Genomic DNA, 144,179 nt, shown 5'->3' on the forward strand with positions numbered 1-144,179 from the left:
CTGAAATGTTAAAATCTGTGTAGGGAAAACTATTATGCATGAGTTTATGCATAATAATTGGATAGCTGGTTTCCTAAAAATATTGATTTTTGCTTTCAATATGGTTAGATCAGGAAATACTAGCCACGTAGTCACATATATAATTTGCAATCTTGTGTCTCAATTCCAAATGTTGATCTTTACACTGAGAGACTTAAAGTCCAGTAGATGTGTTGGGGAGAAAAAATTATTGGTTAGAAGTTAATCTGACGATACAATGTAATAGTGTATACTCTAATTCAAATTTTATTTTATCAATTATTATTAGACCTAAAACTCATAGAAAAAAATAGATTTGCACCAAAAACTAAAAACACACACACATAAAAAAGATAGTGAAATAAAAACAGATCCACTGAAATCCCATTAGTGTCTATAAGACAATGAAAAGTAAATCAGGTTTTTATAACAATTGTGATCTCAGAAGCTAATATGGTTTCATAGCCTTCGTTAAAAAAAAAAGTAGTATAACAGCATCAAGAAAGTATTATTAGGAATTCAACAGGATAGTCAAAGATCCCAAACCATTCTCTGTATTACCTTGACTACTGTGGCAGTAAAAGATGAGAGACATAAGAGCTGCATTTTTTTAAAAGTATATTTTTATTGATTTCAGAGAGAGAGGAAGAGGGAGATAGAAACATCAATGATGAGACTCATTGATCGGCTGCCTCTTGCATGGCCCCCACTGGGGATCAAGTCCACAACCTGGGCATGTACCCTGACCAGGAACTGAACTGTGATCTCCTGAGCCACGCCCAACCAGGCCATAATAGCTGCATTTTAACATGGAATATCCTCTCCTGTTGACTGCTCTGCAGGAGAGGAAACAAAACAAGAGGACATTCTGGTTCTGTGTAACTAAATTCACTCACATTTGTCTAGGAGATTCTGCACAACCATATCTGCTTAGGGAGCTTCCCTTCTATGAATTAGTTAACACTGCCACCTGAGGAAGCAGTGGAAGGGGAGGCAGAGTCTCACTCTCCTAGTTGTCTATTTGAGTGTCTTTTTATTGGTGCCAGGTAGGAATTCTTTTTCTTAGATTATTTTCTTAATCATTAAGAATGCCCAAGAGACTGAGGCCCACCCAGAGAAGGAGCGGAACAGGGAGATTTTTATGTAACATTTTTGAGTTTCCTTACCTTAAGTATTCATAGCCCAAATCACAATACATTTCAAGACAAAATATCAAGTTGTTACATAAACCGGTATCTGTGCCCTGACTGGGAATCAAATCCACAACATTTTGGTGTATGAGACAATGCTCCAACCAACTGAGCCACTCGGCCAGGGTAATCTGCATATTCTTAATTTAATACACCAGCTATGGGCTCCTCAACGCACAGTGTTAGCCAGTCTTACACGGTTCTTTGACAGATAAGGTGATCCCAACCTTCATTCCTGTGCCATTAACATTGCAGCCTGTATTGTGGTATTATATTTGCGCATTACTATTTGTCACAGAATATGGGAATATTAAGAAGTGTCCCAGGGAAACATCTGCATCTATACACACTCCTAACTGCCCTCATGTGTACTTGTGTATTAGCAACCTGACTTCTCATTGATAGGTCAACCAATCGTCCCTTTCAGTAAATTAACCCTTTCTTTGAGTATTGGTTCACTACCATGAGATCAGGTAGTAGTCTCAGCTTCCAACTCATTGGAACCAGCCTGTCTCTCTTCTCCACTCTCTCTTGGAATTTAAGATCACTGAACAAAAGCCCAAAGTTATAAGGACAGGAAGGAAAAGTTTTGCTAGTGAATAATTAAACATCACAGTGAGACAGGTCATTCCCATTTCCACTCCTGTAATTCCTGGCTATGGAAGAAACAGTAAGATATGTTGGTTGCTGATTTAGAGTATATACTACATTTTGAAGGACATTTCCCAGCCCTAAAGGTTGCCATCCAGTTGATGCCATAGCAGAGCCTTAATAAATGCTGTCCCACTATTTTATAAAGCCAGCTTCTTCACAGTATTGGGGGAACATGCTACCATGGCCATTGAATTCTGTGAGCATGAGCCCATTGCCATACGTAATTGATTATAAAATCAGTTCTTGATCAGAAGCAATGTTGTATGGAATTCTATGACAATGAATAAGTTATTCTGTCTGTCTGTGGATGGTGCTTTTGGCAGAGGCCTTGTGTTCAAGGATGATAAGTGAAAATTCAGTGCAAGATCTGTTAAGTACGATCAAAGTGCTGCTCCTTTCTGATGGAAGCAGTCCAAAGTAATCAACCTGCCATGAAGTAGCTGGCAACTCCCTTCACCCAGGAAATTCTACATCTGTCCATTATTTTTTTTTTCTGATGCAAAGACCTTCAAGGTTAATGACTGCTGCTTCACCTCCACCTCTCAAAACTCACCAACTCCTTTGGCCAGCTCTAACCTGGAGCTCTCTAGGAAAGAGAATCCTGGAAAACATAGACCCAGTTTGGCCAGCTCAACACTAAAGCAATCTGTCACATTAGCAAAGGTTCTGTGGACAATCTTAATTTAGAAGGACATTCAGAATTTAGCCAGTGAGAATAAAAATATATCATTTCATGAAAGAATCTTTATATTGGCAAAGACACAGAAACTGAAAAACTTGATTAGTAAATGGCAAGGGTTCCAGATTAGCTAAAACTTAAGCTCTTTGGAGGTGGTAGATGTAATCGCTAAAACAGTGATTGTTGTTTGGCCAAACCATAGAGAATCCTGAATTTCAGGCTAAGGGGGCTGGATTTTATTTAGCAGCTAAAAGAGTGGTGCAGAATTTTCGAGCAGACTGATAAGACAGTGGATACACAGTATGAACTGAAAATAAAGCAAATCTTCATGGGGAGACATATTAGGAAAATTATTGCAATTGAGGTTTAATCATCAAGTGTCTGAAATAGAAAGTATCAGTCCATTTTCTCTTCCTCCATTCATGGGCAAAATTATATCTTTTCTTCCTTAACACATTTTTCTTTGTCATTTTCTTCATGAAGTAGAGTTCTAATACTGTCTTCTCATCAAAAGTTATTAAGAAATTATCTGAAATAAATTAGTACTAATAGTTGGATAATATATTAACACCTTAAGTAGAAGCAGTGCTGATTCTTAAGTTTTTGAACCACAGGCACCTTTGAATTTAATGAAAGCTAAGGGTTTTCTCTTTAGAGAAATGGATTTTTACACTGAAATATAAAATACGTCAAATAATTTTACTGAATTCACACATATACTGAATCTTATACATAAATCCTTAGAAATATCATGATCTTAAGGTCAAGTACCCTTATCCAGAAAAAGAAAGTCATTCCTTTGGCCTTTAAACATCCTGTGCAAATGAGATATTTTTTGAGACAAGAGTTTTTAAGTGCCCCTGAAATCACACTACTGGCTATGCATATATGTTCTTTGGCTGATCTCTTCCTGTCCCCTCCATCCCCTTTTCCTCTGATATCTGTCAGTCTGTTCCATGCTTCCATGTTTCTGGACCTATTTGTTTATTAGTTTATTTTGTTCATTAGATTTCACATATAAGTGAGAGAGGTCATGTGATATTTGTCTTTCACCCTCTGGCTTATTTTTCTTAGCATAATAATCTCCAGGTCCCTCCATGCTGTCTCAAAGGATAAGAGATTGTTTCCCTTTTTTCAGCTGCATAGTATTCCATTGTGTAAATGTACCACATATTTTTTATCCACTCGTCTACTGATGGGCACTGGGCTGCTTCTAGATCTTAGCTACTGTGAATAGCACTGCTATGAACATAGGGGTGCATATTTTCTTTCTGATTGGTGTTTTGGTATTCTTTGTATTTATTTCCAGAAGTGGAATCACTGGGTTAAACATCAGTTCCATTTTTAATTTATTGAGGAACCCCCAAACTGTTTTCCACCAGTTGCACCAGTCTGCATTCCCACCAGCAGTGCACTAGGGTTCCCTTTTCTCCACATTCTTGCCAACACTTGTTTGTTGATTTATAGATGGTCACCATTCTGGCAGTTGTGAGGTGATACCTCATTATAGTTTTAATTTGCACCTCTCTGATGATGAGTCAAGTTAAGCATTTTTTCATATGTTTCTTGGCCATCTGTATGTCCTGTTTGTAGAAGTGTCTATTCAGGTATTTTGCCTATTTTTAATTGGGTTATTTGTCTTCTTTTTGTTGAGTTGTATGAGTTCTTTATATATTTTAGAAATTAACCCCTTATCAAATGTATCATTGGTGAAAATGTTCTCCCAACCAGTGGGTTTCTTTTTCATTTTAAGAATGGTTTCTTCTGCTGTGCAGAAGATTTTTAGCATGGTACTGGCACAAGAACAGGCATGTAGATCAATGGGGCAGAACAGAGACCCCAGAAATTGACCCACACCAATACGGTCAATTAATTTTTTTAAAATATATCTTTATCGATTTCAGAGAGAGGAAGGGAGAAGGAGAGAGAGAAACATCAATAATGAGAGAGTTGTCATTGTTCGGCTGCTTCCTGCACACCTCCACCTGGGGATCGAACCCACAACCTGGCATGTGCCCTGACCGGGAATCGAATCTCCATCTCCTAGATCCTAGGTTGATGCTCAACCACTGAGCTACACTTGGCCAGGCCGGTAAATTAATATTTAACAAAGGCGGCAAGAGCATACAGTTGAGTAAAGACAATCTCTTTAATAAATGGTGCTGGGAAAATTGGATAGGTACATGCAAAAAATAAAACTAGAACACAAACTTACACCATGCACAAGAATAAACTCAAAATAGATAAAAGACTTAAATATAAGTCATGAAACTATAAAAATCCTAGAAGAAAACATAGGCAATAAAATGTCAGACATGCCACTTACCCGAATTTTTGCCAATACATCTTTTAGGGCAAGATAAACATACTGGCAATATATTGAGAAGTCTGTTGCAGTTATCTTAAAAAAGAATGTACACATAGAAATAAGAATAAAAATAAATTTACTCTTTATTCCTGCTCAAAACTCAATCCCAGTTGAGCCACATGGCAGGGGTAGAGAGGAGGGATGGTGAAGAGTAGGGAATGCTTCTTCTTGGGAGGGGCCCCAATGAGACTCTCGTTGTGCTTTCTCCCAAATGATCATAATGTCAGGGACCTAAACTAACAAAAAGCACAGCGTGAGCTGCTTTTAGGGGTTGGGAAAGCAGTTCCTCTTTTGACACCAACCAAAACATTTGATCTCTGGCTGAGCAGGGTTTGAGTATGTTGTTATCTTGAAGCAGAGAGATTACTATACAACTATATGTACTACTACATAGGCCTGTGTGGCTTAACTAGCACAGAACACTAACTAGTTATAGAATTCAGGAAATAACAATACATACCAGGGTTGGTATAGGGCAATGTTCCTTTATGTTATGAGTACCACTTGATGACATTTAATTAAAATGTCGATAATGGCTTAGAAAAAAGAATGTTATGGAATGAGTGTTTGTCCCCCAAAAATTCTTATGTTGAAATCTAGTCCCTAATATAATAGTATTTGGAGATGAGACCTTTGGAATGTAGTTAAGTCATGGCGATGAAACCCTCATGAATAAGATTAGTGCCCTTATAAGCAAAGGCCAAAGGGCTCTCTCACACTTTCTTTCATCACGTGAGGAAGTCAACAGTCTGCAACCAAGAAGAAGATCCTTACCAGAACCCAACCTTGCAGAAACCTGCCCTGAGACTTCTAGCCTCCACAGCTGTGAGAAATACATTTCTGTTGTTTATAAGCCACCTTCTCTAAACTACTTTATTATAGAAGTCTGAACTAAGATGGAGAGAAAGAAAAGCATTGAATAATCTTTATTAAATGTCAATTGCATTATTTAGGGTCACGCCACTCAGAATGTAGTCCTCGGGCTAGCAGCATCAGCATCACTTACAGATTTATCAGTAATGCATAATTTTGGGAGTCATCCCAGACATGCTAAACTGCAACCTACATATTAACAAGATCCCTAGATGATGCCGAATCAGGATAGAGCCTAAATTGCTGCACCAAGATTAAAAACACAGTGGCTTAGACAACACAGGAATGCACTCTTGTCTCACTTAACAGTCCAACGAAGGGAGCGGTGTAGGGAAAACAAGGAGGTTCTACAACACATAAAATCTAGCTTCCATCTCTGTTTTTGTAAACCCTTAGCCAGGGGAAGGAAAAAGGGAGAAAGAAACGCAGGCTCATATTTTTCCTCCAGTGGCATGACCCGAAGTGGCACAATTTTATATCCAGAACTTACTAATATGGTTCCACCCTCCTCAAGGGAGACCACACAATGTAGTTTTGTGTGAGGTGACCCTGCACCACCCTATCGCCAGGAGTCCATTATTTTTTATAAAGAAGGGAACATTAACATCAGTAGGTAAGCAGCGGTGTCTGCCACGCCTTCGTAAGCCAGGCTGTTTGCTATCTGGCCATGGCAATCCTGTGAAGAAGATGGTGTTGACTTCACTTTCCACATATGTTGTTACCAGAACCAAGACAAACCTTTAGTCATCCTGGCCTTGTGTGACTCTGGAGTAACGTAAGAGGAAATCAAGACTAGTCCGGTTTATATATCTGAAGAGATTTACTGGTATTATGGTACGTCTTATCTCTAAGTTCTAGGATGAAGACATCTGAACATTTTCCTCTTGGCTTGTACGTGTACTTTTTTAAACATGACATATAAATGAAAAAGTCTGCGTTCCCCTCCCATCCCAGTAGCTACCAGAGTTACCAGGAAGCTGTATAACTGCCAATGAGAGCTTTGCCCTTAACATTTATCGAGGATTGTTTGTTTTTTTTAATATCTTCTCATGATCCTGGCACCCAGACACACAGAGTTCTCACTAAATTATAGATTTCATTATTATCACAGCTGTTTATACAAACTATTAGCAGTGTAGATCACCTGAATTGTAGAGAGTCCGCATAAAACCTCTTTTCAAGATCTAATTTACTGCTTAACCACTCTCACTAAAAGTTTCTTTAAGAAAATATATTTTTCCGTAATTGTGTTCTATGAACCATACCAATTTGTTTTACCCCACTACGTGAATAGGAGTCACTATGAAGCATGGTTCCATTGTTTTATTTTAAATGTTATAAAGGATCTGATTATATAGTCTATGCAAGATCTTTATTACTGAATTAATTTTAGAGCCGCCAATCCAGATAATTGAAAAGGTGAAAATGTAGGTCTAAAAATCAGTCTATACCTCCTCTTAATTGCAGTATTCAATTTTCAAACTTTTTGAGTTTAACCTTTAGAATTTAAATAGTTCTATCTATTGCAATGAATGAGTGAAATTCATGAACTATGCTAGAATGGTTTTATATACAATACCACTTACAAGGTGCTTCATAATCACTTTTTATCAGTGTTTCTTAATAAAAAGTTCTTAATAAAAATAGGTCAGTGATACATTCATAATTTTGCAAATGTAGATGACAAGGGACCTGCCTAAGATTATGCTGCACAGTGTTAGCAGCTTATAGATTTGCGTTTTAGACCCTGACATTCTGTTCTCCCACACCAGCCCACACTGCCTCACTACACTGTAAATTATTGATATGAAACTGCACTGTTACCTTAATGAGCAAGGAAGGCACTATAAAACTTTATGGATTTACTTATTCTGACCTAGTTTATATTAATAATGCCTTACACTTTTCTATCACTTTATTGTGTTCAAAGCCATTTAAAATAATTTGCTTATTTGAGCCTACCACCCACACGAGGGAGGAACCAGGCTCCCTGAAGAGAAGCTCTGCCCAAGTTAACCAGTTGCAGAGCTAAGAGTTCAGTTCTCATGATTCACTTTCCACCTCACTATTGCTGCCTCTAGTTTATCGCACAAACACTCACTATGTGTTGAGTTACATATAGAAAAATAATCCGACGTCAAGTGAAAGGAAAAATAGTGCTCATATTTCATCACTTCCTAATTGGGTGAGTTCCTTAAACTCTCTACGCTTTAGTTTGCTCATTGCTGAAACTGAGATCAGAATAATGCCTATTTCATAAGGTCACTGGGAGCACCAACAAGGTGAATGCCTTAGAATGGTGCCCAATACATAATAAAGGCTCAGTAAATTGAGTCAATTATTTAAAAGCATGAGGAGGTTGATTTCACTGGGGGGGAAAGTATCAAATTAAGTTACATTAAGAAAAGCTCAATAACATTGTACATTAATAGTTGAGTTTGACCCCTAACTCTGACCCTATTATCATATAACTTTGGGCAAATTATTTAACACATCTCTGTTGCTTATTGAGTGGAACAACTAATGTGTCATCTTAACTGTGCTTTGTAAGTTTCCTATATAACATTAGTCCCCTGTTTATTCATAGATAGCCACTGTAATCATTCCCACCTTGCTGACTACTGTTTCTTAAGGACATCTTATATTTCAAATTTATGGATTAATATTACAACTGTGTTTGCTGACATAATTTCTCTGACACTGAGAAGCTGTGGCTGTTATCCCAAAAAACATCACTTATTTTATATGGTGTTCCAGATAACTAAGTTTAAAATACAGGTAACAGGAAACATTGGAAAGATTCCAACAGAACCCAGGTCTTTAGAAAACATCATTTCCATTTTGAATTCTTTCTAAAAGATGTCTGTGAGGGTTCAATTTGAATTTAGGGTGTTTTAAGGTCCCTACCAACATTGGACCAAAATACCCTTTTTTGTTCCTTCCCTTTCCTTGGACCCTTTGAATTTTCTCTACATGCAGTGTGCTGGTGTCCCCATCCCTCCAGCGGCTCCAGGCTGGCCTTGGTTTATTCCCCTTGTAAGCCTGCGTGCCATCCATCAGTGGACGAGTCTCTTAGGTCTGCCTCTCCAACATTGGTCAGATGTAATTATTCATCATCTTCTCTCAAATCTCCATCGCCATCCTCCACAATATTGCAAGAACATTTTTCCTAAGTACTTCCTGAAGAACAGTTGGGTTATGGCATTCTTGCACTCCCTCCTTCTGTCCCCCAAAACCCATGGAAAGACAAAAAGACAGAGAGAGAGAAAGAGAAGAGAAGGAAAGGGAAGGGGGTGGGAGGGGAGAGGGAGAAAGATGGGGAGAGGGAGGGAAGAGGGGGAGAGATGAGGCCAGGAGAGGAGAGAAGGAAAGTATAAAGTCCAGACTCTCAACTTCAAGCTCCTCTCCTGGTCGAAAGCAGCCTTTTATTTATGAATACTCCATGGTGTATCAAATGGTGAGTTCCACCTGCATGTCTTTGTCCATACTGTCCTCTCCACCTAAAATATTTGTTTCTCCCCTCTTGCTTAAAGAGATTCTACATACCCAAATCGATGGAGCTGTTCCCCATTCGATAAACGGTAAGTGATTTATTTCTCTGAACCTCCATAACACTTGTTTGCATCATTTTTCATGTCAGAGGCAAGTCATGTATTGTAGGAATGTTAGTATATAGTTCAGTTCTTCTGCTGAATTATTAGTTACTTGAAGATGGAGACTGTTTTATTCACATCATGATGCCTAACCAAGTACATTTAACATTCATATGTATGTAAAGGTGAATTTACTTGAAATAATCTCAGATAATGAAAAGTGATCATTACATTGCCACTGAGAACTTATAAATCTGATTAATTTTAGCCTTTACACAGCAGCCAGGTTTGTGAGTTCTACATTTAATATAGTGATGTTATTATTATTCTAATATTTGTAAAATAATCTGAAGTCAAGATTTTTTTTAAATTTTAGTAAGTACGTATGATAGACAGTGTAGTGCCTGGCACACAGTAAGTCTATAACTGTTAAATGATGAAATGAAAAAAGGAACATTTTTGGCTTATCGCTCCTGAGTTGTGACTCTAATGTGTGTTTAATAATGGCAAGTGTTCATTTTTTGATGGCACCTTTCCCTTTTTGAAAATAGCCAACAATTGTGAGCCAAATTTGGTACACGACATTAGCAATTGAGCCAGTAAAAGCAATTTTTGACCACAAGAATGAGAAATTATAGAGTGAAAAGATTGGTTTTTATGCCAATTCCAAAATCTTTTTTAACTGGTATGCCAAGCACAGTATTTATTTAGTCATAGCTTATATTGATTCTATCAGAAACATATTTAGAAATAGTCTGTCTCTGTTGTTGCTTATTCTGCATTTTGCTGATTTGCTATTTCAATAACACTGTATAAATACTTACTCTTTGTCAACCCTTTCAATGCTATCTGTCAACACCTGCACTAAATTAAGTAATGAACTATATGTATTTAAATCACAGTACATATGATGTCAGGGTTAACTATGGTTAATCAGGCTCTGCAAAAGCACGGGATCTGCAAGTGAAAACAGTGTGTATATGACTCCATTGAAACTGAGATAAACACTTTTGTTCATACAGTTTTATGTGCAATTAGGGAAAACATGACAAACTGAAGCACTCATGTGGTTCCTACTAGTCAATTTTGAAAAAATGTGTTTCTTCCGTACTCTTTACCAAACAAAATACAGGACAAATCGTCAAAGATCTACCTGTAGAGAAGTTGAATTCTAGATTACCTTGGGAAAAGAGCAAGCCTAGTGAGTTGTAGAAGCATCAGATATTTAGGATGGTTTATATACATTGTCTGCAAGGAGAGTGATATAGTAAGTTCCTTGTTCAATTTATAAATGGAGATAAGACTTTTCTCTTTCAATTTTTTATAATTGTGGTATTGTAAAATGATAACAAGAAGCAGAAAACCTTGTGCATAATCTGGAGTATATTTGTTTTACCCTCAAAGTACTCAATATTTCACAATTTCATCAGATCATTAGCTCCACATGGCAGAATGTATGCCCTGTTATTTTCATTCAGTCTATGTCACAATTTTTGACACAGTTCCTTACATGTAGTTGGTATCTAATTCATATTTGCTGAAATGAACATGTTAACTTTAAAATATTAGAGTGAATGGAATATTTTAACTTAGTAACTTTAAAATAACAGATGATAGAATTTCAAGGCAGCTCCTCCTCATAGTCCAGCCTCCCTAAAGAGTGTTCCATAGAACACTTCATACCCATCCCTCAAAAAAAAAAAAAAAAAAAGGCTCTGCATGCAAAAGTAAACTATAGAATTTATATATCTCTTAGCTATCTATAGTATTGACCCTAAAATATCACTAAAATGTCCAAAAATGAAGAAATCACTTTTTTTTTAAAATCCAAGCTTTTTGAAAAAATTTGATGATGGAAGACTTTTTTGGAAAGAAAAAAAAAATTATTAGCATTTCACATACATTCTGTAGCACTAGTTTGGAAAAGGCTATTTTAAAAAGTAACCATCCATTTTTGAAATACTAGCTAGACTATTTAACCTAGCCTTATGCAGTTATGAGAATGTGGAGAGATCTGAAGAATTTCTGGCTCATGATTTGCAAAGCATAAGTTTGCGTTGTCAAAGCATTCTCCTTCAAGAACTCCAAGCTATCAAATACTTCTGGTCTGGCTGCTCCATGGTGGAAATCACACCACAGATTGCTGTGCTGTATTAAGGCAATTCTGTCTCTCTTCTCCTACTACAGTGAAGAAGACGTGTTGGCTTTTTTCCACATTCTGCTCCCATTCACAGATGAGCATTAGAGAGATTTTGGAAATGGAGGTCTTTGTGTCTGCTGTGAGCAGGGTCAATTCAGTGTGGCAGCTGTGAGCTGGTGACATAGACTTATATTGACACAACCCACTTTTTTGCTGCAGAATCACAAAGTGAAAGCACCCGGGGCTCTTCTGCCGTTTTCAATAAGATACGAATTTTTCCCTTCCTTGTATTAAGCAGGATCTGTCATCTTGACTTGTACACTAAATGGTCCATTCTGACTGCCTTGTTTGTGTCCAATACCAGCCAGAATCCAGAAACATGTGTTAACATTCGGCATGTTCGGGGGCTAGTTGGAAGGGCCTGAGGCAAGACTCCCTGATGCCTGCTGGAGGCTAGTCAATAATCATTAGCCCTTCAAGTGGTGGATGCCCAACCTAAACTGTATTTATTTATTTAAAAAAAATCTTTACTTTAAGCCACAGGGAAAGGCATTTTAGAGAACACAGTTTCCCAGCCCTTGCTAGATTGGAATAAAGATACAGTTATGAGAGAGTCGGAGGCTGACAGAAGGGGTGCTCTTTTCAAGGAAATAAGGGAAAATCATCAAAGTAAATTAATTAAGGCATGTCCTGCAATACTACTTAGAATCCTGCAGTTATATTTTTTTTATAGTCAACATTTCAGAGTTCATGGTAGCAAAATAATGCATCAAGCTCTTGTACAAAGCACTGCATTGGTGAAATCAGCACATTAAATATAATCAGTGAATTCTTAGTGCTTTCACTCTGAAAGAGATAAACTGAGGACACTGCAATTAATACAAGGACATATAGAAACACAAACAACTTTTTAAACACTACCTATAGCTCAGTTAAATAAAGTATCTTTCATATGGCACAAATTTTTCTTTATTTCAGTAACGGGAGGTGAGGAATACTTATTAAATACAGAACTTACTAGATAAGAAATACTGTTTGTATTTGTGCTGTTTACTCCTTTTAAAATCGATATCTCTCTCCAAATTCTAATGCCACAACCTACAGTTCACCATCTATAAGTGAGAGATGACCATCAAATGAGTTGTGAAGCACATGCACATACATTCATCCTTTAATTAAACAAAAAGCCTTGCAGATCTTTACCTTGAACCCAGCTCTTTGCCAGGAACATATCTCCTAATCTAGAGACCATCACTTCCAGCCAAAAAACACAATTGACCATACAGCTATTGGAGTAAATTTCCTAAAGAGTCAATAATAATAATAGGAATCTCAAATCTAAACCCATTAATTTGTTGACTTTTATTTATATAATTTATGCATAATAGCATCAATTTTAAACCCAAGAATATAAATGGTTATGCATTTCTTCTGATCTGTCTTTTAGGTCCTTAGTCAGATTACACTTCCACTTGAAGCTTTGCCTAAGAAGCATTCCCTATAGAACTGAGTTTCTCTTTGGACATGGGTTGAGGAAAAGCCAACTAGAGGGAAATAAGGCAAAGAAGAGGGTGAGGCTACATGTAGTCAGGATGGGGACTGAGAGTCAGGACTGCCATTGAGCTGAAGCTGGGTAGAGCCAAAAACCATCCAAAATAAAGAGCCTTAGAGAAGAGCCACAATACATCCAATCAGAGTCCACCTGAAACACCAATCCAAAAGGCAAGAAGATGGAAGAGAGCCAAATACAAAACAGAAACAAGGGCTTTCTGAAAAAGAGAATGGGATCTGAGCGAAGGAAATGAGCAGACCACAATGGACTCACTATTATTTTGGTGTGAAGTTCTCACTTCCTTCTGGTGGTAATACTGGATTATTATTATTTTTTAATATATCTTTATTGATTTCAGAGAGAGGAAAGGAGAGGGAGAGAGAGAGAGAGAAATGTCAGTGATGAGAGAGTCATCATTGATTGGCTGCCTCCTGCAAGCCCCCGAGTGGGGATCAAGCCCGCAATCCAGGCATGTGCCCTGACTGGGAATGGAACAGTGATCTCCTGGATCTTAGGTTGATGCTCTACCACTGAGCCATGCCTGGCCGGGCAACACTGGATTATTAAGAATGCTGAACTGGTAAAAATAAGAAACAGCATGATTTTCTCAGATTACAATTGCTTTCCCCATAGGTCAGGGATTGCAAACAGGATATAGAAAAGCAATCTAGGCTCTTAGAGAAACCCTCTGTCGTGGACACCATCCAGAAGCCCTGCTGGGAACAAACCCAATTGAAAGCTTCAGCATCAGTCTGGGGAAAAAACTCCTTCCCAAAACTGTTTCTAGAAGTCAGGATGTGGAAAGAGATAAAATGGTTAAAGAAAAATATTTCACAGTTATGTCAAAACATATAGCAATGGTTCAATTTTGAGAGAAGAAAGATTCTCTTAGTTTATCAAAGAACTTTCAAAATTCATGATGATGATTAAATTAGAATTAATTAGAAAGCAATAAAAGTAGAGCCACAAAGGCAGAGTTAATGCTTAAGTAGCACCCTGAAAGAGTGCATGTATGGAGAGGTTGAGGGAAAGGGGCATTCACTGCCTTTAAGGTAACAGCTCAGGAGTCTCATGGACAATGACTGGGGGCAGGTGTGTATGAGGAAAATTTTTGTTCAAACTCTGAAGGTCTAGGAGGCTTCTTCTGGTTTTTCTCTATCTAGGGATAAAACAGAACAGTTCTTCAACTTTTCAGAGCCTCAAGCTAGATTTGCATGTCCTGACCCTTTCCCCATTGTTCTATTGTCTTTGCTTGTTCCTGACTTGGATTCTTTCTCCTGCTCTGCCAGTTTTTGCCTCTTCAGTTCTGCACCCAAGCACTTTTTCTCACTATGATCCAGACATTCTGTACCAGATAGACCACTGCTGATGAACTCCCAACCCAACTCTCTCCTCCACACTTTTTATGAAGATCTTGGTTGCTGGCTAAAAAGAGTTAAATAATAGAGCAGAAAAGAACTGCCCATTGGAATGTTCGGTATCCAGCTGCTGAGAACCAACCTTTACTTTTTAGTTTTCTCATTTTAAAGTCATTCATGGAAATCCCCTTTGTGAAGACAGTTTCCTACTTTCCTTTGATGTGGGTCAGAACCCCAAGTTAAATAGCCAAATCTTCCAAATACCCTCTCTTCTAACCATGTGTATAGAATCAAAAACAGGCAATTGTACAAATTAGACTGAACAAAAAGGTAAAGATGTTAATCCCTTTATTCTTACCTGAAGCTACTCAATCCATGCATAATCATTTATCACACCTTGATTGTGCTGTCCTGGTTTGTTTACAGCATCCTCAAAGGACGTTTGTTTCTGACCCTCTGCAGGAAGCCAGAATATCAACATTGCAACTCACATTTGTAAACAAACTTAGTATTTCCAAGAAGCTTCATATAAACTACTATCTCATTAAAGATTAAGACTCAAGACCTGTCTAGTGTGGCTCAGTTGATTGGATCATTATCCCCTACACTAAAAGGTCATGGGTTTGATTGCAGTTAGGGCATCTACACAGGTTGATGTTTTTATCTCTCTCTCCCTCTCCCTTCCTCTCTTTCTAAAAATCAACAAAAACATATCCTTCCCCAGTTGGGCATGGCTCAGCGGTTGAGCATTGACCTAGGATCCAGGCAATCGGGATTCGATTCCCAGTCAGGGCACATGCCCGGGTTGCTGGCTCGATCCCCAGTCGGGGGCGTGCAGGAGGCAACCAATCAATGACTCTCTCATCATTGATGTTTCTGTCTCTCTCTCTCTCTCTCCCTCTCCTTTCCTTTCTCTGAAATCAATAAAGATATATTTAAAACAAAATAAAACAAAACAAAAAACATATCCTTAAGTGAGGATTAAAAAAGAAATATTAGAATTCAATGAGTTATATTCAATAAGCTCCAAGCTGTACTTCAGGTTATTTTTCTCTGTATGAAGCAGAGGTTGGCAATCGTTTTCTGTAAAGGATCAAATAAATAGTTTAAGCTCTGCTGTAGGGTAAAAGTAGCCACAGACAACATGTGAACAAATATGTATTACTGTGTTCCAACAAAAATTTACAAAAGCACGTGGTGGACTGAATTTGGCCTGTGGTCTGTTGTTTGTCAGCCTATGCTAAAAAGGTTTATTTACTAATCTCTAAACATATTTTTTTTAATTTATCTTTATTGTTGAAAATATTAAAGACATCCCCTTTTTTCCCCATTGATTCCCTCCACCCCACATCGTCCCCCCCCCCCAGGCCTTCCCCACACTATTACCTGTGTCCATGGGTTATGCATATATGCATATAAGTTCTTTGATTAATTTCTCCCCACCCCCTCCCCCACTCTCGCCTTCCCTCTGAGATTCGTCAGTCTGTTCCATGCTTCTATGTCTCTGGATCTATTTTGTTCCTCAGTCTATTTTGTTTATTAGATTCCACATATGAGTGACATCATGTAAAACTGAATCAGGAAGAGTCAGAAAACCTGAATAGGCCACTAACAACTGATGAAATTGAAGGAGTAATAAAAAAACTCCTAGCAAGTAAAAGCCCTGGTCTGGGCAGCTTCACAGAGGAGCTTTCTAATTCTTTAAGTTGTAGGGTTAGATAGTTTATTAAAAATTTTTCTTGCAGGGAACAGACTGACGAGTATCAGAGGGAAGGTGGGGGTAGGTGGGTGGGTGGGGAAAGATTAACCAAAGAATTTATATGCATATATGTATAACCCATGGACACAGACAATAGTGTAGTGAAGGCCTGGGGTGGGGAAGGGGTGTAAGGGGTCAATGGGGAAAAAAGGGGACATCTGTGATATTTTCAACAATAAAGATAAATTTTAAAAAAATACTAAACAGGAAAAAAAATTTTTTCTTACTTTTGAAGTAGGCTTGTAGTGCTATGAAATTCCCTCTAAAGGACTGCTTTTGCTGTGTCCCATAGATTTTGGGTTGTTCTGTGTTCATTTTTACTCATTTCCAGGAAGTTTTTGATTTCTTTCTTGATCTTATTGGTAACCCATTCATTGTTTAAAAACATGCTATTTAGTTTCCCTGTGTTTGAACGTTTTTGTGTGTTTTTACTGTTGTTGATTTCTAATATCATGCCCTTGTGATCTGAGATGTTTGATATATTTCAGTCTTCTTGAACTTGTAGAGACTTGTTTTGTGTGCTAACATGTGGTCTGTCTTTGCAAATGACCCATGTGCACTTGAGAGGAATGTATATTCTGGAGCTTGGTACTTTCTCATCGCTTTGTACTTGCACATGACTGTTACTCAATCTATATATCCCAACTTTGTGCAAACTAGAAAAAAGGAAAATGTGCCTCAGCTAAGACAACAATTTAGATATAGAGCAGCCTTTCAGAAGATTGAATTAGAAAAAGACATGTTACTTCAGGGTCAGGGCTATATCTAAGTACTGCCACTATGAGGCCCTTTGTAGACCCCCAGTTCTTATTTCTTATTTTGATACAGATAAAATATATAGCTTCAGAAATACCTTATATCCTTTGAACTTATAACATTAGAACATTAGCTTTATGCATCTAAATATCTTCCAGCTTTATGTTTATAATAAAATAAATAGGGAGTTGTCGCAACTCACAGTTCCCAAATGCAATGTATGAGAGACCAATGTAGTAAATGTTTTTCCAGTTTGTAGCATCTGAACCCTTTCATCTGTTTGAAGATTTCTTCCCCAGATGGATCCTGGTGAAAGGCAGAGATCATCTCCACTGTAAAAGGCCAACAAACCAGACTATTTTTTCAAGCCTCTCTTGAAACTAGCATAGAGACACACGACTAGAAAATCATTCGGATGGACCCACCTTGGATTTTGAATCTGGAGTCTACTGACTCAAGAAGAGAGGCTTTGGAGAATTACATTTGAGACCACAACAACTATACTTAGGGTGCAACGGTGGTCGCTGAGCCTGTGGGATGCGTAGTGGCTTTACCAGATAGGTCCTCCGTTGTGATTTTATCTGTGATTGGGCCTGCTACTTGGTTTCTCTTATTTTCCCCATTATCAGAACTCGATTTACCAGCCTTCTTCATTACTTTAGGAGCTACATGATAATCTTCCAGTACATTTCTTTTTCAGTTTAAATCATCCAGAACAAGTCTTTGGTGTGTGCTGCAGGTTAAAAATGGTGATTGATAGTATTTTTCTCCACATTATCACTAATTGATGTAATAGCTCTTAAAATTTTATCAATGTGGTAGACAAAAATATATATCTCATTACTGGGATAATTTTTAGTTATCTTGGAGTAATTGAATGCTTTTTAAAGAATTGTAAGTTTTTTAAATTTCTTAAAACTATAATCATCTATCCCCAGTAAGTGACAGCACACATTTTACTACCAGATTTTTTATTTTTTCTTAACTATTTCTAGGATATTTTTATAATGTGAATAATATTATATGTAATGTTTTAATTCTGAAATTTATTTTTGATGCATTGTATGAAGAGACATTCCAAATTGGTTTTGTTATTATGAAATAGTTAACTAATTATCTCAAAAATATTCTTTCTTTCCCCGCTTTTCAACTTCTTTGTAAGGTTGGGCAAGTTTGTTGTAAACAATTCCATGCCTGCAAATGTTTATCAGAATGCTTATTTCCCATATGATTATAAAATTCTACAATTAGGATAGTTATCTCTATTCAGTGCAAATATTATACACAATGTATAATTATTGAGAAAAAAAGAATGAATGAGAGACTTGGTAATGTTTTATAGTAGTAAGGGCCTGCATTTTGGAACTGACTACATCTTATTTATTATTTCAGCTGACAAAGTACAAAGTCCTGATAACAAATAGTTGATTATGCTAGAATTTGCCCAATGAAATAATCTGAAAACATAGAAAATAATGAGACACTGAAAATGTACATTAAGTGCATAAAAGGATGAGCATCTTCCAGATCACTGAGTTCTTTATCCAGAAGCTGAAGAGAGAGACTTCTCCAAAATTTCTCTTGACCTAAGTGGGCAAAATTCACTCTGTGAGTAGGTGAAGTATTAACTATTACCAAATAATAACTATAAAATTATCAAAGATTAAGAAAAAATGAAGCCCAATACACAAGCCACTGGTTAAGAGATTATGGGGCTCAATCCCAATAACATAAAACAATGTTGATTCAGTTAAAATCCTGGAAGCATCTAACTTAGATGGGACTGATCCCAGTGCAAGGAGTGACATAGGTGATAGTCACGCTGGTAGACTCCAAGAGACACTCTCAGGAAGTAAGAAGCAGCTCAGGTAATTTTTCACACTGTTGATAAATTTTATCTAATGAATCACTGTAACTTCATCATCTTGGGTCTCTGAAATTGTTCTATTCCTACAATTCTTATATGTGAAGAAGCAATTTAGTAAACTTCCACCCAACTACCCAGGACCAATCACTGTGACTGGTTTGAAACCGCGATCTTGAAGGTCAACCATTTATTCTTCTACCTCTTGAGGTGTTAAACAAAAATGTGAACTCTAACCAGCATGGAAACTTTTCTTTTTATATATGGTGTTTTTTAACATTGTAGCGTATTTTGGGGATGTATTTCTCAGTTAAAAGGGAAACTATCCCCTCTCAAATTTTACTTAATAATAGGAGTTAAAGAGATATGCCAAGGCAGTGTGATTTAGTATAGACTAATTTTATTCTTAAACTAAGATAATCCCACTGTTAATAACAGTGTTCTAAGCAGAAGGGAACTATGATTTACCTAAACAAAAGGAAACAGTAATCTAAGCAGATCACACGAAAGCAAAAAATTACCCCCAAAATTCAGTGAAAATAAACTGTTTTCTTAATAGGGTGGGGGAAAGATAAAGGAAATATATGGAATGATAGTTCTAAATTGTTGGTGGAAAAGTGATGTTATCTGCAATATTCCAATATTAAGAATGAGCTTATAATAAATACTGCCTTAAGAAACAAATAATGCTTCCAAAGGCAATTCAAGAATCTGCCTCAATAAATAAAACTTAAAATACATTCAAGAGAAAAATGAACTTGAAAAAAAACACCTCTTCACAAATTTTAATTAGAGCAGAATGAAACTTGGCAGTTTCATCTGGGATAGTTCAGAAGAGGAGGTCAATGGCCTAGAATGAACCCAGTCCCTGGTTGCGAGGTCAGACAGTGTTTTTACTTAATTAAACCCATGGAGGGAAGTGCTCCTTAGGTTTATGTGAAGGATGGAAGAGAACAGAAAAAGTATGGGAATGTTTTTCCTCACAGCGTGTGTGTGAAAGGCTGCTTTAGATCTACCGCATGCAAGACATCCCACTTCCACACCCCCAGGCACGTACTCCTACTGGGGCCAGAGATGGAGAGAGTCTGGCAGAAGGCATTGCTTCAGTCTGTTTCTGTTACCTTGATAATTTGATTTTTTTTTCTTTGCAATCCTTATAGAGTATCAGTTTTAGTTTTAGAAGCACACAGCCCACCCACCGAGGCAAAGTGTTCCTTTCTTGACTAAATATACAATTAATTTTACTGTGCACCTACTAGACCCTGAGCATGCATTCATCTTTGGTGATTAAGTGGCGAAGAGACAAAGCTTTTATGATAAATCTTATATTTGTGGAAAGCTTGCCATTTAAAAATCATGTTTCATGGAAACCTTAGGTTAGAGCATCTTCGGGCCTGTGAATAGGCATCCTGTCTTTGGAATCCAGGCATTTGGGTCCATCCGATGAGAGAATTTGGGTGCAAGTTTTAGATTAAGTTGTTGATGATGAGGCCACCTGGGTTGCTAGAGCATGAAGGTCAGAATGAAGAGACTCAGACCTCCTCTGACCTGGTGAAGCTGCCGCAGGGAGGGAAAAGGGGCACTGGGCAGCCATGCCTCCTTTACCATCTGACTTATCCTTTGCCCTGTTTTGTTAAATTGAATCCATTAACCATGATTACAAAATACATGTGACTGTTACAACTGTCCTTCCAAACTTCACAGTCCTACTGGGTCACCAGTACTGGAGCTCTTGGGTGCTGATATTTTCTAACTAGAAGATGTATAGAAAACAAGCAGCCAAATAAAATGAGAAAATAACCTCCGACCCTTAAAAGTTTTTTTGTAGGTTTTTTTTGTTTTTTTTTTTAAATATATCTTTATTGATTTCAGAGAGAGGAAAGGAGAGGGAGAGAGAGAGATAGAAACATCAATGATGAGAGAGTCACTGATCGAGCCCACAACCTGGGCATGTGCCCTGACCGGGAATCCAACCCTGATCGCCTGGATCCTAGGTCAACGCTCAACCACTGAGTCATGCCCGGCCGGGCCCTTAAAAGTTTTAAAAGAATAAAAGATAGGCTAATGGGAGGAAGAGCAAACACAGGGAGTTAATTTAGGTAGAATAAACAAGGTGTTCTCTCAGAAAAGGTGACATTTAAACTAGCAAGGATGAGAACAGAATCGGTATTAGAAAAGCTAATGGGAAGATTATTTCATGCAGAGGAAACAGCTAATAAGAAGTACCCAAAGCAGTAAAGAGTTCGTTGGTTCCTAGGAATAAAAATTAGGTCAGTGTAACAGCAAGTTAGGAGCCAAAAAAGGTAGCGTGAGACTGAAACATTAGGCAGGGACCGGATTATGCAAAGCCTTGGGGGCTGTGGTAACATAAATCATACACTGCGTTGAGTTTACCAGCCCGGTTCTTGTTTATAAGTATTCAGATGCAGGACAAGGCTGAGGTCCTAAAGGATCAGATGAGTAAAGCCAACCACATGAGTTAGACGTAGCAAAAACTGAGATGTGTGCGAAATGCTCACATGGCAGGCAGGCCACTGAAATTGCTCTCCTGAGAGCTGCCCTCATTATGATGCAGATGTGAGGAGGGTCAGTGAATCCTATGAAGCTTTTTATTAACAACAAAAATACAAGTTCATGTTAACAACTGGCAATTCAATTATAAATGAGTATAATTGAAAATGTTGCTTTTCAATCAAATTTATTAATGTTTTTCTGGAACATGAGAGAAACTGAAGATACAAGTAATTGTGTTTCCAACATTAATAACAATGTGTAACAATATACTACATCTGGCGTCTGGATATTTTTTTATACTTCATAGAGTCCATAGGTGGAAGATGGTATTCCCTCTAAAAACCAGCTATCAAACTTGAACATTTTTCTGTTAGACTATTAAAACCAAAAAAAAAAATAAAAAAATGGAGTAAAATACAAGAGTCAGCAATTGTTGGGACATAAACAATTAAAATGTGCCTATCAGCTAAACACTGTCACAGAAAGTTTGTGGGACAACTGGAAGATGGTTTAATACAAAATTGTGGTGCCAACACTTGCGCCTGAATTTAAAGCAAAGAAGGTTCTCAACTAGTAAAAATAAAAGTATGTTTTTAGTTTAGGTCCTTCATTGCAAAATAGGCACATAATCATACATTGAATTATATTTGTGAACCCTTATTGTTATTTTGGGAAAACAATCCTAGTTTCATAGGATGTCAGGTAGCATTCTATATGTAATCCAACACATTGGATTCATGTTTGTGGTTTAACCACCTTCTAGATTATCTGTAACCCATTCTTTAGTAGCTACATGCTCTTCTCGCTTACTCTCCTTGCAATCAGTTAGCTGATGGTCAGGAAATAAAGATTAATTTTAATATTTGCCTGAGGCAAACAATTCAGAAGGCACAGCTCCTGCTAAACACTAAATATCCCTAAACCAATTATGAAATATAAATGATTGCTGGATTATCTCAAACCAAAATCTTGTTATAGATTTTGACTTACTACAGGATCTTCTCATCTAAAAATAACTTCTCAAAAGAAATTTTTTCCTTTTTATATATTTTATTGGACCACTGTATCTTTGAGGTGCGATTGATGCATTTATAATTAGAACATGTATAGTTTTATTTGAGTTTCCACATAAGTATTGAATAACTACATTCTTACTGGTTTGTTTTCTAGCTCTAGGTTCCAAGTTTGGTTGGTTGGTTAGGTGGTTGGTTGGTTGGTTAGTTTCCAAGCATATATACATTAAGACAGGTTTGACTGACTATAGGTCTGTTGGGTACAATTTCCTATAGACTGAATTATCAAAGAGCTTAAAAGTTGTACCCAGAAAAAAAAAATCCCATTGGTTTATTTACACAAAGATTATATTAAAGGCAAAAATCAAAAGAGAAAAGTCTCTCAAAGCCCCAAGGGAAATGATATTTCTCAAACTAAAATCTATTAGATCCAGCTCAATTTATAAATTTAAAGTGATCTTTCAGTCATGCAGGAGCTATCTAATATTATATTTGCTATTATAATCCCAAAGTGAGATTCTGCTCTTCCAAGTCTCTCTAGTTATTTTGAAAAAAGTCTTCAAATAGTTTCAATGTACAAATGTGGCCTTGGCTGGTGTGGTTCAGTGGTTAGAGTTTCAGCCTGCGGACCGAAGGGTAGCAGGTTCGATTCCCAGTCAAGAGCATATACTTGAGTTGCAGGTTCATTCCCCAGCCCAGTTGGGGCACCAGAGGGAGTCAACCAATTGATGTGTCCCTCTCACGGCGATGTTTCTTTCTATATACCCCTCCCTCCCTCCCTTCCATTTTCTAAAAAAAGTCAATGGAAAAAATATCCTTAGGTGATGATTAACAACAACAACGACAGCAAATGCCTGCTGACGATGCTTTATTGATTAATATTTTAAAAAGAATAACCTAGTCATCTTTATTTTGCTTTAAATATTCATTTTTTGTTTAGATTTTGGATTAAATTTAACATATATTGAAAGCAGTGTAATAGTCCTAAGGAAACAAAATCTGTAAGACTCTAATCACTCAATTTACCAGATTATTATATAGTTTAATGGAAAAGGAATGGCTTATTTCTAGGAAGGCTATAGGCAAAGAATCAGCATTAGTAAAGTGATGTGGAACTTTCATTGGGCATAGAGAATGTTCACTTACCACATTTTACTTTTTTTTTTTTTTAAAGAATGAATATCCTTAAAGATGTGAATAGAAAGAGACTTCTAAAGCAAATAAAATCTTCAAATGCAGAACCCTTATGTTTCTTTTTTAATGAAGAATGCAATATCATGTAATATAAGAAGGGGAAAACAAGGGGCCAAGAGGTCTTATGAAGGTTAAGATCTTAAGATTTGGCTTAACATTGCCCCATTGTTTGTAAGTATACTTGGGAATAGATCAGGATGAGAGGAGGGACATACACAGCAGAAACCAGCAATCTAGCTGCCTAGCACAGGCCACTGCCAGGCACATAGTTTAGGCCACTGGATAGAAGCATGGCCTTCCAGTTCCTTCCTTTGTTAGACAGAGCAAAGCATTTCAACCTGAAATTACAGAATAAAATGTCCTGCTATATATGACAGAAGATATCTACACAAGAAAAGAATAATTTCAAGTGCAAAAAAAAAAAAAAAGATGTTTCTATTTTAATAATTTCAGCAGATTGCAGAGCAGTGTGAACTTTTCTCTAACATTTATTGAATGTCCACTAGAATCTCTTCCTTGAGGGCAATTTCTCATGCTATCTTGTCTCCTGACGTATCTGTACCTCATATTAGGTGCTCAATATAGATGGTTATTTATGAAGAGAAAGAAGATATTAGAGATGTAGAGTTTAACTCTCTCAATATGCAATGTGAATCCTAAGTCAAAACCTCTTCCTAGATTTTGACTTGGCTTCTACCTCTCACAATTAAGATAGTGCAGTAGTGGTTAACCATTCAAACTCTAAAATCTGAGAAAATCTATGACTCATTTCTAGCTTAATTATTTGCTATTTTTACAAAACAGGGCAAAATGCTTGACCTTATAAAGCCAGTTTTAACTTTAAAAATGTATAAAACAATAAAAGGTGTCTTACACAGTAATTGTGAAGCTCCAACAGAGTAAGGCACATTACCTTGGTAACATACCCCATTCACATCAAGTGCTCAATGAATGATCATCCATTAAAACAAACAAAAATGAACCAATAAGCATTACTTAGCAACAACAACAAAATGTCTATTCAGTGCTTTCTAGGTCGTTTATGTTAGTCTGCAGTTTTCATATTCAAAGAGAGTTTTGGGGTTGCTGTTTTGTGGTCTTAACACATCAGAGGTTTATTTCCATACACATGTAGCAATTAGCAAGTGGTACACAATCAACCTAAAATGATAGTTGGATATCTTCTAGAAAACTAAATATTTATTTATTAATGTTTTTAAAAAGTAAATAATGTTAACAATAATTAACATATAAATTCAGTCCATTTGATTGTGACTTTCTTTCCATACCAGTTTATGATGTAGTATATTGCCCAGGCACACTATAAGACCTTCAATTTGTTTTATAAGACTTTGAGATTTTTCTTTAATATGCTGTGAGTGCCAATTATTAAACTCTTATTAAGTGATGCCTACAATAAATAATGCTCAGTGGCTTCTAAACACAAGTATTTATTTTCATGTTACAAGTCTATAGATGGGGAAACACAGCTAGGGTTCTGCTCCAGGATGATAATTTAGTTGGTGACTGTTCCAGGATCTCCTTTATTCTGCGCTTCCAGGTTAAAGTAGCAACACTTTGTGACATGTCCATTTTTGTGTCAGAGGGAAAGAACCAAAAGAGTTAGGAGAAAACTGCAGATGGCTCTTAAACCTTCTTCTCATACATGGCCATTGGGTGAAACATATACCTACATCTCATGTGGCCAAGCACAAAGTCAGTGAGGCAGAGACCTATCTTCTTCCCACACATGTCACATGATAATGGCAGGGATCTATAATCACTTTTACCAGAGAGGGGAGAGAGTGATGGAACAGTGCAAAATATGCTTCATAGAAGTCAAGATTCAAACAAAGTATCATTACCTATCAACATAATCTCAATGAACTACAAATCAAGTGCGTATTTCCTCAACATGGCAGGGGAAATATTTGAAAACATTTTTTGAATGAAGGTAAGTAGTAAAAACTTAATCTCTATCCATGTTACTTTAAAGTGTGTCTGATGGAAGAATGAATCTATAAATCTCCATGATTTCTTAATGGGAACAGGTGAAGAGAGTATTGAGTACACGTGAAATTGAAGCTATGGGGCATCACCAATTCATTTTGTCTTTCTGATGAGATCTTTATAAATAAAGGGAAATGGTCTTAGAAAAGAAGATAAAAACCAATCAAATATAAAGCTATATTCAAACCCAATCAAAGAGGTTAATCTCTCAGGAAGGACAATGGATTGATATGCTGGGAAGATGAATCAGACAACATTCAAAGCTGAGAACTAAACCTGAGATTTTATAATCAATGAGTCACTGGACACCTAATCAGTCAGTCTCCTTAGAATAGCATGATCTAAAGGCAAATCGATAGCAGTCAATCACAATATGATCTTGCTAAAATGGTAACTAATGAGTGAAGACCAGGCAGTCAAAAACTTTCTTCACTATTGCTTTGGGCAGTAAAATGTAGGGAGTCCAATAAAATGAAGGAAATATGGCCAATTTATGAAAGCTAACATGTCAAATATAGAAGGGATCCCTCACCTGAAGGACTGGGCTATGAACTACAGGCCACTTTGGTGACTGGAAGATACAATAGAAGTGCCCCCTAAAAAGAAAATTCCAGAGTTTCTCATGTTGAAGAAACTTTTGTAATCCTTCCTTGGAAAGTCTCAACAACCTAACAACAGGAATGTCAACCTGGAGATGATTGTGAGCCTCAAGCCCCTAATTTCCAGCCACTAGTGATCTGAGGGAAAGCAGTCATCATTCCACTTAATGATGTTAATGAGAGACAGGGCAACATGGAAGCATCTTTACCAGGCAGCAATTTTCTTTTTTTAAGTTAGGCAGACAGGTAGATATAGAAATAAAAAAATGGTAGATAAGGCTCTGCACCCCTTTATCTTTTCATTCAAACTCAGGAATTCTCAACCGGGGACAATGATGCACCCTGGGAATGTTGGCAACATTTGGAGAGATTTTTTTAATTCTCACAGCTGCAGACATGCTACTAGCATCTGGTGGGTAGAGGCCAAGAATGCTGCTAAACATCTTCAATGAACAGCACAGTCCCACACACAAACAATTATATGGCTCAAAATGAAAGCTGGGCTAACACAAAGAAACTCTGCTCTAACTGACACTTAAGCCCCTCTAAGGACACTACCTCCCTTGTGAAAGTTCTGGTTCTACCTTTAGCCCTCTCTATTTGTTGTTCCCTTTGCATTAGAAGTATTTTTCTTATTTCTCCCTATGACCTGTGTCTTCACATCCATTATGTAGGGCTCAAACATCACCTTCTCAGGGAACACTTCTCTTGTATGGCCTGCCCCTCTGTGCCTGCCATACTATTTGATGAATTTATTTATTTATTTGCTTTTGCCTGTTTCCTCACCATTAGAATTTTAGATCTATGTTAGTATCAAAAATGTCTTTCTTTTTCTCCCTCGGATATATGAAAAGTACTTAAAACAATGGCAGACACATGAGTTTCAATACATAGTTTTGAATAAATTCCTTGATGTTGATCTGTCCATCATGTGTGTACATCTTTGCCAGTTTAGTCTGATAGAAGTGTCTAGGAGGAAAGAACTAGAATGTGACAGTAAAGTTACAAGCCTGAATTTAATCAATTGCTTGTAATTATCTTATCACTAGCATAAAGGATAAAAGAAGACATCCAAAAGGGGGGAGGGGGAGTGTGACCATGTGACCATAGTAATTCAACAGGGGGGAGGGATACTGTGTACAACTGCCATGGGAGAATATAATTTTTTGAGCGATATGCATATTGTGCTGTGGGGTGTGAATGATTCATCGGGACTCCTCACAGTGGTGGGGTGGGGAGCTTATGAGTTTTCACCTTTTCTTGAGCTGATTCTATACTTGCTAGCAAAATAATTTTCTGCTTGCTACGTCAGCTTTATAGTTACCCCAACAGTGGAAAAGGGGTGCTCTAAAAGACAGGCTAAAATGACTTGGTCCCCTCAAAAATGAACCAAGTAATTAGAAAGACCTGAGAAAGTCACTTAGTCCAACTAAGCCACAGTTTCTGCACCTCTGTATACTAATATCTACTGTCATGAGATTTAACAGCAAGTGACAAAAATACATTAGTGTTTTTCTGTCTTGGTAGAGTATAATAAAGATAATTTACCCTTCAGTCTCTTTTCAACCCTGTTTAATATGGGTTAGTTTTTCTAAATTTAACCGGGAATGGGAGCCCTGACCAGAGTGATGTTCTAGAGTTTCGAGGTTGATGGAGATGTCACTCAAGTGCCTTTGTCCTTTGTAGCTCAGCTAAAGGTAGCCAGCTCTTTAGTCTGTCCTGTATGACAGACATTATTAGTGTTCACCAATATCTGATGTTCTTCTCCTTCCTGTCACACAGACCACACTTCCCAGCCTCTTGTAGTTAGGTGGGGTCAGTTGACTAGTTCTAGCCAATGGTAGTGAGTGGAACTTCTGATGTGTGTCACTTTAGGAGCTGAGACATAGACTAGTGAAATGAAACTCCTATGCACTCACTCTCTTGCCCCTCCGCGGTGATTGTTGAGGCCACAGGCTGAACTGGCACTGCTATCATCAATGTGTCTCCAGAATGCATGAATGAAATAAAGCCCCCCTTCCCCAGGGATATATAATAAGAATTAGTAAACAAATTTCTGTTGGGTAAGCCAATGAGATTTGACGATTGCTTGTTCTTATAATAGAGACATATACTGTCTGTAAAACGTACCTTGCCAAACTATAGTGAGATAAACAGAAACATTTAAAATCAGTGCATAGAGAAGGCTGGAGCAATTGTGACTCTTCCTTAATGGGAAGAAGGAAGGGAAGGGGAGGAATGACTGTGAGGGGCAGAGGGACACACACACACACATATGAATATTTACAATATGATTAGATGGACTGCATATGAATGGATAACAGCAGATCTAAACTGTGGCAGAGCAGGACATACCATGTGTGTGCACGCACTAGAATATAAAAACCCTGAATTAAATGCATCCAGCTTTTCTAGTGCTTCAATCATTTTTCTTTCTATAGAGTGTTACATTCCTTGAATTATGAACTTTCAGGGGATTTAGAGTAGCAGGTTACTTGAGGAGTATACCTTTGGCTTCACTAATAGAGGTGACCAGTGCCTCCAAATCTCTAGAAATTCAGAGATGGGAAGCAAGGAGACAGATGGTGACTAAAAATTCAACAGATCTTATGAATTTCACTGACCCTGAATAAAGCACATAGAGTGTTCCCTGGGACTCGACACTTGCTAAGAGGCATGACCATAATCACTCATATAGCTGATGATTGCAGCACTCATGGATCTTCAAAATAGAACATGATGAATGAAATAGGATTTGATTAGGGGCCATGTGTAAGAACATTTGTCTGCAGGTAGTCAGCCTAACCAGAAAGAAAATTTAATCTCTGCCTTATTGTGGGCTAATCATATTTTTATTTTTTTAAAGTGTGAGTGTGAAGAGATCCAAAGTAAAATACACTTAATTTGGGGGGACAGAGGAAAAAAACACAGATTGAAATAGTATCATGATAGCTCCTTCAGAGCAAAAATCTTATTTCTATTCTCTCCCTCTCTCCAATCATCTCCATCCCCAACACTAAAAACTAGGAACATAAAAACATAGTATTCTTTCTACATAACATATGACTTTACAATAGATCATGGACAATGAATAAAATCTTCCTAGTTTGGTTTAGTAATTTATGTTATTTTTTATGATATTGAACTGTGTCAACCAGGAAACAAACTACATTCATATTTCATGAAATAGAGAACATTTTGTTCAATACAAATGATATTGATATGTTAATATTTGTTTCTATAACTCTTAGTATTTTTTTGGAATTTATCAAATAAAAATAAAGGCCAATAATTTTTGCTAAAAATTTCAGATGCAAAAGATCATTGGTTTCAAGTCAACAGAAATAGTCAATTAAATGATAAATGTTTGTCTAAATAGCCTGCTCTTACAAGTCACAAGATAATTGACTGACAATTATCTATAAATTAACATTCTGCATTTTTCTGCCTTTTACTCAATTTATTTTACTCAATCTCTTGACCCCAGCCCAACATAATCTAATCTTATCTAAATTTTACTCATGTTCAGCTGTAATTATATAATATCAAAAACATCTATGAAAGTGTTAAGAGGTGTGCATTATTTCCCTATGCAACAGAAATACAGATAATTATACGCTTCAGATTCAAGAAATTATTCAAATCCAAACTACATATTTGCCACAATAAATAATAATCTTTATAATTTCTTTGTGTCACAGCCTTTAATTTGTTAACTCTAGTCATTACAAAAACTCCACGAGGTGGCTCTTACTTTACACATTAGGGAAATGAGGCTAATTTGTTTGCCCATGGAAAAACACTTATTAGCCACCATAACATTCAGTTTGTCTCATGTAATTAAAATTTACATTGAAAAATATTCAATTTATATTTGCTATTTGCTACACATTTAGACCCAAGTTTCTGTTGCATGGGAAAAGTTATATTTTTGTGAAGAGTTGTATTTCTTGAAATAATTTTTATGACTACAGAAAAAAGTAAAACAGTTGGCTAAATAATTATTGAAGTCCACTTATGAATGTGTATTTTATCTTTTGCCTTCTTTCCTTTCTTTGCTTCCATCCCGCACTCCTAAATAATTTAGAATTAATTACCAAGTATAAATATCTGTGTGTCTTAATATGTACCCTTCCTTCTGATATTTCTAGTCTTTTTTGCAAATCTACTCCATTGGACTCTGAGCTCTTTTTTAAAAAGAACTATGTCTAATTCATGTTTATTTCCTCAATGCCTGACAACATGCATAATACTGAGTAGATAATCACTAAGGGCTTGTTCACTTAATTAAGATAATTCATCATTTTAACCCTTCTTTGTGTTGGAGGTAGTTTCTCTGAGGGGTTTTCAACAACTAACTCCCCTCCTTCTTACACAAGATCTGAAAAATTTGAAAGATAATAACATAATTGTTATAGGAAAGGACCAGGTTGGAGAATAAACTTTGGTGTGATAACTCAATGAGCCTCAATGGAATACTGTAATTGAGCAGAATTATTAACCTCAGGGCACAGGCAAGACTGACCCAAGTTGACTTCATGTGATTCAATATGTCCTCTAAGGGACAGATATATACGGGAAAGGTGGATCAGAGAGAAAAGAAAGGTGGGGCTAAGCTACACATGCCCAGTTATTGCTCCCAATGTTATTAGTCAATTAAGTCTCTTCATCTCCCCACAATGAAATAAATAGAGTTGGAGACAAACTTAAAGTTACACTACTAAAGTTCCCTTCACAGAAAGGAAATACACCAGGAACAAAGAAATTCCCAAATAATATTATACTTTCATTAGTACCTCAAAATTGATGTCAGTTTGTAAGTTAAATGATGAATTGCAGGATCTACTTTATTTACTAAGGTCAACAGGAGCTTCCCCAGAAGAGAAGTTGAGCACAGCTAAGTAGCAATACTTAATAAAAAAGACTGTGAGTGGTCAGGAAGGCCATGTCCCAGTTTGCATTTGAGGACACACAAACAAAAAACCCTGGAACCCAAATTGGTTGTGTGTAGGAGGTGGGAAAAAATCAAAATGATGAAGTGTTCTTACTACCTCCCTTGGGGTGACTGTAGGAGTCCCCTGGAGAAATTGCCAAAACTGAGTGAGTCTCAGAAGCTTATGTCAAAAGTAGTTTGGCAGAATTTCGAGAGCTAATCCAGGAGCTTCCCAGCAAGACCTAAAATCAGGACACCACATCCTGTGTAAACAGAAAAGCTTGGAGCTGACATTACCTTTACACAGATATCTGGAGTGCCTCATTAGGGAAAGACATATTTTAAAGATAATATGCAGTTATTCTTGGATTTTAAATGAGCATTTCGGCACCATACTTTGAAATTTATATAGGTTATTTCAGTAGCTGCTTCATGGCTTTAAGGATTAATAAAGTATCCATCAGAATCTTCTCTACAATAACAACTAGTCTTTATTTATTATAACTTTTAGCCCAGTGCTGAACCCTTAAGTTACTTTTGAAAGGATCTGAATGAATTTATAAAACAAAAATACAAAGAGCAGCATATTATGAAAAAAACAGATATAAGATGTTGGTATGAGAGTCAGAGACTTTCAGTAGTGGTTACCTTATCAACCACCTGTGTACTTCTGCAGATTTTCACTTATTTAGATACCATTGTAAGGAATTAAACTAGAAAGAAAGGACTCTTGGAGATAAAGTTCCCATATTCTCATTTTGCAGAAGATGCCCCTGGAACTTAAAGGGAAAAGCATTTTCCAAAAGGCACCCAGTGAGTCAACGGCAGAGCTAGGATTAGAGTTAAAATCTAGATAATCTCACTCCTAGTTTGGTTCTTTTCGTTGAAATAATCTCTGTAGTTCCTTCTAGCTCTAAAATCCTGTGAATATAATGACTTCCTTTCTAGTACTTTTCATCCCTAACATGTGGTTAGAGCATATTTTCTTACTCCTCCCACCACCCCACTTTATAGATGTGGAAGCCAAAGCCCCGAGTGTAGGACTCATTTGCTACCTAGGAGAAGTACGGAACACAGACACACAGCTCATCACTCTCTGCTTTGCAAATGCCCCCGAGAGAGGCACATTCCTCTTAGAACAATTTACAGAGAGAGCTGATCTTGAACTACAGTTTGTATTCATGCACCTACACTCCTATTTGTACGCTTCTTGTCAACATAGACCAAAAAGAGAACCAGTGACCTTTGCCGAGAGGTGTCTGCATGGCTCTTGTAAAGAAAAAAAGGAAATTCTCCAAGAGAGAAAGTTTTATAAATGTGTGGGTTCCCAAGGTCTGACCTAGTGCCCAACAAAGAAATATTAGTGAATGTGTAGAGTATCCTTCAGCCTAATCCTAGAGAGCGCCTTGAATTAATTATCTGTATTTTATCATTTCTTTCCAAAGCTTGGACAACTCCAACATGGGCCCATCCATATTGTAAAGAACTTTCAAACTGTGCTACTATAATCTCATGTAGGAATTGGACATCAAGCCCCACCGCTCCACCTCCAGGAGTGTTTATAACACCCGGCCACCCTCTGCAGAGCCTCTCATACATACCCTAAAAGTTCATGAGTTGTGATGAACGTACATCAGTTCTTAGAAGTGCCTTTTTCTATAACAATAACTAAGTACTGGGAAGATAATTTTATCCTGGCTCTTGAGTGTACCACATGCGGTACACGGGTAAAGAAATACCTGGGCATCAACATGTGCTATTTCGCAAGTCCACGTATCGTAGGGAGACGCAGCAATGCTGGCAGCGGCCCCGCCGCTCCTCCCTGTGTAAGATTGCCCTGCCTCTGCTAATCTTAGGCTCCAAAGTTATCATCTGGCATCTAGCTTCTTAAGACAGGAGGCTGAATTATCCAGTGCACCTCCCCGCATCCCCTGACGGGTCAGGGCTCCCCTTTCCCCTTTCAGTTCAGCTCTCCTTGTTATCTTTGTAACACTTAGCAAAAGATAACAGATTAAGCCAAGTGCAGAGATAATGAAATATAAATTAGTAGGCTTCCTAGCCTTTATCCACAGCCCTGTCAGAGTGTATTATCTGATAGATTGAGTTCAGAGCAAGTCAGTTAAATTTTCCCTTATCATAAACCGAGTGTGAAGTGTGGTAATGTTGCTAAGTGCAGAACAAAAATCTCTCTCTTTTGCATCCCATGACTGCTCCAGGCAACATTCTTGGAAACCTCTGACTAGGAAGGAAGAGAAGACCCTGAGATATATACAGTGTGACAAGCCAGGAGGCTCTGCTTCTCCGGTAACCGTCCTATGAACGGCAGTCGCCTGTGGCTGTGACATTACCACACTTTGCTCAGCTTCAGAAAGGGAAATTTAACTGACGACCGCTATGAACTGAAGCCACAGCCTAAACCAGATAATACACCCTGACAACACTGTCAGGCAAGAAAGGCTGTGTTCCCATTGATTCATCGCATTAGAGACATATTACCCTGAGCAGCGTGTGTTCGAGGGTATATTGTGCACACTGCGGGAATATCAAAGGAAATGCACACTGATTGAGGCAGAGGCAGGCCTCCAGGAGAAGCGTCTCCGAGTGGTCTGCCCGAAACTCGCGGCGTCTGGCAAAGCAAGGAAGGGGATGCTGTTGATGGTAATTATAACAAGGTTCTCCCTTTGTATCAGCATCTACCTGCTGGGTTTATTTGAGAGAGGAAACCAGTTCAGATATACCAAGAGCAACACTAAACCTTCTCTTTTTTATTTTACAGAAAGGTAACAGATATACCATATGCACGGAAAACGGAACAGGGAGTGTGAGAACTCAATATTCAAATCATCCCTAGGTTGACTAGATTCTGTACTTCATTCAATTTGCAGATATAAAGATCTTCAGAAGTTTCTTACTGTTTTAACTATCATTCATGAGCACCTTTTAGAAAATAATGTTGGCATATGTCCACTCAAATAAGTCAGCACTCATATTTCCGCTGACTAATTTGACAAAATCTAAAAACTTCACATTGTAATGCAAACACCAAAAGGAATTGGAGAGAAGCATTTCCTAATTTATATTTTTTAAAGTTATAGAAGTATCTCATATTTTTTTACAAAATAAAGTGTTTTTAATATTGTGTGTGTGGGCCCTGTATGGACCAGAAGGGCAAAAAAAAAAAAAACAAAAAAAACCAGAAAGTAATATATCTTTACTGCTCACAGACTCAAAATGTAAATTCTAAAATTATCTTAAGATTCAGGCTCAGAAATTATTTTATTAACACTGTCATTAAGAAAGTGTTAAGTATCCTCCAAGTCGGGCTTCCCAGTCATTATTTTCTTATGTCTTTTAACTTTAAAATCTTCCAAAATACTGCTCTCAGGATCATTTGGCTCTCTCATCACTCTGGTCATAATTTCTTCCACTTCTGAAGTTTTTAATTTATTTCTATAGTCAGGGTTTTGGACTTCTGTGGTTCAGTTTTTCATAAACGTAGCCAACTGAAACATGGGTAGTCACGGTCATCCTCATTCTCAATTGGCTTTAGTGGTATCCAGGGCCAGGCTCTTTCAAAAGAAATGATCAACAGAGAGTCAATGATTTGCAGGCACCGTTTCTTATAAGCAAAGATCCAGAGAAAAGAACTGCCAGGCTAAGTCAGCGAGAATGACGTGTTATTCAGAAGCCTATTTTGGTGGCATTGGCATTTCTTTGATTAGAATAATAGGCAACTAGTTTGGGAAAGGAGAGCAAGTGCTGTAGCTGGAGACTCAGGTGTGTGTCAGTCAATTCGTCGCTTGCTCCCCCATCATTAAAGAATGGCACCGACCCTGGGAAAGGAGGCGGCCCCCCTCTCCTCTAGAGCACTGAGTAGGGAGAGGGCTTGAGCTCGGGTGGCTCCCATGCCCGGGAGCCGCACTCTGGAGCCCTCCAGGCACGTTCCTGCCATCCACGCACACTCTTACCAAGTTCTGTACTTTTTGATACGAGCAATGTATAAATAAGCAAATAAAGCACACTTAAGTTATTAATCTAAAGATTGTATTATTACAAAGGTTATTAATGAAATGATTATTAAGATTATTGCGTTAATATAAAGATTCAATTAGTAACATAAAGAATCAAGATTCACATAATGTGAATTATATTGTTTATGTCATACCCTTCACCTGAGAAGATTTCAGTTTTTGTATTACTCCCTGTGTTCAATATTAAAGGTGCTACGTGGGCTTTCTTCTCTTAGCATCGCTTGATATATCACCTTGTGCCCCTGTATTTCTAAAGTTTATTTTCAGTTGGTGTGTCTCTTGTTAACATTGCATAGCTGGGTCTTCTTTGACACACGCTGTGTCTTCTCTTTTGAATTTTTAATTACCACTCTACTTGACTTATCTTGCCACCCTTCACCCTATACTTTCTTATTGCTGTCCCCCATCCACTCTTCTTCTCTAAAGTTAAATGGACAGATTTTGCTTTTGTTAAAGTGGTATAAAAATGTTCCTCCTATGCAAGTTATGATGGTTACCACTAAATTTTGAGAAAACTCATTAAAATATTATGAGCATCTAGGTAATGTCTGTAACCTCCCTCTTACATCTTCACCGAGTATACTGACAGCTGTCCATGTCTGTCTCAAACACGTTCCAAATCTTGGATTTTATTTGCTAGATCTTAGGTTTTATTGTCCAGCTTTACTTTCGATTATTGGATGAGTGTGTTGGCATGGCAGAAAGCATACTGTGTGTGTGTGCGTGTGTGTGTGTGTGTGTGCGCGCGCGCGTGCACATAGTTACTTTGGATTAACAAAATATATCCTCCAGAAATATTTGTTGGAAAAGTAAGCAAATGATAAATTTTCTGAATTTATCAATATCCAAAAATGCATTTTTTTTAACCCTCGAAATTAATGCAATTTTGGCTGGGTATAAGATTCTAGGTTTAAAATGTTATTACTGCAGACCTTTCAAAATATTGCACCATTTACTTCTAGTATCTCAGGTGTCCATTAATAACTCTGCTGTTAATTTCACCCTTGTTTTCTGTTCCTGTGTAGATGCCCTCTTTCTTCTCGAAGGAAGCCTTTGTGGTTGTCACTCCAAATTTTTGGAATTAAGTGAAAGAGTTTCTTGTTATAAATTCTGCTTAAAGCATTGGGTCGAATAAGTATAACTTTGGAAATCGCTTTTAGATTCAACAAGTGTTTATATGTACAAATTGCTTGCCCAACACTAAGGGATATAATATTGAACAAGATAAACATAGCTCCACCCTGGTTAGGCTCACAGTTTCCTGGGGTGACAGATACTAACCAGTAAATTTGCAAGTTTGTATATAGTTACACTTTTGGTAAGAGCTACAAAGGGAAACACGATATGCAATGAGTGTAAAAAGGTGTTGGCAGGACTGGAGAGGGGTCGGGGAACAAGTCAGAGGAAGTTTCCCCAAAGAAATAATATGTAATGATGAGCTTAAAACATGAGAAGTTACTTAGGTAGTTAGGTAACAGGAAGAGAAAGTGAGGAAATCTATATCATTTAATCTTTTCTAATAGTAGTGAAAATGATATAATTGCGAAACTGGACAAAAGTATGATTCTTAAGTAAAAATAACCATTTATTCTAGCTATTACTTATAATAAGCTTTATATGCTAAAATTCCACAAATGATGCTATACCTTAAGGCCCTTTCTACAGGATGACACCAACTAGGTTGCAAATGGATGATCTGGAGCTTTAAGCCAACATAACTGCTAAATCACAACACGGCACAGTAGGCTCAGTGGTCTGTGCTCTATAAAACAGTTTCTCTAAGGAACTTTCACTAACTGCCTTATGAAGAGCCTGGCATACACAATGGTATTAGAGTTCATTTTCCCATTTGTAAGGCTGGCAAACTTAAGGCTATGACTCATTTCTGAACAAGAAAAAAAAAAAAAAACACTTAAAAAAAAGATTCATGAAAAAAACCCCAAGCGAGAGTCTTAGTTACTCTCCAGCCTAAAAATGGGAGACTACACTAGATAATTTTGCTAGAATTCTTTTGAATCTGCAGGTCAAACCCTTGGGGCTGGGGAGTTAGAATCCATTCTTAAGTTGAGTCTACCTGTGTCCTTCCTTTCCTGCACTGTGAAGGCCACACTCCTAGAGGAACAGCTGTGCTGTTGTGTTGAAACCAGGGCCCTGGGGATTAGAGTGAGGCGACCCTGGGGCAGGGCAGGCCCAGAATGTCCAAGGCACGCCTGTATTCACAATCAAATTGCACAGTTTAAAAATAACACAGTGGCAACATAGTGCACAGAACAAGGTCAGAGAGGTAATTATTCCCGGTGCTTCATTTCCCTGCCTTTCTCCAGGAGGCAGAATCAGATAGGTCAGAAACAGGAGAACAGGGGAATTTGGCTTTCTGCTGGACATAATCGGGGAAATCACAAGGCAACACCAACGGCAAAGTGATGACGAAAATCCTATAATTGTGGAATAATCTACCTGCGTCAGTATTCAGCCTCTATCAGCACCATTTAGTTATAGAACATCACCGAATTTTCAAATAGTAAGTAATGTAATAGTTTGCAACCCATCGAAAAAACGATTTTTTCATTTTATTAAGGAGAAAGAGCATAGGGCAAAGCCCTCCCTTTGTTCCATCTGTTGTATTTATGTGACTGTTTCTTCTTTCTTTATTTTTTCTTTCCCCCCACACAGATCAACAAGATGAATCTTAACTGCAAAATCGGATGAAAGAGGCTCCGCTATGAGCTGAAGTTTCCGTGGCGAGGCCTTCCCCTGGCCGATGTTTTGAAATGAGCATGAAACAGCACCAGGGGAAACAGAGGGGCTCTTCCCTGCTGTGCAAAGGACCCTGTGAACTTTCCAAATGCCTGCGATCTCACGACTGACGACACGTTTTGCCCTCCAAGCTCTCACGTGGTGACCTTACGGCTGCCACTGGGCCGGTGGCAGGTTTCCTCTCCAGTGAAACGGCAGGAGCAGAGCAGGAAAGGCAGGCTGTGAGCAGGCAAGCTGTGCCCGCCACCTAATTAGGACAGCTGCCCGGGAGGGGACAGCGGGCACCTAGGAGCCAGCAAGGGGAAGGTGGGAAGGGGAGGGCCTGGCTATGGAGCGGCGGCACTGCCTGCGTTTTCCTCTAGGAAGGCTGAAAAACAAAATATTAAGCCTGCTGAAGCCCTTCCGGAGTTTGGGGATTAAAAGCTCTAAGGAGGCTTATGCCACGGCGGGAAGCGAAGAGAGAAAAGAGAGTGTTATGTGCCGCCAGGAGCTCAGTCTGATTGCTGCTCTTCTGACCTAAATTCGCTGAGAAAGGCCGCATCAGTGTCAGCAGGGAGGAGCCACAAAAGTGTTTTTAATGGTTTCAGTGCAGAACACGGCATTTCAGACAGGCCGGGGGACATAGTTTGGTGAAATTTCAAGGAAGAGTTTAAAAACAAATATCTGTTTTTAAGAGTAACGGTTTTACGAGCAATAAGATGGAGGATTCTAAAGCCATTGGGTTTTCGAGCCCCGGAAATAAATATATATACCCTGTGGCAGCTGTGCCAGTTTAGACAGGTTGCCAAACTCCTCTTACCCTCCTGCGTCTCATCCACATGAGACAACAGCGGTAGGCCCTGTAAAGAAACTTTCGACGAGAGTTCACCAAGGTAATGCAAGTGCAGCCCTGGGGAGAGCATACAGCGCCATGACGATGAGTGTTAGCTACTTTTGTTGCTGTTATCAAAGATGATGAGAATCTAAACCAAGGCAGTAGTAGTAGCACTAGAGGAAATTATGATGACACTTGAGAAATATTTTGGTAGTAAAATTGGGAAAATCTGGCATTTCATTGGGTAGGTGTGTAACAGAGCAAGAGAAATCAAGAAATATTCCCAGAATTTAACATGGTCGGCTGAGCAGATGAAATGTCATTGATAGAAATACAGATACCAAAAGGGATAGAGATTTAACGAGGAAGATGATGAAGCCCTCTAGCTGGGAAATCCTGACGTCCCCCTTGATTATTTCAGGGCAAGTCAACAAAGGTTTTGGTCTTAGACGACAAAGAGCCCTTGACGGAGACAAAAATAAACTGGTACCAGAAGCATGTGGAAAATCTGCTGAGTTTTGTTTTGTCAAGCACTGTAATAGCAATTAAATTAAATCACAGATAAGAACTTGCTAAATAAAAATTCTTGAATCATAGTAGAGTCAAAAGCGTTGTAGAAAAATCCCAATGTGCTTCTAATATGTTCAAAAATGTTATACAAGGGCTTTCTTTTATTATCTGCATTAGTAAAATCTATTTTAGGCAAGTATAGTCAGTGCCCATGCTTGGAAAGACTGTAGAAAATCAAACAAGCAAAACACGTTTCACAGAAGAACACTGACATAAATAATGGAATGAAGGATAGCACCTAGAATAAAGGTGAAGACAATAACGGCTGTTGAATTACTTGAAAAATAAAGGTTGGCCTGTAACTTTATCAGTGACTTCAAGTAAATAATGTCTTTTTTTGTTTCAAATGGGGGAGGAATTTTTTATGCTTTGAGAGAGTTCAAAAGAAGTAATAATTTACATTAAAGAAAGATCGGTTTGAGTTTGCCTCAGAAAAATTTCTTGACAATGATTCATGCAACACAGTAATGAACTGCTAAAGGAAATTAAAGAAGTTCATCTCAAGCCATCTTCAAAAAACAAAAACAAAAAATCTTGTATTGCATTTTGCTATTGGCTGGCTTTATTTGGGAGGAAGTGAAGGTAATAAAATGAGTTGTTTTGTAAAGGATTTACTTTTATTAAGAAAAGGTGGTTTCTGGAAAGCCCACCTCTAGCATTGACCAACTTTGTAACTATATGCAAGTTACTTAATTTCTTTGAGGCACAGTTTCTTTAACTGCAAAATTAGAGTAATAATATCTTCCTTAGAGCACCATTGTTGGACACGTTGTTGATAAACACACACACATTGTAGAGTGCCTAGCTCATAGCAGGCATTCCAGAAATGATATTAAATCATGTTTTGCAACTTCTGTAGTCCCCTAGGTAGTTACTATGCAAATATTGTTAGCCATGCATGGTTATTTAGAATAAAACAGATCATAAAGTACACTTAGACTTCACAATAGAAATGTTCCTAAAAAGCTTATTTATAAAATAAGCTGTCATGTATATTTAATAACCTTGTTACCTGAAAAACTATGCAAAAGTTACACTGTAATGAGTAAAGAGGCATTGTGTCTCCAAATTGCTTTTAAACATTTCAGGGAAAAGAATGTGTGTGTGTGTGTGTGTGTGTGTGTAAGAAGATAAAAAAATTATAAAACAAATGTGGTAAAATATTTACACTTAGGGAGTCTCAGTATAACATATATAGGAATTTTTTGCAGTTTTTTTGCAAGATCAGAATGCCAGCAGGGTCAACTCTGTTCCTGGCTTGCAGATGGCACCTTCTCCATGTGTCCTCGAATATCAGAGAAAAAGAGAGAAAGCGAGTCCTCTGGTAAATCCTATCAGGAGAGCTCCACCCTCATGAGCTAATCTAAACCCAAACTCCCAAAGACACAATCTCCAGATACCATTGCATAGGGAGTCAGGGCTTCAACACATTAATTTCATAGCCTTAAGCTAGAATTAACTGGGTTTTGGCAACTACTTTACACTGCTGACTCCTCTTGAACTCAATGGAGCCTGGAAGCCCTGTGTCTTTTCACACTTTGCTGCTGTTAAGCCCTCACTCCCATCCTTTCTTTGGGCAGTTGGCCTAGTGTTAATAGCGTAGTCCTCTATAATAATCAATGTTCAATTTTACATTTTTTGTATCTTACCCATTAATCCAGGATTTTCATACCTTTAGGGTAGGGAAATCCTCTCAGCTTTTTATTATCATCACATGCAATAAGCTTACTTTTCATATGTCCATCTGAGTACGTAACTAAAATGGTAAATATAAAGGGAAGAAGGGAGAAATCTAAGGGTTACCCAGGAAATATTCCTTATTGTTATATAAACTCATCACCAATATCCTTTGGGTTCGGTCATTCAATAAGTCCACCAAGCTGTAATCATATACCTTTTGTATTTTATCTTACCCATAGGAAGATTGTCAGGTATCTTATAAAATGCCTTCAAAATTCCAAGTACACTATGTCTATGTCATTTTTTGGACCTTTTATTTCAGGAACCCTGACAAAACTTTGAAATGCGGTAAACTAACACATTTTGCTTTTAGTAAATTAATGCTAAACTTTTGTTAAATATTCTTCTTTCTAACTCTACGAATCCATTGTCATCTAACTCTAGTCTGCAACGGCATTTAGTTTACTTTGAATTTCTGCAACATTTATATTTCAGTGAAGGATTCTATAATGGAAATGTTGCTCGTATTTTTTTCTATATCTACATTTAACTTATGTAGCTTATTTCCATAAAATAATTTTGCAGCTACTTTCTGCATGGCTTGAAACTGGACTGAAAAACCTTCAAATGTTGTTACTGAAAGAATGGGAACAGCCTTCCCCTATGGATCAGCTGTGGGAGGCTAGCTTTTAGTTGTGGGGGAAGCAACTGGGGTGGAAATTTTGAGTAAAAGTTATAGGCATTCAGGAGGCAGAGAAGAGTGAGAATGGGGACATAGCCTAGACAACTGAAGAACATAAAGGTGGAAACAAAGGGAAGATTCGGAAGAAACCGGGGAAGGTGGACACTGTTGGTTTAGCTACAACTTGGGAATCCTTAAAGGTTGGGTGAAAAGCAATAAAAACAAAGCCCACAAATTCAATTGCACAAAGAAGATCTGTTAAGAGAAAGACAAGCAAGTGGTGAAGTAATTTTTAAACATTCCATTTACAATTACAAAATAGATATAAAATTGTGGTTAACTGCATCAAATGTTGTCTCACGAGGCTATTATTCTGAGTAAATTGAAAACTGTAGGATGGTAAATTGGGCTTGGATTAATGATGACACACCTGAGATTATTGGTTATGTCCTCTGAGCCTTCAGAACTGTACTGATGTAATTTCACTAGTGGCTTGACCAGCTACCCCTTCCTTCAGCTATAGTATTTCTATTCTCTTGTCCTTTTTTCAGCTTATTTTTTACAATTAAGATTTTGTGAGAAAAACTGATTGTGCAACGGAAATGTTAGTAAACTGTTCATTCTCTACCAGACAGCCTCCAACTCACTACTCTGGTTAATTTTTTGTGCAGTGCACTTCAGCTCTCCAACCTCTACCCAAAAGTTTAGGTTCATGTTTGCATACACAAAAATTCATTAAGTCAATTTGCTAAATAAAGGGTCATCGACTTGAAATTTCTGTCATTTAACAGCAAAGCACCTGAAGGCTCTTTGAAATGAGTTTTCAAATTTTGGAAAGCTTCCCTCTGTCTACAGCAAAACCCTAAATATCTTGAGTTTTATTTTATCTTTCCAAAATATTCATTTATAACTACTACAGACACAGGTAAAACAAACAAACTAAAAAAATGATATGATGGAGTTGTTCCCCAATCGTCAAAAACCCATTTTATTGACAAACTCTATAGATTGCTCAGCCTTAGTATCAATCTGATGAGAGTACATAGAACACAGACTTAAAAGGTTAGTCTTCTATTGCCTTCCATCAGTGATTTTCAACTCGTGTGCTGTAAGAATTTTTAAAACATGTCATACCTGACTATTTAGTCAGGGGCACTGACCTCTTTTCCCTTAGATTGTCAAAGAAAAAAATGACAACAGCCAACACAACAACCGTCCACTGTGAATGAGTGAAAATTATACCTATTTTTTGGTCAGATCCACAAAAAATATATTTCTTTGGTGTGCCACAGAATTTTAGTAATTAGCTTACATGTGTCATGAGATGAAAAGGGTTAAAAATTGTTACGTTCAATACATGACACTTTTGCTCAACTTTGAAAGTAGCTGCTCATGGAACCGAGAGTTAGAAAAGCAGCAGGAGAGTGAAAGAGTCTTTCCTCCCCTTAGAGGGGAAAAATCCACGAGCTTAATCTCTGGTTACCAAAGGAACATGGTTCTCTCCTCTCTCTGTGGACCTGCCACTTAGATTTATGGTGACAATATTTCCTGGGTCTCTAGACTTATGCCTGAGACTGAAGTTGCACAGACGGCCATTTACATTTCCTTAGAAGACTTTTTAACTCTGTACCTCTAACAACTGCTTTTGAGCAAAGGCAAATTAGGTACCTTTGAAGATCAATGTCTTGCATGTTGTATTTCTTCCTTACCGTTGCTATACCATGTGTAGCCGACACAGCCCGACGATACAGCAGGACACACCATGTGCGTGTAAGGGCGAGTGAGGCACAGAATCACCCCGGAACGACTGACAGCCACCTTCCCTTTACCAATTTATGTACAAGTGTTGACTCTCCTTTTCTTCAAGAGCCAGAAGGTGGCATCTGATGACTAATTTTAATATATGAGTTTATTTCTCTAAAATATATTACACTTAGATTGAGGATTTAAACTTTTTAGTATTAAGTTTAAGATTAACTACAACTAATGAACCCCCTGGAGAATAAAAAATGACCCAAAGCAAGAAATAGAGAGGGGCAATAAGGCCATCCATCCTCACGTTCACGGAGCCGATCAAAACTGTCTTCGAGTGATTTAGGATGTAAATATTTTTATAAAGACTTTTACAGGGATTTGAACTGTTTCAACAGTAGTAAGACTGTTAAAATGAGAAGTTAATTTAAAAAATACATTATCTTCTAAATGACTATGACTTGAGCTTAAATTTTAAGGATCTATTGAATGGGAACAAATGCAAGGAAATGACCCCTCAACTTAGGAGACCCACAATCTTTTCTTTTCACCGTAGAGAGCCTATGATTTTGTTCACTGTGACTTATTGATCACAACATTAGTAGAACTGTGGAAGAACAAACAGGGAAACACAGATGAAATGTTTTAAAGATGTTCATTTTTCACAATTTCATTGACCTTCTAAATATTCATTTATTCATTGAAAAAACACTTTCGTTGCCATTCTGCACAGGCCCTTAGCGTCCAGCATGTTGGCTATAAAGCTGAACAAGCCATGGTCCGTGTCCTCAAGCTACCCATCCGTAGAGGAAGGCTGTCGTGGAGATAATCAATGCAGTGCGGTGAGGACAATGACAGACCAAAGCAAAACTATAAGAAAGCTCAGAGCAAGGCAGCCCCTGAGAAACACAATGAGAGCAAGTAGGGGAGCCAGGGAAGGCTTCCTAAAAATTAGGACCTGAACTGAATCTCAAAACATGAGCAGGAATTCTGCAAAGGCAGGTAGGTTAAGAAGGTAGAAATGACATTGTAGATGACGGACTGCAAAAGTGCTGGGGAATGGAGCTGGCTGGTACCAGTTACGGAGTTCCTTACATGCTACACTAAAGAGCTTGATATTTACCCTGTAAGATGAAGGCTCTTTTAAGGGTTATGCACCAATAGGTGACCTGATAAATCTGGTGGCAAATGGAGAGTTAATCACAGCAGGATAAGGCTGGAGGCAGGCGGACAAGTCAGGGATCTATGAGATGAGGGCAGTTAAACCAAAGCAGCATTATACGGACAAAGGGAAGGGATCCTATCCCAGAACAGTTTAGGTGGGAAAGTTGGCAAGATTTGCCCAGCCGAGTGTGGTTCAGCGGTTGAGCATAGACCTAGGATCAGGAGATCGGTGTCCAATTCCCGGTGAGGGCACATGCCCGGGTTGCGGGCTCGATCCCCAGTCGGGGGGTGCAGGAGGCAGCCGATCAACGACTCTCTCATCATTGATGTTTCTCTCTCTCTCTCGCTCTCCCTTCCTCTCTCTGAAATCAATAAAGATTTTTTTTTTTTAAAGAAAATTGGCAAGATTTCATAATACATACAGTATAGGAAAGGTAAGGTCTGTAGTGACCCCCTGATTTCTTGGATAGCCGCTGGATGAAAAGCAATACCATCAAATAAGACAGAAAACACAGGAGGGAGAAAAAGTTATAAGAGGAAACAAATGTGCTCACATTTAGCAATATTGAGACTGAAGTGCCTGTAGGGCATCAAGGTAGGACTGTCTCATTGGCAGATGAGTATGAGACTAAATTGCAGAGGTTCAGATTAGAGATACTGATTTGGAAGTCTTCAGTGAAAGGTTAGAGATGACAGGAGAAGGGTCGGATTCTCTCAGAGAGAATACGGCCAGGAAATTAGGGGCTCAAGAAAAAAACCTGGTGACTTCCATTCTTCAAGAGGTGGGCAGAAGAAGTTCCCAGGACGGAAACTGAGAAGCTAATGTCCAGTTTTCAAAATTATCCTCTAAATTTAAAGAGTGTGCTTATTGATTATCCTAATAATCTGTATTTTCCTTTAAAAAATGGCAATGAGGATTGCAGATATCTATATGTGCAAGCCCCACAAATTGAATGTTTCTCTATGTAAGTTTTTATTTCTACACATAAATTCTAATGAAGTTATTAAGATTTGTCTTTGGGTGGTAAATACAATAAATACAATATACGGATGATGTGTTATAGAATTGTACACCTGAAAAATAAAAATTAAAAAAATACTCTTTTTTTTTAAAGAGGAGACAAAGAAAAGTCTCCTCTTCAAGCACTGATACTTTTTTGTTGTTGAAAACACTGAAAAGAGTATTTTGAAGACTGGCAGTGAAGAACTGGAAGGAGAAGAACTTTGAGAGTTTGGCTGCAGTGGAACAAAATACAATGACAGGTTTATTACCAGATGAAGAAAAATAATAAACCAGTTGCTCCCTGCATTATTAGTCATGGGTTAGTTTTATAGAAAAGACCATATTGCAAAATTCTATGCATAAAGACAGGTTGACGCTTTCCTTTGGAAAATCAGTTATATGTTGCTAGTACTTACTATTTTTACACGGTTAAGTCCCTGTTCCTGTCCATGTCATTTCACACCTGGCGTTCCGAAACCAATTCCTCACCACCTGTCTTAGCCTTCTCTTCAATCTGTCCAAAATCTTATAGCTAACACCATCATTAAAATATCTTTTTTAATCATAGTACATTCTTCCTTAAGGTTGCTTTTCAATGTAATCAGTAAGTCTTAACAACATTTTCTTGGAGCCCTCAGGGACATCCTGGTAACATCTTCTTAGACACAAATGAGATAATTGGACCTAATAACAAGTATATATTTTTAAATTCTATCAAATGATAATTTATTGCGCCATGCACAATTAAAACAGAAACAAAAATAGTAACATCTTTTATGTGTATAGTTAGTGAAATTTTTCAAAAGCCTTTCGCTTTATTCATTTTATTACCTTATATCCTTTGATAGATGTTATTTTAAGATGAAAGAAACTGAGACCCAGAGAGTTTAAGGGCCTTATACAAACTCACTTAAGGTCAAAATAAATACCAGAGCACAGTTTTCTCAACTATCTGCCCAATGCTTTCTCCGTTACAGTAAAATGTTATGCTTAACACTCCCTGGAATTAATGCCAGGAAGAAAGGGGGCCAACATTACTATTTGTCTATAGTACCTCTGGCACCGAACTAAAGAAATTAGACAGTAATTTCCCTTAATCTTCTCAACATCTCATTTCTTTTGAAGGACTAGGACACAGAGAGTATAAGAGCCAGTGATATTAGTCATTACAAAAGTAATAAAGTAAGTATTACAATTCATTTCATAAGTAGTAGAGGAATAATTTGAAACTCTGCTCCTTAACCCACAGCCTGAGCTCTTTCCGCCTAACTAAGTGCACTCTCTCATACAGTAAACACCTTCAAGCCCATCTCCACCTGTTACATTTACACAATAGACTTTTACTGAGTGGCTACCATGCCACATATTTCAGACAGGATGACAGTGTCATAGACAGATAAATGCCATCAGCCCTGACTTTGAGAGGCTCCCAGTCTGGGAAGAAACAGAGACAAGTAAACATGGCAGAAAATACCCATTTTCCTTTGGTAACAATGGGGACAGGTACAATGAAAGAAGTTCTAGAAAAAGAATTATAAGAAATGTAAAAGTCAGTGATTGGCCAGTAACAAAACTCTCAAACCAGTGATTCACAAATCTTTTGCTATACCTGAGGACACCTTATTATAAGCATGGGTTAACCTATAGCTCTCAGAGAAACTAAGGACAAATTTTAATCCACATAATGAACCATTGGTGGAAGAGGGAGACTAATCATGAAATTAAAGAGATAATATCTCGCTTGTAGCACAATGGGGAAGCATTGTCCTTCAAGGGGTGAAATATACTGGGTTTGCTGCAAACTTTGAATGCACTCTTGATAAGGTAATCTGCACTTATGCCTGGTTAGAAAATGCTCACTAATTATGGCAGTGAGAAGGAGGTGCTGTGCTCTTGGAAATGAATGCTGAAATCTTAAATAAACCGAAAACAGAAAGAATCGTCCTTTGTTTAAAACATCTACTAGCCGTCATTTAATCAGCATAAAAAAATTATAGTTCAAATGTCATGTTCTATTGCTGTTGACCCTCCTGCTGCCAAATTATTTCCATCTTTCTAAACAACAATAATTTTACCAACAGATTGGAGTAAAAGCCATCTTATTATTCTTATGGAATTAAATTGCCAATACATATTTTACAGACCTACCATGAGCCAGGCACTTAATGGAAGTTTCCTTGACAAATGAACAAAATTTTGGAAAGATTGGCCTCACTGAATTCAGAAATGATGTCCTATTTTTTTCTGCATTATTTTCATGCACATTAAATAAAGCCACATTTGTAACAGGTTTAGATGGATATTTATCAAGTGTGGATTTAAGGAGTCTTATTCTTGATAAATTCAAAATCTATTTGAAACATATGGGCTCATTATTTCAATCCAAATTCGTCGTTTTCAAGTCTAAATGAATTGGTTTTGAAACATGAATTTAGAAAGGCAAAAAGACTAATCAAAGATGCTCCTAAGACTTCTCGCCCCTGGAGAAACATATGGATGTTATTTAAAATCAATTCAGAAAAAAAAGACAGGTTGAAATTTCTTATTTCAATCAAAGCTTGTCTTTGCAGTGTTACACGCCACATGATGATTAGAACATGTGCATCCGATGGAGTTCACTTTAGCAATTGACACAAACTGACTCCGGCTGATGTAAGCAAATAAAAAGAGTTTTTAAAAGATGCTGGCAGCTCCCAGATTTGAATTACTAGGAGGACTGGAGAGGGGAAAGAATCAAGTAGCAACAACAGAGCCAGAACTAGAGCCGAAATACAACCATAGACCTCTGTAAAGAGAAACCTTATTGCTGCCACCACTAATTTCTCAATCCCACATCTCACCTTCCCAGATACTTGGCACCGGACGCTGGGTGACACCACTTTCCACTTGTAAGTCCAAGAAGGAGTCTCTATGCAAAATGGAACTTTTGCATCCAGTCTGCAACATCTGTCACAAGCAGTCAGCAAGATCGATGGAGTCTCTCTTCAGGGGTATTTAGGGAAGAGCGTTAGTCCTCACAGGAAGCTTTCTCTCTTCCTTGGCAGTGTTAAACCACAGTTTGTGCACTGCGACATGGTGCTTTCATCAAGGACAGTCTGCATGTACCACAGTAGTCCTGTAAGACTATAATGGATTTGAAAAATCATCATCACCTAGTGGCAACTTCACAGCTGTGATAAGGTCGTAGCTGCCATAAAGGTCATGATTGTCCTAAAGGCATAGCGCAACCCATGACTCAGGTGTTCGTGGTAATTCTGGTGTGAACAAACCTACTGTGCTACGAGTTGATAAAAGTAGAGCACATACAACTACGTACAGTATAGAGTAGGTGATGATAATTATAAATGACTGTGCCTGGTTTATATGTTTACTATACTATACTTTTTATCATTATTTTAGAGTATACTTTTTCTACTCATCAAAAAATTTTTAAAAAGTTGGCTGTAATACAGTAGGCCCTGAGATACACTGGCGGCAGCCTCATACATCTCTATTTACCACATATTTTGATAGCATCATTTTCTCTTGTGCATGATTTAATCTGGTGTTGTTTCGTACAGTAACATGTTGCGCAGGTTGTGGCCTGAGAGCAACAGGTTCTGTCACATAGTCCAGGTGGCTCGTAGGCTGTACCATCAAGGTTTGTGTAAGTGCGCTCTACAATGTTCACACAATGACAAATCGCCTAATGTCAGATTTCTCAGAACACAGCCCCATCATTAAAGAGTGCATGACTAATTAAACACGGAGGAGGCTCTAATGCTCTGGGGGCCTAACAAAAACATAAGCCTGTAAATGCCTCCGGGTTACTCAATCAAAACTAACTCCAACCAATCACTAACAGCCAGCTAAGATTTAAGGGATAGCCGATCAATAATTTCCTTGCCTTGCTTTGGTCTTTTCTCTATGAAAGTCACTCCCTGAGCTCTTATTGGAGGAGCGCTCCTAACAATTTCTGGCTTAGCACTGCCCATTTCAAATTAATATGTGCTTAAATAAACTCTTAAAATGTTTAATATGCCTCAGTTTATCCTTTTAACAGGAGCAACCAGAATGGGTCTACATTCTGGATAGACTGGTGAGTATAGATGAGGCTCTAACTTCTCTCATCCATTTAACTGTCTTGAAGGAAGAGAGCCTAAAGATGACACTAATGAAGCCCAGCCAGTGTGGCTCGGTGGTTGAGTGGTTGAGAGTTGACTCATGAACCAAGAGGTCTCCAGTCCTATTCCCGATCCTGGCATACGCCCGGGTTTCAGGCTCGATCCCCAGTGAGGGGTGGGGAGACATGTAGGAGGAGCAGCCCATCAATGTCTCTCTCTCATCAATGTTTCTATCTTTCTATCCCTCTCCTTTCTTCTCTCTTTAACATCAATGAAAACATGTTAAAAGGAAAAAAAAAAAAAGATGATACTAATCAATGGGAAGGTAGAGCCAAGGAATTCATAGAGAAATATGTAGCTGGAGCTCTGATGACATCATGAACCTCTGGATGGACCAGTGCTTGAATCTTGACTTCTTGAACTTCTCTGTTTGCTCAGCCAAAATATCTTCTTTTGGGGTAAGCCAAGAGCCCCGAATTGCTCCCAAGAGGAGAACAAGGCAGGGGTCATTAAATCAACACCTATTTCTGGGAAACAAGTTTCTCAGGCCACGTTATTAACTCAAAGACCATGATCTCTGGTTTTGTTTACTATCCCTTGAAGCTTAATAAAAGGAGTTTAAGGTCTGCTTAAAATTCAATTACAGTATTAAGGAAATAGTTTGAGGGCAAAAGCCTTCAAATAATTAGTGAGGAATTAAGAATGCTGATAGCTCTACCCCAAGGCATTTCTCAGACCCCACACCAAGAAAAGAGTATTATGTGGAGCCCAAAGGTAATTCCATCCAAATTCCTATCCAAGATGTGATTATAGCAAGCAACAACATATAAGGGGAGTATCTGGGGGGGGGGGGGATGACACCAGCTAGGCTGATTAAAAATTTACTCCCAGGTCAAGAATTCTGTGTTATTCTGGTCCAGCAGGAAACATGAGTGTTAATATGTGTTACAGACTATTGATTAAAACTAGAGTCCCCCTTATCCATGGGGGGTATGTTCCAACACCCCAAAGTGGATAATTGAAACTGAATAGTACAGAGTCCTATATATACTACTTTTTTCCATATGCATACATATAATAATGTTTAATTTATAAATTAGGCACAGTAGGAGATTAACAACAGTAACTATAAAACAGAACAGTTGTAACAATTTACTGTACTAAAAGTTATGTGAATGTGCTCTCTCAAAATATCTTACTGTACTACATTCACCTTCTGATGGTGTGAGATGATAAAATGCCTTATTGAGTAGAGAACATTCACCTTTCACTAAAGGAAGCACTTTATGGCTTTTCTTTGGCATATCCAGATAACCAGCATCTCCAACTAATGATTTGGGGCCACTATTAATAAGGGTTACTCGCACACAAGCCCTGTGGTACCTCAATAATGGATCTAATAACCGAGATGCTTACTAAATGACTAATGGGCAGGTGGTGTGGATCCTGGACAAAGGGGTGATGTGCATCCTGAGTGGGATGCATCATGACAGTGCAAGATTTAAAAGTTGAATTGCTTATTTCTGGAATTTTCCATTTTATATATTTGGACCAGGGTTGACCATAGGTAACTGAAACTACAAAAAGTGAAAATGTAGATAAGAGAGGACTACTGTATATATTTTAATTTGTTTTTATTTATCTGATTACCACATAATAGGCAGCTAGATCTGAACAAAGCCAGAATAAGGCTCACTACCTAGAGCAAAGGTCAGCAAACTACAGTGTGGACCAAACCCACCCTCTCCCCTATCTGCATTTGTGACTAGCACTGTATGCAAACTCAGCAGCACCCATTTGACTCAGAACAGCTTGTGGGCTGTTTTCACACTGCAGAGTTAAGAAACCGCCACAGAAACAGGAAGACCTACAAAGCATAAAGTATTTAGGATCTGGCACTTAAAAAAATAATTTTGTCTACCCCTAAACTAAAGAATCCCAGTATTGGATTCAGATGCAGCAGTGTGATTGTTTCGGGGGTAGCACAACCACACCCACTTTCAATGATTTCCTAGAAGGACTCACAAGACCCAGAAATACATAGTTATACTCAGGCTAATGTTTATCACCCAGAAAGGATACAAAACAGGATCAGCAAGGGGAAAATAGGCAACGAGTGGAGTTTGCCAGGAACTAGGCACAGGTTTCTATAGTCCTCAAGTCACACGGTGTACTGTTCCTCCAGCAATGAGTGTAGCCCGCTTGAATCTCAGAGTGGAGGACTTTTATTGGAGGCTGGTTACGTAGACCCATGCACCTGCATGGTCAGCCATGATTTCCAAAACTCCAGACCCCCACAAGGAAACCCGTGTCCACCAGAAATCACATGGTCTGCACAAGGTGCCCCAGGTGTACAAACTGTTCTGGCCACCATGGCCAGAAGAACACCTAAGGAACTAACAGTAGAGGTAGAAAAAGATCCCTATTGTACAGGACAAGGCCTGACAAGCTAGCCCAATAATTACCGCTCCCCCTGAAGTCCTTTAGAAAAACAAAACAAACCAGTCACACTCCGGTCAAGCATAACCCCATTACTCATTGTAAGACATTGTGCTTAAATCATCCCTTTTATGTTACTAAGGGTCCCCCCCCTTGTTTCATGTTACAGAAGTTGACAACCTAACAAATTATCAAATTATTAGAAGCCCCTTTACCGTAGTTGCCTCTGTATTTACTGAGTATAAAATGTGGGAAGAACTGAGGGTCGGGGCTGCAGTTCGGCTCTTACATGGGTGAGACGCTGCAACTGTAGCCCCTGGCCAGCTAATAAAGGCTCCAAAATTCAAACACAAATTCTGGTGGTCGTCTGTCGCGGGTCACACCAGAACAAAACATCCTTACTAATTCATAACGGAGGGAACCTTCCAAGTGGTATGTTCCCAGAGTTGGCCAAGGGTCAGTCACATAGCAGGCCCTCCTGAAGATATGCTAGAGTTGAACAATCTGACCTGATGAGTTAATTCCTTCCCACTCGGGGATGCAGGTTTGGGTGGTCTCCATGGAGGGGAGATGGGATCAATAAGTACATTTGAAATAGGCCTCAGCATGCCTTTATGGAAAGAAGACTGCATGTGGATGTGGTGTAGTAGGCTGGAAACTAACTGATGCTTGTCTCCCTAGCATTCCCTGGATTTCTTTTGGAGAACCACCTCTCAGCCAGAAATGATTTGCAGGAAAGACTGACCCTCTGTTTCTTGGTTGGATCCTAACAGCTTATCCCATTTATCTGGCCACAGCGATTGTTTCAGAGGCTACCGTGTGATCAAGGAAAGAGCCTTTTATGGGAGATTTCTAGGTAAGAAAGCTTTCTACTTTTCTGTGGTAGCTATTTTTTTATTTTTTATTTTGAAAAAATATGCTGTTTTCTCTCTGCCTCGTTTAGTGTGCAATTATGTGGCCTGGGTGTCGCCATTAATATGAGTTGTATGAATGTCCAAGCTCAAAAGTAAATAAGAGCAAAACTGTGAGAAATGCAGAGGAAGAAAGCTGGAACCTGGAAGGACAGGACCCTGATTCAACCAGCTCCTCTGATGCTGGTACACAACACCTTTGGCTTTTCTATTAGCTGGGCCAAAACAACAGTCTAATTCCTTCTTAAATGGGCATCCTTTCCCTGCTCCCATATAACCTCAAGCCCGTCTGAGCTGAGATCACTGTCACTGACAACAAACCTTTCCGACTGATAAAGTATCATCATTCTTCTTTTACCAGTGAGGAAAAATGCTAAATAATTTGGCTATGGTCACAATTAGAAAAAATAACAGAGCCAGGATTCCAGAGCAGTTCTCTTTGTGTCCAAAAGTGATACATTTTTTTCCTAATTCATGCAGCCGCCAGATTAGAAGTTTCCTGTTGATTTCAGTCTGCCTCCCCCACCAGAATCAGCTGGGTATTTGAGACCTACCATAGATTCAGAAACTACATGGGAATTTGTTGTAGCATCATTCATTTTGTAGCTGTTTCATCCCTGCAAGTTGGGAATACCTGAGCCTTAATGTGAAAACAGAGTGGAGGCCAAGCTGACCGTTTCTTTGGTTTGGTATCTCCTTCTTAACCACTTTATATGTTACATTCCACTTTTCCTGAACCACATATGGAGTGAAATAAATATCTTTATTAATCTTGGATTCCTGAAGAACTCTGGATTTTAGGTTCAAAAGTTAGATCCGAATAAAAACAGTTAGTTGCATTTAACTTCTAGTAAAAAATCATCTCAAATGATTTTACTAGGCTCATCTATAATTGTATTTATCAAATATTCAAGCTTATGTATAATCTCATATTCATACGGGGGGGGGGGGGGGGGAACTACTACGAATGTCCCCAGAAAGAAAAAGGTGAAGTATAACTGTGGGGGAAAAAGTCTTTTCAAATATTCTCATACTGTGAGACTATTACAAGTGCAAAAAGATTAAAGGTATAGTATAAAGATGTATATTTAAATGACTACAAATAGCTGTTTAACTGGAGCTGCCGAGGGTACATCAGTAGCCCCTAAATGATCAAAGGCTATTGCTGCAGGCAAGGTCCAAAACCACCTGCTTATATAAAGAACTCTGGATGACAGGACTGATATTATGCATGTATAGTGATACTTCTTGAAACAACAATTTAAAAAGAAATTTTAAGTATCGATTCAAAACTGACAGAAGGCAAACAGATTGAGAGTTGAGTTTGTAATTCTGCTACCAACTCATCCTTTGCCTTGTGTAGAAACATGATAATTTCTCAGGCTTTTTTTAAACAATTTCCTATTCTGTTATTGTTATCTACAGGAGGAAAAAAAGTTGTGTTATATTGGAAATTAAATGTACATCCTTTCATTCACCTCATACAACTCCAAGCGATACTGTGAAATAAAATGGGTTTATACCCTAAGTCCACCTTAAGTCTTACCTTTGTATAAAAGGTATATAGTAAACTAGTTACACTATTATTTTACATTTTTATGCAACCCTAGGAAGAAACACATATTACAACAGACTATATATGTATTTATACATATATGTGGATAGGTAGATAACATGTAACTTTTGTTTCAATTATATATCTTGTATATATTTGGAATATATAAAAATCTCTTACAAAATATTCACTTTTATAATAAAAATTACCAAAAGATAAAAATAGATACTTTACAAAAGACGATATATGAATGGTTATAAAGGCACATAAAAATGAGTCAACATAATTATTCCTCAGAGAAACAAAAATTATATTCACAACTAGGTACCACTTCATACCTACTAGATGAGTGAAATTCAAAGAACAGACACTTCCACCAAATGTTTGTGCACATTCAGAACAATAGGAGCCCTCCCAACCTTTGGGTGGGAGTGTAAATGTTACAACCACTTTGGAAATGGTTTGTTAGTTTGTTGGTTTTTTAATTTATCTTTATTGTTGAAAGTATTACAGATGTCCCATTTTTTTTCACATTGACCCCTTTTACTCCACACCCACTCCTCACCCTAGGTATTCACCACACTGTGTCCATGGGTTATGCATATATGCATATAAATTCTTTGGTTAATCTCTTCCCACGCATCCATCCACCCCTGCCTTCCCTCTGAGATCCCTCAGTCTGTTCCATCCTTCTGTGTCTCTGGATCTATTTTGTTCATCAGTTTATTTTGTTCTTTAGATTCCACATGTGAGTGAGCTCATGTGATACTTGTCTTTCTCTGCCTGGCTTATTTCCCTTAGCATAATACTCTCCAGTTCCATACATGCTACCCCAAAGGATAAGATCTCCTTCTTTTTTATAGCTGCATAGTATTCCATGGTGTAAATGTCCCACAGCTTTTTTATCCACACATCTACTGATGGGCACTTGGGCTGTTTACAGATTGTAGCTATTGTACATTGCACTGCTATGAACATAGGGGTGCATAAGTGCTTTCTGATTGATGTTTCCGGTTTCTTAGGACATGTTCCCAGAAGTGGGATCACTGGGTCAAATGACAGTTCCACATTTAATTTTTTGAGGGAATTCCATACTGTTTTCCATAGTGGCTGCACCAGTCTGCATTCCTACCAGCAGTGCACTAGGATTCCCTTTGGTTTGTTAATAATTCCCTTATAAATTGATTGTATATCTACCTCATGGCCCAGTAATTTCACTCTTAAGTATTTACCAGAGAGAAATGAAAACATATCCTCCAACAGATCAGTACAAAAATAGTTCAGCTTTATTTCTAATAGTAAAAATATGTAAACAACCAAGAGAATGGGTAAACAAATTGGATTCTATGTATACAATGGATTACTACTCAGCTCGTAAAAATAAGTCAGCTACTCATGCACAATAATTGCATGACACAAAAATATTATGTTGAATGAAAGAAAACAAACAAGCGTATATATGAATCATATGAAGGTCAAAAACAGACAAAACTTATTTATACTGATAGGAACACAACAATGAATTAAGGCCTGGAAGGGAGCATTTGGGAAGTTACTAGAGTGATGAAACTATTATACTCTTTGAATGGAAAGTTGGGGTTATCTCAGTACATATACTTGACAAACATATTAAATTGTTCACTTAAAATGCTGTTTATAAATTTTAGCTAAGGTTAAAAAAAACATTAAATTTGTGGGTAATAAAAATTCAGGTCAGATATAATCTTATCCACAAGGGTGAGCAATAATGCATTATTCCAAAATAGTTTTTCTGGAGTTCAGCTTGGCCAGAGGACCAGTCTGAGTGCTTTTTAGGAAATTTATCTAGTTTTGAAGTTCTGAATTGTTTCTATGCCTCTAAAAAATAGCACAGTCTGGCTAGGTGTGGCTCAGCGGTTGAACGTCAACCTAGGATCCAAGTGATCAGAGTTCGATTCCAGGTCAGGGCACATGGCTGGGTTGCGGGCTCCATCCCCAATGACTCTCTCATCATTGATGTTTCTGTCTGTCTCTCTCTCTCCTTTCCTCTCTCTGAAATCAATAAAGATATATTAAAAAAAATAAAAAATAGCACAAACCCTAGCCTGTTTGGCTCAGTGGTTAGAGCATCAGCCTGCAGACTGAAGGGTCCCAGGTTCAATTCCAGCCAAGGGTATGTACCTTGGTTGCAGGATTGACCCTCAGCCCTGGTCAGGGCAGGTTTGGGAGATAACCAATCTCTCTCACACATCAATGTCTGTCTCTCTCTCTCTCCCTTCCAACCTCTCTGAAAAGCAATGGAAAAAAAATTATCTGTGAGCATTAAAAATAAGTAAATAAAAATAAAATGACAGCAGAAAACTTTCTATTTTTACAAAGAATAAAGAAGTAACCCTAAAAGAGTTCCATAACCACACAACTATTTCACTCTTCCAAGTAAAAGCCATTAAATAAAATGCTTACATTGCTAATGCTTCAGGCTTCCCCTCACTAGCTAAAACCAATATTTTTTTTCACCATCAACTGTAAAGATTATGAAGGTGAACTAAGGGGCAATTCTGTTGCTGATGTGTAAGACAGAACCCAACACAGCTTGTCCATCTGCAGCTCTCGAGTTTCTGTACTGCCGTCAGGAAGAACAGTGAGGGTTTTGTCAATAAATTCAGCACATTTGACATGGGTATTTAAGACACGCAGAGAGCAGAGATTTACAGCATGCTGCCATTTTTACATGAAAAGTTCTCCTATCCCTTTAAAGTCAATAGGAAAATGGTAAGAGTGTGCTCCCTGCGGAACTGTTTTTTTCACACATTCTGTCATAGCAGATGCAGCTGGTGTCTCAGCTACTTCAGTCTGCAAACTGAGTGACGAGTCTTAGGGAGGCTTTGTGAAGGCACCACATGCCAGGGAGAGCAATGGGTGAGAAACGGGATTGAGGAAAGATACGGGAACAAACACGTCCTCTGACTTAGTGATAAGTCACGAGCTTCGCTTAAATCAAAGATTTAGAAAGATTTTCTGAAAAACTTCAAAACTGTCTCTGATGCAAAGGAAAAACAACTGTCTCGTTTCAACTTGATTTGGTTTGTTTTTACAGCATCGCATTGAACAAAATGAAAGGAAAATAAAGAAAGTGCAAACAATAGGCCATCCCTCTCTTCTCTTCCCTAATAATCGTGTTTGGCAGTCTCTGTCCATCTCTAGTTCAAAGACAGAGATGCAAAATGAACAGAGCTGTATTATTTCTGTGTCTTCCTGGGATTACATTACCTCTTTCTTAATTTCTCCTATTACCTTCATGTAGGTCACCTTCACTTCTCACCTGAACTTCTGAAAATGCCTAACTTATCTCCATGCTACCACTTTTGTGCCTTCTGAATATTCATCACCTAGTTCTCAGAGGTATTGCATCAAAACACACATAAGAAGATGTCACTTTCCTTAGGAATGAATGAATACCTCTTGGAGACTCCGGTTGCCCAAGACTCCTTTCTAAGGCCATAAGAATTTAACAGGCCCCATTCTGCTTATCTCCCCTGTGAAAGTAATGACACGTCTTGGAGGTATTAGGTGTAGGTGAGTATCCCTTGCTATCAGAGGAGGTGATGCCTGTCTGGGGTTTATGGAGGTGGCCAGTTCTGGCCAATAAACAGAAGATGAAGTCTGCTGGAGGACATCTAGGAAATCTTGTCCTTGAATTGAACAAGGAAGGTGAGGAAGAGGAAGAGGAAGAGGAAGAGGAAGAGGAAGAGGAAGGGAAAGAGTGGAAGGCGGGAGAGGGAGAGGGAGGAAGGAAAAGAAGTCAACAGTAACGAAAATGTTTCCCCCTGATTGTTTGCTATTTCTTGCTTCTGATAGAAGCTGTGTGAACACATTATATATGAAGATATTGCAGCCATCACCCAACCATGTGGGTAAGGTAGAAGGAACTGCAGAAATATATTCTCAGTTCTGACATTGACTTGCTGGGGGGTAGAGCTGCCCGGGGTGGGGATCCTGCATGACTATGACTCTTATCTATCTCTTGACATGTTGAATTGACTCCAGGATCATGAGGCATCCTTGACTTCCATGAATATTCAGCCTTCTTTCCCAACCTACAGCCTTTGTCAAGCTACAATATAAAAATTTACAGGGGATATATTGAAATCATAAGGGGCTTAGCTAACATTTATTTTCTTCACATATATGTATATTTATTACAGTAATTGCCCAGCAATGCTTTGAGGGTTGGACCTCAGTTTCTACATCATACAAAGCACCGTTTGGACCATAGCTGTCTTTGCACTTGCTGTTTCCTCTGAAGGAAATACTTTCCCTGATGCATATTTGACTTTTTTTCTTCTTCTTACCCCTCAGCTTTCAATGGATTTATCATTTCTCCAAAGAGGTGGTCCCTGGGAATCCCAAGTAAAATGAAACTCCATTATCTTCCAACACAGCTTAGTGATACATTTCCTATAACCCCCGTCAATGTTTGAAATGACTTTGCCTAATAGCTCTCTTTCCACTACCTGTAAGCCCTATAGGAAAAGGGCTGCATCTGTCTTTTTCACTCCTAAATCACCTGCACCTTGCCCGATGTCTGGCATATAGAGGGCTCTCAATATCTCCTGCATAAATAGATAGAATACAAAAGGAAAGCAGCAGGCAGGAAGGTGAGAGGGGAGGGAAGGAGGAAGGAAAGCAGGGTTTTTTTGAACTGAGCCATACCAGTATTTTGTAATAATCAAATATGAATTAATCTGAAGTCAGAGAATAAGCTCTGGTGGTTATAATTAATATAAACTATGTTTAATGTTGTGTATAGGTAACTATAAGAAAGCACCTTGCTCGGTATGCCATGAAGAGACACATGAGTAGAGAATCTGATAATTCAGGGTAAGGAATCGTTCAGCTCTAACTAGGAAAATGCACTTTGTCAGCATCTCATTGGGAAGAGCACGCAGGAAGTCTCAGAGCACTGAGTTAATACCAAGAGTAAGCCAGTGCAAGTTACATGTTGTTAAGTTTACCAAAAAGTTAAAGGAGGAAAGATATGCCTGGGGCAAATTAGCAGGGTAACAAATTCTTAGAGTTGCCTTCTCAGAGTAAACAATTTGGATGCCATGGGTGAGTTCCAGCACAACAATTTATTGTCCAGTGGTATTAACAGGCACCCCTACCTTTCTAACCACACCTTATTCCAGCCTATGAACCTGAATATTTTCTTCTTGTCTCCATAATTCTGAGCTTCAGGATACTTGACCCTGGTTTAACAATACTGTAGCCCTCTTGACTTTGACATTTGACAAGTTTTGTCACTGTCATTTTGTGCATTGATGATGATGAGAAAAGATTTGATGGAGTCTGGATGCCTGTGGTCTAATTTCAATTTGACAACCAATGAACTGTGTACGTGTGATTGGTCTTGGTGCTGGTTTTTCTTATTTATAAGAGATATGCATGGAAATATTTCTCTCTAAATTCCATTTCTAATTCCTCCAAAGCTAAGAACATCATGTTTGGTGAGCATTGCAGGATTTAAAGACATTTATTTATGCACCACCAGTGGTGAATGGCAGGGCCTGACTTGTGTATGCATTTTTGGAATGACAAGGCAAATTTCCTTTAAAATTCCACTTTTAATTATCTAATAAATTAACATTAAATATCTTTATCTGAATCAATTTTGGTGATTGATTAAACCTAAAAATGCTGTTTGTTCAGACAACCCTAAAGATTCAGTATGATTATCTACTCTTCTAAATTAAATTTGCTCCATAAAAATTAAAAAAAAATTGTGTTTTTTCTCACCTGCACATCTACTCCATAAACTCATTCTGGTGATTCTATTCACACAATACATAATACATATTGAGTCCATCGTCACAGCTGTCACTCTCCTGGTCCAGGCCATCGGCTCTCAGCAGGTCACCTGCCCCCTCTTCCCAATGGATCGGCCTGCTCCCACTGTTGGCTGCATTCTGCATAGAGTAGCAAACATGAACGTGTAAATATGTCATCTTGCTGTGTAAAGTAGTTCACAACTTCCCACTATCCTCAGAAAAAAATAGGATGTCGGCGTGAACTAGTCACCTCTCCAGCCTCCTTTTCTCATTTCCCGATCCTTTCTCAGATCCAAGGAGGAACCACTTCCAACTCTGACCCTTTGAGACTCAGAGATCTGTGCAAGGATCTCATCTCCCAATGACCCGATCCTTCCTCCGCCTTCCATGTTCATGACAGCTTTATGACACACAGGGATTTGAGACTGTCTGCAGGTATGGAAGGTCTCAAAACTCTTTGCGTCTAAACTGAAGCTTCTACTTCAGCATTTTCTCTCTTTACTAAACCTCTATATACATCAACTTTTTCATTTGACAAATGGGAGTAATAGCATATGCCCTTTTGGCATCATCATAGGGTTTAAGTGCGTGTGTGTGTGTGTGTGTGTGTGTGCACGTCCGTGTGTGTACATCAAGCATAGTGTGTAGCACAAACTAAGCACTCAGCGCTGGTGTATGTGGCCCCGGGAATAGAGTGATATCTTGTGTCCCTTTACATATTTTGAGGTCACCGTCTGAGCTAACTTTATCAGCCATGTCCGAGTGGAGCCAATCACTCAGCGTGTGCATGGAAAGGAGAGAAATAGGCTAAGGGAGATATAATGATGAATAAAGAAATTTTCAAAGCAGATGTTTAGATGACTTCATCTTTCTTCCTTTTGTTTTTCTACTTTTTGAAATACAGGATTAAAAATATTCTTAATGTTGCCTAATGCTTTACCTTCTCTCCTTGGTCTGCTAATCCACTTCAGCTCTTGATTTTGTTTTGCTGTGTATTTCTTTCAACAGAATACTGAAAAAAGCCCAAAAAGTCACTGTTTGAGAAAATTTAGCTCTCTCTTTGACTTGTACGTCACCCAATTCTCAAACCAATTATGAATTCACTCAAATGTATCCCGTGATCACCCCTGGTATAACTTCGAAAATGTTTTCAGTGCTGAATTAGTTCCCTCAGTCAATATTTATTGTTTATTTATCAATAGACCTTTTAGTCTTCAAGGAACCAGTACTGCCCACCTGTGTTTTCTTAGCCTCACACCATTCTTGGTGTCACAAAGCATGAAAGAAATAAAAGTCGGCTGAAAGAATACTCAATATCGTCTTGATTTAATACTGTAAACAGAGCTCTGGAAAATAAATTCAACACAATCAGCCTCTTTTTTCAACTTGCTTTGTAATATTTTATGACTAAATAGTTTGGATTTTGTTGAATATTTTATTGGGTTTTAATTCATATATATCAACAAATTTAATTTATTTTTTTAAATGTTGCTATGCTTTAGATTTGCTATGTGTCTAAAATCACCCTTTAAATGAGGCAGAAACAAAAAGCAATAAATACAATCTTGTGAGACCATGAATGATTCCTATCCTCAGAGCTTTCTTAAATAAAAAATAGATGCTGGTACTCATATCATAATTGCTTATAAAAGTATCTGCCCCTCCATTTCCCTCTTGTACTTAATTTAATTTCCTATACTTAAATACACATTATGTAATTATTTTATCACCTCCCTAAATGAAAAAGAAACAAAAGTAGTTCAGGCTAATAACATCGCCAATAAAAACATTGTTCATCTTACAGATGAATCTCAGTTAATAAAGGTAAATTTTTCCAGGTATTAATTTTTCAAAAATTAGTAGAGGTAATTTTTTTCTAGTTTACTAAATGTCTGGGCCTGACACACAGGTGTCCCTGCGTTGACATGGAGTTCAGTGTCACAGTCCTGAGAAATGATGGTGTACTAATTATCATGACCCTCCTATCTGACCCCGTGACCAGATGTCAGCTAAAATTTCCTATATTTTCGTCCTCTGCTCTGTTGCTTTATTTCCTGAAGTTATAATTATGAAACTACCTGGATGACTTCTTCTCCAACCTCCACCCCTATTATAAACCATATAAAAAGCAGGAATTCTTTTTATATGACCCTTCACAGAGTCTTAAATAATGCCCTCACATTAGTAGATTTTCAGTAACTTTTACTGACTTGGAACTTGTGCAAGTTAGGCCCTTTTTCTACTGAGCTGCAAAACTACATTTTTAAAATGTAATTTTAGTCATGAAAATGACCTTGTGCTCAAATAAAGGGAAATTTTTTTGTTAAACCTATTGCCCATTTGATAAGTTGGGAAATGATAGGTAGTACTGGTTATCACCTAAAATGTTTCATCCATCACTTGTGTCCCCTTTCTTTCAAGAGGCATCTGTACCTACCACATACCTTTGAGATGGGATTATATGAGACAAAAGCAAATACCTATTGTCAATACCTCAAACTGCAAACACCACCTATGGTGTCTGACTGACATGACATATACCTCTAACAAGAGCTGTCTTATAGAGACTACAGGAAAGAGGCAGGCAGGCAGACTTCAGACAGTGACTTAAAATGACTGGCATTCTTCTTTTGACAGTTTCATTTTACCCTAGCTCAAGTCGACTTACCTTCCTAGTCCTCTTAGATTTCTAATTTACAAGTGACTTGTATTTTTTAAAAAGAAGTGGAAGAAAAGGAAACATTAATAGAGCTTAAGAAAGCAGAGTGGTGGAATTTAAGTGGTTCAGTTTTCTCTAGAAACAATAGTTAACATTTGTATTTTTACTTTTTAGATCCATTTAAGAAAAGTAAAAAATAGAAACGGAGGCATGGATACATGGAACAGACTGACAGCCATCAGAGGGGAGGCTGTTTGGGGGACTGGATGAAAGAAGGTGAAAAGATTAACCAAAAAACATATATGCATAACATATAGACACAGACAGTAGTGTGGTGACAGCCAGAGGGATGGGGGCTGTGGGCTAGGTGAGTGAGGACAGTGAAGGGTAAAATGGGGACAGAAAGAGACTTTGCTTGGGGCGATGGGTGCATGATACAGTGTGAACATTATGTTTTATTGAGTTGCACACTTGAAACCTGTATGGTTTTGCAAATCATTATCACCCAATAAATTCAATAAAAAATAAATAAGTGAAAAAAATCCCTATATTAAAAAATAAAAATTAAAGAAAAAAGAAGAGTGTTTTTGATAGCCATATGACATTGACTTCTGTTATCTTGGTCTAAGATTATTTTCCACTTTCTTTTAATAACAGCATCTTTGTTTTCCTTTGGGTAAACAACCCTCCCCTGTCCTTAGCCTATGACTCCTCAATCAATAAACACCCTGTCTCTGGAAGCAGGTATTAACCCCCATAGTCTATCAGTTTATTCCACTCTCCATCAGTAAGGAAGCATTCATCTACTAAGGAAGAAGTGATTAATCATAATTAAATAACCAGTTCCAAGTTATTTCAGCAGCTTCATAATTTCAAGCTGTTGTATAGATGTCTGTAAGATTCTCTTAGCTTTTCCATCATAGTTACATGACTGCCTCTACGAGGAAGAAGAGGGGGAAGAGTACACGCTAGGGTGGAATGAAAAGGCACTCTTCTCATGCTCATATTGCCTTTTGTCCTAGAGAAAAATAGCACCCAGGAATCCTTCAGAAGACTTTTATTACATCTCAATAGTCACAACTGGCTCACATGGCTATCCTTAGTTACCATAAGGAATAGAAAATCAATAGAAAATCAAGTATCTGACTTATTGTGCTTATAGAGTGGGAAGCACGTGAGGAAGTCAAAGATAATAGAAGTTGCTGAAAGTCAGTGCTGGGGAATCATGCAGCATTATCTGCAATATATTGTTTTGGCCACAGGAACTGTCAAGAATGGGCTTGTAAACCAATCCAGGTCAATGGAGCTATATGAGTTATCTTTTTTTTTTTTTTTTTTTTAATATATCTTTATTGATTTCAGAGAGAGGAAAGGAGAGGGAGAGAGAGAGATAGAAACATCAATGATGAGAGAGTCATTGATCGAGCCCACAATCTGGGCATGTGCCCTGACAGGGAATCGAACACTGATCGCCTGGATCCTAGGTCGATGCTCAACCGCTGAGCCATGCCTGGCCGGGCTATGTGAGTTATCTTAACTGATATGTATTTAACCAATTTTATACTTTAACTAATACTCTTTATACTTTCAGTAAAACATAGAGATTGGCAACCATACACACTAAATGTGATCTGTCAGGTTTAACAATTTTATTGTCAAGAGTCATCAATGTTTCTTCTCAAATTTATTATAATTATAAAATTCTATTAAATATTGAATATGCTAATGAAATATGAGTTTAAAAAGGAAAGTGTTAGCCCAGCCAGGCATAGCTTAGCAGTTGAGCATCAATCTAAGATCCAGGAGATTGCGGTTCGATTCTCAGTCAGGGCACATGCTGGGGTTGCAGGCTCAGTCCTCAACAGGGGGCGTGCAGGAGGCAGCCGATCAATGACGACTCTCTCATCATTGATGTTTCTATATCTCTCTCTCCCTCTCCCTTCCTCTCTCTGAAATCAATAAAGATATATTTTAAAAAGGAAGGTGTTCTTTTTATGAAAAGTTGAATGTTTTGGATGGACTAAATAAAAGAAAAATCATATAGAATTAAATATGAATGAAACATCATTACTAAATAAGGGAGAAAATTATAAAAATCCATAAAATTTATGTGATCCAGCTGCAGCACACATATGTTTTACTTTAAATATGCCTACATTGAAATCATAGATGATTCATTATAAGATTTATGCAAGAATGAAAACATGGAGATCTAATCAGGAACTCAAAAAAAAACACCCCAAAACAAAAATTTAATTCAGTCCCACCTGAACGAGATATAAGCAAATAAATACACTATATTAGTGTATTCAGAGAAGAATCTGTTTCCTTGCCTTTTTCAGTTTCTAGAGGTCATCTGCATTCCTTAGCTTATGGTCCCTTCCTCACATCACTCAACAACTTGCTTTCATCACCACATTTCCTATTTCTGATTCTGAGCTTCCCTTTCCCTCTTGTGAGGATTGTTGTGATTACACTGGGCCCGTTCTAATAATCCAGGATAATCTCCCCATCTCAAGGTCCTTAATTTCATCATATTTGCAAAGTCCCTTTTACCATGTAAGGTAATACATTCACAGATTTTTCTACACCTTATATCTTCTGCAAGAAAAGTTATTTTGCTTAAACCAAACAAGTTTCATAATTAGGGAGGGGTCTTTAGTTGGCAAGAAGTTCCTTATCAAGTTATTAAAGACTACACAGTGAAGTAAGTTCCAATGTAATTGATGGATATAAATTTTATTTAACAATCAATCAGTAACTATTTAGTGTCTATAATATGAAGACCACTGGAGGGGAAATGTTACCTTCTAACTTCCTTCCAGGACTTACAGACAATCTGAGAGATGTAACAGTATATAGAGCTTCACTCCCCATGCCCAGAGCATGCAATGCATGAACACATGCTATTTAAATACAAAGATATAAAATTTCTTCCATATCTTCCATTTCTATTATATTAAGTGTTCAGAGATCTTTTTCAGACAAAAAAAAAAGAGAGATGGGAGGGGAATCATCTCAATCTAAGGAAACAATTTCATATACTAGGACTTGAAACACACAGAGAGCACTAAAGAAACTCACATGTTGACCATTTAACTTAAAACTTTTTAATACAATTCAAGATTTAACTTTTGCTCATGTTACAGAGGAGACAGAGCTTTGATTCATGCAACCATCCATCTATGTCTCTGGCATCTTGTGGAATCCTAGCATCCTCACTAGATCCTCTGCTTCTAGCCAGCAGTCAAGGGAGAAAGATCATGAAGGAGAGTACCAGGAATTTTCAGGCTCTGGACTGACCTGATAAGGGCATACATCAGCTCTTCCCACATCCCAATCACCAGAACTCAATCACATGGCCCCACTTAAACAACAAGGGGCTAGGAATTAAGCCAGCAATTTGCTCAGAAACAGGACAGGCCATCTCTGCCACAGTTCCCATTCCTTTAACTCTCCAAAATGACCATTCAATTCCAACAATTGTTATAAATCAGTCCATGGCCACCTAATACTCTGCCGAATGAAAACAGCAATCTCCTCTCACAGTCCTTTCTGGTCTGGGGAAACTCCTGTTGAGCCTAGACTAACCCCACAAAGAAGCAAGCCATTTTCTTCTAAGTCATTGCTTGCTATCTATGCAATCGTTTGTGGGGCACAGTCCCTTCACAAAGTGAGAGGTGTCTTCATGACAGTCAATGCTCAGCCAGCCTGAAACAGAGGGATGTTTAATTTCCTCCTCTTAACCCATATACCATTCACAAATCCACAAACAAAAATATCTGAGGGGGGAGAGAAAATTACCTTTAAATCCTTTTCTTGATTAGGTTGCTCCTCTTGATAATCAATGACAAGAACAAAAGTTCATGTCCATACTAACTTATGAATAAACTCTACTGTTGTGCATTCATTCACAACACCATGTCCCAGAAATTTTGTGAGGCACTAGATTACAATGGTGAACTAGGCTATAGAAGATTCAACTTTCATAGAGCTTAATTAAGATCTAGTGTGAAAGACAATAAATAAATAAATAAATAAATAAATAAATAAATAAATAAATAAATACAATTGTGACAAGTTTGACAATATCATATGCTTGCTAAGGACCTTGGTCATCTCACCCACTCATAACTGCCAACTAAAATGTGTAGTCCAGCTCATATCTATTTTTACCATGCTCTTCTTTCCTGAACATGACATTGTCAATTTCAACTGATTGCTGAATGCCTACATAAGTATGTGCATATTCAGTTGATATCACAGCTATCCAAAACTGATCCAATCATTTCCCAAGACAAATCGAGTCTTCTCGTGCCATTTCTTTCAACTCAGTTAGTCACATTAACTCCCTTCCAGGTCTGCATACCTGTAAGTTAATGGCTATTGACCCTCTTTAAGCTGTTCTTTGATGTAAGACTACACTGAGCAGCCATTTCTCAAATGTGTGTTACTCCCTATGAAGACTAAACAAACTAAACAAAGAAAGTTAATCCCAAATTCACTCCCACTCCTTGGAAAATAATGTGAAAATATTTTTCTTGCTAACCAGAAGATTTGGGGTATCATCTTTTCACATGGTAGATAGCAAATTAAAATTAGCTTGCACATGTATTCCATGTTGGGACTATCCATAACATTTTGTCTTTTTCCAGGGCTTGTTTAACACACACACACACAAACACACACACAAGCACACACACACACACACACACACACACACACACACACTTGCTCACCTCACATTTTACTCAAGTATTTATTATCATCTTCTCTTTTGGCATCATATCTGAGAAGTGCAACCTTATATCTTAATGTCAAAGAAATGAAAAGTAGGAATAAATGAAAGTCAAATCAGGTGGTTGATTGGTATGTGCTTTTTAATCATTTTATTATTGCTTTCTTAAAATCGTCAATGTACAATCTTGAACTTAGCAGGCATTGTAGTTATCAGGCAAAGGAGTTAGCATATCTTCCAGTCTTATTCAGATGCTAGTTTGCAATAATTTTCTGAAATCCATGGGGGATGTTTTGGAGAGAAGCTGTGAGACAGTAATCAGAAAAAGATATTCTAATGTTTAGTTATATGACAGTGTAGCAGAGGCTCCTGGGGGATATGGCAGAAGCCCCATTGGTTGATTCATTTTAACAGGGTTGAATAAAGCAGAGAAAACAACTGTCAGTGGGAATCTTACACTGGTAATTCTTGAAATGAGCTCAAACATGTGTTTTCTAATTTCTGTGATACTCTTATTTTTTAAAGAATTCATTTTTATTTTATTTTCTCTTCCTTTCATTCTCTTTGGTTTTATATTCCATATCTACCAACACCTAAGATTTATTTAATTTTTACCATGGATACTGAAATAGTGATAAAGGCTACAGAGACATTCAGAAAACACAAGTTTAAAAGAAAATAATTTAAGTTAAATTCCTTAATTATTCCTATTTGCTTTCTAGGTGTAAATAGATGATATGTATATATTAGGCATTGTTTTTGGAACATAACAAACCAGAACGTTGCCATAGCAACCTCAGCCACCGATACCCTCCATGAGAAATGAATTCCCAAAGGGTATGGAGTCCTTGGCAGTTTACCCAGCACTTTCAAATCATAAATGACCTCTTATTTATTGCAATTGTGTGATTAAGTAGGGCTGTTAAATCATCCTTATTTTCAAATGACAAACTTCAGCTTAAAGAGGTTAAAAGATGTGTCTGGGGTCTTTTCTGTTAACAGGTAAGTGGCAGGTTTGAGACTGAAAGTCACGTCTTCTGATCCTAAGAGTCACGCATTTACTAGAGTCAGCCGAAGTACTGAAAACAAGAATATACTGTATCTCTATTTAGACTAAATATTTTTAAAATGTGGGAGTTATTAAATGATGTGATTAACATTCTCTTGTTCTTTGTTTTGTGAAGGTAAACTTAAGGTCTAGAATCTGTAGTCATGGGGACTCAAGTCCTTCCTTGGTAGCTGTGATTTGAGCATTTAGCCACGGTGACCTCATTAACAGATAGTCCTTTCAGAGTCAGTGATCTAAACCAGTCACAATTCGTCAGTTACTCTAGTCCAATCTCTGAATTTGGGCTTTCTCTGAAGAAAGGAAAATACAGCATCTCCTTCAAGATGGAGACATGAAAAAACAAAATTTTACAAGAGGATGAATATGTGAGAGAAGATAAATGTTCTACAAGTGAATTAAGAATGGCATCAATGAATCAAATGATATCTAGAAATCAGTGGTTCTCAACTGGAGGTCCGTTTTGCCACCCAGGGGACATTTGGCAATGTCTAGAAATAGATTTGATTGTCACAACTAGGGGGTGTTACTCACATAAAGTGGGTAGAGGCCAGGGATGCTATTAAATATCTCACCACACACAGGACTGCCCCCACATGACAAAGAATTATTTGTTCCAAAATGTCTATAGTGAAATTGTTGAGAAATCCTGCTACAAGCAATGCAAATGATTTAATTTTTATGCGTTTAACTATATTATAAATGCAAACCTTCAGTTGGTTTGTTTAAAGTTTATGATTAAAAACAATTTTTAAAGAAATTACTAAACATCCCATAGCCATCATAGGAAAATTTGAAAATACAAAGATGCATAAAGGAAAAAAAAAATCAAGTCATTTAAAATCTCACAATCTAGTGATAAATACTGTTAACTTTCTAGGGTCTCTTCTTATAGACTTTACCTTACACAAATATTCACATGTATACTGACACTCTGAGACAAAAGTCAATCATATTATATTTTCCTGTAATTTAACAATATATTGTCAATAATCAACTATGTCTAATAAATCAAGATTTACTTGATTGTTTTTGATGACTGACTAGTATTCAACGTATCAATGTAACCAATTATGTTAACTTATCTTTTTATCAGACATTTAAATTAACTTCATTATTGTCATGAATATTCTTATGCATGACTTTTGGTATAAATGTGTGATTATCTTTAGCATATCTTAAAAACAATATTTTCATGTCAAGGGAGTTGTGCAGTTTTATTTGGTACATTCTGCTAAATTTCACCATGTAAAGGTCATACTAACAGACTTATAAATAGTGTCCATTGTAAACACACTTAATTGCATGTTGAAAATCATTCCTTAAATGTCTGTGCTAAAATAAAAAGAGAAAAAATCTCATGAGGCACATATGCATATATGGGTGAATGATCTGAGTCTTCCTCAACTTGTGGAGCCAAATTAAAGGTTGTTAACTTGCTCTAATCCCCATTTGTGTTATTCTAAATCAATAAAGTTTAAAAAATGGCTGCATTCAATATATATGTCCATTTGAGTTATGAAAGGAGAGAGATGATTGAGATCAGGATTCAGTACAAGCGGAACTCATGGGAGAAATTGAATAGAAAGAATGTAATTCCTCAAACATCCCCCAAATGTTGGGAACTGTGCTGATTTTCCTATTGTTTGTAGGATGGGTTATGAGAATATGTTTTTTAATTTATGAAAGGAAAGGCTGCCCTGCTACGCTGGAAGACTTGGGAACACTCAGACCACTGGCATTTGGGTTACTCATAAAAAAATATTCAAGGAGAGAAAAAAATTCAAGGAAAATGTCAAGGCATGTGAATTACTTTTTGTTTCCCAAAGCCCGAGGGAAAATGCCACTGTGGCAGCAAGCAAAAATATTTTGCTATCTCCCCCATTTGATGCCTTTTTGTTAAATACCAAAAATATATTTATAAAAAGCAACGTAATACATTTGCTAAAAATTAACACGAAGATGTATTTTCAGCTAATTAACCTACTCTCAAAAAAAGGCAGTAGGGAAATACTTGTTAATGCTTAAGTCATAAGATACACAAAAATGCAGGCAATATTTCAGTGTGACACCCAGGAGACCCATGTGTGACACACTATAGAGTCTATGTGTATCTCACTCTCCACAGGAATTAATTTTGAAGCACCAGAATGCTGTGAATTGGCTGTAAAACAATGTTGAAGAAACTCAACATAGAACAGAAGGCACACTTTCCTTAGGAAGAATGCTGATAAAATTTTAATGAACTAACATGTTGTCATGGGGATTTGTTGCTATTCATTAATTCATTGCGCAGTTCCTCTATAGTTTTGCTGAAGTTGAGTGACAAATTGTCAAGTAGCTGTTCAGGTGGTTTACACTGCCTCGTTGATAGCCTATATTTAGGGGGTAAATTCTTTTAGAGACTTACCCCATTGCATGTGGGGTAACATTTTTCAGCACCATGTGCACTCCACTGTATTTCAAATGCAACTCCCTCCATCTCTAAGGTAGGCCTTTGACTCTGCAAAACAGTGGAAATAATCACAAAATGATTGACAGCCCTGGTCACAGATGGGGACTGCCATAGGAGCCAGGGCTGGAGAAGTCTCTACCATACAAAAGAGTCAACTGGGTGCCTATGAGTTAGGATAAAATTCTCAGTACAAAAGAAAAATTCAATCATAAAAATCGAAGAATGCCAGAGCTTGGAACAACCTCACAATTAGTCTAACTGGTTCGTTTTGCAAATGAGCAAAATGCAGAGGTCCAGAGAGATAAAAAGGTATAAAGAATATGAATGGCAGAGCAAGGATGAGAAACTAAGTATTTTGACTTTCGTCAAATTTTTTATCATAGGGCCTCCCTGGGTTTCTTCTCTTGTTCTTTTCACTTCCCATTGCTTTCATGTTTTCTCCTTGAAATTAGCCTTAATGGAAAAATAATGTGAAGCAATGTCCCTGGGGTCTAGGAACATAGCCAGAGGTGACTTATCATCTGCTCTCATATTGTTTTTTTAAATGCATACAAATGTTATGTTATAAATAACCAAATTTGTATTAATAGACTTTCCCAAGTCTTTGAGTAGAATGGATGCTCTATGAAGATTTGAAAAACTTGTCCAATACTGGCCCAATATTTCTCTTGGCTGCAAGTCTATGATAAGCAAGGGAGGATGAGTGACAAAACAGCAGTCAGAGCACAGATTTTCACATGAGCGGTGTGTCCTTACCATGGTCACCATTAAACAATATTGATGGGACTCGATTCCTGTTTCTGTGCCCTGGTGGAGGACAGCTGAAGGGACAGACACACACCATTCTGTGGTGACTGTGGCATTGGGAAGCAACCAGGTGTGAAAGAGCTGACAGCCTGGGTCCAAAAGGCCAGGTCATATTTGCAGGAACGGTCAACGGTGAGGAATGGAGAGGTTTCTGTTTTTGTTCTATGTCATATTCTCCTCCCACCTGTGAATTGTTTGAGGATATTAGTTTTATATAAATGTGTTGACTTCCTACTTCTGCAGAGCACCGAGGAGATTCAAATTCATAATATGCAAATACACTAAATGCCCAAAGCAAAATGCTAGAGACGAAAAAAATTTCAAAAATTTAAGAACTCGGCATTAAATTCCAATAGCTTCATTTCTTATTCTACATACTTGCTACTCAATGTAGCCATTGGATCATCAGCATCACCTGGGATCTGCTAGAAATACAGAATCTCAGGGCCCACCCCAGACTTAACAAAACCAGAATCTGCCTTTTAATAAGATCCCCAGATGATTCATACGCACATTAAAGTTTGAGAAGCTCTGGGCTACATCACATAATGCCAACGGAGCATCCTCACATGTAGAGCTAATAACACGCATAGCATATAACCCAAACAGTGACACTTACTAGTATCTTACCTCTCTGTTGTTCCCAGCAGGCAAGAATAATTACTACTATATTGCATTCCACTTTTTAAAAGAAGTTTCCATTGCTACACCTAAAAGCTTATTTAACCAGTATTGTATACATAATGAAAATATTTGCTATTTCTGACTCCCTCACAAGAAATGCAGTGCTTGTAAAATACTAATACAACTTTCTTTGCTAATGGCTATATTCAATTAATAGCAGCAGCTGACATTCACTGGGGGCTCTTTATGTGCCAGGCACTGCACAGCATAGATTATGCGCATTACCCAGTTTCATCCTGTCCACGACCCAAACATGTGGGCAATAATACCACCTTCGCTTTGTAGGAGAACTTAAAGCACAGAGGTTAAGTAATCGGAGAACACGGTGAGTGAAAGTGGGGTCTGAACCCACAAAAGTGGAAACTGCCGCACACCAGGCTAGTTTTTGATTAAGCCACTAGAATTGGAAAACAACGCCTAGATCAAAACATAAGTATTTCTTCACCCTAACATTCATCTCCAGCCATGGCATGTTTTTATTTTTTAGAGACCCTAATGTCTAATAATTACATATCTGCTATACCTGTAACATCCTGTAAGAGTAATTAGTGCCCTGGCCAGTATGGCTCACTTGGTAGAGCATCGTCCTGTGCACCAAAATGTCACTTGTTCAATTCCTGGTCAGGGCACATGCCCAAGTTGCAGGTCCTGTCCCCAGAGGGGTGCTAGTGGGAGGCAACATGTCAATGTTTCTCTCTCCCATTGATGTTTCTCTCTCTCTCCCTCTCCCTTCCTCTCTCTAAGAAAAACAAAAGATAATTAGCAATATATTACAGAGCTAAGAAAATTTCTAATGCTCATCATTAACTTTAAATAACATTTGAAAAAATAAATAAATAAAACTTGAAGTCTTCCCAGATGGTTAAAATTATTGATAGCCTTTGACCTAGTAATTTTATCTGAGGCAAATCTATCCTAAAATGAAATTCAGAAATCAGTCTAAAATAAATGAGAAATAAGAGTTATTCCTCACAGAGTCATTTATGTCTTTTCAAATTTAACTAATATGAAATTTAACATTAGAGCATTACTTAAGTGAATTATGGTATATTTATATATTAAAATCAAAAATTAGATTTGCAAAGAATTTGTTATGATATGGAGATTTGTTCATTAAATGAAAACCGTTGGGTACAAAACATTATCTACATAAAACGTGACTTCTTTTTTTCTGACATATTTTCTAAAAGTAATTATCTATGAATGTTTAAGTTTATATTTTTCTTTCTTCTTGATATTTTTATGTATTGTCCAAAACAAATAGGCATTGTTCTATCAGTAACTTTATAACTTTGCAAACCAGGAAAATTATATTCTCTATTCATTAAGTGCCAAGAGCCAGTTTGATTATTTATCAGCATTTTACAAGATACATTTAAATTTCAAACTTTTGCACTTTACAAAGCAAAAACTTTGGCCTGTTCAACATTTTCCGGAGTTGCAAGTAAAAAGCTTCTTTTGGATATAGCCAGCAAGTGCTGATTTGAAGGTCCTAGGCTTGTATATTTGTTCATTTGGGGCTGCCATTTAGCTTATGTGCATAATAGGTATTTGACTTGATACATAAAACACAGAGAGACTGTGAAGTAGAGCAGAATAAAAGCCCAAGTAGATTCCAGCTGATGTCACTGGAGAGTTCTATTGGGCCCTATGTGTAAGCAGTTGGAGATTAAAGCCTCACTTTTAGTTTCTCATTTTAGGACAGATACCATAGTCACTTAAAAGTACCCTTTATTTCTTCTCTTAAACTATTAACCAATATGAACGGTTCAGAACAAATTTCCCTTTGAAGCTCTTGCGTTTGAATGCATGTTTTGTCACACACAAGGCACAATTTCACTCCCCATGTTTATGTCCATTTCCCTGTCAATGGGGCTCCGAGGAACTTTCCAAATAATTTCCATGAGCCCACTCATGGTTCCCAGGTGTATTTTTCCCCCTAAAGATATTACAGTAAACATGAGGCAGGTGAAAAAAACTCACTAACCATCAAATTAAATTCAGGAGATCTAGCTATTTTCAGCATAGAGTTATGTTCCAGGACCCTATGTTAGCAAAACTTACAGGAGCAGTCAAATGCTTGCTTTTTAAATTTAGACACAAAAGAATGTCCAAAGCAATGGATGACATGTCATCATGTGATTCCCAGCAATTAATTTGTTACAAGGCCCTCACAAATAAAATAAATGCAGAATAATATACTGACTTCTGTTGTCAAAAGCATCCCCCGTCTCATTCCTGCCTCTCTGGCTCCTAACATTATTTTTTGGTTATTGGTTGACAGTTCAGTGCCTTGAATGTTGCTCTTGCTGTAGGGTTAGCAGGATAATTGACAAACCACAGGGATCGGATCCCTGGATTAGGATGACCGGACTGTCAAAACAACCATGACACACTCTCACATCAGCTGCAGCTGCAAGTCAAGGCTGCGAGGGAAACATTCACCTTGGCAGGGCCAGATGGGCAGATGGGCAGTATTTAGTTTAAACTATTTCCCACTGTAAAGTATCCTTCAGCAAGGAACGGAGACAATATAGTATCATTTTCAAATATAATTCATGAAAAGATATAATGCATTGAAAAATATAATTCAGAGAAAAAATTCACCATTGTCAAAATGAATTCAAGAATGTGTTATAAATAAACATCACAGAGTCTTATTTTATTTACCAAACATATCATTTGAATTTCATAAAATGTCTTTAACTTTTATTAGGAGAATGACATATATTTGGGAGAACTCTATCTGTATTGAAAGACTATGTTTATGAAACACTATGTATGTATGTGTATATATATATTATGTATGCACACAATCAAAGAGGAGTGTGTTAACAATACATTTTTATGCTGCATGTATAATTTTGTTTAAAAACTATCTCGTAAACTTTAAATAAAATTGATGCATAGATGCATTTTATGTTAATGAGCAGCATAGCACAAGTTGTGATTATCAATTAGGAGGCTATAAACACTTCCATCTTAGGAACACAGTTAAAAATATTTCAAAAACCTCTAAATTTGCCACTTTAAACATTGTCTCTAGACTTTCAGATTCCTATCATAGATCTTTGAAATGACAGCTCAAGTGACATCTATTTATAATGCAGGCATATTCTCTGTATGAAAACATAGATTGCAAAACCGTTAAAGGGAAATTAAAATGCAAATACAAAAAAGGGTTATTTACTTAGTTCTGTGCCAGCCAGCACATGGGATATGGACACCTAGGATTAGAAAGATCCAATTATTTTTAAAATATAAAAACTTAAAGAACTTACTCATGCACCACTTGGGTCTTGGAATATGATCAAAATAGTTTTGGAATAATCAGTATTTTTCCATCAGAGTCAAATTTTTCTAAACATTAAAAAGAAAGAGTAAGAAGCATGAGTGAATATTATTTACTGACAGACACTGCAGTTTAACAAATACTGAAATGTTCAAAACAAGGATCGGAATAAGATGGCTTTAAATTATCCATTTTTATCTTGGAAAACTGAAATTTTTTGGAAGGTTTCAATAATATTTGTGAATAAGGAAAAAAATCACAAAATTTGTTAGTCTCAAACAGGTCAGTTTTATTTTTCTAGTACTATGCCTCAAAATATCAATCTGTAAAAAGCATTAATTATTCTCATTTTTAATGCATATTTTGCTGATTTTTTTTTAAAAAAAAGAATGTGGGTCTAGAGTTGGAAGTAATAAGGCAAGTAGAGTGTTCTAAAAGATAGAGTGAATTTTCAGGAACTTGTAACTGATAAATGCCAATCTTAATAAAAAAATACTACAAGCAATTAGAAGCATTGTTTCATATCATAATTGTTGATATGATTATGTTTCATATCATAACTGTGGGTCGCTCTATGGAGCAACCCAGCCTCTTATAGCTCAAAGTGGTCTTGTCCACTGTTAATTAAAAGAAAAGATACCGAATGTAAATTAATTGAATCTTGATCATGTCACAGTGAATTGGGCAGGGCAAGTGTTAACATGTTTCTTTGCAGCAAGGAAATTGAGAGTTTAAGTGGCATTTATATGTTGCAGAGACAGGACCTGAACCCAGTTTGAGTAACGTAGGTTTGCTCTTTTTCCTAGAACATCATGAAGGTGTGTTTCCCTGCACATGAGAGTGGAAGTTCTTTCATATTGCAATTTTTCTTTATGCAGTTATGGCTTTTGTTCCATACATGCCTCATATCAGACATTTCCAGTAAATTATAAGAGAACCAACAAATACAAACTCATAGAAACAAAGACCAAAGATATCACTCTGTGGCAGAGAGGAGGGGAACGGGGCAGTGGAGGAAAAGGGTGAAAGGGAATAACTCTGCAGTGAGAAATGGTTCCTCGAATTAGTGGGGTGATCACATTATAAGGATAGTATTGTTGAATCACTATATTATGTACCTGCAACTAATATAACTAATATTGTATACCAACTATACTTAAATGAATGAAAGAAGGAAGGAAAAAAATGAAAGAAAAAAAAGAGAGGAGAGAGAGAGAAAGAGAAAGGCATAAACCAGATTATTTGGTGGCAATAACAGTAAGTTTTTAAGAATATCCCAGCTATTACTTTTGACCATGATCTTTATAATGTAGGTTAAAAAATAACTAGCACATGACTTCACTTTATACACTACTGCTTCCCAGTTTTACAGATAATCAATAGAAGCTTCAAATTTGTTCAAAACGATCCCAAGGCCCCATTATGATAATGGAAAAACAAAACAAAACAGGAAGAGTCTCCTTTCCATTAAATTAGCCTTTTTGTCCATGAAATTCACATTTTCACAGCACCCCCATATTACTGCTACCATATTACTGTCTATGATGGAGTTCTAAATATTAAAGTGTTGCACCAATAGAAACCCCAAAACTTGGGGGAGGAACTCTTCATTCCCAGGCTGGACTATATTTCAGCTGCTGAAAAACAATTAAGCAGTGTTTCTGCGGTTCACATTTTTCAGTATCAACCCATGTTTAGTGCTCTTATCTGTTACTCTTAGCAAGTGTCTGATACACGGTAGCTGTTCAGCAACATTACTTTCTATTCTTTCCTTTTCTGGAGCACATGGATGAGAAATTTTTATTACACTATAACAATTTTCTTAATTAATAGGATTTTCTAAATTAAAAATGCAGTAGTAACCAAAAAATATATGAAATTGAAGTCAAGTTATAACAGGTATAAAATTCATGATCACAGCTGGGTTTTTCCTCTGGTTGGCAAATAATTGATTCCGTTGGAAGTGGGGGTTTTGATATTTGTGAATATATTTAATGAAATTACTCTTTACCCCAATTGAAATAGCCTTTCCAATAAAGACAAGTAAAAAGTAAGTGTACAAAACTAATAATTCAAATAAACACATCATGAATATGGCAGTAATAAAGAAAACAAGGTAAAACTTCTGAATAGCTTAGACAACAACAAGGAAATTTATATTTAAAAACTAAAAAAAAAAAAAAAAGCTATTTATATAGTCCTGATCTCTACCACAATACTTTCAGAAGAAAAAAAGAACAGGGAGAGGAATAAACCTGAAGAAAGAAGTAATAGAGCAGTTAAGGTACAGAGATGTCAATAAAATATAAAAAGAGGAAAAAAAAATTTAATTACAGATTGAAAATTAGAAAATGATCCTAAAGAGCAAGACCAATCCCTAATTTAAAGGGGTTGTTAAATCCCTTAACAAAAAAATTCAAAGAGATTGAATGACTTCTATATGATCCAAATTTATAACAATTAATTTTGAGCTGGCAGGAACCAGGCATCTGGAAATACCCCTCGGTGCCTCCCAGAGAAGCGCGTAAAGAGCAGTGGAGAAGTACAACTCCAGCATGGTGGACAGCGCAGGAAGGGTTGTGAGACTGGCCCACATCTCTCTATTTTTTATTATTATTAAATTTATTGGGGTGTCATTGGTTAATACCATCACATAGGTTTCAAGTGTACACGTCTATGATACATGATCTATATATTGCATTGTGTGCCCACCACCCACAGTCAGATTGTCTTCCGTCACCATATACTTGGCCCTCTCTTCCCTTCACTGCTCCTCCCTCCCTCCTTCCTCTGGTAACCACCATACTCTCGTCTGTGTCGAGTTTCAGTTTTCTGTCCCACATATGAGTGAAATCATATGGGTCTTAGCTTTTTCTGACTGACTTACTTCACTTAGTAAAATATTCTCAAGGCCCATCCGTGTTGTTGCAAATGGCAGTATTTCATTCTTTCTTATGGCTGAGTAGCAGTCCGTTGTGTACCTGGACCACGTCTTCTTTATTCAATCTTCTATCAAAGGACACTTTGGTTTTCTCCATTTCTTGGCCACTATGAATAATGCTGCATATATATTTGCAAATAAATGTATTCAAATTTTTGGGGTAGGTACCCAGAAGAGGGATTTCTGGGTCATATGGTAACTCTATTCTTAATTTTTTGAGGAGCCTCCATACTATTTTCCATGGTAATAACACTTGTTATTACCTGTCTTGTTGATAATAGCCATTCTAATAGGTGTGAAGTGGAATCTCTTTGTAGTTTTGATTTGCATTTCCCTAAAATTAGTGCAGTTAAACATCTTTTCATATATATGTTGGCCATTTGTATGTCTTCTTGGGACATGTATCTGTTCAGTCCTCTGCCCATGCTTTAATTTGATTGTTTGTTTGGTGTTGAGTTGTATGAGTTCTTTGCATATTTTGGATATTAACTCCTTGTCAGAACTGTTGTTAGCAAATATCATCTCCCATTCGGTTGGTTGCCTTTTCCTGTTGTTGTTTTCCTTTTGCTGTGCAGAAGCTTTGTAGTTTGATATCGTCCCATTCATTTATTTTTGCCTTTACTTCCCTTGTCTTTGGGGTCAAATTCACAAAATCCTCTCTAAGAGTAAGGTCCATAGTTTAGTACCTATGTTTTCTTCTATGTAATTTATTGTTTCAGATTTTATATTTAGGTCTTTGATTCTTTTTCAATTAATTTTTGTGCATGGGGACAAACTAAGGTTTTTCATTCTTTTTGCATGTAGCTTTCCAATTTTCCCAATTTATTGAAGAGGCTTTCTTTTCTCCATTGTGTGATTTTGGCTCCTTTGTCAAAAATTATTTGCTTATATGCACATGGTTTTATTTCTGGTCTCTCAACCCTGTTCCATTGCTCTGAGTGTCTGTTTTTCTGCCAATACCATGCTGTTTTGCTTATCATAGCTCTGTAGTATAATTTGAAGCCAGGTATTGTGATACCTCTGGCTCGTTTTTCCCCCCTCAGGAATGCTTTGGCTATTCAGGGTCTTTTGTGGTTCTATACAAATCTTATGATTCTAGTTCTTCATTCCTATTACTGTTCCTTCCAGTTCCTTCAATGAAATAATGCAGAAGAGGAAGAGCAATAAAAAGAAGGGCTAGAGGAAGGGTGGGGGGAGAGAGTTTTAAGGGTAGAGTTTGAACACCACAGGGACCCCTTGGCTTCGTGTACTCCTACGTAGAATATGAATACTTTAAATGTATACACTGTATATACATAAACATATATGTGCATAACACATATATCCCTTTTAGGGGGTTCATCATATATATAACAAACACATATTTGTATGTAAACACACACATATTTATTTTAAAGAAAATAACTACTCAAAGATTACTATTACCATTTATGGAATTATCCCTTGGTGTGAACCAAATGTTATGTTACCAAAGCAGGTATGCATACCAAGTATTTAGAATTTCTCAAGTTGATTATTTGTGTGTAATTTTAAGCATCATAGGCAAAAAATTCAAATTGGCTTTAACTTTTACAGCCTGGGAACCAATATAGAGTCGGAAAATTTTGCTCAAAAATGCCTGAGGGGGCGAAGAGTTATTTAATGAGGACAAATAGAATAAAATTAAAATGCAGCCTAATAAAATAACTTCTAAATATAATGTTGGCTAACTCATGTGGCTCAAATAATATTTTTGCTCAAAGGTACATAAATGTAATCTGAGCAAAATAAAAATTTACATGAAAGAGAAGAAAATAGTAGAAAATTCTTAGCCATCATATTATAGTAATGAGGAAGGGTAAGATGATAAGATTTTTATTATGATATCTCTCCATCCTTCCCCAATAACATTTTCTTATGCAAAATCAGGATGCTTAAGATCTCAAAGAGATCTGGGTAAAAGCCTCAGACAGAAAAAATTCAACTCCTATTAGTGAAGAGAACTTCAACACCAAATTTTTACAACACATGATTCATTAGCTTTAAGGCTGAATAGAACTCTATAGACCAAAGCCCTATGATTATTGTTTGATTTTAATTAGTTGAGATATGCACAATCCAGGCCCCAGAAGTCTTTAAATGTCACTGCATTTCCCAGAAAACCAGTAGTATCTCAGCATCTTACAGTTCAGTCCAAACTGGCCTCCAGGAAACCAAGAAAAAGTCTAATAAAATTAAAGAATTCAAGAGACTCTGGTCAGTCACTTTAATCAGCATTTAGGCTAGTGAAGTATACTTGTAACTCATATTACCCACACTCTTTCAAGGAAACACAGGTCAATAGTTTCATAAAGGAGCAATGATAATGTGGGATATTTGGACTGGGAGCTAAGCTCTGCCTCCCTGCCACAGTCAATTGGTAGGACCACCTAGAGAGGAAATCCTGTGGCTTCTTCCAACCCTCAGCAAACACATTTGCAGCGGCTTTTAGCCCACACATAGAAGAATTAATGAGACCAGGGAAGATGTGCTGATGTTCCAAGTGCTTATGACATCGCCCAGTGGTGGTGCTGCTCTTGGCCTGCTTGACAATGCAGCCCTGGGACACTGTCTAGGGCTCACTCCTAGATCTGCCAGGTTAAGCTTCTTTTCTCAGCAATGCCTGCTCATGAACTTCAAAGCTATTTCCTGACCACAAGAGATGGTACTTTCATAACCCACTTCACTGGTATGCATGTGTCAACTCTGCACTGAACAGTTTCTTATTCTGTCACCCAAACACCAAGCAACCACCCATCCGAAAACACTTAGACTTTGGATGTCAACATAGATAGATTTCAAGAAACATTTTTGAGCAAATAAATCAAGTTACAAAAATTGCCATAGTATAAGTATACATACAAAAATACATAGATAAATAAAAAGTGAATACCGGAGAAAGAGGGGGGAGTGGGACCATGGAGGATTCACAGAAGGATTCCAAATTGCAATGTTTCTTTCTTTAAAAAAAAGATCAAACTTCTCCTTCTGCAAAGGTGAAATAGATATACTTTTCCCATTCCTCCTACTAAGTCAAACTAAAAACCCTGAGCATTAAATTTAAAACAAACATAAGACTCTGAAATGTGGGGGAGAGGGGAAAAGAAGGCAGACTAGCTAGGAACCTCAGATCCACCCTCTCCCCATAAAAGACAAGGTTGAGAGATCTCTGTGGGTTTTTGGTTTTTTTTACCTTATATAACCCAGATTTAGAGCTGCTAACTAAGAAGAGCCAAAGATGCAGACCAACAAAGCTTCAACACAAACCTGATCTCTCTAGCCAAAGGGCCAGGAAAGGGCAGCCTAGCAGAACAAAAAATTTTTAGACATTAACCACTTTCCTGCATCTAAACAACTATGAGAAAAAACTACGCACTCACTTCTGCCCATGCCAGCAAAGGCCAAGGAGAGAAGAGTTTTAGGGCAGTGAAAATATTCTGTCTGATAACATAATGACAAATACATGCCAATATACATTTGTCTAAACCCATCCCATAACTGTCCAAACCAAGAGTGAATCATGATGTAAACTATGGACACTGGGTGATTGTGATATATCATTGTAGGCTCATCAGTTTTAACAAATGTGCCACTCTGGTGGGAGATGCTGGTAACGGGGGAGGCTGTGCATGTGTGGACATATGAGACATAGCTGTACCTTTTTCTCTATTTTGCTGCAAACTCTAAAATTTTCTTTTAAAAAAATAAAATATTTTTAATAAAAAGTATATGAAAAGGCAAAGGAACCTTAATGGTAAAAGAATTTTAAAAAGGAATAAAGTGAGAGGAATCAAACTACCTACGTAAACTGGCTACTGGCACCAAGAATGTGTGGTATTGGACGGACTGACGGCTAGAGTCATACAAATGTGTACGACTTCAGTTTGATAAAGGTGCAAAAGCAATTCAATGGGAAGAGTAGCTTTTTCAAGAAATGGTGCTAAAGCAGTTAAATATTCAAAGCAAAAAAAAAAAAGAGAGAGAGAGAGTGTCCACCCAACTTCACACCTGATGTAAAAATTAGTTCAAACGTATCACAGACTTAAAGGTAAATGTAAAACTATTAACTTTTAAAAAATAAAAAAGGAGAAATTGTCGGCATTAGGTATAGGCAAAGATTTCTCAGACTTGACACCAAAAGCATGTTCCAAATATATGTACATATATATGTATATCTGTGTATATATATATAACAGATTACAATTGAAAAACTTAAAATTTTGCTCTGTGAAAGACCATCTTAAAAGAATGAAAGACAAGCAGACATTGACAGAAGTTTTGCAAGTCACATATCCTACAAAAGACTTTATAGGTTTAAAATAAAAGACAGAAAATGGGCAAAAGGTATGAACTGACATTTCAACAAGGAAGATGTACAGACATTCATTTTCATTAGCCATTAGGTAATTGCAAACATAAAACATCACTACACACCTATCAGAATAGCTAAAATAAAAAATAGTAACAACATCAAATATCAGTGAGAATATAAATAAACCAGATCGATCACAAATTACAGATGGGAATTAAAATGATACAGCTTCTCTGGAAAACAGGTTGGCAGTTTCTTTGGAAAAAATAAATAAATAAACAAGCAGTTACCGTACAACGCAGCAATTGCACTCTTGGGCATTTACTCTGGGTTAATGGCTAAAAATGGTGGTACATCCATACCATGGAGTATTATTCTGCAATAAAGAAGAACAAAGCATTGAAAGATGCAACAACTTGATGACTATCTAGAGAATTATGCTGAATAAAAAAATAATAATCCTAAAGGGTTGCATATTGTATGATTCCATTTGTATAATTTGCGAAATTACAAAATTATAAGTTGGCAGATCAGTGGTTGCCAGGAGTTAAGGATGGGGCGGGAGGAGTAAGTATGACTCTAAGGGCAACATGTGGATTCTTGTGGTGACGGAAATGTTGTTCATCATGACTGTATCAATGTCAATACACTATTTGTGATACTGTACTACAGTTTTATAAGATGTTACCGTAGGAGTAGATTGGGTAAAGGACATATGGGCTATCTCTGTATTACAACTTTTACAACTGCCTACAATTGTCAATGTGAGCCTACAATTATCTCAAAATGAAAAGTTTATTAAAAATATATAAAGCAAAATATATGTATATATGAAGGAAATTATGTGATAATTTGGCATAAGTTTATTTTTTATGTTAGATTTTGGGCATTTCCCAGAATTTTTATGCTGTGGAACTCATACAAATAAAAATACATATGCACTTTTCAATTGTGTATTATTCCTTTACTTTAATTGAAATAAACTCTCAAAGGTTTTTTTGAACAATAAAATCCCATTTACACTTGAGAGTCTTTTTCAAGTGGTTTATAATTTAGATATACCATCTCATTGCACATTCACAAACTCAAATGACTGGTTCTCTCCACATCCATTAGGTAAATATGAACATTTGGAGTTGGAAAAATTGGCATCATTGAAGAAATTCCTTATAATTAGTTAATGAGCAACTTGGCGCAGAACTCCATTTTTATAAAATTATCCAGAGTTGCCACCATGAAAGTAGAATTGGAGTAGAATATTTTGTGGGTGGAAATGTAAAGTGGTTTATGTTAGATTTGGGGCATTTTGGGAACCGTAATATATTTCAAGTAACAATACCTGCATTTTATTAAAGATTTGGAAGAAAAATTTAAAAAGTGAAAGCTTTGTTTGATGTCCCCTGAAGATGACAAGTATTAAATGTCAGTACTAAATGCTAGCACCATGCTACATGTGAGATGAAAGTTTTAAAGTTCAATCTCTTCAGGATAAGCCATCTTGGATCCCTGAAAAATAAGGAGAACATAACCTAATAAACTAATCTCTACAACCACCTAGTTTATAAATAATCACTCGAAAAAAAGAGCTTTCTGGTCCTTGGACTCTAGGAAGTTTCTTCATGCATATGTTTATGTTTTGTATACACACAAAAGCCTCAGGAGCAGTGCTGGCAAACCAGCAAGAGTGATCTATCTTCCCCGACTCCTATATGCTCCCAGGGGCACACCCTGGTTGTGCTCAGACCAATGACTTCTAATGGTAATAATTATGGTAGTAATTTCCCCCTGAAGTGACAGTTTTGAAGAGCCTTTTTGGCATGAACATTTTGATGGAGATATATAGATATAGGGTATTTAAAGATGTAAATACAACTCTTTAAACTGCAAATACTGTATCCAATAGGTTATTCTGAGCCAACCCTCATCTTCACATCCCCTCTTCCACCAATAACTCCAAAATTCATATGCACTTCTCAAAACTTCCTTCTGAAATCTACTCAGATGTCTCCCAAACATTCAAATTTAATATGTTTAAAATTAGACTCTCTTATCTTTCCCCATAAAATGTCCTTTTCCAGTGTTCTCCGTCTCTGACCACTGACCACCCAAGTGTTCACCCCAGTAACCCAGGAATCATACTTGACACCTTCCTCTCCTTCACACACTCATATCCATTTATCAAGTTATGTCAATTTCATGCTCAAACTAATCTTAACATTGCCCACTTCTCTTCACTTCCACTACCACCATCCTGGTCTACTTCACCATCAATCTGGACTCATACCACCCTCATAACAGGTCTACCTAATACTGTTCTTCTCCACTTCCAATCTATTCTCCATAACTACAAGTCATCTTTTAAATATACTATCACCCTCCTACTCAAACTCCTGAATGAATTCTCACTGATCTTGGATGGAATCTAAGCTCTTTGCCAATACCTTTGAGGCATTTCATGATCAAGCCAAACCTACCTCTTTGCCTTGTCTTGTTCCACTCTCACTCTCACCTAATTTGCTCAGCTACATTGGCCTCCTTTACATGAGCCAGTGGTCTAAAAGCTGTCCCTCTCAGAGCCTCTGTGTAGAAGATGCTCTCTACCTACCTAATTCTTCATCAATCTCTATATTTCAGTCTTAACTCCCCTTTATAAAGACAATTGTCCCTGGCTCTCCGTTCTAAATTAAGTTGCCCATTATACTTTCCTAAGACTGTAATATATTTTCTTTTATAGCAAGCATTCCTCAACATGTAATTATTTGCTTTTTTGTGTGCTTATTTATTTAAGTCTTCCTCACTAGCTGTAAGTACTATAAGAGTAGGGACACTATTTTGTACACTATTGCAATTCCAGAATCTGGCACACAAAAAAATTTCTCAAATAATGAATAAATGAATGAATTAATAATGAATTAATGAATTGTTTGTCACCTGACAGATGATGAATAGCAGCATTAGATTAAAAGAATAAACTAAATAAATAAACAGACAATAAAAGTTTCCTGCCTGTTAAAAGAGGTCATCAAGAGGACGTGATTACCAGTAGACTCCAGCAACCTGGGCTTCCCCACTACCACCCTTGTCTTGGAGTGTGAATTCCACTTGCCTTCCCTGCCTAGAACTTACTCTGAGGACACAGCTTTGAGATCATAATATGTTGTTGAGACCATCTGGACAGTATACCTGACTCTATAAATTTTAAGATTTGGGTGGGTGGGTGTGGAGATCTACTCCTCTTGCAGCCACCAAAGATAACCTTCCTGCCACTGACCATTCTAGAGCGATCGTAATCTTCCTTGGTCTCTCCTGGTCCTCTCTGTTCAGCGGCCAGTTTTCAAACCAACACTACCCTGAAATTAAGACACCAACACACACACATCCAGCTTCTCTAAAACCTAAATGAAACCCAATCAGTGGCTCTTTGATGAGAGAATAAGTTATTACTGATATATTTATAAGATATCCACAATCAGTACAAAATTAGTTAACTTGGTAACTCATGTTAACATATTGGTAGTCAAATATGTTATATGACAATGCCAAGTATATATACTGTTTTGTTACAGTTTTTTAAATATATGTAAAAAATAAATTTCAGATCAACCTTTCATGGAGTCCCTTACAGGGGTTCCAAAAATAAAAGGTGAAATCGTGCTCAGATATCAAGATGTTTCTCTACAGGAAAAAAACACTTGATAAACACTTCCTCACATAAATGACAAGCAGTACTCTATAGAAGAGAAGAGTTAAAACATAGGTGAGTATAATAAAGTCTTAGGTCAGTACTTATACTTCACGGCTGTGCTAAAAGGATAAAATAACTTTTAAAAATAATCCAATTACAAAGCAATAGATCATTTAATTAAAAAAGGAAAGTGAGTTCTTAGAGAATTATTTCCATTAGTAGAAAAAGAATTAACATTTTAGTGCACAAAATGATGATAATTTTGCCTTAATCCCACTATTTAGCCAATTTAAATCTCCTCTGATTAAAGATAATTCCAGCATTTTAAAGATCAAAGCTTCTCAGCTGGCTGATGAGTTTCTAGGTCCTAATTTTACAGTCTTAGTCAAACCATACAGTCTTAAAAAAAAAAAAAATCTGAATTCCAAAATGCAGGAGTATTACCTCTCTCAACAATGGCAAAATAATTGTCTTTGCATAAAAGCACATTTCCAGTAAGTGACAAATGCTAGTCAAATTACACATTAACTATCCCACTCCATGCCTTGTGGCTGGAACTCCTTGCTTTTCTTAACTTGCCAGGAACTGTTTCATTGGACACTAACCTGTAAATGTGCCCCTGTTTCTCCAAACTCCACAACACATAACAAATATCTCCCCTTTTATCACCCCACCTTTTAAAATATATAATCATCACTCAGGAGGGATTATTTCAAAATAGTTATTCAAAATCTTTAATTCTACAAATGAGAACACAGATGACTTCATTTATCACACAATTTATTTTTTCTCATTCTTGACAGGCAGATACAGAGACTGAGGCTCCAGATCAGTAAATTGCGTGAGGTCACTGCAGCCAGGGTTGTATTTGGCTCCAAAATGTATGCTTTATTTTACTTCGTTACTAGATGCCTCCTAAAATATTACCTCACCTTTCTTTCCCCAGGTCCAGGGACCCAGCCTCTTCTAATTTTCCACAGGGAACCCACATACCTTTTTTTAACTGATTCAACTTCTTTGCTAGACTCTCTCCTACTCTTTCATAGAACTAGTAAATTATGTAGCTAACACTTAGATACACATAGTTTGCTGAGGTCAGTGGCATTTGTTCACAAAGGGCAAAATCCATGTTACTAACCTTGCCCGGCATTCAGGACAAAGAGGCTGGCACTTATCAAACAGTTTTTGATGTGACTGATGACTCTAAGACCTCCCAGAAGATTTAAGAAAGACAGTATTTGTTGCTTCCACAAATTCTGACAGGTGAGGGGATTCACAGGCTCCAAACCAATTCTGAAACTCCATGATACCAATTCAATTTCTTTCAATGTGAATATTCTCAAGTTTCCTTCTTTTTTCTTTACAGTGAAAGTTTTAGGAAGTTTATATGAATTAATAAAAATCCTGGGCTCTATGAAGCCAATCTAGCTTTGAACATGCTTTTATTGATCTTCCAGGTAAATCTACTGTGAATGTGATGAGCCAAACCCAGATCACCAACTTCAAACAGAATTAGAGGTACCTGTAGAGAGTTATGCTGGCAGACAGGCTTTTACTAAAGCCAGCAGAGCAGAGGTGAGGATTACAAAAAAAAGAAAAAAGTTGCCTAATTAACATTTTAGCTGTGTTGTAGGTTGAGTGATTTAAGGCAGCTTATTAAATTCTCCCTGCTGCATCCTAGAGGGTATCAGTTTTCTTTATTTTCTATTTTACAGATGTGATCAATTTGTTTCTAATTTCCTAACACATTAGCATAGGGAAGACTTTTAATATGCTGGGGTTCCTTTTATATTCATTCTTATCAGTCAGTTATTTGGCTTGAAGATACCAAACCAATGTACTAGAAAAATATTTTCTCGGTTCTCACTTCTTAGAAACAGAGAGCATTTCTCAACCACTAAAGGAAATGTTTTATTCCCTATTTTGCGTATGGATGAAGGAAACAATAACATGATTAGCCGTCCCTACCATCTCCAAAATTCATACTCTTATATCCACGTGGAAGAATGGTGACCATCTCTAAAGGTTTTCATGTACCAAAACAGGTTCAACTTCCACGTAGTGGGAATCTAGAGGCATAAACCATTGGTTGTCTTTTTCTTGGCCCTTTTTCTTGGCCTAGACCTAATTTGAATCTGCACCCATCAAATAAGCCTTGATATTTCTTGTAAGTTCCATACGAATAAAACTTTGCCAACCGTGCTAGGTCACAACACCCCAGTAAAAATCTCAGCCCAGGGATATGTGTCATGGTGGTTAAGCACAAGGGCCTTGAATCCAGAGTGCCTGGATATGGAACCTTATCTTGACCTCAAGCCATAGTGTGTGACCTTGGGCAATTACTTTATCTTCCTCTGTCTGAGTTCCCTCATCTGTAAAATACAGATAATAATAGTAACAACTTTTTTTTCTTTTTTTTCTTTTTTTCCTAAAGAGCAATTGCTACAGCATATTCTTGGGAGAAAAATTGCCTCTAGCTAACTGCAGCTAGTTTTATCTGTGTCTGTTATCTCGGCCAAACAATGGTGGGGAAGAATTTTAGGCCCACATTTAGCAATTAAGTAATATGTCTCTTAAATCTCCTTTAAGGTATAGCTTTCTTTCTTCATTTCATTTACATTTTATTTGTTGACAACATTAGGTACTTGCTCTATAGATTTTCTAACAGTGGATTTTTCTGATTGCATCCCGTAAAATTTTTATTTATTATTTTTTAAAATGTGTTCCCCTGATTTCTATATGTCTTATAAATTTGTAGTTAGAACTAAAGGCTTGATAATATTTAAGAATGATGTGTTTGGTAAGGGTATTCTCTGCAAAAAGGGCTTGTAATACCTAGTTGTCTCTTTTTATGATGTTAGTAAGCACTAATGCGCAATACCTAGATCCATTATTTCATTAGGGGTTACAAAATGTTGATATTTTAATTTTATCATTTATTTCTCATTTATTAGATAATATCATTCTTTTTCTTTAAAACTTTTTTTATTGAGTTTATTGCGAGAGAGGAAGGGAAAGGGAGAGAGAGAGAAACTTCCATGAGAGAGAAACATTGATTGGCTGCCTCTCTTGCATGCCCCCTACTGGGGCTGGACTCTGCAACCCAGGCATGTGCCTGACCGGAAACAAACTCTCAGTGCACGGGGTGATACTCAGCCAACTGAGCCACACCAACCAGGGCAGCATTTCCACTTTTACGAAAGGTTTCAACAATATGTGGCTCACTCCACATCGCTGCACTGCCACCAGCATCAAGTACAGTGATTTCAACAAGAATTTGTCAACTAGAGGTACACTATGTTGTATATGGTTTTTTTTTGTTATTGATGATTGAACTTCCTTTTTTTTTACATATGTTTGCTGATTGAGGATAATTTCTAAGTCTTCTTCACACATTTAGCATATTATCACCTATGGATATTTGTGAGAAGCAGTTTTCTAGAGTGTCATTTGCCTTTCATTTGTTCAGGGTGTCTTTTGACATATAGAAATTTTAAAACCTTAGGCAATTATATATCCAATGATCTTTTCCATTATGGTTTCTCCCATTGCTTTTATATTTAATAATCTTTATCCCTAGAATCAGGACTGCTGACTGTAGAGAATGTAAACACAGATATGAAATAAGGCACCCTTGGTGTACGTGGTTCATTCTTGATCTTAAAACGCAATAGTAAGCATGTTACTCCCCTGCTTAAAACCCTTGAATGGATTCCCACTGCTGTAAATTTGAGCCATAAAATCCTTTCTTCATTCTCTACAAGTCTCAAAGTAATTGATTTTGATTTCTCTATGGATGGCAAATGATCTGCTTGGAGTCTAATTAGTACTATAGGAACAGTGGGCAGAACATCCCTTCCAAGAACAGAGGGTGGGGGAGGAGCCTTAGATTGCTCAGGTCCAGCTCACAGGTGAACCATGGTCACATTCTCTCAATGACCTCTTCCAACTGGATGTCATCTGCTTTAACACATATATGAGTTTTATCATCTCTGAGCTAGAAAAAGTAGCTTCTCTGTATTTCCTCCCCTCCTCCCTTCTGTTATATATTCCACATAGGAAGAAATGCCCAAAAGAGGTCCTGGCAATCAAACCCTTTTCTCTCACAAAAGTTCACTTTGTTCTCACTGGTGAACAGCATATAGTAAAAAGATAGCAGGAACTCTAAGGGTTGACCTAATGGTCCACTCCCGATTCTTTTGACATCTGATTAAATATTTGGACTCACCTTTGTTTTTGTGTCATAAGAAATTCTGAAGAGCACTTCTACTCACTGATGCAGAGAGACATTTTTTTGCATAAAAGACCTTTTAACACTTTTATGGACTATTCTGAAATATTTAGAAATGCTAATTTCTGGTCAACCCCATTTGGAATCATATAGTAGGGAATGAGGACCTGGTGCCTCCTTAACCTCTTCTTGAATGGCTTTAAGGGTACATGTTTCTTTAAGTTCTGCAATAACACAGCTTCAAGTGAAAGTGAGCCTCTCTTGTCATAACTTTGGATTTAGTTTCATCAGCTACTTCTAAGTATAGACTTTTGTCAAAATAGATTTGGGTTTAAATAATGCAGTATTCTAAGTATTCTATCAGACTGTGATTTACCTACATGTTTTTATATATATTTTTATAAGGATACTCAACTAGCAGACACTTAACTCTGGCAGGGTAGTGAACCTTTTAAAACATGTTTAATTTCTGAATAAATTAAACTAAATCCAAACTATTGACAAATTTTCTAAAATCACAGGACATGAAGGACTAATAGTAACTGTGCCAGAGATTTACTGTTATTAGCTAGAAAGATCAATTCTAACAGTAAAAAACAGCCCAACTCTTCATACTTCAGTGCTTAGAAGCATGTTGGTCCTGAGCTAAAGTGAAGGAGAGAGGATTGTTATATAGTCCAAGTCACCATGCTGAATGTACATTGGCATTAATTCTTTTTTATTTTTTTAATACGTTTTGTTTTGTTTTGTTTTGTCATTTTAGAGAGAAAGAGAGAGAGAGGGAGAGACATTGATTGGCTGCCTTCCACATGCACCCTGACCTGGACTGAGCCCAAAACCTGGGCATGTGCCCTGACTAGGCATGGAGCCTCCAACCTTTCTGTGCACAGGTTGATGCTCAACCAACTGAGCCACACCAGCCAGCACTACATTGATTCTTTTCATGCTGACTTCTTCACTTCTCATGGGTCAGCGAGGCTTTTCCATGTAGCTCAGCCATTCATTCTTGATACTTTACAGGCAGGAAAGTTCCAGAAAGTTTTAAGAATAAATTGTGAAAGTCCAATGAGCAAATGGAGTTGAATGCTTTTTTTAACTCACCGTTTCATTGTCTTAGTCAAAACAAGGTTATTAAGTAGTTATTTTTAAATTCATTTTTATTAGCCTTTTTAAGTAAAACAACTTCAAAACTAGAATAAGTATTGTATTTTCTATTAATAAAAGTGAATTTTGACAAAAGAAAAAGGGCGTATACATGCCATATATTAACTATGTTTATCACCGGGTGATACATTGTCTTTTCTTCTTTATATCTTTCTGTATTCTCAAATTTTCTGCATTACACATGAATTACTATAAAATCAGGGGGAAATGCATTATTAATGGAAAGAGAAGATGCTTCTCATTGCACCTCTCTACAGGATTGTTTACTTCTGCCTTTAAGTCCACACTCAGGGATTAAATCTAACTCTATGCTCTCTTCATCTCCTAGCACATCTTGGAATCTAATTAAATTTTATCTCATTTAAAAAAATCAAAACCAAAAACTTTGTTCTTTTGTGGTCTCTTTTCTTTGCTCTGCACCAAGTAAATACTTTATAGCTATGAATCTACCTAATACTGATCAATTTAAACATCCCTTCAAAGGTTCTATGACATGAGATCATCACAACAGAAATCTGAATTAGTGTAATTTTAAAGCCCACTGTCATGTATCAAAAATATAAGTTGTTGATCTTTCCTTTTTCTGCATTGCTGAGTAAAATCCTAGTAAATGCTCTGATTTATTTTACTACATTAAGCCATGATCCTTGTTGGGAACATGTGTGTGTATGTGTGTGGGTGGGTATGTGTATTTTGATCACATATTTTATCTTCATAAATCTACCAGTGGCTTACAATTTTAAAAACCTCTTCAGTGGAGAGGGCACAATTGTTATTTTATGACACAACAGAAAAGTTCTTAGAGGACTATGTTTTTAAGAGAATACTTCTGACAAAATATTAATACAAGAGACAATTTTAAACTAATTTATATCTTAAACAACTTTAAAAATTATATTTTAAATAAAACAAAGCTGTTTTTACCTTTAGCTGGTTATTTAATGCCTTTATGCTTCAGTTTCTTCAGCAATAATTGGTAATAACAGAAATGGCCCACAGAAATGGCCCTACCTATTATTTGGTATCTGTGAAGGTAAATTAGGACTGTAAAAAATAGAAACAAAAGCTTTTTAAAAAATAATATGTATTATCATCATATATAAAACTAGAAGGAAACTTAGAGAGGAGTAGGGCTAGGTGGCTGGGTGAAATAGGTGAAGGGATTAAGGAAAATCTTTGGAGACAAAGACAAAAGTGTGGTCATTGCCAGAGGGAAGGGGGGTGGGACAGGTAGAAGAGGGTAAATGGGGGACAAATGGTGAAGGAAGGAGACTAAATTTAGGATGGTGAACACAGAATACAGTATACAGGTGATGTATTATAGAGTTGTACACTTGAAAACTATATAATTTTATTAACCACTCTAACCCCAATAAATTCAATAAAATAAAAAAAGAACATACCCAGGCCCAGATTTAACATATGAGAAATGGATCGCTTAATCAAAATGATTCATGAAAGTCTCCTTTTCATATTCTAATCATGATATAGCTGACACTGACATTTTCCAATAAGCCGTGGGTCGTTAATCTATAAATTTCAAGTTTTCCATCAAAATGGGTTACTTCTCTCCACCTCCCAACTTTTTCTTCTCTACTGCAGTTTCTGCAGAGTAGAAAGGTTAGCATAAAACAGCTGCTAACGTAGTTCCTCTGACTAGTCATAATAATGTAAACAACACTCGTTGATCTTCTGATTTCTAGAAACAACCTATAACAAATTATAAGATACTTAATTATGGTTAATGAATATAGTGTAATGAATCTTGATATATGACTAGAAAGGACAAAATCTTGGGTTGGAATGGAAGTTGAAAGCTGAAAGAAATGTTAGAACTGCTAATACCTTCAGCGTTAAAGTAGAGAATCAAGGAATTATGTCTATAATTGACTAAATATGAAATGAATATGAAAGCATATTAGTTAAATTTACAGAGGCAATGAGTAGAGAAACTAAAATTTTAATATAATTATATTGAGTCAGAGGTATGCCATTACTGGTAAGTGAGCGAAGATTAAACAGATGTTGTCTAAAATTAATAACCTAAAGCACGTAGACACAATAGTGTTTGAGATATGGATATAGATGTCAGAAGATAGGGTTAAAAAATTTTAAAAGGTGTCCCCTTCTGTAAATGGTATTATGGGGCAGGAGACATCCTCTTTCTTATAGGTCCACCTGTACTCTATGATCTGTTTAAACCATGTGTAGGAATATTTTTGTACTATTATGGTAAGTTTTTAATTACTATAAAAAAGACAAAAATGTTCCATGCTGGTAACATCAGCATCCACATTGGTGCCAGATGCTTAAAAAGAAAGCAAAATTGACTAAGGACAGTTCTAGAATCACAGGTGTAATCAGGAAGATTTCCCCAAAGAAGAGGTGAACATCAGGATTAAAAGCTAAGGCTCAAAAACCCCCCTGTACCTTCCAATTCTGTGATTCCTCCTAGATCATAGATGACTACTGTACATTTCCCAGCATCCCTTGCAAAAGGTGTGGCTATGTGATTTAGTTCTGTCGGAGAGATATGAACCAAACTGATGTTTTTCATTTCCAGTCTGTGTCTTTAAAAGGAATGAACTTCCTTTGTCCTATCTTCCCTTTGCAAGAAGTAGTTCCAGGGATGGAAGCCATATTCTGAGGATGACAAAGACTCTACTGGGTTTAGGCTACCCAACTCTACTCTGTTATGTGGGAGAGAAATACACTCCTGAATTCTGTCAGCCGTTGTATATTTGTATCTCCCTTATAGCAGCTTAGACTCCTCCTGCCTTCCCTGCCAGCCTTATATTTCATTCAGTTTGTGTAGGGTGTTGTGCTTTTTTTCTGGATTAACTGAATTAATTACCCTGTCTAGTGTCAGGTTCTGCTTGTCTATTGACAGATCTACATATAATTTTATCAATACCCAAGATTTACTTGCAATTTCATACAAGTATTTTTATGTAGGTTCTCAGTTCCATGTTGGTCAATTGCTTTTCCTGGTTGCTTCACTCATGTTGAAAGCATCATGCCTTTGATAAAATACATTTTTAATTGGAAATTGAATGTACTATGAACTTGTTCTGATAAAGAAAATCTTGAAGTTTTAAAACTTTTTCCAAACTGAATTGCATTGCACACCAATGTAATATATGAAGTTTCCCATGTCTTTACCTGGTTTTCTTTCTTTTTTCATTTGCGTAAACTAGAAAAAAAAATATTGGAGGCTGAATTAGTTTACTAGTAGGGTACACAGGCCTCAATTCAGATTTTCCATTAAATGTCTAACTTCTCACTTCCCCTGATCTTGAATATTGTGAGATTCTAACTTTTCTGACTACAAGTATTTACACAGTGCTAAACAACCACTTGATGTAATATTTATTCTTATTTAAATTTGATTGATATAGGTATCTACCTTATTTTTTCAATTGTTGCCCTTGGCTTCAGAATTGCCACCTATCAGTTGAGTTTTCCTTCTTAGTTTCTCTAGTTCTATTACTAATAAATTAAATAAAACTAAAGGATTTCCAAACCATGAGTCTTCTCTTAAATATAAAGATCTAATCTCCTCTGTAAGTCTTGTGGCACTTGCCAAGTTATCAGTTAAGATACTTTTGATTGAAAAGCATAGAATACCTAACCGAAAATGACGCAGACATTTGATATTTATTACTACCTCACATAACAAAAATATTGAGGTAGACAGTTCCAGGGTAGATTTTGTAGACCCATTATGTCAACAAACACCCAGGATCTCCCTATCTTTCTGCTCTGCCATCATCAAGAAGTTAGTGATACATCTTTATTGTTACAGAATGAATGCAGCAGTGTCAAGTATTACCTCTTCACACAAAGCAGGTGTACAATCAATAAGGGAAGTCAGGGGCTTCCACCTGTCACCTTATCTTTCTCCTTCTATCCAGAAGGAACATTTTTCAAGGAGCCACAGCATAATTCCCTTCATGTGTCATTGACTAGCTCTAGTTCACATGATCTTCCTTAGTTGGAAAGAAATCAGGAAAGTCCATACCTGGTATTTTGACCCTCTCTCCTAGTTGTAGTATTTGGCCAATGGGAGGAGTCAGAGAAAGATGGGTTTGGGGTATGTAACCATAAGTGCCGGCTATAGTAGATGTTTCAAGAAGGAGATTCAGGAGGGTTGCAAAGAATAGGTGCTTTTTTACGAGACTCTAGCTTGTCTAAGGACCTTAGTTATGCACATTGAAGAAATGGATGTTTCCCCTCACTAATAAAAATGCAAAGCACAACATATAGTTTCATTGTACTATTTTATGTTACTATACTATTATTTTATGTTACTAGTTAGAGAAAATTTTAAAGCAACCTAAATGCATGATTTCAGTTTTTGATAATACTTTATTATAATCTCATATGGGTTAAAAATGATTATTTGGGAGATTAGTTAAAGACAGGACTATGTTATTTTTCATTTTTTGCTATATGCCATAACTTCACCAATCTTTGAAATTCTACTGAATTACAACTTGCTCCACATAGTTTTTAGAATTCTATGAGCCTTTGTCAAAGAATTTAATCTACATATCACAATCCCATTCAAATTTAAAAAGAATAAATTACAATGTTACATAAGCATGTCCTTTTTTTTTTTTTTTTTTTCTTCCCTCCTATCAAATTCTAAATTGGAGTAAATAGTACATAGCTTTTTCAGCCATTAGTATACTGAATCCAAGAAGAAAACAGATAACTAACTGAGAAAACAGCCAACCTATCTACAAATACCAGACTAGGACAGTGCCTAATTACAAAAGCTCTGTTGCATTTACTCACAATGGTATCTGCTTTGTAGTACAAAGGGAAGTAAAATAAAGGGGAAAGACAGTGACACATAAAAAAGAATTATGAAAAGAAGCTCTAGCTTATAAAGTGTTATATCCATCATCTGGAGCTCAGTGCTCTGCGGTAAAGCTGTTGTCAGACTCAGCTTTCACCAGATTACAGAATGAGGGTAAAGTTTAAGGCCAGGGACTAAAGGGAATGCAACCTTCTTCCTAATTGCAGTCACAGGAGCCAGAATGGCTGTTCTTGAGAACAGCATGTCCACGAGAAAACAGCCCTAGCAAACCTTCATCCCAACAGCAGCTGGCAGGCAGCAGGGCTTTATTCCTAGTAGACCACGAAAAGCGACTGATCCTCATGGAAAATGCCGAGAAGCATTCTAATTCAACTCACTAGGCTTAAATTTTAAGCATTTTTTTCCCCTCTGAGCAGCAGGAACAGATGAACTCTCAAGAAATAAAGATCTCATTTTCATGGAAATCATCTCCCAAGAACAAGAGAGAGAGAAAAAATAAAGAAAATGTATGAGGTAGACTTGGGATTGCTGTAAAAGACAACAGGTGTCAGAGTTTTCCATGAGGACTTAACTATTCCTCGAGGTATATTTAAATGACGTTCTAACAGTTGACACAGTTTATCTTCCCTTCCGAGTAAATGGAGTTTTAGCAACCAAGTGGAATATAATCAGCTCTGAAAAACAAAGCTTAGGTATAAAACTACCATGAACACAAGACTGCTCCATGCCTAAGGTTAACACATTACAACATGCAGGACACTGAGTAAGGGCAAAGGTATGTAGTTCCCAGGAACTGGGCTGGCATTCTGAATACTGATCAAATAATAAACACAATACAGTTTCACAGGGTCTCAATATATAGTGCCTCAGAAGCACTGTGGAGCCCTTCACAATACACTCACTAGGACCCCATCCCCAGGGCTATTGATTCATTAGGTCTGAGTGCAGCCCCAGGCAAGTGTGTATTGAAAATGCTGCAAGGTGATCAGGTGGGCACCACAGTTTGCAAATCACTGAAATACCCACTGGTTCAACACAGAGCTGGCAGAGCATTTATATCCCAATCTCAACCGTGGGATTGGTATGAACAATTAATATAAAACAGTAGGCACGTGTGAGCTCTTTTAATTGATCTACTCATTTCTCTGTCTCTTCCAGCCCCCATCCCATTAATCCATGAACTCTGCAAAGACAAATACTATATTGATCTTTGTACTCCCAGCAACAAACTCAGTTGCTGGTTCATGCTACGCATTCTGCCAATGCTTCCCGAACAAATAAAGAATAATTTCTAAATGCATTGAATTCCCATATACTCTTCTTAGTATTTTCCAGGAGATGGTTGAAATGTGAATTTGAGGTACCAATTATTCAGTCCCTAGCTTTTATTAACAAAACCAGAAAGGCAACAAAGATGGAAGCCTTAGCACAAAAACAACAATGTTTTAACCTTTTAAGATTACAGATTTGGGGGCAGCTTAATGAAGGATTCCCATAGATGATGTTTCCAGAAGAGGAAGCCCTTGATGAAACTGTCGACAAGGGTAAATATGTTAAATATATTCAAGTATATTTTGTTAATGTGGAGCATTTGTAGCTTAGAAAAGTAGGTGGATTTACCTGTATCTTGTACAGTACTGAGCATCAGCTTTGCTTTATATAACCCAAAGGTGATATAAGCACAGCTTTAGAGGCTTCCTAAAGGCTTTGTGTCTGCCTCTTCCCACACCTTGCATAACTATGCACTCTAAAGACTTTTTAATCTCTTCCAAAGAGTTTGCCAGGATATATAGTAACTGGGATATTTGTGTGATGGTGAACAAAGTACACCTATATACACCTGCTACATTTATCTTCTTGAGGATGCACTGAATGCTGTGGGCTCTGTGATGGGCAAGTGAACTTACAAGGACAACCTGCCGTTCCAACCCAGAAGGTCATAGACATCTTGAAGTCCACCCACAAATCTTCTAAGGATCCTTAAAACCTAGGTTGAGAAACTATGAAGATGAGTAATTGGGTAAAATTTTGCAACCTATCTATACCAAAGGCTACATTGAACACAGCTATTTTAAATACTGTACACAGCTCACTACCACTGTTATTTCTAAATCACCTTTCTCTACCTAACCCATCACAAAATGCTTTGCTAATTTCCATGATTAAAACTCCAGGCTGTCTCCTCACCCACCCCTTCTAACTTCCTTCCTTCCCGCATGAGCTAGAACAAGGAGAAACTTGGCACCTGATTCAGCATGTTGCCAAATCCATATGCATTTAACACTTAATGTCTCCGACATGACTGTGGGAGCCTCAGTCACAGTGTTGATTCACCGCAGCACGACTCTTGGAGAGGAATTGCAGCCAGCAACATCCACATTTGCTCAGCACTTGTAGACAGCTCTGCGTTATTCACTGCAGAGAAAAATTAAGGGGTAGAAAGCCTTCGGGATTAAACTTTCTTCCATCTGCAGCTCATTTTCAATATTTGTGTTTACGTGATTGAAATATTTTCCCCGTTTAGCATTAGCAAGGCAATCACGAAGGTGTTCCGTGGTGACCCAGCTTTTCCACTAACCTGTCCTCGAGCCAGCATCATAGCAGCCACATGGCTGGTGCGGGCGCTGCGGTGAGTCGCGTGAGGCCCGCGCCTCCCGTGTGGCAGATACCAGGCAGCAGAAACCGCCATTCAGTCTCAGCGCGGGCCCATTAAACTCATTCCGTTTATGAGGTTCATTCCTGCAGTGCCTCAAAAATGAAATATTCTTTTTTTAGGAGGATAATAAACTTTTCAAGTTCCCAGGGCAACATTAATTGCACAGAAACAGCCATTTTACAAAATAGCACTTTAATGGTCCCCAAAATTCCACACATGGGAGAACTTTTACACATTTTCTCCTTATGGTCTAAAATGAAACCCCACATCGGTGAAAACCTCTAGTTGAGTTCCACTGCTGGTAAATGTGATTAAAAGTTAGGGCTAGATTACAGATTGCTTTATGAGACCATTAAGTGAAGTTTAATTAGCCATCACTAACGTCACCATGATCTACAGTAACATCACACCAACACACACAAAGAGCTTCTCAAATATTTCTGAATACTGTAGGTATATTTAAAAGTATATATCTAAAATACACAGAGCTAATAAAGAATAGGAACTAACATTTAAAATTTAATGTTAGTTATTGATTCGTTTTATTTTAAAATGAACCAGTTCATTTTAGGACATATGCAAGAGCTTCATTTTTTAATGGCTTCATAGCATCCCATAATATAGGTGTTTTATAATATATTCAACTAATCTTCACCAACTGGTGGACAATTTGATTAGACTCTCTTCTAATCACCCATTAAACATGTATTTTTACACACGGGGCAGACATATCCATTAGATATATTCCTAGATACGGAGCTGTTAGCTCAAAAAGCATGTGATTATAATTTTGATTTTAAGAGTTATTTCAAAATTATCCTTAAGACAGAACACAATTCATACTCCCTGCAATAATGTGCAGAGTATGTATTTCTTCACTCTTATACTAGGTGTATTTTCAAACTGATTTTGGTGTTTGTCAGTATGTCAGGTGAAAAATAAAATTTTGACAGAACTTTAATTAACCTTCATCTCAATAAATATGAGCCAGAGCACCTTTAGCTTTATATATATATGTGTGTGTGTGTGTGTCTTTTTGTTGATTTGGGGAGCTTTTATATATTGGAGAAACTGACCTGTAGCTCTCAAATATGTTGTAATTTTTTTCTACTTTACAATTTGTATTTTGACTCGGTTTATGTTTTGTTGATTTTCTTTTTTAACCCAGAAGAGATTATTGTTTTTGTATTTAAATGTAAATTATTTTCTTATATGGTCTCTGGGTTTTTGGTCTTGCTTAGAAAGCTATTTAAATTGAGTGAATATTAAAGTCATTAAAGTCAAAACCAAAAATAAAAAGCCTCTCCTGTATGTTCTGCTGAGAGGTGAAGATGTCTTTATATATAGATAAAGAGTGTTTGTATAACAAACTGTTTAATTCACTTTAATCATTAGTATTTAATGAGTTCCCATCAAATAGAAGTGATAGAGCTTAATAAAAGCAAATGATAACTTTTTAATATAATTCTTCATAGGACTAAGTGAGTTCAAATTAAAATTTTACAATTGAACAATAGATTCATTGTCCCAGGCCCCACTGATAAATGTTCATTTGTGTTCATTTCCTATTATTGATGGGAAATCTTGGGAGATGTTTTGATCAAGAACTACAAGTAAGAGTTTAAGTTTTACATCTAAATCCACAGAAATGAACCTTTCTGGATTTTTTCATAAAAGACTCTCCTCTAACCACCCATTGAATAATAAAAATACACTCAAGTATCTGAATTATTTTATTCAACAAAGTTTTATTGAGCAGTTACTATGGAATAAGCTTCTTTTAGGCAATTGGAATACAGAAATTAATTTAAAAAAAACAAGATTCCTAACCTCATGGAATCAGGAATAATGGTACTAATGAAAATTTCTATTCATTAACCAAAGCTAAGAAGATCACTTCTATGAAGAAAAAAATAAAGATAAGACAAATGTATTTTCAAGCAATTAAGAAAGAATTTCTCTTCTCAAAGGACACTCTTATATTCCTAAAATTCTAAATTCCTCATAAATTTCTTTAGAGGCTATTGATTTGTGATGAATCTTAGAGGGTACCCATAGGTTTAAAGTATATAATAGATGTTGAGATGGGTGAGTCTTTTAGATCTTTCCTAACTCAAGATTCTGAGAACTGTTCAAAACACTTGAAACTAGGTAATCAGTATTTTACTCCTGTTTTTAAAATATTAAATCCACTTGCATGTGAAATAGCAATAAGCAATAAATCTGTGGTACTGCACTCAGCACAGTGCTAGACACACAGAGAGACACTCTGGCTATACATAGACATCACACAGTTGAGCACAAGAAATAAAGCTATATTTCCCATTTCATCCCAAGACAGATTTCTTTGGTCAAGTGACCCACATCTCTAGAGAACAGCTCCTTACAGCCCTTTTTGAGCCCTAGTGTGGATTTGCAAATTAACTGCAAAGACCATTAGAAAACATTTTGTTTAAAGTGTTAAATGGGCTGCAACTTTCAAAACCAACTGGCCTGCCAAATTGTGATTTAAAGTGAAATTGGCATGAGCAGACATTTCCACATCAGCCTGTAGCACATCTGGTCCAGACCAAACAAACAGAAGATTTATTCTGTCAGGGAGATCATTTAGCATTCCTTTTCATGCTTCAGAAGGAGCCTGTACCTGTCACTCACCACAGCGCGGCTTTTGGTGGCTAGGCTCTGTTGCTCTCCCCGACTAGCCTTGATCTAACACTTCTAAGGAGGCTCATGTGCACCACTCCACCTGGGAGCCCAGTACCCATGCCAAGTTCATTTCCATAGTCTTATAGAAACCTCCTGGAGGATTTCAAACATCTGCTCATAAGTAAAGAAACATTGTCTTGAGCTCTAACAATAATATAAAGGGCAACTGAACCTTCTTTGGCAAATAAAGCAGAGCTGATAAATGATCTTATTTCACAGGTCTGGGGGCAAGTTTCTTTGTATCTTTCTGAATTCAAATCCTTAAAATAAATACGGTCAATCGTGGGGAAAGTGGAAAGTATCCAGAGTTTTACCACTAACCTAAGTGATATAGAGTCAGGACTAAAAAATAGGTTAAAAAACAAAACCGTGTCATTTTGCTGGAACCAAATGAATGTTTTTATAAAGCTGGACCATTCTTCCCCTCTCTCTCTGTTTCTCTGTGCTTCTCTCTCTCTCCGGCTGTAGCCCCAGAGCCAAGTGTAACGCTGCGCACTGTTGCTGTGCGAGCCCCACAGCAGCCTTCTGTTCTGGAATGTTAATTGCGCTGGTCCCCCCCAGGAGAACCCCTCCCCGGCTTGTCTCATCAGAAACGCCATTCCTCCCTCCCCACCTCTGGAGCACAGTGAATACACCCAAGGAATTGATGTGCTGCACTGAGCTCTCCCACGTGTCCTGATGATGTTCCTCTATGTGAATAAAAAAGATTCGGTTTCAGTCTAAACCACAGCTGGAAAGGGAAGAGGCAGGTATTTTTGTTTGCTGAGGTACACGTTCTTCCCAATTTCTAGCTAAAATTGACCTCTGCTTCTCTTTTGAGAAATAAATGGAGTAGATAAAGTGTCCTAGTTGTAACCTAATTATTATAAATGCCCTTGGTTCTTTTGTCTTTGAGGAACTTGTTTAATTCATAAACACGATTCCTTCATCTTCCACCAACATGTGACTCTAGGTCTAGGCAAACATAGGGAAAGTTTATCACATAAACATAAATAAGGTTTGTCTTACTTAAAATATAACAAAAACAACTATTTTTAAAAATTTGGAGAAGGTACGTCCTCTGTGCAAATCTTTTTGTCATATTGGTTTGTTCCAGTACCAGGACAGTGTGAACAGGGAATGGCATCTACACTTGTTTCTTCTGCACTGTCCCTTCCATTGAGTTATTAATGACACCATGAGTGATGCATTGTTAATAACGTGGTCTATGGAACACCAAAAATGCTCTTCTCAAATTCACAGAGAACAAACTTGAATAGGTTACAGTCTAGATACTGCATTTGCCAATAAAAAATGTATATCTATCAAAACCCAGCTTTTTCTGAAGAAAACAACAAAATCAGTCTTCATAACAACAGAACTAGTTTCAATAAACCTTGAAATACGTTCTGGTGTAAAGTATTGGTAATTTAATAGTATATCTGAACATTTTATCTACTTAGAAAATTTCAAGTGGGGAAAAAGATATGTAATAAATATGATGATAATCAGTACCTAAATAATTCACTATGGTTAAATTTATTTGTATTTTTATTCTTGTATTTTTATTTTTAGATATAAAAATAACATTAAAAGTAGCATGTTTTTATACTTTCACCACAATAAATTAGAGTAATATCATATAGAGAACAAAGGTTTTCTCTTCTACAGTAACTCTGGAGAACTTCAAATAAGAGATAATGCTTTTGATTAAGAAGAGCCATTATCATAAGTAATAAACATCTAAAGGAACCCCGCTTATGAATAAAAGAAATTCTAATTCCAGTTTTTATTCTTTTAAAGGCTGCATTTAGAGTCAAAAAAAAAGGGGGGGAAGCTCAAAGTAGACAAGAAGTGACTTTGTTTTAATAGGACATTGCACTGGCTAATGGGTTAAAGAGAAAAAAGTAAATCTACTTATAAAATGTAGAACTTCAATTCATGTAAAAATCATGGGCAACTCATAAACTGTATCTCTCAATGAGATTATTCAGTGTCATTGGAATGTTGGGATAATCTAACGAGGTATAACTAATTAATCACATCCATAGCTAAGAAACAAAGAATCAAGGGAAAGTAACCAGTGTTGACAATCCAAGTAATAGGTGATGTATATAGAAGAAAAAAATAGGAACAAAATATGGTCAGGATATGTGAGAAGAAACTATGCTTGAAGACAAACTCAATGTCATTGAACAGGAATTCTCAGAATGGAGTATGTGCAAACTTTAAGTACATACTTGTAGATTTATTGTGTTATTTTGGGTTTAGGTCTCCAAATATTCAGCATATTTTATATGCATGAAGTTATAAAGCTACTATTTTTTTCATCAAAGTAATTCACTCTATGTCAATGTAAATAATTTTGTCATAATTTCTTAAAAATGATCAGTGCAATACAACTGAATCATTTATTTATGATATTCTTGTTTTTTTAATAAAATCTATCCCTATAAGTCAAAATCATAATCTTTTTCAAGGTTACTAAAAATTTGTTCAGGGTAAGAATTAAAAAATGACAGGGAGTTCGATTGTCTACAAGACCACACCAAAGTTTGTTCAATGTGTGAGAGTTTAAGACTATAGAGAGCTACTTGGGATTGAGGAAGAAAACATTCCATCAGTAACTCTGCATGTAGTGGGCTTTTTTAGAATGTTCTGCTTACAGAGTCATGGACTAGATGCTTTGGCACATCCAAAAGTCTGGAGAGAGTATGGATTAACAATGTGATTACAAGTACCTGACCGAATACTACTTACGCCACGTAACAGATACCAAAAATCTAAAACAAATCAAAATTTAATAAAATATAATATTACATTGTTTAATAAAATGTAATAATATTTGTTATTAAAAACTAAATATATGAGAAAAATGAATACATGCAGATAAATTAAACTTCACTGAGTATGAATTCTCAGAATGGAGCACTTCGAAATTTTTAAGTGCTTCCTTGTAGACTATTGTGTTATTTTTGGGGTAGGGCTCTACGTTTTTAACACATTCTAAACGCATTCTATTTCCATCTAATTATTACACAGTTGATCATCACTTTTTTCAGATTACCTATTTACAAATTTTCCCACTTGCTAAAATGTATTTGTAACCCCTGAATCAGTCAATACTTGCAGCCACTTTCATGGTCATTTATGAACATGTACACAGAGACAAAAACTGTTGAATCTTCCAACTCACGCATTCCTAGCTTATTTTCTTGTTTTAGCTCTCACACTGTAAACTAGTATCCTGTTTATTGTGTATTTATTGCCATATTTTTTTGCACTGTTGTGCTTTTTGTTAGAAATTTTACTGTTTAAAATGGTCCTCACCCATAGTATTGAAGAGCTGTCCAGTTAGTGTTCCTTAGCACAAGAAAGATGAGCTGGATCTGACTTATGAAGAAAATATATGTATTAGGCCAGCTTCATTCAGACATGAGTTACAGTGCTGATGGCCATACTCAATGTTAATGAATCAATAACATGTAGTTAAATAAACTGCCTTTAAACAAAAACATAACATATTGATTGGTTAACAAAAATGTGGCCAGAGGCTCACAGGAACCTAACCCTATATTGCCCCTAGAAGCAGTGGTTCCGTATTTGCTAATTCTTTGTTTTCCGTGACTTCATAGAACATAACTACTGCTATTAATGAAAATTGATTGTGTATGTGTATGTGTGTATACATGTGTGTTTGTGTGTGTAGGGTTTTTTTAAAAAATAAAATTCAGAAGTTATCAAAATTGAGAATGCTTTAAAATGTCCACTAACTGAGAGAATATTGCAGGGAAAAAGCAAAAATAACATTGAGTTTTGATTGTGCATAATATTTTTAGCCATTGAAATTTCCATAAGGAGTTTTAGCACATGCAGTTAATTTGCATGAGAGGCAGCTGGAGCATATTGGCTTTTTCAAAGCCACTATGATTTATCAGCTCAATAATGCATGAGCTTAGACAAAGTTGCACAACTGTTTGTATTTTTAACAAGGTGATGGGGTAAGAAATTTGCTAAAGCAGCCATTCCAGACCCAGGTGACTAAAAGGAGGTTAAATCATTTACACAAACTGGAACACGATTCTATAGTTTTGTTCTATTTTTGGTCTCAGATTTTTTTCTCCTGAAAATAATATTTTGTTTGGATGAAGTCCCAGACTGACAAACCGACAGCCTGAGACATTGAAGACACACATTCCTATATGCTATTAGCACAATATGGAGAGAGTCCATTAAAATTTCCACTAAAGTGACCTCTGGAATTAGATTCATCTTACATACACAGTGTCTGAAGAAGATTAAACTATTTCTTTGTCTCTTCACTGAAACATAATGACATTTATTTATTAAACTCTAAATTTCACCTGGTTAAAAAAAAATGCCTTATAGGAAATGTCTCTTTTTTGGAGTCAATTTCATGTGTCTTATTGAAGTTTGAGGAGAACGTAGCCAGACACCATTAAGAAGCAATTGTAGTCAAGTTACAGGTTACAAAAACCTCACACATGGACTCTGAGGCAAAGGGCAGCATTATGAAAACTATAGAGGAAATGATAAATTCAAAACATTGTAGATGAAAAATTAATTGATAAGACCATTGGTATAAAAAAATAGATTATTTGAAGATTCCAAGTGTTTGTAGCTAGGTGACTACAAAATAACAAAAGAATAGCTGCACTTGCTTTAGGGCTGATACAAAATTTGAATTTAGCTATTAGAACTCATTTTAGACATACACACCTACAGAATATAAACTTTAATATCTAATATGTTAACTATACAAGATACCAAGAGCCTGTCTTATTCTCTACACTTCCACCCTCTTTTCTCTGATAATGTCTAGAAAAAAGAAAAACAAGAGATGTATCTCATGAGAAACATTGGTACCCAGTCATCCATCCTGCCTGCCAGAATGCCTTGGATTTGCAGGGTGAAGCCAGGAATTGGTCCCATAGCCTCACACAATAGTTGTGCTCATGTGGGGTCAAGAGCCTCCCACTCTAAAAGGCCGCAGATGTGTAAGGATAAATTAAGCCTCAAGTTATAAAGCTACTTTGTTTTATTTTGGTTAATCTTACACCGAATACCAAGTCAGATAGATAAACCAGAAACTACTATCAACAGCCACAAGACTAACTGGAGAAAAACCTCCTTAACTGATGGGTTTGGGGAGCAGTCACACTGTCAGAGTTTAGATTTGGTAGGGTGTATTAACTATTACCTTGTATGAACCCTTCATTTTATACAGAGGAAAGCTGAGACTCTAAGTTGTACCTTTGATTAGTGCAGGGGTGAAATTAGAACCAAGTCCTTTAAGTCATACATTCTCAAATTTGGATGACCTTCTTAAGATATCAACCACTCTCTAGACCAGCAGTTCTCAAACCTCTGTATGCATCAGAATCACCTGGAGAACTTATTAAAACGCAGACTCCTGACCCTCACACTTTCTCATTCCAGAAGTCTGGGATTGGACCAGGGAGTTTATATCTTGATAAGTTCTCTGGTGATGCTGATGCTGCTAGTCTGGGAAGCAGAATCGGAGAACCACTGCTCTCGACTTCTTGTCTAATATTCATTCTACTCCAACAAATTTCCTCTCTGGGAAAAATGGGCCCTGCCCTGCAATGCCCATGTACAATGTTCCAAAAAGAAATTTGTTCTGAGATATTGTGATAGGAAGAGCCTACAATCAATCACATGGCTAAAGAAATGTTATCTACTCAAAAACCAAAGTGTACTTCACTAGGCATGTATAATATGGCTGTTCTAAAATGATAATTAAGAGCTGTAGATCATCTGCTTCTCATTCCAAAGTGAAAACTTCTTGTACTTGGAGCAAACTGTATTATTAGGATTTGTCTGGGTGAAAATAAAGTTGACATCATTTAGCTGCCTTTTTTCCAAATGTTGAAATAATAGGGTAACAATTACATAGTGGTAATATTGATTATCCAAAGTCTAGATATGGAATTTTTGCAGAGATATATACACAGAAATGTTACCAAGAGATAATAGAGATGAAGGAGTCAATAGGGGCAACTGAGCTCCATTGGAAAAGGACACCTCAATATGAAAAGCAATTATTGTATGACACCTACGTACAAAGCACTGCCTATGGTGAAGAGGGAGATGCTGAGAAAAGCTTAGCTCTACCCTCAGGAGCTTGCCATAACTGGCATCTTAAGAATATTAAATTGATGCTAAATGTAATATCTATATTATATGTGTGAATATGTGTGTAAGAGTATGTATGTATATGTACACACACATTACAAAGTTTTAACAAGTTTCTCAGGATGAACATTGAAAGACTTTAACAAATATATCATTCCTAGAAAGAAACAATAGTAGCAAATTGGGCATTCTGTAGAGTAATCATGACGAATTTTAATTGAAGATGCCACATAGTACCAAGGGAGCATCAGTATCTCTGAGTAAAAAACAGTAAAAATATATTAGAAACTATTGCAGACTTTATATACTGTGTCAAACATTCTAGAAGTTTTTATCTACTTGCATATCTACATCACCAGAAACTTGATATTTGGCCACTAATACTTTCAACTACACAATTGTCTATTTATATATCCCAAATTTCACAAGCTCAAATCCAAGCATCAGTCCTTACACTTTATTTTAAAACATATCTATGAGATCATAAAAAGTATACAGAAATGAATTTGATTCAACTCTTTAACAATTGATTTCAAATACAATGACCCGATAGAGTAAAACAACATCAAAGAATATCACATAGTATGTCCTTCACTTAATGGAAATGCACTATGAATGCAAAGGTATCTTCTGACATACATATATGAATCTTGTGATAGTACTATAGAAACACACATAATTTCTTCCTGAGGTTGGAATCTGCCAGGGCCTTCTCTTTCTGTCATGTGGAAGAACTGTGATGTTCAATATATTTGGAAGAGCAAGAAAGGAATTCAACATATACAGGAAAAAAAATTGGAAACCAATTGTCAAAAGGAGAAATGCGCTGTACCCACCAGTCACGAAAGGACCTATCCGTGTAACAAAACAGTATCATCTATGAATGACAATAGTTTTAAATGTAAGATAAAATGGAACTTTGTTCAAGTGTACTGCAAGGGATTTTCTGAGTGCTGAAAGAGAACAATATCAAACAAACTGAAAAGAGGAAGGGACTGCCTTGAAGATAGTTGCTTGCCTCAACCAAGACCATGATGAAAACTTCAACATTCATTTCTCCAAAAATAAATCTCTAGTCTGCATATCTATGCCGTCCTCTCTCCGGGGCTAGTCCTGAACCTTTAAATGCCTTCTTGGATTTCCACTGGAATTCCCAGCCAGCCTCAAGCTCAAAACAAAAGTATCCTTCTCTTAGTTAAACTGCCCGTGACTTTCACTGTTACTGATGGCATAAGTATAGGTAAGCCTGAGTCACTTAGTTGGAAACACAGTGGCATATGTTTGATAGCCAACACCTCTTACCATATACTATTCTCTTCAAATGGTAGCAGTGTGCCCTGATCACTGTGGAATATGATCTGAGTTCTTAAACATGATATTCAGAGTTTCCTCCTACAATCTAACACCAACATACTTCCATTTTTATTTTCTTCTACTATTATTCTATAGAAAGCTTGTGTCCTGCCCCTTCAAATGTTTTTATTGTCACCTTAAGCTCCTTAAATTTCTGACACCTTCCCTTATATATGACATAATTCCTTGCTTGGAGTATTTATCTTCACTCTTCTCTGAGGCTTTCTTTGTTCAATAGATAAAATACTGCAGATAAATAAAATAAAGGTGAAAAATGCTTAATGGATTTAGTCCATGAAAAGCTCATTGATGGTCAGTCCCATTTCCATATAATTTCAATGGGAAGAGCTGGATGGTAGGGTTGAGTGAGTGGAAGACTGGAAACTAAAGCTAGCAGGTACAGGTCAAGAACATCGCGACGAGAGAATGTGAGTGGGAGGGAAAGTGAGTGGAAGCTAGAGTAGAGCATAGGTTAAGAAAGGACTTTTTCTTTTTTAAACAATTGAGTATATTTAAAAACAGATTCCAAAAAGCCAATAAGAAATTAATTAAAAGTATAGGAATGAGGTTATAAATGTACCAAATGCCTAAAAAGGTAGGAATGTATTGGAGCTGGATAACTGGTAAGGGAATCAGTCTCAGCACAATTGTACCTCTTCCATTACTTCAGAAAGTAAGGAAAATATAGATTCAGATAAATATTAATTATCAGGGACTGAGGTGGGGGAGATGGGAGAGATGTTGTACAAGGGTATATACTTGCAGCTAGTTTATAAATAAGTCCTGGAGACCTAATACACAGTACAATGATCATAGGCAATAAAACTCTATTACATACATCAGACAAGCTCCAAATTGCTCCCATCACCATAAGAAATCATAACTAGATGATCTGAATGAGGTGTTAGGTAATACTACAATGGCAATCAGATTGCAGTATAAGTGTATCAGATCAATACGTTATACACCTTAAACTTACACAGTGTTATATGTCAAATATAACTCAAGAAAAATTAATAAATAAATAATATACTTGAGGTAGAAAAAGCAAAGAAATTCCATTACCTGGCTGCTTCTGGCTGTCTTTGGTTTTTGTTGTTAGTAGTGGTGGTTTTGTTTGCTTGTTTAGTAATGTTGAGAGTGAAAGGTAGTCAGAAGGGTAAATATTTTTGGAGAAAAGAGAAGACTTCAAAGTTTAGCTATGGGGGACTAGTGAGGCAGTGCTTACCAGAACCTATAGAATCAACTTCTCAAGTAGTGTCCAGGACCCAGTTTGTGCTGGAGACCAGCAGTCAGAAAAATTAGCACTTCAGATATTGAACCCAGAGAAGCAGTCAGTAGGATCCATCTAGAACTGAATTTTTGGAGTGATAAAAGAGAAAAGAAGTTGATAAATTTGGTGAGAGAATTAGAAACAATGGACCTTAGGCCAATAATATTAACAATAATAATAATAATAATAAAAGACTACAGTAATAATAAAAGACCATAATAATAATAAAAGCTGATCAAACAAACAAACAAAAAAGTTGAGATGTCAACCACATGAAATAGCAGATATGGTAAGACTGAAGAATTAAGACAGCTGGAAATGTGTGGAATGGAAGTCTATATTATATTTTCAGAAATAAAAGAGTTCCAACTTCTGAAAAGGTCCAGTCACTGAGTTATCATCAAATTCTGTTCTCTACTTTTTCACAAGAACTCAATATTTGTTTGTTTTTTGCTCTCTGAAACCTTTCTTCTCTACAGGGATCCCTCATAGAATAACACAAACTTTTGCCACATTCGCTCCACTTTTGGATCTTGACGAAGACCTGGATGCCTCTGTGGAAATCTGAGGGGGAGCTTCATTCTCCCACAAAGCATGTACCTCAAAGTCAAGAGATGAGATTGGTTATTGGTTCCTAGCCCTGCACCCAGACCATTATTTTCCCTCTAAGGTCTCAAAATCTATCCTCTTGAGGCTCTTATTATTCCACTACAGTAAATCCTCACTTAACATCATTGATAAGGTCTTGGAAACTATTACTATAAGTGAAACAACATGTAACAAAACCAGTTTTACCATGGGCTAATTAATATAAACAAGAGTTAGCTTTTTAAGGCATATTTCTGGTCTCAAAAATATCACCAAATTTCTAAATAAAGACCCAAAAGCCTTTTAATATTAAACATTGATATAAATGTGAGCTGCATATACACTGAAGAAAGATGACTTAAAACAATTAAGATCACCCTTTTCCAACCCGATTATTCCAGTTCAGGGCTGCTGGTGGCTAGAGCACAGCCTGGAGGTTCAGGGCATCAGGGTGGACCCAACATGGTCAGACTCACCCATCCATCACAGGTGCGCTCACATATACTCCCACACTCACACTGGGACTAATTTAGACACACCAATTCACCTTACATGCACATCTTTGAGACATGGGGGGTACCCAAAAGAAACCCACAAATACAGTGACCCTAGCTGAGAATTGATTGACTCCCTCATCAATGTTATAACAATAGGATATTGAATGAAATGATGTTATTCGAGGACCTGATTCATAGCACTTTCTTTGTCTCCTTACTGGAGTCACTTCTCTCCCTAATGTCATTGACAACTCTGATGTCTAATTCCCTCTACATTAAAATCTAAATTCTGAACAACATTCTGAGGGTGTTCAGTATCCAGGTGGGTGATATTAGACCTCACTTACTTGAGACGTAACTTCTATTCTCCACAGACGATCACCAAATCTTGTTGAGCAAACAAAGCTGAGTTCATTAAATACATTTTAGTATGGGAAAACACTACCTTAGTCCAGTTCTAATAGCATCCCAAATGAAGAAAGAAATTGAAGGGTTTTTGTAAGATTTGGAGGTTTGGGCTTAGGTGATTTAAGCAGTCGTTCAAGAGGCCACTAGTTAGGACTGCACTAAGTTTGTTACGTATTAGTTTTGTATCAGAGGACACACAGCAGAGTAAAGGTCTTGAAGCAAGTTTTGTGAGCTGATTTTTGTCTGATGAATAAGCTCTTAGTCAGGGTAAGAAACCCATTGCCCTGCTTTTCAGATAGCTGTTTTCCCAGGTAAGCATAATGTTTGCCTGGGTAAATTGGTGTACAAGCATATCCTGAAGCAAAGAGTGAAGTTATATATTGGTCTGCAGTCAGATCTTCCTAGTAAGAATTTTTAAGTGCAAACAGTTAAGGTATGTTTACACAGGTGGTCTCAGTTTTCAGAGTTGACCAGAGGGAGGAAAGATTCTGCTTGAATAATTTTCTCAGGACAAAATCACTCCTCGTGAGGAAGAAATTGCACCATCAAATCTAACCTATTATTTTGTCCTTGACCATAAGGCAAATGGTTTCCATTACTTTGTCATTTGATCTCACAACCAAAGTCAATCCTCTAGAAACAGAAGCAAACAGATTTGATATAATTTTTCTCTATGGTCCAAGATTCAGCTTTCAGTTATTTTGCAAACAGACCTCTCTCTTGTGGAAGAAAAACACTGCCAAGGTTAGGTTCTCGTAAGAATTCCTCCTGTCCATCACAGCTCCCTGTCTACCCGCACTCTACAGCATTAATACAAGAAGACTCCTGGCAAACCTGCCATTCCTCCTTCCTTCTTTTGATTCAATTTCTTTGAAAGCTGGCATGAATCAATTCTCCAACCATCCCTTTCCCTGGAGCCATTTCTCAGCCTTTCTCTTTTCCTTCCTCAACTGGTAGAAGATATTTGCTCCCTCCCTTGCAGTCAATAGCTACATTTCCAAAAGCATTTCATCTTTTTGGCTTTCATAATGGAAATGTTAACTTTCCCACAGAGGATGTGCTCTGGAGGGGAGTTTTCCTCCCACCCTAGAATGGATGTCAGTTAATATTTAGACACAATTAATTAACGGTAAACCCTAAGGCAAACTTTGCTGTTAGGAAAATCAAACCATATCCCTGATTAAATGAAGGGCTGCTACCCTGACCAAGTCAGCAGATGTTCTATTATCAGCAACGACTGACATCACATGCTTGGCCGCTGGGGATGGGGGTTAATTAAGAATATTTAAAATGTATGGCTGAAACAGCTTCAGACTCTTATGCTAAGTTGTCAAAGTTTCCTGAATTTATCTTCATACATTCCTCCCTTCTACTGCATCACAGGCTTCAGTTCATGATGCTATAAAAAGTTTCAAGATTTCTGAAAATCAATTTGAGTCACAGTAAGACCTTCTCAGCCCTTCACTACCTAAGTACTTTGAAAATTTATTGCCACCATATTTGTTGAGAGTTTGTGGAAGATAGTCACACTCATGTTTTTAACCTCAGTAAGTATAGGAGACTAGGTATGGGTGAAACTAGTGCCCGAAGGTTTTATCCTGACATTGTAAATATTGTGAAAATATGCTCAAGATTGAATATACTTTTTACAAAGTAGTAAATCTTGGAATTTACTTAATCCAAGAATGTTTGTTTGTTTCTTCTTTGTGTTGGGATAAATCCCTGAAATGAGTTTATCTCCTAATAAATGTATCTAATAAATATTTAGTGAATACCTATTGTGTTCTAGCTACCCTACAGTATTAAAAAAATAAATCCAAAAGGGAAGCACTCGTAGGGAAATAAACAGAGTGTGTTGGCATGGGAGCACCTCTTCCCCCTCCAGATGTGAAGGGAGCCCACACCTGGCCTCCCATTTTACTCATGTCCAGCTTGAAAGCATCAACTGGGCATGCACAGCCACCCCCTTCCTGGTCCCTGTGTCTGGGGCCCAGCTACTCTCCTTTGTAAGCTTTAGGACTTGCTGGAAGTTCATTCTCCTGCTGTTTGCCTTTTCCGGGGTGCCTTTTACTGTGTAAGTAGTTGCTTAATTTTAGAGTTCAGTATTAGGATCCCCAGTGGGCCTACTGCCCATTTTGAGTACTATCAAAATAAATATGACATTTCATATCCCATTCTCCTTACTGTTTTTTCTCAGTTGGTTCATAACTCAGGCTGGAAGAAGGTTACTAGTTAATTGATCAACACCCAAACTTTAACAAAGTGGAGAAATAACTATGATAAAGGTTTAGGGTTCATAGCATTTAAGACAGATATAGAAAGGAAAGCAAGTACTTCTCATTGGGGCACAAGCAGCTGCAGCGAGAGAAAACCAAGGGAGATTTCTTTAGATTGTAAACTCAAGGATGGCAGGGGTGTTGTCTGTCTGGACTCGGACTCTTTTAGCAGCATGTAGCCACTGAGTATGAACTCATGGAAAAGAGACACTTCAGTGAGCAGGGTTAAGAATGGGGGACGCAGAGAGAGGAAGAGAGAGATGAGACTCTTTAGAGAGAGGAAGAAAACTGACAAATGTGCAGGGATGAGAAATAATTGTTTCTTCTCTAAACTGAATAGAGGAAAAATGTTCACTTCATCAAAATTTGCTCTCTAAAATAAAAGCATCTGTTTAATTGGGAAAGTGCAGTTACCTTGCTATACTGTGTTTTCCTCACAGTAGCCTGGGACAGCTCTGTTATTTGCGGATTTAAGTAAAACAGTTGTGATTGAGAACAAGCCTGTATGCATGCTGTCGAATTAGAAGCAAGTCACGGATTTCTTCTTTCTATATTTTATGATACGCTCTGAGTGTGGCAGAAATCCCTAAACAGCATTCCTGGCACTTAACCCATCGTTCTAATGAGCGATAAGCCTCCAGTCTATAATGATTATACTGATATAACCACTTTGAATTACAAGATTAGGAGCGAGTTTGATGCCGAATTGATAGCTGGGTTTATTAAAGGAGAAACTGGGAAATACTAAATTAACATTCTTTACGGGCACGTTTCATCACCCGTCTTCACATCAAAATGAAGTGAACGCTTCTGCAGCCCCAAGTCCTCTTAATTTTACAGTCAGCAAAACACTCCACCCGGGAACTTCCGTCCACTGAGAATCCCACAGAGTTAAGGTGCAGTGCGACAGTCCCTGTGATAACTACAGGCCCTGTTCTGTTCTGCAGACTTGTAAGCAACCAGCTTCTGAAACTGATCAACAAAATTTATTTGTTTGTTGCCCTTAAAAAAAACACATAGCACAACAGTAGTTTTTGTTTTCTTTTTTGGTGTTTTTTTTGTTTGTTTTTTGGGGGGCTTTTTGAGAATAAGAAATGAACTCTCCAAAGAACAAAGGAACCAGAGGCTCCAGATATATTTTAAGCCTAAGGAAAGTTAGAAGCTAGAAGAGAATATGAGTGGCAGGACACATGCAGTCGACCTTTAAAGGTTTGATTTCTGTTTTAAGTTCTGCAAACGCCCCTGGCTTTCCCCCACATAAAATAAAAAACCTGACTTATGTTCAAATGTGGCCTTCGCCCTTCACCCCAACACCAAACACCACGAGGAAAAAAATTAGTGGTGGGAAAGAGACACGTCTATAAAGATATAAATACCCATCCCCCTGCACCAGCTGAATCAAAGACGAAGCTCTGAGGTTTGAGGTTGGTGGGGATTGACGATGCAGTGGGATGATTCGTAAGCATGGGGGTCAGACTCAGTGCTTTTTCTGCAGAGCTGATGAAGCAGCCACCTTACTTCCTCCCTTCCATCCTTCATGAAGTGCCCACCAAGACCTTGCTTTTGACCCTGCGTGGATGTGAGTCCCTATAAGACAAAATTACTGTGCTCTGTGATATGTTTCATCTGAAGTTGGGTCCTCAGATCTATAATACTCTGGCTAATCCATACGAGCATTACTAGGCAATGCAGAATGAAAGACATTACCTGGTAAATTGGGGGGGGGGGGGGGGAGGTCCACACGATAAACCTACTTTAATCTAAAATATTTAGATAATGAAGAAAAAAATGACCTTATTAGTAGCTGAAAAGTATAGATAATTAATTCACCTTTCTGTTGTACCTGGGGATGGGTTGTTTTGTTCTCTGCTTGGGCTCAGTTTAGTTCATCAGCATCCAAGTAAGACCTTTAAGAGGGTAACTCAGGCCAATTCCTTCCATGTTCAATATTATATTTTTGCTAATGGTCATCAGAGTGAAAATAACTTAAGAAAGTAGCAATTAGCTTGGATTCTCATTCTTCAATCGAAATCCTAATATAGAGGATTTTACAACCTACTAGAGAGAGAGAAAAAACCATTGATGTGAGAGAGAAACATGGAAACAGCGATTGGTTGCCTCTCGTTACTTGCCTCTCATTACCAGCCCCAACCAGGAGCTGAACCTGCAACCTAGGAATGTGCCCTGACCAGGAACCAAACCTGCAACCTTTCAGTATATGGGACCACGCTCCAACCAGCTGAGCCACACCAGCGAGGGTTACAGTTATTTTTGAATCAGTGAGAAATAGACAATACTAATAGGGGGAAAAAATGGTAAAAGTCTGAGCAGGCAATGCAAAAATCAAGTAATACAAATGGCAAATAAACATATGTTTAAACTCAGCAGTAAAATTTTAAATATCAAATTAAAATGGGATATAGTAGCACATTTATCAAGTTGGCAATGATAAAAAATAAAGGAAAAAGAAAAAAGAAAAAAAAAGAATAACACCAAGGCTTCTACACACAACCACTCAGAGTGAAAATACTGCGACCTTTCTAGAAGGCAATTCAGCAAGCTACCACTGAAGTTCTTTGTCCCTGCAATAGCACTCCCAAGGTTCATTCCAGATAGAATATTAAAGATTTTAATCTTTAAAATTAAAATTATTAAAGATTTAGATTCAAGGATATTATCTCTTTTCTTTACATTATTATAAAATTTAGAAACAAATATGATATCTAAAAATGAGAATTGGTTGAGTATCTTTTACATCCACGTAATAGAACACAGTGTAATGGTAAAAAATGTCTCTGAGTGTTTTATGTAAAAATAAATTTATAGATATGGAAAGAAGATATCTATCACACAACATATTGAGGGAAAAACAAGGTCATTTTATAAAAGAGTGCATAAAAATAATATCTTCACTGTTTTTTAAAAGGCATAAATCAGCCCAGCCAACGTGGCTCAGTGGTGGAGCATCGACCCAGGATCCAGGAGATGGCCGTTCAATTCCTGTCAGGGCACATGCCCGGGTTGTGGGCTTGATCCCCAGTGAGGGGCGCACAGGGGGCAGCCGATCAGTGACTCTCTCATCAATGATGTTTCTATCTCTCTCTCTCCCTCTGAAGTCAATAAATATATATTTAAAAAATAAAAGGGTATAAATCACCTAAATATTAGCACAGGTTACTTTGGGTTATAGAATTTTACATAGTCTAGTTTCCGACAACTAAAATGCATGTAATATAATTTCTTTTTAATCTACATTGAACAGTTCGAAAGGGAGTGATGACGCACAGATAAGCTAAAGTAGGAGCTGAGAAGTAAAATCGTGAGCCCCACCATACCAAGATACTTAGTTAAAACTGCGTGAACTTAACCCCAAATAACTTTATAAAAGTACAAAAAGAATGCATTCTCTCTTGTTTGTATATTTTGTTTTTTAAGATACGATTTAGAAAATTTGCACTTTTTATTGGAATGCTTTAGTCAAAATATGCCTGTTATGGAGTTTAGCCCCATCGCTTAGGAAGGAGAGCTGCAGGGTCCTCACTGCTGTAACGGATTTTAGTGCTAACCTACATTACTCTGTACTTCCAGTAACACTTTATAAACATTAATGGAATCCCCTTTACTTTCCTAAGTAAAAGATGTCCTATAAATTCACAAAGATGATAATGACATGCTGTTACAGAAGAAAAACACATTGTTATTTACAATTCTCTTTCCCAATGGTATTTTCTGTACCCTGAACAGAAGTAGAGGTTTTGCCTGAATTATCAGGATAGAGCCACACTTCCAATCTTCGCTTTTCTAAGAAATACCTGACATATGGGCCTTGCCCAAGGTTGTTTAAAAATGAAGGAAATGCCATGAGGGGAATACAGACATTCTAACTAATTCAAATGTACCGCTCATTATTTTTGCATTCATTCATCCATTCATGCCCACCTGGTTAAGTTTATAAGATCTATTTCTCCCCTACTAGGATCCCCTCTCTCCCTCTGATAGCTGACTGCATTTCACAAGGCCTGTTTCAATATAGAAACTTGTCCCCCACTCTCATCCTAACTCAGAACTGATCTTTCTTTAATTTCATAATATCTGTAGTCCTATAATAAATAGATCTCAAATCATACACTAAGCACATGTAGTTGACAGTGGCCACATGAAATGATTTGTTTAGAGGATACTAAGGAAAAAAAGAAAAAGGATTCTGGCTATCCCCACTCATTTGGAAAACCTTCCATGACTAGTTTGTAATGCCCACCATTCATACATTTGAAGGGCAGGATGGAGATAGCTATGCTAAATTTTCATTTTCAGGGTGGGCATTTCTAGTGCAATCCTTCCCTCTCCTTTGTCTCTTCCCTACAGTTGTGGGAGAAGCTGCCGCCTGATTTTCTGCCTTGGGATTGCCCATTCAGTGTCCTGGGCCTGCAACATTCCCCTAAGCAAAAGCTGGGTGAGAGCTGTTGCTTAGCCCCAGATTCTTCTGTCTTATTTGGAGAAAACTTTCCCCTCTTCTGGGAGCACAGTGAATGTCCTTTAATTTTTAGCATGTGCATTATATGGCACCTGACCAGCTTCACCATCACATCTTTGCAAAAAGGAAGGAGCCGGGTCTTCACCTGAGCATCAGGGAGTTGCCTGCAGTCCACCATCCTGAGCTGGCTTTCAGGAGGGAAATTTTGGCCAGACTACAATCTTATATACTGTAAGTCAATCATACACTCATCTTGCTGTGTCTCTCCTCTCTGTAAGAGTGTTGTTCTGACCAGTGCCCTAAATGTTGAGTTCTCCTTGGAGACTGCAAGCCTGTAGAAGATGCAGTGGGCAGAGGTTTGCGGGCACCCACCCCTGGGGGTTGGCAGTGTTCTGATCTGTGCCATTCTCCACACAGCTGGGGTCCTCACTTGGGATTGGTAGCTGGCTCTTCCTGCTCAATACCTCCCATAAATAATTACCAATTTTTTCTTTTTAAATCTATAGCAGAACCCACCCTGTCATCTCTCAACAAGAAACATCTTCATTCTCAAATCAACTCCTAGTGCCAAGCATAGTGCTAGGACTCCAAGAAAAATCATCACATTCTGAACTGAACAGGGAGAAGCTATAGACAATGATTCTCAACACTCCAGGGAGCATCCGTGTTGGATTACACAGAAAGCAATACCTTTCACGCTAATTGTATCTCTGGTTCATATTTAGGAAAAAAGGCTTCCTAAACCTTTAATGGGTAATGAATGGCATGTCCTATATGCTTTTTTTTTTTTTTCTTCTCCTGTTTCTCTTTCTTTATTTTTTTTCCTTTTTGTCCCTATATTTGAAATGTAGCTTAAACAATGTTATCAGGCAGAAAGTCACGCCTGGAAGCTAGCTAAACTCCTGTCTTAAAGTACTTGAATACAAATGAACACAAAACAGGAGTTAAATGCCACTCAAGACTCTTAACCATCTGAACTGAGTAAAGTTTTAAGTAATTGCATAATATTGCCTCCAGCAACAAACCTTACCTAATCATATGAGTACACATCACTTCAGTGCAAATGTAAGCCACAGTCAGCCTTGAACCAAGAGCAGCAAGATACAGGCTGAAAAACATTCCTCTGATGTACAACGGAGAAGCTAACAGCACTAAGTTACATGAGGAGACTATCTTCCCAGAGCTTTCTAGGAAAATAAAACAAAACAGGGCTAATGTGTTGCAGACAATTAATTTTACTTCCCAGAAAAGAAAAAATGTATAAATTTTGCATTTATCATTAGGAAAAATTTTTAAATATTGATTCAGTTTTAAATATTGATCAAAATGTTAGGTATGTTAATACATGTTAGGCACTTAGAACAATTTCTTGTGTGTGGTAAGTACTATATGATCTAGCTATTATTATTATTATTATTTTCTATTGTTATTATTTTTATATTATTCTTATTATTAATTTAGAAGTGTCTCTGACTACTCCACCCACTGGACCCAAATTTATTTAGGTCAGAAAAGTTGTACAGAGGAAAGTACACTAGACCAAGATTCAGGAAACTCAAATTCTATTCTATATTTAAGCATCAATTTTTGCTGTGACACTGAGCATCCCACTTTGCTTTTCCAGATCTCATTTGTGCTCATCATCAAAACAGGAAGCCTGTGCTACATGACAAAGGCACCTACATAATTTACCCGCTCCTTCTGTGCAGAGGGACTCAGCTGCCCTACACTGAAAGACTGTAAATGCCCGTACTTCAAAGGAAAAGCCATTTGAAGCAGAGGCCTCTGCCCACCTGGTTAAAAAACAAAAAACAACAAAAAAGAAAAAAAAAGAAAAACCCTCCCTAAAACAAAAATATCCACTCTTCAAACACCTTAGCTCCAGATTCCCCGCACTGCTCCTAATCATCAGCTCCTCTGTCCTAGAGGGTTGCCATACTAAGCTCAGGAAAAACAGACTCATTTTACTCCTTTTGTCACAATAGGATTACCAATAGCACTTTCTTCTCTCTCCAAAGTGCCTGGTTTGGATGGTAAGTCACATGGTTGCTTTTCTAATAAGCAGAGGGGAAAAAAGTGGATGATGAGGCTACAGTTCTCTTTCCTCAACAAAGAAGTAGCCAATAATCCAATCGGTAGCCTACTTCCTCGCCTCTCCATTTCTGATGACTGGTTTCTTTACAAATGTAAGAGCAAGCCCGGCCGGGCGTGGCTCAGCGGTTGAGCATCGACCTAGGATCCAGGTGATCGGGGTTCGATTCCCAGTCAGGGCACATGCCCGGGTTGCGGCTCGATTCCCAGTCGGGGGCGTGCAGGAGGCAGCCGACCAGTGACTCTCTCATCATTGATGTTTCTCTCTCTCTCCCTCTCCCTTTCTCTCTCTGAAATCAGTAAAGATATATATATATTTTTTAAATGTAAGAGCAAAACAGAAATATCTGTACACACAAGGTAACCTGTTACAGAGGTTAGAAAATAGGAATTCAAGGTTGTTTCATCTTTACCTGGACTATGATGTCATATGCCTGCAAAAATCTAAAGTGAACAAAGTGATTGTGTGTGCCACCGAGCCTGGATTCAGGGCTCACATGCACACTGCCACTCCACCAGGGAGTCAGGTACCTTCAAGTAACAATTTCCTCTGCACAGGACCGTGTTCCTGCAGTCCCTGATAGTCTCCTTTCAACACATGAAATATTTTGTCATCTGCTTTGTCACAGTAATTTTTCTTTTTTATCATCACCTGAGGATGTGTTATTTATTGATTTAAGGGAGAGAGAGAGGAAGGGAGAGAGAGAGAAGAAAAAAAAAGAAAAAAAAGAACACATCAATTCATTGCCTCCCATACACACCCCAACCCAGATCGATCCCACACCTAAGTGTGTTCCCTGACCTGGAATTAAGCCCACAACTTTTAATGTGCAGGACAATGCTCCAACCAACTGAGCCACTTGGCCAGGGCTGACAGTAATTTTTAAGTTCCAATTGTAATGAACTCTTTAAATTACCAAGAGGGAATTTCTATACAGAACCAAGATCCAGAGGCTTCACATTAGTGACTGCCAAATTGATTCTGAAATAATTGGTTTAATGACTTATATTCACATAAAAACTGTCCAATCATTGATATTTGCTCTCATAAAAGAATAGTGTGCTTATGTCCAACATGTCAGGTTGTTAAAATTATTTAAAATTTCCTGTGCCTCTTTTTCCCCAAATCTTTTTCAGTCTAACTAGATACTGAAATTCCTCCCAGTGGACTCAGTAAGAAGGCATAAGTTAAGTAAATCCTTGAAGTTGCTTAGATAAGAAGGAGTCTGGAAGACAATACACATTTATTGGACTATAATACTATCTACCAGGTACACTGGGATAAATGTTTTCTTTTGTTTATCTTGTTAATCCTCATGAGAGTCTGGCAAGAAAATTCTCTATTTTACAAATGAGGAAACTGATCTCCACAGAGCAAATTGTCCAAGATTCCACAAATACTGGATGATAAATCTGAGTCTCCAACTAGGACCTGCTAATACAGAGCCTGTGCTTTGCCACTGCTCTCTGATGCCACTCAGATTTCTGGGCTTTAAGAAGCATTTTCACAGAATAATCATCCCACAGGACAAAACTAGGAATCCAATGCAGGACTACCTTGTGTTAATATTTTAAAACCTCTGTCTGAATACTATTTTCTCTTATAAAAAAAGGAGATGATAAATATAATAGAGCCTTGAGAAATTTTCAAAATTTTATAAATGCAAGAAATTATTTCATCTATTAAAGTAAGAATGGTATGATTAGACATCTCTACACTCTAGTTAACCCATGGTCTGCTTCTTGATTTTGAGGGACCAACCAAAGGGAGAGGATTCTATCACCAGATTCAATAGCGAGTCCAGTCTGCTTTACTAATCCTGCAAACTTCATGGGCGAAATACTAAACAATCCAAAATTGGAAAATAGTCTGTTCCTTTCTAAAATATTTAGGAATGTCTGTACTTCTAAAATATTAATGCTATGAAAAACCAAAGAGATTTGTCCTTTACTGTGAAAGACAAAAATAAATTATTTCCCCACCCCACCTCACCCTCGTCAAAAGATTAAAGGGCCAAGACCACTATATGCAACATGTGACACCCTGGTGGATCTTGTTGGTTTTTTTCCTATAAAAAAATTAAGGCATAAAATTTGAATAATCTTTATAGATCAGATAATATTATATTAACCTTAATTTTCTGATTCGACCATCACATTGTGTAAATAGAGGATATTCTTGTTTCTAGGAAATACACTAAACCATTTAGAAGTAAAAGCATACTGATTCTTCAACTTATTCTCAAATATTTCAGGAATAATATACACACATAATGTCTACATAAAAAGAAAGAAAGGAATCCCAAAAGAAAAGTAAACAGGAAAAAATACAAAGAGAAAGAGAAAACAAATATGGTAAAATATTTACCAAATTTGGAAAATCTGGGTGAATGGCCTCTGGGAAATCTTTGTACTACTTTTGAAACTTTTCTGTAGATTTGAGATTGTTTCGAAATAAAAAACTAAAGGCAAAAACTGAAAAAGTCTTCCTGCACGAGACTTATACCTACTGAACAAAGTTTAAAAGTTTTTCTCTCTCCCTACAGCACCTAACCCTCTATTAGGCACATGCAAGATTCTTAATAACCTACTGGCTGGACAAGAGATTGATCAACGTGTATGTAACTTAATCCTGAATTGGAGCCTCTGGACCAAATTCAACTGCTAAACATGTTTCATTTGTTCCCTTCCATGTTCTGACATCTGCAGTTTTCAGCTGATATTTTAAAACCTGAAGATTTCACTTTTTAAAAATCTAGATTTGGGGCTTTCTTTAAACATCAGAAAATCGAGAAACAATGGGCTCACCTGGCAGAACTCACCACAGCTAAGTAACAGCCACCCTCTTGAGATCATAGGATACCAGTTTTCCACAAGCCCTGTCACTTGTCATCTCCCAAACTGTGCTCCAGTATGAATGACTGCTAATCACTGCACTTATGCAGGTATTTGCTTGCAAGTAGAACAATGTCTGTCTGTAGTCACATCTTTATCTATAAAGTGAGGAATAGAAGAGAGGTTGATAGGGTGCTTCACTCATTCAGGTTACCTACCTTGCATTTGAGTTTGAGATTCTTGGCTTAACCCATTGTGAGGGCCTGGACTTAGTTTTAAGGCAGCAAGATGCTTTGGCTCCAACTAAGCCCCCTCTCATCGCTGAGAATTCAAGTTAATTCCCTGTTTGAACAAGCTTCAGGGAGCCTTCAATACATCAATATCTACTAGTGAAGGAGTAGCGCTAACAAGGAAGACAGTACAGGAAAGAATCATTAGATAGATTTCTTTTTTCTTATTTTCTCTGACAGTAGCTAGGAGTCAAATAATAAAGTAATGAGAGAAAAGGCCTGGCAGGAAGTGGAAAGATGGAAAAGGTTTATCACCTTCCTGGAATCCATGCAGAATGCTGATCCCAACAGTTTCTTCAATTAGCTTCTATGTTAACCTAAAAACAAAAGGCCAAAGTGAGAGGCAACATGAATTTATTTGAGCTAAAAAAGAACAGCTATTCAGAAGCATTGATTCTGGCAGAAGCCCAAGTAATGTTCCAATTAGGAGGTGAAGGCAAGGGGTGTTCATGAGAAAGGGAAGGGAAACAATCACAGGAACAGAAGGAAGGCACTTCTCTGGGTGCAGATAAGCAAACATAGTGGTACTAATTCTAAAGAATGTTTTAATTTTCAGTTCAGTAAACATCAGTCCGATAGTCACAGTACCTGATTTCTTGTTATCTCTGCAAACAGGCATTTGGAATACAGTGCTGCTTTAGGCCAGTGCCAAGGTTATTGTGCCCAGTTTTAACATTCCAAAGGTTTGTGGCATGAGACCAGCAAGGCAGTTCCTCTGGGCTGGCAGCTCCAACTCCATTTTAAAGAGTCTCTCTCTATAGATATTTTACACCTAAAAGTAGGTTACTATCATTATCCCATTTTAAAGATAAGGAAACTGATGCAGAAAAATATTAATTTGCCCCTAGTCACACAAGTGAGTCCTGAAGTCAGGACTCTATCCCAGAGCTATGGTCTTAATCCCTGCTTTCTCCTTCCATACAATTGGCTTTAATTAACTAGAGTAAACTCTGAAGTGATTCTGTGAAGTTTCAAAGACGGAAATGCCCTCATATTCACCACCACTAGCTAGTGTTGTTAATGAACTTGCGTATTGCCTGCTGAGGTGAAAGAAAACAGTTTCTTTCCATTAAGAATTGAAACCATGACCTAAACATGTGACAGTTAGTTTTAAGTAACTCTGGGCTGAGGAGAATGCATTTGACTGATCATGGAGACTCCTTGGAGTATGTCTAGGATTTTATGTCTTAACTTGGGCTGGGGCCCTTCATGTGGTTCTCTGAGACCCAGTCTTCCAGAGAGTAGCCCTCTGGCCATATATCTGCAGGTTATAGCAAGTCTTTCGGTCTGAATCTGCTTCTGGAAATGATAAAGTTGACTCAGATACTTTGCAGAATTAGAAGCAGTGACCTAGCTAGCAACCTGGACACACGGGTGCCCTTTCAGAAATGTTAAGGATCTTCACTCCAACAGGTACCCAGAGCAGGCTCTGCATGTACCATTTGCTTTGCAGGAAGCAGCTGCTCAGCAGAAAATATATGTACCTTGCTTCCTTAGGAATCTCCCTCCCTCGGCAGGGCACTGCTCACAGAGCAAAAGGTCAGGAAATTAAAGGACTGCCCAGGGCCTCAGAGCTCAACCTGCTTCACTCAGCCTTCTTTTCTCTGAAATTCAGCCCTCTGGATTCCCAAGGTCTGTTTTGTTTCATGCCTTTTGACTACTTTGCTGATTTCCTTCAGTGTATTGGGCCGACTTCACAGTCGCCAGGTGTCCTCTGTCCTTCCATCAACTGACACTTAATGGGCAGATGGTGCAGATGGCCTGGCAGCAATGTGAGGCCTGAGCAGGTGGCTGAGAAAGGGGAGAGAAAGCAGCTGCAAAGAAAAAGACAGATTGGTTTGTGCCACTTAGAATCAGTAAATGCAGAGAGAGGTTAGGAGCAACTATTTCTTTTATGTGAAAATAAGATCATTTGGCTAAAAAGGAAGACATGCGTATGAGAGTACAGCGATCTCATGCTTCTATGTGGGAGCAACAGGCACTGGAGTTTTCTGGGATTACACGGTCCTGTTGGTCAAGATGACTTGTCTTTGAAGTTTGGCTGTGTAAGAATAATTTTTTCTTCATTTGTTTCAACATCCCATAAAGCACTCTATGTCAAGTACTCTAGTAGAGCTTGTAGGGCCAAAACCACTATCCCTGTGCTCAAAATGATAGAGTGTTTCACCTCTTAAGGAAGGAAACCTTAAGAGCTTCGAATCCAGGGCTTCTTGAACTGCAACAATCATAGGGATCACCAAGGATCTATTTCAAATGCACATTCTGATTCCATAGGTCTGGGTGAGGCTTAAGAGTCTGAAATTCTAAGGAGCTTACAATTTGCTGGTCGGTGGCCCACACTGGGTGTAGGGTGGGTCTAATCTACTCTGTTCTATTACAGCTGAGTAAACGAAGCTCCACGTATTCAGAGATGTGCCCAGGATCACAGCGCCAGTTGGTAACAAAGCCAAGCTTGTGAACCGAGGCTGGAACGCATTCCACAAAGGTCCATTGCTTCAGCTGTGAGGAGAGATTCAACATTTTGGTTTTCCAGCCTCCTTCCTCTCATAAACAATGAGTTGATAATAATTATACTCACCATCTGTCATCAGGGTTAGTGAGGTAAAATCATTTAGGCCATTCAAACAGAAGATTATCTTTACCAATTATCTTCTGTAGTCTGAATGCAACCCCCAGAACTCACGACAACCTTCCTATTGCCAGATGCTCATCTAGCTGCACGTTTTCATTGAAGCACAACTTGTTTGCAAAATGTAAAATTAGAAGTGACAGACAAATCTATTTTTATAAATCTTAGCCTGTCTATTTTGAGTCGCTGAATTTTAAAAGAAGAATTGAGGGCAGCTGTTGAACTTGACTAAAATATCTAATGATGCTACTCTATTTACTTCTAATTTACAAGATATCGCCATTTTTCCATGGTATTAATAATATCCTGTGATGTAGGGCACCTGTGAAACCATTTCAGTCCTATAGGGAACATGTCTTAGCATGCTGTTTGTTGGATATTAGGCCCAGAATGTGGTTGCACTTGGGTAATTCATGATTTCCTAGAAACAGAGTCTCAACTCAAATTTACCTACCCTGTGACCTTAAATAAAACACTATAGAAGTACACCACATTTTATTGCCCTTTGTTTTACTGCATTTCATAGGTGTTGGTTTTTTACAAACTGAAAGTAAGACCCTCCAAGAGCAAAAAAAGTTCACAACTCGCTTTATTGACATCCTCTTTTTTATTTTTTATTTATTTCTGCTCTCTTTATTGCAATGCTTTATTATGATGGTCTGGAACAGAACCCACAATATCTCTGAGGTATGTCTGTACTATCTAGGCTTGACTTTTTTCATCTGTTAGAGATGAAACAGCTTGTTTCCTTGCTCACCCAACTATTAAATTTGAATAGCTTGTAATTAAACATAATGCCTTATACTTAAACAAAAATGAACATCACAAGGAAATTTAGACTTAAAAGAGCAGGCTTTACCATTTATGGACTTCAAGTTTTGTAGGATTGGTCTCTCAATCAACCAATATTTATTAAGGAGTCCCTTCATGCAAGATAATGTAATCAAATATGGTACTTAATGTTCCATGGGCCTTGATCTCCAACTAAAATAAGGAAGTTCCAGAGCATTCCTACTTAAAACATCATTAGTATTTTAAGCAAATGTTGAAAAACTAAGTAAGAGATCCAAGTCTCACCAAGTCATTTATAATGTCAGTAGGCATAAAATTTCCAGTGGAATTCAGCAAGAAAGAGAAGGCAGTGAGAGGGGGAGCTCTAATATCCACCATACAAAGCCTATTAGGAGAATTGGAGGGCACTCAAACAGAAATCTCTCCCATCTCCCTGTCTTTTTGTCACAATCAGAAATCTAACATTCCTCCCCTAAAGCTAAATGGCTCTAATTATGGATAATGGCTTTTCTTCTGTTTATTTATTTAAACCCTGCTAATTGCTTGAAAATATCTCTCCTCTACAGATCATTCATTCCATCTTTTAGCTATAATAGGAACCCACCACACCTTCTTCTCACTACCCTAGAGCTCCCTGGCCTGACCTCTAAACAGGTATGTAAAACTTAGATAAATTGCAATTTTTTTTTTTTAGTCAAAAAACTGTAGCTTCCCTCTGGCCTTTCATGTTAATAACAGGTGGAAGAATTGGAAGAAGCTTGACAAAAAGCACATTCAATGCACATGCTGATTTAAAACTGTTAAAATGTGTCATTTCGTTTTCATGGTGACACATGTTGGAGGCAATCATGCCTCCTCCCCTTCTAGAGATGATGTAACGTCTGAAGCACAACTGGCCTGAGGGCTCATGGTCTGAACGTTGCTGTTCCACGCGTGCTAACCTCCTTGCTCCATCCCACCAACTGTGGCTCCAGGTCCACTTCGTCGCCTTCTCCCACCACCCTTCCCTGTCCCCCATCTCTCCTCTCTTCTTACCTTCCTCATTGCCTTCCAACGAGTGGGCAGAGACTTTCCTATTCACCTAACCGCTGTCCTGGCAGAGCCCTGTTTCAAGGTTTAGACGTGTCTAAGGTCACTCTGGATTTAGCACCATCGATTCTCGAATCGGAGACCAGGGAGGTTTATTTGAAGATATTTTAGCCTCTGAGATGTCTCTGAATAAAGGTGGTCAGAGTTGATCCTGGGGACAAGAAGACAAATCGTTAACTGCATTATTTTCTTTTCAGTATCAAATCCTGCTCAAAATTCTTTGCCGTATTTGGGTATATTTTAAAACCCTCAGTCTTTTCTGGTTCACATAAAAAACTTCAACTCTAACTTTTCTCTATTTGGGGTGCAAAATTACAAACCATATCATCTAGTGAAGATCTGACTGGTTTTATTAATCTCCTTAGCACTCCTCCCCATCCAAGCCAGCCAAGTGCCCAGCATGCAGTGGTGATCAGTTAATGTTGTTTAAAGAATGGACGACCATCATGCAACACAAGAGGGTTAAATCAGAGTTTATATATGCAGTAATAATGTTATTTTAATTATGTGCCAATTTTATCATTTGGATGTAAAACAGTGGTTCTTACCTGGGGATGTTTTTGTACACACACACACACACACACACACACACACACACACACAGGACAGAAAATTATTCAGAGCAAAATATCAAGAGAGGCAATATTGAGGAACCCTAGTATAACCATATTGAAGTAAAGGGACCCTATAAAGACTTTAATCATCTCCACTTCAATCCTGAAGTTGTGTGTCCTGTGCTCAGCACTCAAGCCTACTGCACTGAACCCAGAGTCACTGACTGGCCCTCCCCAGGCACCCTCTTCTCTGCAATCATGTCAGAATCAGAATGTGACAGATGCAACAGATTGTGTTAAGAGCCTATGGGATAAGGTGCCTGCTAGACCTGCCACATCCTCTGAGGCAGTGTGGTGCATTCAGCAGAGTGTGCTACAAAGGAGAGCTGGGTTGGAACCCCAGTGCTACCATGTTTTAGCTGAGCAGACTTGAACCAATCACTGAAAGTTTCTAAGCAGCAGTTTTGATAAAATGGAGATGGTAACCCCAAAGCTTCGAGGTTGCTATGAGGGTAAATAATAAACTTAAACAGTACCTGGGACATAGTGCATATTTGGGGGGGGGGGGACACAAGGGAGCTAGTATTATTTCATTTGATTTTAACTTTAAAACATTTACACTCTTTTTGACAAACTGGTAATTGCATCCACACCACAGTAAGGACTGGCTCTCTAAAAATATATAGAAATGTAGCCCAAGTCACTGTTGTTGATTTTATTATTATTCAAAGTACCCACCTCCCCTCCTCAAGGGAGGATCGTTAATCCCACCTCACTGATGTCATGGGACATTCAGTGGTGTGTGAGTGGAAGGGATGAAGGCCACTCCCAAGGTTCTGCCAAGTCCTATTCCCTTTGTCACAAGACAGCCAATGTCCCAGAGAGAGACAGTTCTTTCAACTTAAGGTTTGTAATGAAGTCAATATGAAGCTATAGTCAAGTCCACAAGACATGCACTGTGAGACAGTGATAAATCTTCGTAAGCTCCTGAAGTTACTATTTCCCCTGTATGTCCCCTTCACAAAGTCCACAACACGATGAGAAAAATAAGTTTTGTAGATGCCCTTTTCCCCACTCTATTCCAAAAAAAAAAAAAAAAAAATCATTTTCCGCTTGCCAACTGATTATGCAGCCACGTTGTTTGAAAGCTTGCATAATTTACATTAGCATGCTTAAGATCTCAGGTGACTACGCCTTTGAGGCCAGCATGCTAACCCCAGTGGGCCGATTTGATATTCTTCCCAATATCTGACCCTTTTTTCCTTGTTAATTACAGGCAGACTTCCCTGGTCCGGCCCTGGATCTGCACCTGTTTCCCATCTTTGAGCAGCTGCTAATTAGGCTGCAAATGGTGGGCTGGGCAGCGCGGGCCACACACGCCCCGTCGGGCTATCGATCAGGCTGGCACGGCACGTGTGCGGAACGGCCCCTGCACACCCCAGCTCCAAAACAAAAGCCATTCCTGGAGTTGCACTTTTGAGTCCACACATACTCCAGGCTCTACATCAAATATTAAAACATGTGAAGAGACACTGCAATTTTAAAATAGAATTTTTCTTTGAAGTGCCAAGTATGAACCTAAATACTATTTACTTCTCATTTGATTCTTTTAATTTGGAGGGGGGGGGGATTTTTTAAGAAAAAAGATATGTATATACTTATATGGAAATAATTGAAGGTAGGTGATGTGGATATAAATTATATATATGTAAGCTATCCAAGCAAAAACCTCATTCTGAATTCCCATTTGTCCTTATGCATAAAGCAGTTAAATAGAGTTTCACACTTTGCCATGATTTATGGTTTGGCTAACTATGAACATCTAGGACACTGATTATCAAAGGGGACATTACAGTGACCTCTGGGTAGTTTTGGAAATGGGTAGGGGTTTGGGGTGGTCACAGTGACTAAGGGGTTCTACTGCCAGTTAGTGAGTAGATACAACGTGTTCTCACAACGATAATTTGTCCAACATCTGTTACAAAGCACAAATAATGGACCAACTTAAAAATCATTTTATAAATGTCTGTATCTAGAACTTAGTTCCATTTCACATATAAATATAAAATATTTTTACAACTTTAATATACTGAAATTTAGTTTTCTGAAATTTCCAAGAATGCAAATCCAAGAAAGATTAGATTTTGGTTTGAAATTTTTTTGTTATTACAGTTAGATGATTATATCTTTTAAATTACATATATAGTTAGGTTATATTATCTATGATTTTCATTCAAGAATAGTGAAGAAAAGACTACAAAACAATTCTTATAAAAAGAGATTAGGTTTAAGCCCGGCAGGGTGTGGCTCAGCGGTTGAGTGTCGACCTGCGATGCAGGTGACCGGGGTTCCTTTCCTGGTCGGGGCACATGCCCGGGTTGCAGGATAGGCAGGCAATCAATGACTCTCTCATCATTGATGTTTCTATCTCTCTTTCTCCCTCTCCTTTCTTCTCCCTGAAATCAATAAAGATATTTAAAAAAAAACAAAAAACGAAATTAGATTTAAGAGAGTGAGCATCACTGTTCTTGGGGGACAGGCCTGGGCACAGTTTTCATTTGTACATACTTTTGTCAATGACTGTATCTTTGGTACCTGGCATACAAGAGTCAGTCAGTGATTTTTTTCTTAAAATTTTGTTTCTTATTTCCCCTGCTGACATTGTCACACATTCTACTGTAGTCTATGACCCTAGCACATTGTCCAGCAGAGCTGCCTCAACATAGCCACCCGATAGTCGAACTGCAGAGAAACCTCTGGTATCCCAGAAATGAGTCATAGTACTCTTTTAACTTGAGATAAACCTCATGCTCACTTTATGAAAACATTGCCGAGGACAAAGAGATGGAATACTCCTCTAATGCGTTAGAAAGACCTGTTACTCTTGACCCTCCCTGAATTCTCTCCTCATAAGACTACATAATTAGTTATTCACTTTATTTTTACAGAAGAAAAATTAAATTTTATAGAAAGTCATGACATTCACCTTTTCTTGCTCCTTCCAATCCTTAACAGTTGTAGAAATTGTAGAATTAAGCATAAAAAATGTTTTAAGCTGAATACATTAGTTTTTGAGGTGGCTGAGCTTTGTTTATGGACTCAGAGACATACATTGACTCTCTATCCACTTATAAAGTAAAATTTTATTAAATTTCCTATGAAAGCACTCCCATGATTTACCTTCATTATAATATTAAGATGGCTTCTCTAATCTTGAATGATCTGATAAGTATGGACATGATATGTTTATTTTTAAATATATGTTTGTTGATTTCAGAGAGAGGAAGGGAGAGGGAGAGAGAGAAATAGAAGTGTCAATGATGAGAGAGTCATTGATCGGCTGCCTCCTGCATGCCCCTGACTGCGGGTTGAGGCCACAACCGGGGCATGTGCCCTGACTGGGAATCGAGCGGCAATCTCCTGGATCCTAGGTCGAGGCTCAACCACTGAGCCATGCCGGCTGGGCAAGAGGCAACATCCTCATAAAAAAATTTCCCAGCCATTTGAAGCCACTCTTGGACATACTGAACTCCCAGGAACAAAGGAAACACAAAAAAAAAATAAAGCAAAGGAGAAAGTTGAACTCAAATAGTTGCTTTCTTATCTTGAGTCTTGAGATAAGTGGTGCCTAAACTGAAGGTGCCCTGAAGGAGGCTGTAACTTACCTGACCGCCAGACCTTACCCGGGGATAGCCCCAGTCCTGCTGACCCAGGCCAGCGTTGGAGGGTCAACTTTCTATGCAACACGAGTGTCCTTGCAGAAGCCCTTCCGTGTATTCAAGGTGGACAATGTTGTTTTCCTATCTCCCAGCTTGTCTTTCTCTTGCAGTTGTTTGTTCTTTGGCTGTGACTGTTGGTGCTGTTGGCAAAGGTAGTTCCTCGGGAAGGTAAATTAGGGCAAGACTGTAGGTGTTCAGTAGGCCCCTCCTGGGGCACTAGCAGGTGCTTCTCTGTTTGCTTTTCTCATGGTGGTAGTTTGTCAGACACGAGCTTTATAAAGAGTCAAATTGACCCTATATGTTCACTGAAATCAGAATTCCAATCAACAGCACATTGTTAACACTATGGGAGCTGTTGGGGCAAGTTTATTTGGTTGGTTGGTTGGTTGGTTGGTTGGTTGGTTGGTTGGTTGGTTGGTAGGAAACTATAATGGAAAGAAAATGAGAAAAAAGCAAATTAGCAGAAGAGAATGCATGGGAGAGTCTGATTTAGAAACCCCGGTCCCTGAACTGCAGCCTGGCCCCCTTTGCGTGTTCCACAGTACAAATCACTCTGATAGAAATGTATTTATTTCTTTATTTTTATTGTTAAAAGTATTACAGATATCCTCTCCCCCTCCACCACTGACCTCCTCCACCCATCCCTGGCAACCCCCCAGGCCTTCCCCACACTATTGTCTGTGTCCATGGGTTATGCATATACGCATATAAGTTCTTTGGTTAATCTCTTCCCACCCACCCACCCACCGTTGCCTTCCCTCTGAGATCCCTCAGCCTGTTCCATGCTTTTATGTCTCTGGAACTATTCTGTTCATCAGTTTATTTTGTTCTTTAAATTCCACATATGAGTGAGCTCATGTGATATTTGTCTTTCTCTGCCTGGCTTATTTCCCTTAGCATAATACTCTCCGGTTCTATCCATGCTGTCTCACAGGGTAGGAGATCTTTCTTTTTTATAGCTGTGTAGTATTCCATCATGTAAATGTCCCACAGCTTTTTTATCCACTCATCTACTGATGGGCACCTGGGCTGTTTCCAGATCTTAGCTATTGTAAATTGTGCTGCTATGAATAGGGGTGCATATATCCTTTCTGATTGGTGTTTCGAGACTCTTAGGATATATTCTTAGAAGTGGGGTCACTGGGTCAAAAGGCAGCTCCATATTTAATTTTTTGAGGAACCTCCATACTGTTTTCCATAGTGGCTGCACCAGTCTGCATTCCCACCAGCAGTGCACTAGATTTCCCCTTTCTCCACACCCTCGCCAGCACTGGCCATTTGTTGATTTGTTGATGGCAGCCATTCTGACAGGTGTGAGGTGAAACCTCATTGTCATTTTAATTTCCATCTCTCTGATGATTAGTGACTTTATTTTTTGAATATACATTTTTAGGGGCAACATTTATATGTCTAACACTGTAATAGGTAAGCACTCTTGGGGTGGGAGATATAATACAAAAAGTGATATAGATCTAAAAAGTCTTTAAAATGTACACATTGTATAAAATGTAAAATCCATAATGCAATTTACCTCTGTTTAGCTGGGAAGACAACACAGCCTACTAAAGAAGCTAGGATTCATTCCCTGTGTACATCAGTTATTCTGGCTCTGTCCTGAGGGACCCGACCCAACCCCTGACTGCATCCAACATAGGTATTCATGTACTCCTGCTTACAACTGTGAGATGAATACAAATCTATCACCTCTGCTAAAAACAAAAATAAGTAAAACGTATTTCCAAATGAGTGTGAGCCTATAGTGAGGTCTTTCACTACACACAGGATGACCCTAAGTCCCAATATGCCTGGGACAGCCTCAACTACTCTTCTTGTCCCAGCATCATTATAGATAGAGCCCCTTTCACTCTCAAATGTGCTGCATTTTGAACACTAAATTATACTCTCATCTTATAAGATATAGCATGTTAAATAACTGCAGACATCAAATCTTCCAAAATAGAAGTGCAGTTTGGGTGCCTTATCTTTACTCTTACATAGTTTCTATGAATATCTTAAAATTCTAAGAACTAACTATATCTTCTATCAATCTAAGTCCTTGTGAAGTTTTTGTAGACTGAAATTATAATCATTTCACTTTTAAGAAAACCGGAGAGACTCTACCAGTCAATGTAGAAAAATCAGGACCCTCGTACACCACATGTAGAAATTTTGAAACTGCTTGAAAAGTAGTCCAGAAATTGCTCAAATGATTAAACATAGAATTACCATATAACTCAGCAATTCCACTCTTAGGTGTCTAGTTAAAAGAAATGAAAACATATATCTACAGAAAAAAATGTTTACAGCAGCATTATTTATAATAGTCAAAAGGTAGAAACAATCCATCAACTGATAAATAAATAAAATATATATACATACAATGAAATATTATTCAGCCATAAAAAGAAGTAAACTACTGATACCTATTACCTTGAAAACATGGTGCTAAATGAGAGAAACCAAAACAACATATGTCAGTACCAAAATAATATGTGGTCTCAAAAGACCACTTATGATATTATTCAATTCATATAAAACATCCAGAAAAAGCAAATCAGTAGAAACAGAAGATTAGTGGTTGTTTAGGGCTGTGGGGCAAGGGGGGAGTGGAGTGTTAGATAAAGGTACAGGGTTTCTTTTGGAGGTGATAAAAATTTTCTAAAAATTGACTGTGGTCATGATTGCACATATGTGTGAATATACTAAACGCCATTGAATTGTACACTTTAAGCAGAAGTGTAGATTTGTATGGTATGCAAATGATAATAAAGCTCTTTAAAAAGAAAAAGAAAAAAACTGACTCTCATTCAGAATGGCAACCAACCATCACTAATAATAATAATAAGTGACATTTATGGAGAATTTCCTCCCTGGCAGTTGCTGTTTGTACTGCTTTACATAGCTTATTATCAATGAACCCTCACAAAAGACCTATGGCATTAGTTCTGGAATTACACCCATTTTAAATATAAAATGTTAAGCAAAAACATTTAAGTAAATTTCCCTAGGTCACAAAAGTAGTAAAAGATGACACTGAGTTTTCAAACCCTCATGGATTAATTAAGCCTAAGCTTTTAGCAATACCCTAAACTGCCAACCATTCAATCAATCTAATTCATACCAAAGTGTCAAAAACCTTTTAGATCCAGCTCCCTCTTGACAGAGAGGCATTCAAACCTTGGCTAAGAATAGGCCAATTGGAGATGCATTATGCCAAAGGTAAGTCTTCCATCCGTCTTACTTACCTAGGGCCAGCTGTGTGATTAAACCCTGTTACACACTGAACTTTGCCTCAGCTTGGAGCCACTTTTTTAGTAATGAATAGAGGGAAATCATACCTTATTTCCAGAGGTCAGAGAGAACTTCAAGCAGCAAAGAGTGTGAAACCTAAGCAGTTCTTGGACTTCCTTCTCGGCTGGCATAATCCTCTGCCAGCTAGCATCCTTTCATTCTCAGGTTTATCAACATGCTATTCCTGTTTGGGCTCCCTCCCATCTTCTCTTCTGCTGGCCACCTATTAGTGTGACATAAGAAGCATTGCAATTTAGTCAATTTAGCTTTAGACTTGGTCTTTGTACCAGAGATATAGACATATATTTGTGAATATTTAGGATATTTCTTTGTAACAAATGAGAAATGAATTAACGTTTTCAGCCAACTTAAATGAAAATTAACAATGGAGAAAAAGATAAAATAAGTAGAATACATAATGGGTGGAATTTTTCCTTAAATGACTTGCAAGAAACTTAATCAAGCCACTTAAGTTTATAGACTATAAATACTGGCTTTCTGTTGTTTTAGGAACAGTAATATATGCACATGATAAAAATAAAATCAGATGAGTTTTAAACAATTAAAGCATCACTGATAATTCGAGTTTGTAAATAGGAATCTGGCAGAAACAATGTCACCCAACTTTGCATGCCAGACTTTATCCTAACATAGACTTCAATCTCTTCAGGAATTAGTTCTTATACAGAGATTCAATAAATGAGATGCTCAGGCACAAATGGGGCATTTAAAGGGTATTAATACAAACCAGCCAGAACATACTGGTTTTCACTCTCCGTGAAGAGTATGTTTGGGGGGGCAGGGGTCAGAAACAGAATATTCTGATTTATTTCCTGAATACTTTTCTACTTAACAGCCACATAAGGGCCTTTAAGTTATGGATCTAATAGTGATGTTCAACTGAACAAGGTGCTTCCTTCTCCATGAAAACTGGTTAGCAGTTTCTTAAAATGATAAACATACATTTAGCATACCACCAACAATGCCACTCCTAGGTATCTAGCCAAGGGAAATGAATACACTTGTCCACATAAATATGTGTATTCAAGTGCTCAGAGCTACATTGTTTATCATAGCCCCAAACTGGAAACACCCAAATGCCAGCCAACTGGTGAAGGGATAAACCAAATATGATCTATCTTAAGCAATCAAAAGGATTGAAGAACTGATGCACCCTAAAATGTGGATGAACCTTGAAAACATCATGCCATAAAAGGAGCCAGTCACAGAGATACCACATATTATATGATTCATTTATATAAAATGTCCAGAAAAGGCACATCTACAAAAACAGAAAATACATTAGATATTGCCCAGGACTAGAGGTGAAAATAGGGAATGACAGCAAATAGGCATTAGATTTTTTAGGGGGGTGAGAATGTTCTAAAATTAAACTGTGGTGGTGGTTGTACCACTCTATAAATTTATTAAAAGCCAGTGGATTGTAAACTTAAGACAAAGATTTATATGGTATGTAAATAATACTTCAATACGCTGTTAAAACCGTAATATTGAGAAAATGCATTCAGAAAAGGTAGATGATAAAATTCAGTACCTAATGAATGATTTTAAAAATAACTTTCAAAATGTGTCTCCCTATGAGTCCGATTCCAAGTAGCAGAACACATGACATATCAATTAGGATGGAGTAACTTACGCTCTGGTAACAGAACACCCCCAAGTTTCAGTCAGTTAACACAACAAAAGTTTGTTTCTCTCTAATACTAAATGGCCAACAGGTGTCATGAGCAGGGACAGGGTTACAGAGAGGAGAAGAATACCCTTCTTAGAGCACAAAAGCCAAGTGTGACAGAAGATCCATCTTAGTACATGCCCCTGACACTTCTCGAGAAGGAAAGACACATGGGACATCACGCCCTGCCTCTTACAGCGTCTCCCCAGGTGTGAAACATCACCTCTGCTCGCAGCTCATTGGCCGCAGTAAGACACATGACCACAGTTCATTTCAAAATGTACTAGGGAAATGCAAAGCGACCGTGTATGCAGGGTCAGGAGGAAGAAAATATTTGCAAACTGCCCTCATCACCCCTACAACGTAATAAACCTGAATTACTTCGGCCATACCTGAGCAGAGTGCAAGCTAGCCCAGAGCCCCCTAACAAAGAACGTGGTAGATTAAGAAAGGCAGATATGCTGGGTTTGTATTTATATTTAACAAGTGGATATTTTAAAGGAAAAGCCGGAAACCATGGGTAAGTCCCAGGTATTAAAGATTTAAAGGGCCATTTTAAGATAGACTTACATCTTAGGACTTAAAAGTTATGCTTCAGTAGTTGTTAAGACTTTAATGGAAAATTTTTTCTACAATATTAATGGAAAAGATATTGCTGGAGTAAGTAGTGTGCTTTTGCCCAGGGTGAGGCCTGGTCAGATAAAAAAATATATATATATATAGACTATAAAAATACCAGTGGAATCCAGAACTTGGTTGAAACATTAAAATCATTCAATAAATGTTAAATTTAATTACACAATTTAATATATATATATATATATTTAATATAATTTCTACTCTATATATCTTGAAAATGTCCTAGGACTTTATATCTTTATTTTCTTAACTATTTGACAGTGGTGACCCACCTCTTCCAAAATAAAAATTGTATCTTTGTTTATTTTGGCATTCCAGAAAATAAATATGAACTAATAAGACAAAGAAATTTAATACTAACTAATAGAAGAGAATTTTCCCCTATAACAATGATGAAACGAGGGATGGAATATAAGGCTAAATTTTCTAAAGTAATTGGTAAAATGCAAATGAACATAGAGTACAAAGTGACATCGAACTGTCATCTTTTTTGAAAGTTCACTGCCAATGGTTCATTCTATTCATTCATGTCAAGCAATATTTTAGACATAGGGTGATAGTTTGAAAATTATCAGTCAGAATTTCATAGATGTCTCCAGAACCCTCATTACATTTTTGTGACTGGTTAGTGGTCTGACAGGTTTTAATTTTGTTTCACACACCCTTTTCCCAAATAACACAGTATATGTTATTGTTGTGTCTTTAGAGTTCTTCAAAGACACCTTATAAATGCTAAAAGTTTCTCTTAGATATTTAAATTAGAGTATATTTAAGGGGGGTAAAGGACAAGACAGTGTGATTTTAAAGTCATCTGGCAAACTGATTCTGTCAAGAAAGCTTAGTTTCATTCTGTTTGCTGCAACAGCTTTTTTCCCATAACTCCACTCTTCTCGTTCTTGTAATACATTTGGGAGGCCTGTCAAGGCCTATCCACTCTCTAAATAGCTTTGCAGATTAAATTTTTAACTCTCCTCTCTTCATGCAGATGTATATTTCTGACAAAGAATTGCCCTGAGATGTCAGCTTCCATTTTTTGTCACTGGAGAGAAGGCGCGTAGGTGCAAGCGTGCATTCTGAAGTCTCAGCTTCCTCCGGAGAGGCCTGCACACCCGCATGCAATCTCATGGTGCCTCTGTTTCCTTCAGGGGAAGAGACCGAAAAGAAAATAAATAGAATTTGTATTTTTGTAAGTTGATGATATTGACTATTAAAATATGTCCAGGTGATAAAATGGTACAAAAGAAGAGAATATAGTCAACGCTGGACTACAGCACATGGGGCTGGTGTTCTTGTGCAGGTGATGCCTGAGATGAACCTTAAATGATGAGTTTGCAGCAGGAGAAAGAGAGAAAGGAGTTACAGTGTTATTACAAGAAAGGAAACAACTGAAGTAGAACCGTGAATTCATAGAAACAGCATGGTTTGTATAAAGATCTTCAAAAATATGGGCAACACTAAATTCCAAAGAATGAGGTGAATTGCATTCAGTCCTAGGAAAGGGGATGACTTTAGGTCACATGCTTTGGCATTTGTCCACACTCCTCTGTTCATGTAGCTTAGTACCCAGTTTGTACAAAGAGTCCATCTGGGGCAAGGATATTTAAACAAAGCACCTCCATTACCTTTAAGTGAAAAGAGGGCAATGGCTTTTATTGGTCCCGTCTGACTTTTAATCCAAAATCAACCTAACATCAATAAAAGGGACAGACCAGCGCAGTAAAATAAGCACTCCATTTATTATATGACACATGTCCTAGTCTGAGCCTAGTCAACAACTTGTTTGTTGCACCTGAAACCTGTATAATTTTGTTAAATAGTGTCACCACAATAAATTCAATAAAAAGAAAAAAACAACTAGTTATAAGACCTTGAGCAAATCATTCTGATATCATTGCCCCTTCGTTTCCCTTCTATAAAATAATAAATTACACGATTTCTAAAGTCTTCCCATTCTAAAATCTCATGGTGCCATGCAGGGTGTGAATATCTAACTGGTAGTCCTAGGAAGGATAGCTAAGCAAAAAAAAAATTTTTTTAATGGCATACATAGAAGTAGTAAAAGAAATTCCAATCAATGAATTTGTACAAATTTATAAAAATTTACCAAAAAAACCCCAAAACCATTCTACTAATGATCTTGGGTTTATGTGTTTAAAAAGAGTATTTTCCACTTTAGAAATTACTAATGAAGTAGTTATGGATTAAGTTATATGATATCTGAGATTGACTTCATAGTCATCTAACAGTTTGACGTGATGAGTGGTAGCAGATAGAAAGATAAATGAAACAAGAGAGCCATTAATTGATTATTGCTGTGGTTGGGTGATGAGCACTTGGAAGTTTATTGCTCTCTGATTATGAGCACATTTGAGTTTTGCATAATAACATTCTTTAATTATTGCTTCTATATTGTTCAAGAAAAAACACCAAAGTATAAAATGACATATTTGTATTTAAAGGGAGGTGGACATAATAAAATATTTGTATTTATTTTATTTCTGTAAGGTAACATTGGAGACCAATAAAGAGCAGTTACCTATGGTGGTGTGAAAAGAACTGACAGTTACAATGTGGGAGCAAGACTTCTTAACACATAGCATTTAATATTGTTTTAACTCTTTAATCACATATATATTATTGATTCAAAAAGCTAAAATTGCGCCACTAAAGTTCAATGGTGATAAAATGAACTTTTCAACAAGTGGTGCATTGTTAATTAAGTATCCATGAGAGAACAAATGAACCTTAAGCCTTACTCTCCCCACATATAAAAATCAATAACAGATGGATTGTAGATCTAAATTTGAAGGGTAACACAATAAAACTTTTAGAAGAAAATATAGAAGAATATAGCCATAATTTTGGAGTAGGCAATGACTTCTTAAATAGGACACAAATATTTTATGGTTTGTACCATAGAAGAACAAAGTAATAAATTGGAGTTCATTAAAATTATGAACTTCTTAATTCAAAAATGTTATTTAATAAATGAAAAGGCCTAATGTGGCAGAAGTTGTTTGCAATACCTATAATGCATATGTTGACTCTGGAACTTATATCTAGCATAAGTTTTTTAAAACAATACAATAGCAATAAAAATGACAGACACACTAATTTAAAAGAGAATTTTTTTAACTTTCCACTTCTTAAGGATAGATATACATAATGACTTTCTTTAAAGGAGTGTAGTATGGAAAGGGAGGGGGAGAAAGAGAAACTTCATAGTAGAGAAATTTAACAAGTGCTCCCTCAGCCAGGTGATTAAGGTCCACGTCAACAGTGATCACTCATGTTGAGAATCTATATGTACCCTTGATATGATGGGATGAAAGTGGCACTTAACTTCTGTGATCTTTCTCTCCAAAACCCATCACTTCAATCTAAAAATATCAGACAAATCCCAATTGAAGGACAGTGTACAAAATACCTCACCAGTAGGTATCAAAACTGTCAAGATCATCGAAAACAAAGAGAGTCTAAGAAATTTTTATAGTCAAGAGGAGTCTAAGAAAGGATGATAACGAAATGTAGTCCAGCATTCTGGATGAGATTCTGGAATTGAAAAAAGACATTAGGTGTAAACTAAGGAAATCTGAATAAGCCATGGATTTTAATAATCCATTAACATTTGCTCATTCATTGCAAGAAATGTACTATATTAATGTAAGATGTAAATAATAGGGGGGTCTGGGTGAGAAGTACAGTGGCACTCTATGTATTATCTTAGCAACTTTTTCCATAAATAAAAAACCTTCTAAAAATTAAGTGTATTAAAAATATATATGTAAATAAAACTTGAATAAGCGTTTTCCAAGAGGTAATGACCAAATGGCCAATAAGCATATTAAAAAGAAGTCAACATCTGTAGCCATCAGGGAAATGCAAATGAAAACTACACTATGGAAGCACTACATGTCCATTTGGCTGGTGAGCATTATAAAGACTAATCAACCGACCAACATTGTTAACACCCATACCAACCATTGTCCAGAATGTGGAGAAACTAGGGCTCTGGTGGATTGCTAGTGAGAGTGTACATTGGTACTACAATCCCTTTGGAAAACTAACCATTCAATATAAAAAAGATTAAACAACAAAAGAGCTACATTTTTGACAATGGCAGAACCATGCAGTAGAATATTACATCAGCATTAAAGATGGTCGTTTCCAAGAATTCCTAATGACAAGCGGAAATGTTCATTACATAAAACTCTGGGTATTGTTTAACCCCATCAACCAAAAACCAAATGCACAGAGTTAGGTTTATTTAGCTTGCTGTAGCAAAGAAGAAAGCACTGGAGAAAAAAGTCAGGAGCACCTCCGCCATGTGGCATTGAGAGGGGCTGTTTATTGAATTTGAGCTGGTGCTAGATGATTTTAAGAAAGAATGACAGATAAATACATAACCCACGGACACAGACAATAGTGTGGTGAAGGTCTGGGGCAGTGGGTGGGTGCAGGGTAGAAGGGGTCAATGGGGAAAAAAATAGGACATCTGTAATTTTTTCAACAATGAAGATAAATTTAAAAAAAGGAAGAAAGAATGACAGTTCTGAATTGGATACTGTCAAGTAGTGTTAACAATTTCGTGCTTGGGTATCTTAACTTCTGTCCAGGAAGTGGGAAGACTAAGGTGTAGCTAGATTTGTTGCTGGTAAAGAAGCAGTGATCACTCAAAACAGGACTGGTAGGCCTTTCTTTTTTGTCACAATGCGCCCTTGTCTTTGTTTTGTTATGAACATCTGTATCTTGTGCAAAACATTTAAGTTCCATTGTAAAATCTTTATTGTTGAAAGTATTTCAGATGTCTTATTTTTCCCCCCATTGATCCCCTCAACCTGTCATCCACCCACCCCCCAGACCTTCTCCACACTATTGTTGTATCCATAGGTCATGCATATATGCATCTAAGTTCTTTAATTAATCTCTCCCCCATACCCCCCACTCTTCACCCCTGT

The sequence above is a fragment of the Miniopterus natalensis genome, chromosome 5, assembly GCF_054644295.1.
Source record: "Miniopterus natalensis isolate mMinNat1 chromosome 5, mMinNat1.hap1, whole genome shotgun sequence".
Taxonomy (NCBI): domain Eukaryota; kingdom Metazoa; phylum Chordata; class Mammalia; order Chiroptera; family Miniopteridae; genus Miniopterus; species Miniopterus natalensis.